Here is a 144,179-nt window from a genome sequence, read left to right on the forward strand (position 1 = left end):
GAATTGAGAAAAAAACTGCTTTTTAAGGCGCAAAATGCATCTTGAGTTCAGTGACCTAACGCTGCAGGTGTATAAGACGTTTGAGCTGAGTTCCCAAATGTGTTTTTCAGGGAATTGGACCCACATGCTGAGATCCGGTACAGGTTGTAGACAGGTTTTATTCAGCAGTTGTGATTGAAGGCAGGAGCACACAATATAATTCCCCTGTAAGTTTATTTTTGTATATATCAAAATGGCAGAGTTTGAAGGACACTTCAATGACCTTGTCTCACAATTACAGGATGTGAGACTAAGACTGATGCCGTGCCTTAGACCACTGCACCACCCGGGAGGCCCCTACCCAATTTATGCGTGATCTGAAAATATGGTTGCGTGCTCGTTATGGAGGGTGTGATGCAAAAGTGGTGACTCCGGAGGGTCCCAGATATGAAATTGAGCTCCGTACCGCATCGCTGTGCGCCTCCCAAATTTTGTATCACTGCGGAGGGCTCTGTATAGCTCCGCATTGACATGATTGGTTGGCGGGAGGTCCTGTATAAACACAAACTCACTTCCTTGACAACAGCTCTACTCAAAAGTATGAATGCCCTGACTTCTGCAGAGGCCGTATCACCCTAAATGATGCACTGCCAAATCAGATGTCAGATTGATCATGCAGTGCCTTTAAGTGCCCATTAGTGTTTCTCAATCCTCTGTCTGTGGGTTGTTACATGGGAGGTCAACCCTGAATTGAATGGTGAAACCTACTCCTGGAGTACAGCATTTTGTTCCAGCCCTGCACTAACACCTAATTTTACTAATAAGCTGTGTTGTGATTTGACCTTAACATTAATCTGAACAGTTAATGATATAAATAACTATGTTTAATTGTTACCTGATTAAATTAATCATGTAACAATTAACTCATTAGGATCTGGGGCACCACAAGAGCGGTTCTTTAAGGAGTTACCATCTCACAAATTAAATTCACCTATTTACCTATCACATCTATAAACAGTCAACTTATTAATCATAACCTTGTATCATATCACCATTCTGAAGTTTTAAACCTTGCATCTGTAAAAACCTGAGCCTTATGATTCAGAACTACACAAATTGGTTTAATTATTTATTTACTAGCTAATTAAATGGGAACAGGATAAACACTTATTGACTGGAGACGTAATACACTGAAAACAGGTCCCTAGTGGAATGACAACATGGATACTTGTTAAAGAAGAGAGGGAGAGAGGGACAGAGACTCTTAACATTGCCACATTCAGAAACTACTCTCATCTACAATAACCATATATTTTGCACACGAACCGCCGCTGGCTTTGAGCAAGAAATCATGAATGTATTTACTTGAAATGCCTGGGTTTGCCACGGATCTCTCGGTGAACAGGGCAGCCTTGGAAAGGGCGTTGGGACTTTTCGCGACACGCTTGTAAGGCTCTGATTGTCCAAAATGGTTCCAACAACTCTTCTACAGTTGTCATTCTTCGTAGTTGTCCGGTATCCGGTGACTTGTCGTGTAGTCCTGAACAGAACTACAGTGTTGATTATCCCTCCGTTCGCTCTTGAAGATGCTTCTTTGATGATAGGCTTAGCCAGCTGTATCGATGGTTCCCCAATGGGATGATGAGAGTAGCATAATATGATGGTTTGAGCAGAGTAACAGGAGGGTCCTACTTAAATTAGCTTTCGAAGATACTTTACTTAGGACAGCTAATCAGCCATACCAGTGATTGTCCGGGAGGTGAGTTTATCGTCTCCACCTCATGTTGAGATTCAAAGTTCAAACCATTTTACAACGTGTAGCTGCCGCTTCACGCTTTTTCTGGTCCAATGTGTTTCATAACCCATAATTTATACCTTTTGCTCGAAAGGCACAGTTCCGACAGGCTGGCTCGCTCCCTGACCCCATTCTGGGGCGGTGATTACTCACTGTGCAAAGTTATGGAAAACAATTATCTCTTAACTTCTCAAATCCCATCCCTCTCTTTAACAAAAACACTTTCATCGTTTTTCATATTACATGCGTAACACAGTATGGAAACGTCATATACGTATGTAGTGGTTATACTTTCCAAGTTACAGTATTTCCTTTATAACATTTTTTATGTTATATACTAGAAATATTGTTCCAGTATTTGCTTTTGAATGTGTTAGAGTTTCAGCGGGGAAAATGTCTGTTGAGACAAAGCACATTCCTTTGGTGAATTTGGAGAGCGTAGGCCTGGATCTTCTCCCTTGATTTACAACAGGACAAGAGTTGTTAATCCCCACTAGTTCTTTCCTTCCCCCTCTACGGGTGAGTGGGGGTCTGATTGAAGTTATTCATTGCAAACCTGATCTGACCTATTTGGATTCTTGTGGACAGTCATGACAGTTGTGTTTTGTAGGGCAGGTCAAGTTGCATCTGATGGACTTAGGCAACCTACAGATGCATGTTACACATAATGTAGGTCATTCTTGGAGAGAGCCAGTACAGTAATGTTTTGGTTAGTGAACATATGAAAGTTGACTTTATGGTGTGTGAACAACTTGCATCACTTGTATAATCAATATGCCCCAATTTTAATGACATTTTGGGAATGTTTAATCATTTTATCTCACAAGCTTATTAACACAGGAGTGTGAATAGGATGAATGAGGGCTAATGGTGCTTTCAAGACAACTGGGAACTCGGGGAAAAAAGGGGTCAAATGTCAGTGAACTTCAGGTCGGAAAGTCAGCTCCAGAAAGTTTCCGACTTGGAATTTCGAGTTGGATGATCACGTTTTCCCAATCAGAGATAGTTTTTTTTCAAGATCCCAGTTGTTTTGAATGCTCGGAATTCAGAGATTTCCAAGTTCCCAGTTGTTTTGAACACAGAATAAAACATGCTGCAAAGTGCATACCATAGAGAATAAAGGAGGCCTCTAGTGGCCAAAAGGTATTTTAGCATTGGCAACACCATTGAGGGCTTCCCTAGGGGCCAGGGGTCATTAGAAGCACTTTTTAAATTGCTCCTACAGTTTTTCTTTGGTACTGCAGTTTAACTGTCGCCCGGCCCAGAAAGAACATTTCCATACAAGTCAGATTTTAAAATTCCTAATAAGACACTTTAGTCATCACCTTTGCACACAAAACATCGCATTTTTTTACATCACTCACAGCCGAAGATATTAACATTTTATGTTTATCCACTGTCTGCCATGTTGTTGGAGGTGATGACGTCGTCGCTGCACCCTGTGTGCACTGAGTGCTAGTGTGCATGTGATGTTGGTCTGTATAAACCAGATGCAACCCGGATATATAGACAGTCCATGAATTGGCAGTTGAAAACAACTGTCGGACATCTTGGACGCAGTCTCCAGTTCTTTTTTTGAAATTATTTTTTATACATTATCAATATTTGTAATAAAATATAAAAAATTCTAAAACTAACAGTGAAATACAACTCAGACTCATCCTCTGGCCAAACTTTTCCACCATTGGCTGATCCCTCCTGGTGACCCTGTTGGAGTCATGTCCAACCGGGTCATCAGGAGCGATCAGCCAATCGTGAAGAAGAAAACTGACTACTAATGAATGGAGATAGCCTCAATGGTGCTGCCCATGCTGTCACAGATGCTATAGTGGCACAGATACAAAGGTGAGTCCTTTATCCATCTCTATGGTGCAAACGTGAAAGACCATTGATCATATTCCACATTGTGGAGTACAGCTCCCTCTCGAGGAGAATGCAGTTACACATCACAGAAATGTTGTAACAGGTGAAACAAGAGATATGGTCCTTGGTGGAAACATAATGAGATCAAGGAATTGGTGTTGTGGATAGCCATAAACACAATGGTAAAGTGAACAGTTGTGCACTGCACAGATTAATTATGGTAAAAGAACAACAAGAAAAGTGTGCGTGTGTGTATGCATGAGTGCGTGTGTTCTGGAACGTGACAGCGTAACTTTCCACTAGAGGCCACTGTTATCACACTTCCTATATAATGCGATTAAGGCTCTTGTTAATTTTTTTTTTTTGCATATGCCTAAATAAATAAATGTTTTTATTATCACATACACATAGACACGGGCTATATTAAGGCCTAACTAAATTCAATAATGAATAGTTTATTTTAAACAATCATGTAATTACTCATCTACTGCATTTTGCCATCTTGATGTAATTAAATGTATCACTAGCCACTAAACAATGCCACTTTATATAATGTTTCCATACCCTACATTACTCATCTCATATGTATATACTGTACTCTATACCATCTACTGCATCTTGCCTATGCCATTCGGGCATCACTCATTCATATATTTTTATGTACATATTCGTATTCATTCCTTTACACTTGTGTGTATACGGTAGTTGTTGGGAAATTGTTAGGTTATATTACTTGTTAGATATTACTGCATGGTCGGAACTAGAAGCACAAGCATTTCGCTACACTCGCATTATCATCTGCTAACCATGTGTATGTGACAAATAAATGTTATTTTATTTTATCTGATCTACTCATTATAAACTCGAAAATTAAATACAATTGGGAAAAAAGTTGGAAACACTGCTCTAAATATTTCTGTACATAATAGATTTGGTAGAGCTCCGAAGTTGAGCTTCGGTAGCAGCTCCATATTGTCCTTTCAAGACAACTGGGAACTCCGTAAAAACGAGGTAAAATCATGACGTTAGCGATCTTCAGGTCGGAAAGTACGTGCTCTAGAAAAATGCCCGAGTTTCCGAATTGAATGAATGTTCAAAACGATTTTTCTCAATCGGAGCTCGTTGCCAGTTATCTTGAATCCACGGAAGACGGAGATTTTCGAGTTCCCAGTTGTTTTGAACGCGGCAATAGCCAACGTCATTTGCTCACTCTCCACTCCGGTGAAGCACGGCCAGTGCGCGGCAGCAGTTGCTCTCTGAATAAAGAACAGTCGAAGTCCGTGAGTCTTTTTGCATCCTGTCTTTCATCCATGAGAGGTGGCTTTTATTAATTGCAATTGAGAGTTAATATGTTATTGGAGGTGAGGTGGTATATTCCTCATAATTTCTCCATCATATTTTGTACAGAAGGCAACAAGATATGTAGCCTAGACCTCAAAGATAGTTTCGTTACGAATGGATTAAGGGAAGTCGTATTACAGAAGTGTCTAGGTTTCTTTATTTTTGATACTCTGTAAAATATTATAAATGAAAATTTATTGTGCAATTTTATGGATTTGGTTCAGCCAGGACCATCAACACAACCGACATGGCAGGGTCCAATATGGTATTCTCTGACGTGGAAAGTTTTCTGGATACGCATCCTGAGTTGTTTGAGGACTATCTAAACAGAAAAGGGAAACATAGTATGGTGGAGAAATGGCTCAAGAATCACCAGGCAAGCAAAACTTCAGTAAGTACAACCGCAGTCGCCGAGTCGGAGAAAACAAGCGTCAGCGCCTGTAAAGACAGTTGGGCGAGCTGCAAAGGTGATGGGGGCCCGCATAGACGAGCATCGCAGAAGGAACTGCGGAAAACTTTCGCCAGGTCCAAAGCTATGAATTGCAACAGGACATACGATGAGCAAGTCAACTACAGGGCTCAGGAGCCACTGACAAGTATGAGAAGGAGAGCTCTGCTGAGAAAAGCCAGCTCGTTGCCTCCAACCACTGCCCACATCCTGAGCGCGCTCCTGGAGTCGCGAGTGAACATACCTCAGTATCCATCCACAGCTGTCGATTTCAAATATTACCTTAAAGAACACAACGAAAGAGAGTTTTTCCTGGAATTGGTAAAAGACATATCTAACGACTTGGATTTAACTAGCCTCAGCTACAAAATCCTGGTGTTTGTGTGTATAATGGTCGATGCAGACCGCTGTTCCTTATTCTTAGTGGAAGGCTCAGCAAATAAGAAGACATTGGTATCCAAATTCTTTGATGTTCATGCAGGTATCACAGTTTTACCCTCCATGAGCAACTCGGATGAAGTGCAGGTTCCTTGGGGAAAGGGAATCATTGGATATGTTGCTGAGCATGGAGAGACAGTCAATATCCCAGATGCCTATCAGGTGTGTGTGTGTGGTTGTGTGTGTGTATGCCTGTGTGTGTGAGAGAGAGAGAGAGAGCGCACTCCCACCTTTGTGTTTGTTTGTCTGTGTGCAACAGATGAGATCATGTGGCACATCAACACACAGCTTTTCATTTGCATCAGAATGATAATTGAATAATTTGCATCCGTACCTCATCTATCACCATACACACAAGCCTATGATGGCCGATGACTCTTGATTAATCAACAGAAAATTGATCTCACCACATGAAGTAAAGAAAGCCTACTGTAATGAAATGAAATTGAGAAGTGCATGTTTATACTTCAGTGGTAATGTGATGTTGCACCAGCCACCAGGGATGATGTGGACTATTGCCAAGTTGACTCCCCGGTGGCCCCAGGACCTAACGCTGATTTTATTTGAAGTAGTCTTGATCAATTGATTTACAATCCAGTCTGCAGACATTGAATGCACAACTCATGCAAATATATTCCTGAAGTTAGTGTGGTAGTGCCAAGCCAAACTATATTGCTTTCATTCGCACTTGAAGATTTCAAATCAAACACAAAACTATATTAAAGGTATAGTCAGGCAGGGTGCTTAGGTTGACATATCCATTCACTGTTGAAGATCAGTTTTTCCCACAGTATTTTTGCATGCAACACAATGTCAACACTCCACAATGAGTTAGGGCCTGATCACGGGATCTCACAGGAAGTGATGATGTTGAGTTATACACTTTATATCTGCCTTAAAACATTAATTTACTAATACTTGTTATGTGCGCTTATGTCCTTCCATCTTCCATGGATTGTAGGACCGTCGTTTCAGTGATGAGATTGACAAGCTGTCAGGATACAAGACCAAGTCCCTCCTCTGTATGCCCATTCACAACAGTGATGGGGAGATTATTGGAGTAGCCCAGGCCATCAACAAGAGTCCAGGAGGGGCTCTCTTCACTGAAGACGATGAGAAGGTAACTGCAATTTGACTGTTATTTTTTTCTTTAATTTTCCATTCAAGAACAACATTCAAAACCGAAATGAAAAGACATTAGACAACAATATAACAAAGTGACAATAGCCTCCTTACAAGACAACTAACAGACAAAAAGTTAATAAAATTAAAAAATGATTAAGAAACATTATAAACTGGGTGGTTCAAGCCCTGAATGCTGATTGGTTGAAAGCCGTTGTATATCAGACTGTATACCAGGGATATGGGCTCCCGAGTGGCACAGCGGTCTAAGGCACTGCATCTCAGTGCAAGAGGCGTCACTACAAACAACACAAACATTTATTTTTACCCTGGTTCGAATCCAGGCTGTATCACATCCGGCTGTGATTGGGAGTCCCATAGGGCGGCGCACAATTGGCCCAGTGTCGTCTGGGTTTGGCCAGGGTAGGACTTCATTGTAAATAAGAATTTGTTCTTAACTGACTTGCCTAGTTAAATAAAGGTTAAATAATAAATAAATATGACAAAACATTTATTTTTACTGTTCTGTTTTTACATTGGTAACCAGTTTATAATAGCAATTAGGTAACTCAGGGGTTTGTGGTATATGGCCAATATACCACAGCTAAGTTCTGTATCCAGGCACTCCGCGTTGCGTTGTGTTGAAGAACAGCCCTTAGCCGTGGTATATTGGCCATATACCACACCCCCTTGGGCCTTATTGCTTAATTAGATCACATGGTCACCTGAAGTAGGCTACATATTGTACATTGAGTGTGCAAAATTACCTGTGGATTAGATGGAATCAATGTGATGTTAGGGGAGATTCTCCATAAAATCAATAAAGGGTTGCCAAATTCTGTAAAATGTCTCTGACTTCCTCAACCAGTAAGTAATTTTCTCCATTGGGATACAGCTACTTCAGATTTCCATTTCAAGGCAATACATTTTTTGCAGTTTGATTGTTTGATAGGTAATACTTTATAACATGTTATACCTCTGTAGTAACACTGTTATTACACTAGTAACAACACTCAACTATTTCATTACCATTAAACAACTCAAAATATTCCGTTTTGAACTACTTTAACAGGAGTGTTAGACGAATGCCAATTGCTTGTGCTGAATTTCTCAGTGTAGGTCTCTGTTTCTCCCCTTTCATCTGTCGCACCTTCCAGCCGTCAATTGTCCCCTTGTTCTGAGGGAATCCACACATGTAATGGTCCTGACATGTCAGATATAGACTTCTGTTTTATCTCATGTGTAAAAAGGCATGCCTCCATCGTCTCTGGAACAGCCCACATCCTTTTTTATAGGATCCCAGAAACAATGAAGTCACTGAGGCAGAACACAGAGTGATATGTGGACCGTATTATTAAGACCACTTATAGACACCATTGACGATTTCTCGTCTGTGAATCACATGAAATGGATAGAAAAAAATACATGAAATCCATCTAAGCCATTCTTAATTAAGCTGCTCTCATTCCGTTGGTAACGACTAAATGATAGATAAGGCCAGGGGGAAGATATACCATTATTATACATTTACAAAATACTGACCTGTGCATTTCAGGCAAAGATAAGAGTTTTGTAGTCCAAACAGATGTTCACATCGGTTAGGTAACATTATTATTGTCCTGCATTAGAGCACAAGTGGCATTTTTTTTTCTCAGTGATATGGTCTATAGCTGTGGGGTTTGCAAGGCTTCCAAAGGTGCAGGGGCAGTGGTGTCTTCCTTATGGCTGTCTGTCCACGTTGTAAAGCAGTGGAGACTGATTGGTCATGTACTTTATAATTACCTAAGCATTAATGTCTGTGAGCAAAACTAATTGGCTTTCCCCATCATTTATCTTTCTAACAATAAACCCCCAGCAACGGGGGCTTAACCTGCCATGCTTCTACTCAAAGGTAGAAAAACTGTCTTTCATTATCTTGGACCGCCGTAAGACACATTTATGGAAGTTGTTTATAAATAGAAGACACCCAGTTTGTAGTATTTATTGACTCTGTCACAGTGAAGTAATCCAAATACCAATTACATTCAGTGTAGAATTGAAACATTCACAGAGGCGTTTGCAACTACACCGTCTTCTAGTACTAGATGACATTTACAATGGAATTACAAGAACCTTTGACTCCATGCCACCACATAGGTATGTATTAGCCAAAGTGACTAAACACTGGGGTTGCACAGTAAGTAGTAAGCTGTTAGTGGATACACACAAAGGTTAGTGAGTTTTACTGACATGTTTTACAGTCGGAATTGACTCACGCTGTAAGCAGATGAGCTGAGTTGACATTTGCACCCAAGACAAAGACACAATCGTCTCTGCGTGAAGGAAACAAATAATAAGGTAGATCCAGTGAGGTAGGAAGGGGCTGGCGTCTCACATTGATCTTCCTGATGGGATCTGCTGATTTCTAATGAGCTGTTATTTGGCACAGTTATTCATTTAGCTCGCTCGCCAGTCTCAGCTAGAGGCATAACGAGTCTGCACTGGCGCTCTGTACTTACGCACTTCAAACCCTTCCACGGCCAGGCAGAGGCAGGCAGCCCTGTGACGTGGCTCACAGTTGTAGGGTAGATTTCCAAGGCACATGTTGTCTTCCTTCATCAGTGCATCTCTTAGCCTTGCTAGCTTCAGAAAAACAACAACTGCATAAAGCTAAACGCAGAGGACTCTTTGAAAATATAAATGAAACCCAGCACAATTTGTTTTTGTAGATTTTGTCTTTCGGATATGTTATGGTAGGTAGAATGCACTTATTAAAGGTTTAGAGTTGTCCCACTGTGTATAATGGGTAGAGGGACTAACACAGTCTCTTCACTGTGTTTTCAGCACGTTTCACATTGCATTAGCATCACGCCAATGCACGGGATGGTTACAACTGAATTAGTAATGAAATCCTATGTTGGCATTTGAGGACGGCAGAAGCTGCATGCTACAATGCAGTAATGCTTTAATTGAAAGACCTTGTAGAATTAAATGTATGAAGTGCACCCTTTCAAACAGACTTTTCATTTTTGCTGCAAATGTTTAATTTTGTGTAGACTCCCCCCATCTGTTGTTGTAAATAAGTGCTTATCACCAACATACTGCACGCTCATTTAATATATTACTATAGCTAAACATATTATATGTCTTTGTTCTCAAATGCCACGCTCTGTAAATTGTGTTAGGTTGATACCCTACAGGATTAGAGTACTTTGGGTAGCTTGGATAATTTATGCATAATTGTATTTTCTCATTATCTTTATTGGATAAATACACCAATAGACTTTCTCAGACGCAAATAACTTGCCCCCATGGTGCAGTGTCTGGTCCTTGCGATATTATTTAGTTTTGCATGATACTATACTATATTATTACTGTTTCAAAGATCATTTAAAATGTTATTGTGTAAAATGAGCTAATTGACCACTGCTAGATTGCGCTCCCCTGTCTGTCGAAAAGTGTGTTGTCTGTATACCTGTTTATACACTTGTTAGGTGACTGAGCTGCAACAATTGAAACGGTATTGGCAGCCAAACAACGCCTATTCCCACATTCTCAAGTTTTTGGCATGGCTCTGCCACATTCCCTGTCCAATTGAGTTACTGTAATACTGTAATATCCACTTTCGCTCAATTTCACCACTGTACATTTGTAGAGAAGGATGAGGGAACACCATTTCTCATTGGAGCCAAGGTCCCATCTGAAATGTTCCAAAATGAAGATTTGAAAAACATAAATAAATACAATCCTGGACTGAGGTTACCAGCATTGTCTCTTTCTCTATTTCTGGAGGGAAAGACCAATCTGTATGGCCGATGATTAGACATTTTCAATTTGGTATTCAAGTACAATTAACTATAATCATACTTCACACATTTCTGTAAGAGAGTCCCGGCCTGTATGATAACTGATATTAAGTGAGGCGATAATAAGACAGTAAATCAGACAATAAAGTCCTATATCGCTGACCAATACAGCTGATAGTTTACCATGGGTTCAATGCTGATCACTTTGGAGTGGGAGCCTTATTATGTCTATGTACCACAGTGGGGAGGGTGTTGTAACGGTCATCGTTGCATGAAGAAGGATCGGACCAAAGCGCAGCATGGTAAGTGTTCATGATTTTTATTTACGCTGAACACTAGAACAAAATAACAAAGTGAGAACCGAAACCGAAACAGTCCTGTCAGGTGCAGAAAACACGAAACAGAAAATAACTACCAACAAAGCATCAGTGGGGAAAAGCTATCTAAGTATGGTTCCCAATCAGAGACAACGATAGTCAGCTGTCCCTGATTGAGAACCATACCCGGCCAAAACAAAGAAATACAAAACACATGGGGAGACCTACAGGAGGCCTGGTGCGTAGAGGAGGCACCGGATGAACCGGGCTGTGGGGGACCACTGGAGCTCTGGTGCGCAGCCTTGGCACCACTCCTCCAGGCTGAATGCCCACTTTAGCCCGGCCCCTCCAGAGTGCAGGCACAGGTCGAACCGGGCTGTGGGGGAGCACTGGAGATCTGGTGCTTACCACTCGCACCTCTCCACTTGGCTCAATGCCCACTTTAGCCCGGCACGGGCGGAGCGCAGGCATAGGACGAACTGAACAGTCCCAGCACCCCGGAGACACAGTACGCAGAGCCGGCACAGGATACACTGGGCCGAAACGGCGCACCGGAGACCAAGCGTGCTGAGCTGCCACAATCCGCCCTGGCTGGATGCCCACTCTAGCATGGCACTTGTGGGGGGCTGGCATATAGCGCTCCGGGCTATGAGCGCGCACTGGAGACACTGTGCGCTTTACCGCATAACACGGTGCCTGACCAGTACTACGCTGCTTCCGGTAAGCACGGGGAGTTGGCTCAGGTCTTTCGCCTGACTCCTCCAATCTTCCCGTGTCCCCCCCCAAAAAAAACATTGGGGGCTGCCTCTCGTGCCTGCTGCGCTGCCTTGCCTCATATCGCCGCCTCTCAGCTTTAGCTGCCTCCAGCTCCTTTTTCGGGCGCCGATATTCCCCAGCCTGTCTCCAGGGTCCCTTTCCGTCCAATATCTCCTCCCATGTCCAGGAGTCCTAAACTATCTGCTCCTCCATACCACACTGCTTGGTCTGCTTGTGGTGGGTAGTTCTGTAATGGTCATCGTTGCATGAAGAAGGATCAGACCAAAGCGCAGCATGGTAAGTGTTCATGATTTTTATTTACGCTGAACACTAGAACAAAATAACAAAGTGAGAACCCGAAACCGAAACAGTCCTGTCAGGTGCAGAAAAACACTAAACAGAAAATAACTACCCACAAAGCATCGTGGGGAAAAGCTACCTAAGTATGGTTCCCAATCAGAGACAACGATAGTCAGCTGTCCCTGATTGAGAACCATACCCGGCCAAAACAAAGAAATACAAAACATAGAAAAAGGAACATAGAATGCCCACCCAAATCACACCCTGACCAAACCAAAATAGAGACATAAAAAGCTCTCTACGGTCAGGGCGTGACAGGTGTACATTGTTGGGGGCTGGGCTGCATGCCTGTACGGTCACCATACACCTTCTCCTCTCCTGTCCCCTGCCCCCTGCCCTGGCTAAAGGAAATGTAAATTAAAGATCCCAATGAAATTATTGAGAATGTCTGGTAACAGTGGCATCAGTCTTGCCAGGATATTGCTAGTGTTTGGGCGTTGAGACATGGCCTACTAGAATGATGCTGAGACATTTGTTTATTTCTTTACCTGTATCCCCATTAGCTTTTGCAGAAGCAGTAGCTACTCTTCCTGGGGTTCACAAAAAACATAAACACAACAAGTAACAAAACACTGATACACAAGGACAGACACACAAATTGAAAAATTGGAGATGGGAGTTCCATGAGATCATGACTCTGTATAAAACTGTGCGTCGCCGTGAATTTGTTTTGAACTTGGGGACCGTGAAGAGACCCCTGGTGGCATGTTGTGTACTGTATGTATGCATGTCTGAGCTGAATGTTATTTGATTATGTAGACAATCTGGATTTTTCGTCACAGTATTATTTCTCATAAAAACTTGGAGAAGCAGTTCTCTCGTCAACCCTCAACCAGGAAAGACTGGCATGCATGTTGTTGATGTTAGTTCTGTATCTGCAGTTAAGGGCAAGGTGTGCTGCTCTGTTCTAAGCCAGACAGTAATCAAGATGGGACAAGACCAGAGCCCGAACAACTAGTACATTTGGTTTTTGTGACAAAAACACAGAACATCTTTTTCTAACAGACATACCCCTCCCCATCTTCACAACAACTTTGTCAATATGACTTGCCCATGATAATTGACCATCCAATGTCATACCTAGGAGTTTATCCTCCTCAACTTGCTCAATGGTGGTGGCTATTCAGCATGATATGGCGGAGGTCCCTGATGATCTTCTTGGCCTTCCTGCGACACCTGGTGTTGTAGGTGTCCTGGAGGCCTGGCAGTGTGCACTCAATGGTACGTTGGGAGGAGGTGATGTGGTCTTTGACTAGCCTCTCAAAGCATTTCATGATGAAGGAAATGATTGCTACAGGTCAGTAGTCATTCAGTTCAGTTACTTTCCCTTTCTTGGGCACAGGGATGATAGTGGATATCTTGAAGCAAAGGGGGATAACAGTATGAGCTAGAGAGAGATTGAACATGGGCTAGCATAGCATGTGAGGCGCGCAGTGCTGACTCGTTCCCCTGGCTGACAGCTGTCAAGAGGACTGGGCGGTGCAGCTTGACCATAGAGATAGATAGAAGACTCATCTTTCTATCTTTGCTATTATAATGTCAGTGACAGCATGGGCATCGCCAGTGAGGCAAACATCCATAGGAATCCCCCCCAGTTGTCTACTTTGACTAATTTAAAATGTCGGAGGCATGGTGGAAACTCTTAATGGCGCTGCCCATGCTAAAATGGCGTTTTGCCCACTAGAGGCCTCTATCATTCTTTATGAGCTCGACCGACAATGCTTCGTTGGACAGCCCTCAGTGACACAGAGCAGGAAATGGTGCTTGGCTCTTTTGATTGGCTGCACTCATGTTGAACTGATGTTAAAATTATGTAGTGTAGCTCGCTCCCGACAGGGCCAGACCCTTGGAGCAAATCAGAGTAATTAGTGGCAATTTGGGCTTGAAGTGATGATCATTATGGCGGACTGGGCCTGTAACCTTTCATCAAATGCCCTCTTTCTCTGCTGTTGATTCACCCTGTTACCCATGGGGGGATTTTCCCTGATTCAGGGATCACTGCAGTGTGATCTTCAAGGTTAGCTGTTTGGCATGAGGTTTGTAAAAACTCTACAAATGTTGAAGGTCTCATTAACATCTCAAATGTGAATTTGGGAGAAATATTTTTTGTGGTAATACTGTAGTAACACAGTGTGTTGAATATTGTTCTAGAGATGGATGATACAGGGCATACACTACAATGACTGTCAGTGATTAATGTGACAAAATATGTCTGTGTATTTGATCATGTCAAGTCACACTACATGTCGTGCTATTGATAAAGCTGTGTTTTGAGTCCACAAACCACTGTCCTCCATTTTTTTCTAGTCCACACCATTTCTCAGCTTGCAGATGGAACTGTAGTCTGCAGAACACAAGGACACCATAATAGTCACCACGATTTAAAGGCTCTCCATCCTCTACTGGAATTAAGCTCCATAAAGAACCAGAGCACTTTATAGCCAAAGCCCTTCTGGAGAATATGTCGCAGGAGCAATATATTGTAGTTCAAAGTCTTTTCACACATAACCTAACTTGACATTATTGCGCTGATGCAACACTTACTGTTGTTTCAATGCAATGTGTTTTTTTTAATGCCTTTTTCTTTTTTTATGTACTCTCTACAACATTGGTTAATCTTGAATTGTTTACAATCATGTAAGTGGTAGATTTTGATTGTATTTCTGAATTAGTAATTAGTTACTAGTCAATATAAAAGATCTTCATACTTTAAACAGAATTCAAACATATTTGTCTTGCCAGTGCATGTTAACTAAGTTGGGGAAAGCTGAGAGAGGAAGAGGTGAAGCGAGACGGTCCACTCCCGTCAAAATGTGAATACAGCGTTAAGCAGATCGGCTGCCTTACAGCCTTTGTGACAACAACTCCCATTGTTAGGCCGGAGACTAGACCATCTTGTCATTATATACAGTATCTCTGGCTTTCCCCAACTTAGATCCTGCTTTGTTCACACTCCCTCGCCAATGGTCACATTGCCCAACAGTCCCCCGCCCATTTCGCTTAACTTCCATTGAAAAGGAATGGCTTCAGTTGTTTCATCTGCCTACATCGTCTTCAGTTAATCAGCACCGTTCGACATCATGTGGTGGCATTAGAAGGCTTCTTTTACCCAATCAGTAGTGGTCTGCATGAAGTTAGAGCCACTCACTGCTGTTAAAGTGTTCTGTGAAAACGTAGCTCCAGAGTCAATAAAGGCATATAAAGGGTTGTGAACCCACCCTGATAGCTTCCAGAGCCACGCATAAGACCCACAGGAAACTAGATAATTCATCTTCACCTGATCTGTGAAGTGTCTGGAATTATTCATGGTCAAATTGAATAATAAGAGCCAGCTGCATGGTGAGAATTTGTCTCAGTGTGGATTCCTCTTACATCAATAATTGATGCCACCTCCATAAAGAGCAATCACAGCTAAATGCATTTGGAAAGTGCTACATGCACTGCTGACGCAAGTTAGAGAGAACCCTAGTGACATCAGAGGGAAACGGGAGACCGACTGCTGTACGCAGGGGGAGAATAGACGCAACACGGCAAGACTCTTGGCACAGCAACAATGGGCTCAATGGCATAACATCTCTGAATAGATTGAATACAATCCTTAGCTAGCTCAACTAGCTACTGTAAACCGCTTGTGTAGCTAACGAAATAATTAAGAGCCAGGCTTAGGTTTACAGTAGCGTACTGCAACGCCGTCACGTCCTCTTGGCTTCTCCTACATTAGTAGTGGGTCCCCAAGGCCTTAGTCAGTTTCATTATTAAACCACATCTTTACTGGTCAACCCTCTGGCCTCTATGGGCTGAAGCCTCTTATTTGTAATGCAGCCTTGTAGTATAATGGACCTGCTGCAACCTAGGCTTTACTTGAGCGTGTGTGTCCCTCTCCTCTTCCTGTTACTTATACAGGCAGATCCATAGCTGGGTCCTCGAAGTCTTGTCTGTAATTAATGTGATCTTGCTGGCTCAATTGATGGTTGCTGGACAGCCTCTCTGGAAGATCATTATTAAATAATTCAATAGCTTTAGTGGATGTACAGGTGTATATGCTATATATAGGGTTGCTGTTTTTCTTCTTATTCTTTGAATGTGAACGTGCTCCATGCATTATGATGTGTACGTGTGTGTATAGTGAATGCTGTGTAGGTTGTAGAGTCACCATAGAAAGCATGATAGTGAATGTATGTGGTAAGGTAGTGACCGGCGGGAGATACAGAGGAGAGGTGAGGTGATAGAGATGGTAAGCTGCTTAGTCCTAAAGGGAAATGTGTAGAATAAACCATAGCCAGCATTATACATGGACATAGTTGTACGTCTGGCACAAATAAAGTCCCAAACTTGGAAATGGGTTGTCTGTTTTACAGTAGGCTGTCTGTAGTTGTCGGTAGTGAGAAGTGCCACGATTACTCCCTCTGATCTTCTGATATGCCCACGGATGGTCCGTGCTCCTTGGGACGTCCCCACCCCTCATTGAAATTGACATTTAAAATGGTTAAAGTTAGGGTTAGGCAAGGATTATGGGTAAGGTTAGGGTTTAAGGTTAGGGTTTAGGGTAGGGACGTCCCAAGCATCCCAAATAGCAAAGACAGTTTCAGATAGTGAAACATCCGCTTTCTTCGGTGTAGCCTTGACGCAGGCTCAAGAGAGCTGGTGGACGAGGTGATCTGTGTAACAGTATCTGATGTATCACTGGTAACAGCTGAGTAACTCCCCATTGTTCTTAAGGGTCTGACACCTCAGTGCATTCGTTGGACGTTGTTGGCTGACGTGGTATAAGCAGCAGCCAAAAACAGAGGTGATTTGACTAAACGTGAAGCAAAGGACTCTAATTGCTCTTGATCCTTTGTCAAAGGGCAGTGATGTAAGTGTCTCTCAGGTAAGGCCCCATGGTCTGTGAGATAGACCGTACTCTGTCCCAGATACCGTAGGTCTGATTAGTACGGCAATCTCCACAGCACACTGTAAAGTACCACACACCCCTTCTCCGTCCCTGGCTATGCGTGCATGCATGTGCCTCAGAGCATTGTCGAGAATATTGGATTGGCAGCAACAGAAGGAATGCCGTTCGATTTCTGCCAGCGAAGCGTTGATTAGATTTTCATAACACACTAATGAACCCCCAGCCATCAAGAGTCATACATCATCTAGCCTGCCCTGTAAGCAGGTGGACCCATGTTTTGTGATACAGAAAGAAAGAAAAGGTGGAGTGGAACATGAAATCTGTTATGCAATTCATGTTATCACCTTGAGGCAAAGGGTCAAACCATTCAGTCAAACGGGGAAATGTAAACTGGATTGATTTATTTGTCTTGGCAATTAAATGACACTGATGAAAGGCCATTCTTTATTAGGTCCATTTTAAAGGTGTGCTTTTTCCCCCGGGCATGGTATGAGAATATAACCGTACACACAGCTATGTCGTATTTTCATTCCCCTATAGAGTAAAACTGGCCTCTATATTAATAAAGGCAATATTTTTTTGGTCAGAAAATGACAGATTAAGCTAATTGTTTTTCAACGGTAGTCATATGTTGACGGATAATGGACAACAGAGATGATTGTCTGTCCATAAATGCACAATATGTCCGCCTTTTTACATTTGAAGCGAAATCGATGAGTTGAAATCGATGAGTTGAACTTTTGACGGACAATACGGACAATAGCTGAATAAATATACAATTTCATTCATGTTCATGCGTCTCTGTGTGGCCATAGCCTAACAAGGCAGCTGGCAATCATTATTCTGACTTGGAAGACTTTGAACTCGCCAACCATATGGCTTATTGCTCTCACATTGACTGTCCTATCTTCAACTAACCTTTCCCCCCTGACCTTGGTCTATTGAACAGTAACTGTTCCTCTGAATCTATTGGCTGGTCACTGAGTGTCAGGCCGGGCATCCTTTGAACAGTGAACCCTTTTTTCCTGTGTTGAGCTCAGCGTCTGTATGTCCAACCTATTGACTGTCTGTCTGATGTGATGTCTCCACAGGTGCTGCAGATGTACCTGCCCTTTTGTGGGATCGCCATCTCCAACGCACAGCTCTTCGCTGCCTCCAGAAAAGAGTATGACAGGAGTCGGGTAAGGGAAGCAGGCAGGGACAAGCCAAGGCAGGGTTGGGGTTGGAGAGTGCACTAGTATCCAAGTATGGTGTCTATACATCCCCATAGAGCAGCCCACCTCCTCCCCATTGCTGACACTAGTGATGCCGGGTATTGATCTTTATGAGCCCACTTGCTGCCACTGCAGTGGGGATCAGGGAGAAATGTACAGCCCTGCCTGGACCTCTCTGCTGGAGGAGGGGGCGGGAGGAGGTGGAAGGGACCAGCAGTGTGCTGAGAGGGTCCAGGGTGTAAATCTCACAGTAGGCGTCTAGAGACGCTCTAATGCTTGTCCCACATTGATCTCTGATGGGGGAGAACATAATGAGAACAGAGACCAGAGCGAAGAGGGGAGAGAGATACAGAGATCCTCCACCGTTACTCACTGGTTTATGCTCTCTGCTGTGTCTTATTGAGTTGGTAGTGCTTTAGATAGTGTCTGATCTACTTTATTGTGGAACGGTGGCATATGATATTATCCTGTCCCCTTATGTATTAGAAACCATTATAATTCTAGCTCTGTGAGGTGAAAAATCTCCATTGAAATGGCTTTGAGTATTTATTAGTTCCGTCTGAAAAGTTAGCTTATGTGTTGTGCAGTGTCTAGTTGACCAGACATGCATTGACTAATAGCAGCAGTAATGTCCGTGTGTCTGTGCTGTGACATTTGACCTGCAGTCGCTCCTGGAGGTGGTCAACGACCTGTTTGAGGAGCAGACCGACCTGGAGAAGATCGTGAGGAAGATCATGTACCGCGCCCAGACTTTGCTCAAGTGTGAGCGCTGCTCTGTCCAACTGTTGGAGGACATTGAGTCACCGGTAGGCTCTTCTCTCTCTCTCTCTCTCTCTCTCTCGCTCTCTCTCCCTCTGTCTCTCTCTATCTTTCCTCACTGACTAGGGTTAGATTTCTATACAGAATTAATATCTTTCTGATGTATTGTGCTTTGTACTTGACAAATTGTTTGTGACTCCAGTACCTGAGGAAATGCTGGAGGGACATATCCATTTGAAACAGTTCTACCAGTGATGTTTTCTCTTTTCATCCCACAGGTGGTGAAATTCACCAAGTCGTTCGAACTGCTGTCCCCCAAATGCAGTGCAGACATAGAAAGCAGGTAAAGTTGGTGCACAGTTGTCCATCCCAACAGTCCACTCGTTTCCATGGAGAAATCCACTGTCCAGTCTGGATTTACTGATTAACATATGAACACTTCCCCACCTCATACTGTATATGGAATCTCCTCTATAAAAAATCTCTTCATATTTATCAGATTCATCAAAAGGCCCGTGGCTGAATTGGCCAACTTAAATGCACATTTGACAAATGAGTTTGTGTGACATTTATGGATTTAAAGATTCAAATCTGTCCAGTTTTACAGCCCTTTGAAAGCAGGAGTTCTTTCCGCATAAGCTGCATGCATGCTTCTGCGTAGTGAGTGCAGCTCGTATTCTGTCACACAAATATTCCCATTTCCCTTTGCTCCTGATGTCAAGGCTCTTGCCAAAGAATCGCAGCTCCGCCTTTGCAGACGTACACCGCCGGCGGACCTGCGAAGTCTGCGCAATGCCTCATCTGACTAGTTCTTAGCTCAAACAGTGAAAACTGTTTGTTTATTTTCTCTGTGGAACTTCTTCGAAAAAGGGAAAAAAATGTGGAGATTAAATATGGCGGAAGTAATATGGGGAATGTAAATGGGGAAGGCCATGTTGTAGGAGTCCTCCTTAATTGGGGTTTGGAGCTTCTCTCCCCCGCGAGGCAGGGGAGGGGCTGGAAGTGGAGGGGCTGGAAACAATGTGAGTTGTTTATGGATGAAAAACCTCACCAAAAGGATGACAAATTATCCTCCAGTCCGGTGCAGGCTACAACAGACATGCCCACTTCAAGGCTGCAATGATAACTACTGCAGTAATTTAAAAAAGCATCTTAGCATAATAATATAGTAATCAGTGAAATGTCAGGCTGCATGGCTGGCCAGTTCAGCCTTTTCTGACAGGAGACGCATCACCTTTGATTTGTGTTGCTCTTATCATGTGAAGTGCACACTGCTCTCCCATAATGGCAGACAAATGACCATAGCCTGATTCCAAGTTATAAAGTAAACAGAAATGATCACCAAGTTCAAAGGAATATGTGTTTATGATGCTATTCCAAAAGGTTATTTTTGCGTAGGGGATTGTGCAAGATTTATGTGTTTAATTAAGTGAATAAATCTGACGTCAAAGGCATAGGTTTTTTAAAGCACCTGGGAAATTCTATACCTTTGGGGAGAATAATGTTGAGGTACTGTGTGCTTCCATTGCTGGTTCTCTGGCTGCACCTAACGGGAGGCAGAAGAAGCTAGAGAAGCGATCACACTACTGAGGTTTACTCCCCGCTGCGTCTGTGTGGGTTTTACATCTACATGGGGGAGATATCAGAGAGATTTCAGAGGACACAGTGTCTCTATGTGAATCTTTAAAGTTCCTTGTCAATAAACAAGTATGTACAGTATGGTGTTGTTAGGGGAAAGGCACAGGAGGCGCTGGCTGAGAAATATGCTAAGGATGCACCCTAACCTGAATGGGAAGCCTGTGTCGAGGCAGGAGTCAATTCTCCCGCAGTGTGGGCGTCTACTGGGGAGGAAGACAATCCCACAATTAACTTTTCATTACTTCAGAAGGTGCTGGAGAACCTTATTGATATCCATGAGACATTCATTAAATACAAATCAAAACGGGAAACAACAACAGAGGATGTGCATGTGCCTGAGTTTGAGATGTGAAAAATAATCCCTTTTCTAAGATGATAATGATGACGGTTATTAATGGTCAAAGACCAAACAAACCAAACAAACGGTTGAACAAAATGATCCGACCCACAATGGAAGATTTGTCCTCTCAGTGAACATGCATCTCCTCTTCTCCACTGCATGTCAATAGTTACAACGACCCAAATATTTAACTTTCTCTCTTCTCTTCCCTCCACGTCCGGGTTTCCCTGTAGTTTTAAAGACAGCATGGAGAAGTCCTCCTACTCTGATTGGCTCATCAACAACAGTATAGCAGAGTTGGTAGCGTCCACTGGTCTGCCCGTCAACATCAGTGATGCCTACCAGGATCCCCGGTTTGACGCAGAGGTAAAATAATCTCTCTGGAACTACATTACAATATACAGTTGAAGTCGGAAGTTTACATACACTTAGGTTGGAGTCATTAAAACTCGTTTTTCAACCACTCCACACATTTCTTGTTAACAAACTATAGTTTTGGCAAGTCGGTTAGGATATCTACTTTGTGTATGACACAAGTCATTTTTCCAACAATTGTTTACAGACAGATTATTTCACTGTATCACAATTCCAGTGGGTCAGAAATGTACATACACTAAGTTGACTGTGTCTTTAAACAGCTTGGAACATTCCAGAAAATTATGTCATGGCTTTAGAAGCTTCTGATAGGCTAATTGACATCATTTGAGTCAACTGGAGGTGTACCTGTGGATGTATTTCAAGGCCTACCTTCAAACTCAGTGCCTCTTTGCTTGACATCATGGGAAAATACAAATAAATCAGCCAAGACCTCAGAAAATAATTGTAGACCTCCACAAGTCTGGTTCATCCTTGGGAGCAATTTCCAAACACCTGAAGGTACCACGTTCATCTGTATAAACAATAGTACGCAAGTATAAACACCATGGGACCACGCAGCCATCATACCGATCAGGAAGGAGACGCGTTCTGTCTCCTAGAGATTAACGTACTTTGGTGCGAAAAGTGCAAATCAATCCCAGAACAGCAGCAAAGGACCTTGTGAAGATGGTGGAGGGAAGGTACAAAAGTGTCTATATCCACAGTAAAACGAATCCTATATCGACATAACCTGAAACGCCGCTCAGCAAGGAAGAAGCCACTGCTCCAGAACTGCAATAAAAAATCCAGACTACGGTTTGCAACTGCACATGGGGACAAAGATCGTACTTTTTGGAGAAATGTCCTCTTGTCTGATGAAACAAAAATAGAACTGTTTGGCCATAATGACCATCGTTATGTTTGGAGGAAAAAGAGGGAGGCTTGCAAGCCAAAGAACACCATCCCAACCGTGAAGCACGGTGGTGGCAGCATCATGTTTTGGGGGTGCTTTGCTGCAGGAGGTACTGGTGTACTTCACAAATCAAATCAAATTTTATTTGTCACATACACATGGTTAGCAGATGTTAATGCGAGTGTAGTGAAATGATTGTGCTAGTTCCGACAATGCAGTAATAACCAACGAGTAATCTAACCTAACAATTTCACAACAGCTACCTTATAACAAGTGTAAAGGGATGAAGAATATGTACATAAAGATATATGAATGAGTGATGGTACAGAACGGCATAGGCAAGATGCAGTAGATGGTATTGAGTACAGTATATACATATGAGATGAGTAATGTAGGGTATGTAAACATTATATTAAGTGGCATTGTTTAAAGTGGCTAGTGATACATTTTTTACATGTATGGCAGCAGCCACTCAATGTTAGTGATGGCTGTTTAACAGTCTGATGGCCTTGAGATAGAAGCTGTTTTTCAGTCTCTCGGCCCCTGCTTTGATGCACCTGTACTGACCTCGCCTTCTGGATGATAGCGGGGTGAACAGACAGTGGCTCGGGTGGTTGTTGTCCTTGATGATCTTTATGGCCTTCCTGTGACATCGGGTGGTGTAGGTGTCCTGGAGGTCAGGTAGTTTGCCCCCGGTGATGCGTTGTGCAGACCTCACTACCCTCTGGAGAGCCTTACGGTTGTGGGCGGAGCAATTGCCATACCAGTCGGTGATACAGCCCGACAGGATGCTCTCGATTGTGCATCTGTAAAAGTTTGTGAGTGCTTTTGGTGACAAGCCATATTTCTTCAGCCTCCTGAGGTTGAAGAGGCGCTACTGCGCCTTCTTCACCACGCTGTCTGTGTGGGTGGACCAATTCAGTGGTTAGCAGATGTTAATGGAACTTAAAACTTTCTAAATAGATGGCATCATGAGGATGGAAAATTATGTGGATATATTGAAGCAAGATCTCAAGACATCAGTCAGGAAGTTAAGCTTGGTCACAAATGGGTCTTCCAAATGAACAATGACCCCAAGCATACTTCCAAAGTTTGGGGTCATGGCTTAAGGACAACAAAGTCAAGGTATTGGAGTGGCCATCGCAAAGCCCTGACCTCAATCCTATAGAAACTTTGTGGGCAGAACTGAAAAAGCGTGTGCGAGCAAGGAGGCCTACCAACCTGACTCAGTTACACCAGCTCTGTCAGGAGGAATGGGCCAAAATTCACGCAACCTATTGTGGGAAGCTTGTGGAAGGCTACCCAGAACGTTTGACCCAAGTTAAACAATTTAAAGGCAATGCTACCAAATACTAATCGAGTGTATGTAAACCTCTGACACACTGGGAATGTGATGAAATAAATAAAAGCTGAAATAAATCATTCTCTCTACTATTACTCTGACATTTTACATTCTTAAAATAAAGTGGTGATCCTAACTGACCAAAGACAGGGAGTTTTTACTTGGATTAAATGTCAGGAATTGTGAAAACTGAGTTTAAATGTATTTGTCTAAGTTGTATGTAAACTTCCGACTTCAACTGTACTGTATACAGTGCCTTCAGAAAGTATTCAGACCCTTTGATTTTTTCCACATTTTGTTAAGTTACAGCCTTATTCTAAAATTAATTAAATTGTTTTTTCCCCTCATCAATCTACACACAATACAACATAATGACAAAGCAAAAATAGTTTTGTAGAAATGTTTTGCAAATGTATATATATAAATGTATATATATATATATCACATTTACATAAGCATTCAGACCCTTTACTCAGTGCTTTATTGAAGGACCTTTGGCAGCGATTACAGCCTTGAGTCTTCTCAGGTATGACGCTACAAGCTTGGAACACCTGTATTTGGGGAGTTTCTCCCATTCATCTCTGCAGATCCTCTCAAGCTCTGTCAGGTTGGATGGGGAGCATCGCTGCACAGCTATTTTCAGGTCTCTCCAGAGATGTTCAATCGAGTTCAAGTCCAGGCTCTGGCTGGGCCACTCAGGGACATTCAGAGACTTGTCCCGAAGCCTTTCCTGCGTTGCCTTGGCTGTGTGCTTAGGATCATTGTTCTATTGGAAAATGAACCTTCGCCCCAGTCTGAGGTCCTGAGCGCTCTGGAGCAGGTTATCATTAAGGATCTCTCTGTACTTTGCTCCGTTCATCTTTGCCTCGATCCTAACTAGTCTCCCTATCCCTGCTGCTGAAAACATCCTCACAGCATGATGCTTCCACCACCATGCTTCACCGTAGGGATTGTGCCAGGTTTCCTCCAGATATGACGCTTGGCATTCAGGCCAGAGAATCTTGTTTCTTGCGGTCTGAGAGTTCTTTAGGTGCCTTTTGGCAAACTCCAAGCGGGCTATCATGTGCCTTTTACTGAGGAGTGGCTTTCGTCTGGCCACTCTACCATAAAGGCCTGACTGGTGGAGTGCTGCAGAGATGGTCGTCCTTCTGGAAGGTTCTTCCATCTCCACAGACGAACTCTAGAGCTCTGTCTGTGTGACCATCGGGTTCTTGGTCACCTCCCTCACCAAGGCCCTTCTCCCCTGATTGCTAAGTTTGGCCTGGCAGCCAGCTCTAGGAATGGTCTTGGTGAATCCAAACTTCTTCCATTTAAGAATGATGGAGGCCACTGTGTTTTTGGAGACCTTCAATGCTGCAGAAATGTTTTGGTACTCATCCCCAGATCTGTGCCTCGACACAATCCTGTCTCAGATTGCTCTACGGACAATTCCTTCTACCTCATGCCATGGTTTTTGCTCTGACATGCACTGTCAACTGTGGGACCTTATATAGACAGGTGTGGCCTTTCCAATTTAATTTACCACAGGTGGACTCCAATCAAGTTGTAGAAACATCTCAAGGATGATCAATGGAAACAATATGCACCTGAGCTCAATTTATAGTCTCATAGCAAAGGGTCTGAATACCTATGTAAATCAGGTATTTCTTTTTTATATTTAATAAATGTGCCCAAAAGATTTTAACCTGTTTTTGCTTTATCATTATTGGGTATTTGTGTGTAGATTGCTGAGGATTTTTTTCTCCATTTAATCCATTTTAGAATAAGGCTGTAACGTAACAAAATGTGGAATAAGTGAAGGGGTCTGAATACTTTCCGAAGGCACTGTATATACCGGATTTAGGTGCTTACTGTACAGTATATACATTTACTGTATGTATTTGAATGATAACCGAAACCATTCAGCAGCTATTTTTATTGGTTAAAATCGGAGAAGTAAGCCTCATAAAAGACTCAAACAATATTACAGCTTTGATCATTGGTATGCTGTCACATGATTATGAATTATATATGATAATATTCGTTTGATATGGCTCCAAGGCTTTTCTATCTGATGTTTGAGTTCCGATCTCAACTGTTGATCTTCACGTGATAATAATGGTTGATAAAATGCAACCAACGATGCCCATGTTTTTGTAATTGTATTGAAAATGATTATATCCGATCTATAGTGAACCTTGTACCTGTGCAGAGTTGAAATACCGCTGAAGTAATGCATGTATTACATTCTCTACAGTGCCTTCAGAAAGTATTCACACCCCTTGACTTTCTCCTCTTGTTGTGTTACAGCCTACACACAATACCACATAATGTGAAAGTGTAATTCTGATTTTCAACATTTTTACAAATTAATGCAACATTTAAAGCTGAAATATCTTGAGTCAAGTATTCAAGCCCTTTGGTATGGCAAGCCTAAATAGGTTTAGGAGTAAATTTGTGCTTAACAAGTCACATAATAAGTTGCAGGGACTCACTCTGTGTACAATAATAGTGTTTAACATAATTTTTGAATGATTACCTCATCTCTTTACCCCACACATACAATTATCTGTAAGGTCTCTCAGTCGAGCAGTGAATTTTAAACACAGATGCAACCACAAACACCAGGGATGTTTTCCAATACCTTGCAAAGAAGGGTACCTAACGGTAGATCAAAAATAAGATGGTGTATCAATACACCCAGTCAATACAAAGATAAAGACGTCCTTCCTAACTCAGTTGCCGGAGAGGAAGAAAACCACTCAGGGATTTCACCATGAGACCGATGGTGACTTTAATACAGTTGCAGAGTATAATGGCTGTGATAGGAGATAACTGAGGATGAATCAACAACATTGTAGTTACTCCACAATTCTAACCTAAATGACAGAGTGAAAAGAAGGAAGCCTGTACAGAATACAAATATCCCAAAGCATGCTTTCTGTTTGCACTAAAGTAATACTGCAAAACATGTGGCATAGCAATTCACTTTTTGTCTTCAATACAAAGTGTTATGTTTGTGGCAAATCCATTACAACACAATGCTGAGTACCACTCCCGATATTTTCAAGCATAGTGATGGCTGCATCATGTTATGGCTATGCTTGTAATCTTTAAGGACTGGGAAGTTTTTCAGTATAAAAAAAATTTACGGAATGGTGCTAAGCACAGACAAAGTACCTAGAGGAAAACTTGGTTCAGTCTGTTTTCTACCAGACACTGGGAGATTAATTCACCTTTCAGCAGGAAAATAACCTAAAACACAATGCCAAATCTACACTGGAGTTGCTTACCAAGAAGACAGTGAATGATCATGAGTGGCCGAGTTACAGTTTAGACTTAAATCGGCTTGAATATCTATGGCAAGACCTGAAAATGGTTGTCTAGCAATGATCAACAACCAATTTGACAGAGCTTCAAAAATTTTGAGTAGAATAATGGGCAGATGTTGCTCAATCCAGGTGTGGAAAGCTCTTAGAGACTTACCCAGAATGACTCACAGCTGTAATCGCTGCCAAAGGTAATTCTACAATGTATTGACTCAGGGGTGTGAATACTTATGTAAATTAGATAATTCTGTATTTTATTTTCAATAAATTTGCAAACATTTCTAAAAACATGTTCTCACTTTGTCATGATGAGGTATTGTGTGTAGATGGGTGAGGTTTAAAAAATATATAATCAATTTTGTAACAAAACAAAATGTAGATTAAGGGGTATGAATACTTTCTGAAGGCACTGTATGTCTCTTTAGGATACAGTTTACATGTCTAATAAATCATAACAGCCCAGTTTCAGCTCCAGTCTCTTTTCTCTTTCGTTTAGGCAGATCAGTTCTCCGGCTTCCACATTCGTTCAGTGCTTTGTGTACCTATTTGGAACAGCAACCATCAAATCATTGGTAAATTCTCAAAATTGTCCTTTTTTCACTGACTTCTTTTGATAGTCAGTTGTGCCATTACATGTCCGTTGATAAATCTATGTTGACAGATGTCAAAACTAAGACATAATCCAGCATTCAAGCTTAAAGTGATTTTAATAATGAGAGAGGAACATCAACAAACCAACGTACATGATGTCCCAAACCTCCGATAACCTCAGATGTCACTGTGTCTTGTTTGGAGAATCTAGAGAGGATACTCTGCCTGTAATGCTCTCCTAGGTAGCATTTAGATGCTCAATTAAAGGGGCGATCTGGGATTGATACATCAATTTCTGGACTTTTAAATTAATGATATATAGCCATTGATTCTTGAAGAATATAATGCATTAATGTCTATTACCCTTAGTTCAACTGTTTAAATCCATCGCAACCCAAAGCTTGTTTTACTCCATTGCAAACAAACACTGTATAGCTTCAAAACATGGTTAAAACTGTCATTTTAATTCCACGGATGATCAGTCCTTGCATCCATAGCTCCATCTTATGAGTTTGACTGTGGTTACATTTCTCCTGCCCCATCACTCAGCTGTTTACCGAAAAAGTGGAAAGGTGACGCTTTGTGGTTTTGTGATTCCCAGATTGCCCTTTTAAAGCAGTGTAGCCTGATTAAAGCCAAGCCTTCATATCAGTCAGTTCTCACAGAGGTGGAGTTTCCTCCCTAGTCCTGGCTGCTCCACCATGCAGTGCTCTGTGCTCCTCAACCACCCCAAGGTCCTCACCACTCTGACACTCTGATACATCATTGATCTACAGTCTGGTGTTGGTGCTGGATATTGCAAGGAGAGGCAATGCTAGCAGCTAGACTCAGACCCACAGAGATCTGACTTGGGAAGTCATTAGTTTTGTTTCTGTGCAAAGTGATCAGCAGCATGGCTTCCAGGGAAAGCACTGCTACAGACGGTCAGTCGCGACCACAGATTATTGTGGGTGTGTGTGTGTGTGTGTGTGTGCAAGCATTGTGTGTGTGTGTATGCGTGTACATGCGTGTGTGTGGGCTTGTGGAGGTTGGGAGGGGGATGGAAGAATGAGAGACAGAGGGAGCAGGAGAGAGGGGTGGGTGGGTGTGTGCGTGCGTGCAAGCATTGTGTGTGTGTGTGTGTGTGTGTGTGTGTGTGTGTGTGTGTGTGTGTGTGTGTGTGTGTGTGTGTGCATATGTGTGTGTGTGTGTGTGTGTGTGCATATGTGTGCATGGAGGTTGGGAGGGGAAGAGGGAGCAGGAGAAGAGGGGTGGGTGGGTGTGTGCGTGCGTGCGTGCGTACAAGCATTGTGTGTGTGTGTGTGTGCGTGCGTGTGCGTGTGTGTGTGTGCATGGAGGTTGGGAGGGGGATAAGAGAGAGAGTGAGCAGGAGAGAGAATAATGTGTGTGTGGGAGGAAACTATCAGGATCTGGACTGAAAGCCATTATAAAGCCATTATAAAGCACAACAGCAGCAGAGAAATGATCAAGTCAAAGATCTGTTTATTCAGAAGGTAGATATCCTCCTGCCACGTACCGAGGTTATGATATAACAGTATAGAGGAGAAAAGCCTTGGGCTAGATTGTTACATCACTGTTATCTCAATGCTCTTCTATATAGGTTGTAAAAATATGATTCCATCTTCAGTGATATTGACAGCACCCCAGTAACCTACAGTACAACCCATAGAGACATACTGTAGAACGTACAATGACCTCTCCAGGGACTCAATGCTAACTTGAATATTTGCTTGTTAGCATAATTTCTCTCGGGTGATAGAAGACGATTCTCTATCAACTAACAATTAGCCTTATCAGCAAAGCCCTGGGTTTTTTAATTAGTAGATAAACTGAGGAGAGCAGCCTGTCTTTGCTTGCTGGCGTGCCTCCAAACCAGGGGACTTGTGTTTGAAATAAAAGATCAAAGGATACACAGTGTTCTATTGTTGCCATCGACATGACCTCCAACCTTACATTACAACAGGCTTAGACACTTTAATTACTCAGGTCAACAACACTACTGTTTCCTGTTTCTTACTCCTTCTTCTAGAAAATACAGCGACATGCGTCTATAACAGTGTAGAAGCATTGCATATTGCACTGAAAAGTGATAGCAGAAAATGCCTTGTTTTATCAATGACTTTAATGAATGTGTGGGTGTGATTTCCTCCTGCTAATTGGGGTTGTGGGAGCGGAACTAGTGTGTGTACGACAGCCCAGTCAATGGTAGCCCAGCCCTAATGAACTAGTGTCAGATAAAATTATGGCTCTCAGGAATGGCCGTCGTCTCAGAAAGAGGAGGGCTTTAGCCTGGTCTGCGTCTGTGGTAGTGTCAGTGATCTTGATGTCTGTTGTTGCAGGTGTGGCTCAGGTGCTCAACAGGCTGGATGGTAACCAGTTTGATGATGCAGACCAGAGACTGTTCGAGGTAGGACTTTTGTTTTGCGTGGTGTGCGTAGGTGCTGCATGTGTGTGCGTGTGTGTGAACAAGTTGTTTGTGTGTTATGACGTCAACCATGTCTCCCTGTTTCGGTGTGCCGTGACCTTGAGAGTGTAACAGCAGTGTGGTGTGTTTCAGGCCTTTGTGATCTTCTGTGGCCTTGGCATCAACAACACCATCATGTACGACCAGGTGAAGAAGTCCTGGGCCAAACAGTCCGTGGCTCTCGATGTAAGCACCAATGTTCATTCCGTTTTATAGCACTTAAAGGGGGGCTGAACGCACCAATTCTGCATGTGTTTTTCTGCTGCTCCTTAAGAAAAATACAATTTGGATCTTGGGGGTGTGGTTTGATGTGCCTGTGTTATATTCGCTTATCGTACCCTGGAAGTTACTGTTGTTTGTCATTCTAGCAACCACACAGCCACCACCACCTCCTCAAAATAGTCAGAACTAATTTAAGATAAATCAAAAAATCTGTAATTAATTTTGAGGTTTTTGCAGAGGAGGTCTTAGTCACCCAATTGTACATCTAGCTAAGGTGTTTGGTGCAGTATTACTCAAGTTAAAACATTTGCATGAAAAACTAGTCAGTGCGCTTTAGAGAGTAAATCGAGCCAGCTGCTGCTGGTTGCGCTCAGGACTGATTTCTGAGAACATGTCTACAACTTCATCAGCAGCAATCTGTCAAACTATTTTAAATAAAGCACAAGCTACACTGTTTATCAGTCCCGAAAATCAATAGCTAGCTAGCTAATTTCCATCTCTGTGTTTGTCAATGAAGCTAGCTAGTAGTAGCTAGCAGGCACATTAGGCAGGCAGACCAGTTTAGCTAAATCAGAAAATATTTCTCGCATGGAATAGCCTTCATTTCTCAGAACAAGAATAGACTGATGAGTTTCAGAAGAAAGGTCTTTGTTTCTGGCCATTTCGTGCCTGTGATCGAACCCACAAATGCTGATGCTCCAGATACTCATCTAGTCTAAAGAAGGCCAGTTGTATTGCTTCTTTAATCAGGACAACAGTTTTCAGCTGTGCTAACATAATTGCAAAAGGGTTTTCTAATCATTTTGCCTTTTAAAATTATAAACTTGGATTAGCCATTGGAACACAGGAGTGATGGTTGCTCATAATGGGCCTCTGTACGCCTATGTAGATATTCCATAAAAAAACAGCCATTTCCAGCTACAATAGTCATTTACAACATTAACAATGTCTACACTGTATTTCTGATCAATTTGATGTTATTTTAATGGACCAAAATTGTGCTTCTTTCAAAAACATTTCTAAGTGACCCCAAACTTTGGAACGGTAGTGTATGTCACGCCTGCTCCCACTCCCCCTCTCTGGCACTCGAGGGCGCCAGGCTGCTCTTCATTACGCACACCAGTCACCATCATTACGCGCATTAGCGCGTCATTGGATTCACCTGGACCACTTCACTTTCTTGATTGCCCCCTCTATATCTGTCTGTTCTTCAGTTTGATCCATGTGTCAGCATTAATGTCGCTTTGTTTCCCCTGTCCAGACACTGTCTGTGTTTTGTTTCTTGTCCGTTATTTATTAAATGTTCACTCCCTGTACTTGCTTCTCGTCTCCCAGTGTCTGTCCTTACAGAATGCTGACACCAATGTTGGGAGTTGTTTTGTTTTTTGTTTTGGTTGGTGATGTTGGGTGCGGCTGCCGAAGGAACCGGGGATGCCTCAGCTGGCTCGTTGGGCTTCCATGCCTTAGCTGGCTCGAGAGGTTTTCTTGCCTTGGTTGGCTCGGCAGGCTCCCATCCCACGTCATGCTTCAGCCGGCTCGGCAGGCTCCCACGCCTCAGCCGGCTCGGCAGGCTCCCACGCCTCAACCGACTCGGCAGGCTCCCACACCTCAGCAGGCTCGGCATGCTCCCATCTCACGTCATGCTTCAGCCGGCTCGGCAGGCTCCCACGCCTCAACCGACTCGGCAGGCTCCCACACCTCAGCAGGCTCGGCAGGCTCCCATCCCACGTCATGCTTCAGCCGGCTCGGCAGGCTCCCACGCCTCAGCCGGCTCGGCAGGCTCCCACGCCTCAACCGACTCGGCAGGCTCCCACACCTCAGCAGGCTCGGCAGGCTCCCATCCCACGTCTTGCTTCAGCCGGCTCGGCAGGCTCCCACGCCTCAGCCGGCTCGGCAGGCTCCCACGCCTCAACCGACTCGGCAGGCTCCCACACCTCAGCAGGCTCGGCAGGCTCCCATCCCACGTCATGCCTCAGCCGGCTCGTCGGGCTCCAACGCCTCGGCCGACTCGTCGGGCTCCCATGCCTCGGCCGGCCCATCAAGCTCGCCCAGGTGGGATGCCTGGGTGGCGCCCCTAGGGGGCGGGGTAATGTCACGCCTGGGCTGCCCATCATTACGTACACCTGTCACCATCGTTATGCGCATCAGCACTTCATTGGACTCACCTGGACTCCATCACTTTGTTGATGGCCCCCTCTATATCTGTCTGTTCCTCAGAGTCATCCCGTGTCAGCATTAATGTCGTTATGTTTCCCCTGTCCAGACGCTGTCCGTGTTTTGTTTCTTGTCTGTTATTGATTAAATGTTCACTTCCTGTACTTGCTTCTCGTCTCCCAGCGTCTGTCCTTACAACATAGGCTGTTTTCAACCGGAGTTGTTTTTTGCGTTCAGTTGCTCTTTAAACAAAATATATTGTGTCAGTGGTATCCTGAATGGTTTCTCATCAAATCCTATTTTATTGTGTATAATGACCAAAATTACAGCAGGATTGATATTTGAATGGAATTTGGTCTGCGTTTAGTCTATCCAATTTGGTTCCAGTAGTAGATGTCCAGTATGGATATTAGGATACTGTGCTGTTGTTTTAGTGTGGCAACACATTTGGGTGGTCAGTTGACCTACTACAATGGACTGTACTGCAGGGCTCTGGTGACTCCACTGTGGCGTCTGACTCAGACAGTCCACTGACACCATCAGGAAAGCTCTCCCATGCTGGCTACTGTGCCACTCTCCTTTTCTCTTCTCTTACCTTCTTCTCTTTCCTCTCTGTCCTGGTTTCCTCTCTCCCACTCTCCTTTTCTCTTCTCTTCCCTTCTTCTCTTTCCTCTCTGTCCTGGTTTCCTCTCTCCCACTCTCCTTTTCTCTTCTCTTCCCTTCTTCTCTTTCCTCTCTGTCCTGGTTTCCTCTCTCCCACTCTCCTTTTCTCTTCTCTTCCCTTATTCACTTTCCTCTCTGTCCTGGTTTCCTCTCTCCCACTCTCCTTTTCTCTTCTCTTCCCTTCTTCTCTTTCCTCAGTCCTGGTTTCCTCTCTCCCACTCTCCTTTTCTCTTCTCTTCCCTTCTTCTCTTTCCTCTGTCCTGGTTTCCTCTCCCACACTCTCTTTTTCTCTCTTCTGTTATAGTGGACTCAGTGCCTCCTTTTATTTAATTTATTTTAACCTTTATTTAACTAGGCAAGTCAGTTAATAAGACAAATTCTTATTTTACAATGACAGCCTATCCCGGCCAAACCCTCACCTAACCCGGACGACGCTGGGCCAATTGTGCACCGCCCTATGGGACTCCCGATCACGGCCGGTTGTGATACAGCCCGGGATCGAACCAGGGACTATAGAGACGCCTCTAGCACTGCGATGCAGTGCCTTAGACCGCTGCACCACTCAGGAGCTTTTAGTGTCATAGTTCTACATCATATTTCTACATCAGTGAGCATCAATGGATCCCTGTTTGTAGTCTGCACTCCACAAAGGGCCATATTAATTTTTAAAGAGAGATTGTGAAAAGCAATCCCTTATCTGATCAATAATAAGGCATGCAAGACTGATCAGCTTCTTCTATGCTTTTTGTGAGAGAGAGGACAGTGCTCTCAAGTGTGCTGTGCAGGTTGCCTCGTTGTTGGGGACAGGGCGGCAGGAAGGAAGCCTGGGATAGAGCATAGTGAAGAGCGGCATAGGAAGGAATGGCTATGAGGAAAATACGAGCGTGGAGATGCATTGCCTTTGGCAGCAATGAATAAACATGAGCTCTCTTGATCAAATAAGGAACTGCAAGGCTGCTGCGCAAGGTATTTCTCCTAGGAGATGGAGGAAGCAAAGGGAATGACATCGGGGCTGACATCTCGGTTCCCCCAGCATTCCTCAGCATGGAGGGTTCAGAGCTTTAGGGGCAGATCACAATTTACTGTGGGGGGGGTCTGAATAAATGGGTTGGATGGATGACTTCGATAGTCCAGCAATCGAATTACAAGTCATTCATATGCTAATAATCCAAATATTCTGCTTAAATAGATCTTGCACTGCTACCCTCAGCATTCACTATTCTTATTGGAGGTCAGAACAGGAAATGGAACCTGAATTTATCCTTTCTGTGTGTGGAAAAAATATTCTGCCGCATGGATACACCTACAGGCGGGAACGACAGACTGCAAAATAAGTCCTCCTGGAAGTGCACTGAATATGATGTTTTTCGAATGCTGAGGTCGCATAACCCTCACTAATGGGGTTATCTCCAAGTTATCTGAAGATCACAAGAAAGACAATGTTTCCCATAGGTATGTCTTGTTTGTTGTTTAGCATAATAATGGCAGTCTTCTTCTTATGATTACAGCATGCCCAAGGCCAATAACATGGTTGCTAATCTTCTCCTATCTTTTTTTTTCTTCAGAATTATGGAAGTGCTATGATGCTGTCCTGCAAGACTTGGTGGAGACCAACAACAGAGTGGAGGGCTGGCATCGTAAAATGTAGGCAAATCTTGGCATATAGAGGCACTGCAACGACAGCAGCAAAGAGGTGAAATGAGAATGGAGCAGCAACTTGCTGGTGTTCCACCGCCATGGCAAAGACCCCACTACCGCAAGCAATAGAAGTATCTGAAGTCACTGGTTGAGGAGTATACGACTCAATAGCTGGAGTCTTCCCCGAAGAGAAAAAATAGGACCTAGCCTACTTGGACACTTGTTCGTGACACTTATCAATTTCAACAACTCCAAAATCCTTATCAGACCAGAACACAAAGCACATTCTTGGACGATTTGTTCATGAACTGGTTTTTACGGAAGAGCATTGTTATGTAACCTACTCATATTTTTGGGTTACTTGTTTTAGGCCTACTTGTTTTTGCATTATCATTTTTTGTATTTTGATAAGCCTTTTTTGTTGATAACTAAATGTTTTATAGTGAATGGTTGGTGCTAATGGATGGTGCAAAAACAAGATAAAACTAAATCCATTCTTTGAAACAAAAATACATTGTAGAAACTAGATACAGGCCTTCAGCCTTTATGTAACCATATGAATTAATTTATATACAATATTCTGCCAATATGAACTAATGTATATAGGCCTAGCCTACAATATTCTGCCCATATGAACTAATGTATATAGCCCTAGCCTACAATATTCTGCCCATATGAACTAATGTATATAGGCCTAGCCTACAATATTCTGCCCATAGGAACAAATTAATTGTAGGCCATACCTGAACCAATTTCTGTAGGCTATATATATAATATTTTGCCCATATGAATGAATGTATATACAATATTGGTAGCCATGTGTGATTTAATGAATAGCAGTAAACATGCAGTGCCTGCCCATATGAACGAATGTACCTTATAGGCTATATAATATTTATAGCCATTCATAATTTAATGAAAAGCAGTAAACATTGTTTGGCATGATTTAATAACAGACTCATAAACAGAATCACGCAATAGGCTACAGCTCACTTCACAGCTTCCCCTGTGCTTCACAGCTTTCCCGGGAAACTCCATGTATTGTAGCCTCACCCCGACGAAAGATCAACTTCTGCAGTGTTTGCGTTAAAATATTGCATGTTGCGGTGGTGCAACATGTAAGTGTAGAACTGTCCGTTAATTAAAGCTCACTACAAGCGCTATGCAGACACAAGACAGAGTGTTGCAATGTTGTCACACATCCTTGTAATAGATGAAAACCGAGACAGTCGTGGGGGCAGTGTTGTCACTTGGTTCCTGATCTGATCTATAGGCTATGTGAAATGGTAGCACCTGCTGGAGCCAACTAGCTAGCCATGTGCTTTTTTTCTCCCAGACCAAAACATGAAGCCATATTTTTTTAATCATACAGTACATTTGATTATTTCACATGGAGATGTCGAAAGCTAAAAAGGCTGGCTAACAGGCTAAAGCCCACTAGCTAGACTGCCAGCTAGCTACTATCTAATATTTTTAATAACTAACCCAAGATTGACCACAGCCTGTTGTTTCCAATGGGAACACATTAATCATAGTGGGCAGAACAAGCAAGGAGGTGGGCAGAGCCAAGCACGAGCTAGCGAGATCCTACTAGTGCGTTCTAGCATGTATTTGCATATTTCTGTTAGGGAATTCCTACTCTGGAATTCATGTTACCAAAAGGTGTCCACTACTCCAAAAATCTCCACCCACGTGCACGCAGGCACATAGATCCACGGTGTGAAGCTTATAGTAACTGTTGTGGAAATTCCCCAATAAGGACTCAAACTCAATGTAAATGAACCAATCTTTAGTATCACGGTCGGAAAGGTTCACAAACTCAATCCAAGCATGATCAAAACTCTGAAGAGGCCATTCCCTTTCAGTCCTCTTCTACTGCTACACAAACAAGTCATATAAGCATGATTTACATTATTCATTATTCATCATTAACGTTGGTTCCTGCACGTGACTGATTGACACCTCACAAGGCTTCTTCTCTAAATGCTGGGACCTTGAAACTGAGATACTCCTTTTGGTTCCCAGAACAGTGTTCTGGGCGTGCTGCCAATTGGTCTGAGGAGGAGGTCACAGTCACCTGCACAAACCAAGATGGAGTGAGAGGAGATGCTGTTTACAATTCAAGGCTTAGCTCATCAGACAATAACATTTTCTCTCACATAACCTTTAGAGCAGATTGAGGTGGTCAGTCATTGACACCAAAGGTTTTTCTTATTTGGTCCACAGGCATAGCTTAGCAGAAGTGCTCCATAAATAACCTTTGTTAAAGTCCTTTTAAGACCTATTAAGTATTACTGACTATGACTGAGTGTAGTGTAAGTGAGCTAAGTGTAGTGAGCATGACTTGATATCTATAGCCAGTGTTATGAATATGAAATACTGTATGTAAAATATACTGTATGTGCTTCCAGTGGTGTAAAGTACTTAGGTAAAAATACTTTAAAGTACTACCTATGTTTTTTTGTGGCATCTGTACTTTACTATTTATATTTTTGACAACTTTTACTTTCCTACAATCCTAAAGAAAAGAATGTACTTTTTACTCAATACATTTTCCCTGACACCCAAAAGTACTTACATTTTGAATGCCTAGCAGGACAGGAAAGTGGTCCAATTCATGCACGTATCAAGAGAACATCCCTGGGCATCCCTACTGCCTCTGATCTGGCGGACTCACTAAACACAAATGCTTCGTTCGTAATTATGTCTGAGTGTTGGAGTGTCCCTCTGGCTATCAATAAATAAATACAAATAAGAAAATTGTGCTCTCTGGTTTGCTTAATTTAAGTAGTTATAAATGATTAATACTTTTACTTTTGATACTTAAGTACAGTATATTTTAGCAATTACATTGACCTTTGATACTAAAAATAAATACTTTTAGACTTTTACATAATTAATATTTTACTAGGTGACTTTCACTTTTACTTGAGTCATTTTCTATAGAGGTATCTTTACTTTTACTCAAGTATGACAATTGGGTACTTTTTTCACCACTGTGTTCTGTATTCTTTTGCAGGTTCTGTCATACCATGCAACCTGTTCCAAGACTGAGGTCGACAAATTCAAGGTATTAGGTCTTATTCTTATATGAGAGAGAAAGTGTGTGTGTGTGTGTGTGTGTGTGTGTGTGTGTGTGTGTGTGTGTGTGTGTGTGTGTGTGTGTGTGTGTGTGTGTGTGTGTGTGTGTGTGTGTGTGTGTGTTAGTCATCGCTAGCATTCACTGGTTGAAGTTGAAGTAACTTTTGAGTGTAATGGAGTTGACTGGTGACTTTGACATGAATATATATATATATCATTCACAACAATGGTACGGGAGCTATAATACAGTTATAATACAAAAAAACTACGTGTGTTGTTATTACTTGTATTATTTTACTATAATTGGGCAACTCAAACGGCTGGTTGAGATGTTTGTGATGCATTATCTATTAAAGCTTAAGTAAAGCAAACAAACATTCTTCATTTCTGACTTATACTGATGCTAAATACACATATTTTGCAGAATAATAATAATATTATATATACTGAACAAAAGAACGTGAACTGTGAGGAAAACCCCATTTGTAGTTCACCGCCCAGAGTAATATGTTTTTTTCAATTAAGAGATAACTTTCGGGATGAAGCTTTGTCACACATTACCTTCCAATGTAAAATGAGAAATCATTAATGGTACTACATGATAGGAATAGATTGATGGCTTCGCTTCACGGACCTCATTTTCCAATTGCTTCCCTGGACTGCAGTGTGGTGCAAGGCAGCGTACTGTATACACAGGTCGGGGCAGTACTCCTTCAAGTCCCACATGAAAACAACTAATTGTGGTATTTGGAATGAATAAGTCAATCAATAGCCAATCACTTTCATTGCATTATTTAGAGAGTAATAGAGCGTGCCTCTGGAACCAATCCGAGAAAAAAGAAACATTCTCAGAACTGTGTGATGTGTGATGTGTTAAATGTCTTTCTTGCTCTTTGATATGGGGCTTGTCCCGGTGGCCATTAGCACTGAGCATCAGCCATGCAATGTGACATCTGTCAGATCTCCCCCTCACCACATGCAGGCACAGCACAGTGCTCAGCAGCACCCACCCTGCCTTTATCCGTTTCATAACTGGCCTACATACAGAACCTCAGTAAACACACTCTACCCCAGATTCCGGAGAATTGTAAATGTCACCGGCAAAAAAAAACTTGGCTACAATTCATAACCTAAGGCGTGGAATTAGCCCGACGCACCTGCTGACCTGAAAGACAAACGGTTCCTAGAAAAGGTGGGCTTTCCTGGCTGCTCTGCTCTGCTGTGTTCTCTTGGTGAAAGTGAGGCTGGATGGTACATCACAGGGATTGGGGAAGGAGAACAGCAAAACCTTCACATTCTGAGATGTTACCTTATCCCCCTTAGAAAGAAAGACCAATGGCACATGTAATCCAATAAGACAACAACTTAAATTCTCAGTCTTTCTGAACAATTATGCTTTGATTTTCATTAGAGAGCTCTCTGTGGGTTGAAGTCTTGGGATAATTAAATTGGTTTAGTGGTGTTTCTTTGTTAGTATTATAGGTTAAATATAGAATACTACCACGATTTGTTAATGAGCTCACAGGAAGTTAACAACAATGAATTCCACTGGTGATACTTTCTCATTAATTTTCAACCCTTTCTAAACACGAGCTCTCGGAGTCTTCATTAGCAACTCTCCATGTGTTGAATTTTCACTGTCTCAAAATGACCTCTCTCTCTCTTCTTTCCATAACCCAGGCTGCTAACATCCCCCTTGTTTGCGATTTTGGCATCGATAAGCTTTCCTTTGATGATTTCTCTCTGGATGTAGACGCCATGATAACCGCAGCCCTCAGGATGTTTATGGAGCTGGGCATGGTGCAGAAGTTCAAGATCGACTACGAGGTGAGAGCGGCTCTGACCCAATGCTCTGACAGAGCTCGCTATTCAATCAAATATGCAGTGTGGTATTTACACAGTAGCTTTTTCCACATGGTAAAATACAATTACTGAATGGTTTTCAACAGGAAAGACCTACTACTCCTACTACTACTACTACTGCTACTGCTGCCACACACAGGTAACTGACAAAATAAAGGAAACAAATGCACCTTAGAATAGATTCTACAAGTGTCTGGAACTCTATTGGAGGAATGCGACACCATTCTTCCACGAGAAATTCCATAATTTGGTGTTTTGTTGATGGTGGTGGAAAACACTGTCTCGCCGCCCCAGAATCTGTTCAATTGGGTTGAGATCTGGTGACTGAGACGCTTCTGAGACTGAGATGGTTTACATCGTTTTCATGCTCATCAAACCATTTAGTGACCATTAGTGCCCTGTGGATGGAGGTATTGTCATCCTATGGGGGCATAGCCATGGTAGCCAAAATAATAGTGTGCCCAGCATTTTATACATGACCCTAAGCATGATGGGATGTGTGGAAGCACCTGCTTTCAATACACTTTGTATCCCTCATTTACTCAAGTGTTTCCATTATTTTGGCAGTTACCTGTAGCTTCACAATAGGAAGTGTGTGTTTGTTAACAACAGCAGTGGAAACACTGCTATGGCAGGTTAGATTGAGGCCGCGATTCAATAGGATTGCGGATTTGTACAATGCGCCATTAAAGACATTTCCGATTGAGCCTACATATGCAGCGTAAATAATCTATTTAAAACGTACATTGCAGACAAAGGGCGATCGGATTGAATCGCGGTCTGAGTGTGAGAGCTGATGCACCAGCCTACTGTCTGCTGACGGACCCTGTTCTGTCCTCTTGTGCCCCTGACTCTCTACAGACTCTGTGCAGATGGCTGCTGACGGTCAGGAAGAACTACCGCATGGTGCTGTACCACAACTGGAGGCACGCCTTCAACGTCTGCCAGTGCATGTTCGCCATACTAACGGTGAATATGGAGAACGCACAGGGAGTCTAGCATTAGCCTATCATTAGCCTAAACGGAGACCGTTCAAATACACCACACCTGCCCCAACACATGTGGACACTGACTAATGTGCACCAACTGCGTCATCTTCTGTCCATTGTTCTCCGCTCCTTCTCAATCTTTTTTATGTAATCAAGCACAGCATTATGCATGTCCCATCTGAATTGATTGTGCCAAGAGAGAGATTAAATAGTTGTGTGTAAGCCGTTTAGAGCCGGGGAGTGCTGTGTTTTAATAAATAACTCAGACCTACAGTACACTACTACGAACTGTTAACCCCATAGCGACCTAACTCCAATTTACACATGTTGTTTACTTCATCGCCATGCTCATCCTACCTACAGTGTGTGTGTGTTTTAGTTTATGTTTGTGTGTGTGGGGGTTTATGTTTACTTGTGTGTGTGGCCCCTGGGTGACATCCTGTCCCTGCTGTGTCCCTATAGACGGCAGGCTTCCAAGAGACCCTGACGGAGATTGAGATCCTGGCTCTTATAGTGGGCTGTGTCTGTCACGACCTGGACCACAGAGGAACCAACAACGCCTTCCAGGCCAAGTGGGTGACCCTGTCCGTAGACACACGCACGCTTGCAGGCACACATGCACAAGCACTCTAGTGATGCGTGGGTCAGTTGTTTATTCACCCGCACCCCGCCCGTAATTGATAATAATCTATCCGCAACCGACAAGCTATATATGATCAAGTGAAAATCTGATGCCGCACCCAACCCTAACCCGCAAAAATAGAAAATGCTCAGTCAGAGATGCCAGAATTATTTTGCTACGGGGGCTGTAGGATTTATTTTGTAAAGATTAATTTACATCGCCCTATATTTCTGCTTAGAATTTCTGACATTTGGTAGTCAACTTGTCTATAATTAGATACATCTCTTCTGTCATTACTTGTTGCCCTAGAAGAAGACTACATTTCCAAATGACATCAGTTTGACCTGTTTTAAGGGAATTACAAGCTGTGAAAACAGCCCAACATGTTTCTGATACGATTTCAGTTCGGCTTGGATGCATATTTTATGTGGTGGAAATACTATCAGCTTTTATGACGCTGATAAAGATGGCACATTTACAGACGGTCTCTAACCACGTATTCATTATCTCAAGATGCTGAAAGAAATAAATCACATTTCTCCACTCCTGTTCCCTAAAAATGTACATTTGGTGTATAATTTTAATGTAAAAACTGCTTAATTCAGCAGGAGTTTATATTATGTTAGGCTATGTGAGAGGTTGTAGACCATTGGCGGTCGGTGCTGTTGCACACTCTTGCCTGCATCTAGCTGATCTAGGGTGTAATCATTAGTCCAACAGTTGCAAACAAGAGTTTATATTGGTCAAAGTCAGGTATGTTTATCCCCGTTTCGTTCCGTTTGCTTCCGTTTAGGAAACGTTTTTCAACAGAATTGGTGGAATGAATACATCCCTGATCACACGCAAACGTTGTATTCCTTCTCTCATCTATGCGCTCTCCTCCTCTCACCTTTTCCCCTCGCTTGTGGACTTCAGTGCACAACGCAGCTGTCTGTGACCAGGCAAAAAAAACTTTACACATAGCCTACATCGTTGTCACCATATTAGCTAAAGTAGCGTCATTGTCAACATAGCTAGTAGAACTAACACGTTAGTAAACCTTCTTCAATCATGCAGTACAGTATACAGCCAGTATGCAGTTGAGCAGTTATACCGGTGGGCTCCAGTGGCAATAAATTACCTTGACGGAAGAGTTCCAGTGTTGGATAGTCATAGCAAGCTAGCTAGCATAGCATCCGTCTGTTTGAGCCGGGTATTTGAGTAAGCTAAACTAGCTAGCTGCATTTGATAGCTCAGTAAGTGAAAGTGAGAAAAAAAAAATGAAATCTCTCTCCACATTTTATGCACTGCAGTGCTAGCTAGCTGTAGCTTATGCTTTCAGTACTAGATTAATTCTCTGATCCTTTGATTGGATGGACAACATCTCAGTTCATGCTGCAAGAGCTCTGATAGGTTGGAAGAAGTCCCCTGGAAGTTGTCATAATTACAGTGTAAGTCTATGGAAGGGGGTGAGAACCATCAGCCTCATAGGTTTTGTATTGAAGTCAATGTACCCAGAGGAGGACAGAAGCTAGCTGTCCTCCAGCTACACCGTGGTGCTACCCTACAGAGTGCTGTTGAGGCTACTGTAGATCTTCATTACAGAACAGTGTGTTTTAATCAATTATTTGGTGACGTGAATATATTTTGTATAGTTATTATCTAACTTTTTAAGCGTTTCACTATTAAAATGTTTATGAAATTCACTGAGGAGGATGGTCCTCCCTTTCCTCCTCTGAGGAGCCTCCACTGTTATAGACAGTACAGTTCCCTTGACGTGCCATATTTGAAGTCCCAGTTTTGTGACTGTCAAATTTGTACAGGGCCTCACAATCATCACACATAATATCTTTCTCAAACATTAGGCTACTGTTCTGGCCCTCCCTTGTCTTTATTTTCATCTCTCCATTTCAGAACTTTTCTCAAACTTAATTCATCTCCAACCTTTTTGCCTCAGTGGATCAGCGTTAACTTTTCTACCCAAGTTTCCAAAAGCATTTGGTAATTGTTGTGTATTTGGCTCGCGTACAAGTTAGACCTTAAAGCTTAGGCTTACGCACTAACGCCAGATAAAAATAATGAAAGAAAAAAACTCAATGTAGTCTATCAGTATTAATTGCACAATAATTATACATTCATGGATCTTTTATGCATTGTTTTCTCTCTATGAGTCAACCCACCCATCACTAACACACACACACTCTGTGCTCTGCTAGCCCTCCTGCAACAATCTGTTATAATCCAGCCCAGCTCAACTAGAGTGGAGAAACAAATTGCATAAGATGTACATAGGAGTCTGTTTGAGGGAGAGAGAGAGGAGAGAGAGAGAGAGAGAGGAGAGAGAGAGTTTAAACGCGGCTGGGGTGGAGAGCACAATTAGAGCCGCAGGAAAAACAACTGTTGAATCTAGTGGATCTGCCCACACACCGCAGTCACCATCAGGAGCCCATGTGTCATTTTGACCCATTGGCCCAGAATGATTCCAGATGGTGAACACTGAAGGTTCTCCCTCCACAGACTCTGATATTAGCTTCACTTGCTGCAATATTGAGCTGTGAGAACATGTTGACAGTGGACTGTGGAGTGATTTAGTGAAGAGACTTAGAGAGGTCTCAATGGAGGATCCTCTCTCTTCCAGTGTTTTTGTTGTGCTTTGCCTGTTTAACCCTTTCTCTCGCTATGTATCCCCCTTTCTCTCTTTGTCTTTCTCTCTTTGACTTTCTCAGGACAGGTTCAGCCTTGTCTCTGTTGTATGGAACCTCAGCTACTCTCGAGCATCACCACTTCAACCACGCCGTAATGATCCTGCAGAGTGAGGTGAGCTACATCACTGTGTCACTACTGACAGACTACAAACATCATTTTGTGCAGGATTACAAAAAGCCACGTTCTCAGCGCGAGAAGCGATCAGAATAGACAAACATCACGCTACTCCCCGCCCCCCCCTCAAAAAAATCAATGTCATTACAAAAACAATGATTGGTTGAGAGAGAAGTTTTAAGCAAGCGACTGATTTTGTGTGGTCAGACAGACAGGTGGTAATTAGCTGTGTTTTCATGGTGTCTGCTGAAACAAGAGCTAGCCAGCAGGGCTCCAATAGACTCGTTATCACCACGCTGACGACACAGTAAGCTGACAAATGTTTGCTGTGACTAGCATAATGGTTTCTGTTGACACAGGGGCTGAATTACTGCCATGGTCATTAGCATATCATTGAGCAGTGCGTCTAATTGAAGGGGAAAAGAACGAGCGCACGGATTCAGTCCACCAAACAGCAGGAACCATTAATTAAAACGGAACGTCTCGACGAACGAACGCCACTCTCTCCGCTATCAGCCTTTCTCTCTCTCTCTCTCTCTCTCTCTTTTCCTCTCATTAAGATAGAGTGAAGAAGAAAAAAAACTCTATGTCTCTGACGTTAAGGTATTCAATATTTCATGGGAACCAATGAACTGAGGATCGAGGCTGGTCTTGCAGTGCTGGAGAAAACCTCAGTCTCAGCTCGAGCGTGAACAGAGAGAATCAGGGGTCACCCTGTTCAAGAAGCCCCTCTCTCCTTCCCCATATCTCTCTTCTTGGGCATTCCCCTGGTGAAGGGCACTCTAAGTGGGACTGGGATATATTATATATATATATATGATGAAGAGAGATCTGTTGGAATGATATGAAAAGGAGAGAGAGTGAGAAGTGGCACTTACTTCTTAAGAGCTTTCCCTCTGATCCCTGATGGTTCGTCTTCCTGCCTCTGGCAGATTTGCCTTTGACTCCAGACACACACACACACACACACACACACACACACACACACACACACACACACACACACACACACACACACACACACACACACACACACACACACACACACACAGACACAGACACACACAGTGAGTGTCACGCTCACACCATCCCCTTTATCACCACTACACATAAAGATGTGACACTTGAGGAGTCCCTCTCAAGTCACAGACTGAATGTGCTGACAGCCACAAAGTCATGCTGGAGCTGCTAGTCAGATCATGACACCTTTATTTTGCTCATGTACAGATTGGACTAGATTTTGCCACAAAACACTGTTTAGGTCATTTATTCACCTGTACCGGGTTAAGGGAATCCATAAAAAATATTGTGTTCACGTTGATGAAGTAAACAAAGCCTGGTACCAGATCTGTTTGTGCTCTTGCCAACGTATATGCTGTCATTGTTGAGCCAAGAGTGACAGGGAGTTACAGGGAGCATAATAGCACAAACAGACCGGCACTCAGGCTGAATTAGACAGTGATTAATGAAATGTTTTGTGAGCCTCTTCTTCTGTGTGTGCAGGGACACAACATCTTCTCCAACCTGTCGTCCAGAGAATACGGTGACCTCATGCAGCTTTTGAAACAGTCCATCCTGGCCACAGACCTCACTCTATACTTTGAGTATGTACTTTATTGTATCCGGCAGATGGGATTAGATATAAACATATTTGACGATATCGTCTCATACAGCAAGCATAAAGCGTAGTGCAGTCAGTGTAGTTGTTTTGTGGATATTATAGCGTAGTTCATCTTATTTCTTTTTTTACATACCAACATGACGTACAGGTAAGAATACATTGTTTGTATTCTCATGCTCACAGCTCTTGGTTAGATAACAAATATTCTAGTCTGTACTGCCTCCTTGTGGATTGTATATCCCTCACACTAGAATGATCAAAATGGCCTAGAATTCATCCTTCCTCTCTTTTAGGAACAGGAACACATTTTTTGAGCTGGTCAACAAAGGCGAATACAACTGGAACGTGAAAGGCCACAGAGACATGTGTAGGTAAGTACATCATTGTGATGTAGAAAACTGGGTGTTTTTCTGAGGGCATTGTGTGTGTTTCAACTGAGATTACGAATGTCTGACTGAACTTTCACAGGTCCATGTTGATGACAGCGTGTGACTTGGGGGCCGTCACCAAACCCTGGGAAATATCACGCAAGGTAAAAAGGACAGGCTATTTCATTCACGCACACCGGAAAAGTGTATATTAGGATATTGTGAATACTCTCAGGCCTGGCATTTCACTGTATTCCTGTAAAAATCCTTGTATTCTCTCATGCTAATAGTTGTTCTGATGTTCTCCTGTTAGGTGGCAGAACTGGTCACCAGTGAGTTTTTTGAGCAGGGGGACAGAGAGAGATCTGAACTGAAGCTCACCCCATCTGTGAGTTCATCATCATATGAGCAAATCTCACTGTTGTTTTTGGGATATATAAAGCCTATGACATAGGCAGTGGTGAAAGTAAGGCTGTACGGTTCGGTACGGCGTCCCAGCAAAATTAAGAGTGGGGGTACACTGTACAGGTAAAACATTTTTTATTTCACCTTTATTTAACCAGGTAGGCCAGTTGAGAACAAGTTCTCATTTACAACTGCGACCTGGCCAAGATAAAGCAAAGCAGTGCGACAAAAACAACAACACAGAGTTACACATGGATGAACAAATGTACAGTCAATAACACAATAGAAAATCTGTATACAGTGTGTGCAAATGAAGTAAGGAGGTAAGGCAATAAATAGGCCAATAGTGGCAAAGTAATTACAATTTAGCAATTTACACTGGAGTGATATATGTGCAGATGAGGATGTGCAAGTAGAAATACTGGTGTGCAAAAGAGCAGAAAAACAAAAACAAATATGGGGATGAGGTAGGTAGTTGGTTGGATGGGCTATTTACAGATGGGTTGTGTACAGCTGCAGTGATCGGTAAGCTGCTCTGACAGCTGACGCTTAAAGTTAGTGAGGGAGATATAAAGTCTCCAACTTCAGGGATTTTTGCAATTCGTTCCAGTCATTGGCAGCAGAGAACTGGAAGGAAAGTTGGCCAAAGTAGGTGTTGGCTTTGGGGATGACCAGTGAAATATGCCTGCTGGAGCATGTGCTACGGGTGGGTGTTGCTATAGTGACCAGTGAGCTGAGATAAGGCGGAGCTTTACCTAGCAAAGACTTATAGATGACCTGGAGCCAGTGGGTTTGACAACGAATATGTAGCGAGGACCAGCCAACGAGAGTATACAGGTCGCAGTGATGGGTAGTATATGGAACTTTGGTGACGAAATGGATGGCACTGTGATAGACTGCATCCAATTTGCTGAGTAGAGTGTTGGAGGCTATTTTGTAAATGACATCGCCGAAGTCAAGGATTGGTAGGATAGTCAGTTTTATGAGGGCATGTTTGGCTGCATGAGTGAAGGAGGCTTTGTTGCGAAATAGGAAGCCGATTCTAGATTTAACTTTGGATTGGAGATGCTTAATATGAGTCTGGAAGGAGAGTTTACAGTCTAGCCAGACACCTAGGTATTTGTAGTTGTCCACATATTCTAAGTCAGAACCGCCTGGAGTAGTGATGCTAGTCGGGCGGCGGGTGCGGACAGCGATCGGTTGAAGAGCATGCATTTAGTTTTACTAGCATTTAAGAGCAGTTGGAGGCCACGGAAGGAGTGTTGCATGGCATTGAAGCTCTTTTGGAAGATTTTTAACACAGTGTCCAAAGAAGGGCCAGATGTATACAGAATGGTGTCGTCTGCGTAGAGGTGGATCAGAGAATCACCAGCAGCAAGAGCGACATCATTGATATATACAGAGAAAAAGAGTCAACCTGAGAATTGAACCCTGTGGCACCCCCATAGAGACTGCCAGAGGTCCGGACAACAGGCCCTCCGATTTGACACACTGAACTCTATCTCAGAAGTAGTTAGTGAACCAGGCGAGGCAGTCATTAGAGAAACCAAGGCTGTTGAATCTTCCTATAAGAATGCTGTGATTGACAGAGTCGAAAGCCTTGGCCAGGTCGATGAAGACGGCTGCACAGTACTGTCTTTTATTGATGGCGGTTATGATATCGTTTAGAACCTTGAGCGTGGCTGAGGTGCACCCGTGACCAGCTCGGAAACCAGATTGCATAGCGGAGAAGGTACGGTGGGATTCGAAATGGTCAGTGATCTGTTTGTTCACGTGGCTTTCAAAGACTTTAGAAAGGCAGGACAGGATGGATATAGGTCTGTAACCATTTTGGTCTAGAGTGTCTCCCCCTTTGAAGAGGGGGATGACCACGGCCACTTTCAAATCTTTAGGAATCTCAGACAATACGAAAGAGAGGTTGAACAGACTAGTAATGGGGGTTGCGACAATGGCGGCGGATCATTTTAGGAGGAGAGGGTCCAGATTGTCTAGCCCAGCTGATTTGTAGGGATCCAGATTTTGCAGCTCTTTCAGAACATCAGATGTCTGGATTTGGGTGAAGGAGAAGGGGAGGGGGGCTTGGGCTATCACAATAATTAAAAAAAATATATAAAGAAAACTGTAGGCTTTTACACCATTATTTATCATTACTGTATGTCAGAGGCATGAAAAATGAACGCATGGCCTTGAAAACCGGTGGTATAGCCTTATGCTCCATAATGCGATGTGGTTTGACAAGAAGCTTGTCTTTACCGGTTCTGCACCGGTAAAGAAATTCAATCTACTCTCACCCCTGGCCATAGGATTTATAGTCCAGACATGGTTCACTTGTTACATAGAGCTTGCATCACACTGTGTGAGAGAGGAGAGTTGTCAGCTCGTACAAAGTGTCCCTCTACAGTAGGGTTCCCTAACTGGCGGCCCACCAAGTTTTCGGAGCAAAATTGTTTAATTGTTGGACATAAAAGACTGTCAAAAAACACCAGCATATCAGCTCCAAGTGATTTGAATACTGTTCCAAAGTATTCTCACGCATAATAGAGAGATATACTGTATGTGATCGTATACAAATGTAAGCAACATTTGAAATGATTATGTTTTAATCAAATATTATATCTGTTTGGGCTTCTTATGGTCTAAAATTATTTGTAATTATATTCCGTCCCTCTGACCATCCGCTCAAGAAAAATGATCTAGTTGATGATCCCTGCGCTACAGTACCTTAAGCAGTATTTGGACTAGGTTTTTAATCAGGTGGCTCTGTATGTATTAGAATAATGTACTAGAATAATGTACTAGAATAATGTATGTACTAGAATAATTGCACAAGCCTGTTACCAAACACTTACAACATCAATTTAACCTCTGCCCCTGTCTATAGTTTACAGAAAGTAGTGACGACGACACCTTCCTCTAATCCCATTGGCTGCCGTGTCCTAACCTGTATACAACAGGGGCCATAAAATGTATCATAACTCTTCTATGAATAATGTTTTAAAAATCCTGCAAGATAATCCTAGATAAATATAGATTCAGTGTCTTACTTTGGTCAGCCTTGACATCAGGTAACTCATCGTTCTACACTGAGTGTACAAAACATTAGGAACACCTTCCCAATATTAAGTTGCATCCCTTTTTGCCCTCAGAACAGCCTCAATGTTGACTCCAATGCTTCCCACAGTTGTATCAAGTTTGATGGATGTCCTTTGGGTGGTGGACCATTCTTGATACACACAGGAAACTGTTGACAGTGAAAAACCCAGCAGCGTTGCAGTTCTTGACACACTCAGAACCGGTGCGCCTGGCACCTACTACCATACCCCGTTCAAAGGCACTTAAATATTTTGTCTGGCCCATTCACCCTCTAAATGGCATACATACACAATGTCTCAATTGTCTCAAGGCTTAAAAACCCTTCATCTACACTGATTGAAGTGGATTTAACAGGTGACATCAATAACGGATCATAGATTTCACCTGGATTCACCTGGTCAGTCTATGTCATGGAAAGAGCAGGTGTTCTTAATGTTTTGTGCACTCAGTGAATATTCTACATGTATAAGTACTAAAGCCAATGCACTAAAATGGAAGAATTGCTAGTGTTTTATTTTGGAGCTTTGAAGTCCAAACAGTGCTGCAGGTTCTTAGGGAGGAGAGCAGAGTAGCGTCCGTCTGTAATTACTGCCGGTTGACTAATCACGCCCGGCCACATTGGTTCCCCTCTGAAGTAGCTAGCTAATGCACTAGCCTCAGGTTGCTTTGCAGCCTGTGTCAAACCCTTTAGCGCTGAGCGTGTGTGTGGGTGTTGTGAATTAAATATTCAACTCGATATTCAAGCGTAGCCCAGTATCTATCTGTGAAGCGCAGCCTCTCTCTCTCTCTCTGGAGCCTCAGAAGTTCACGCAGCAAGAGAGGAGACTGAGGCAGAATGGGAAATAGGAACTGGAATGAACTTGTTTGGCATAATGGTAAAGGGTGCATTTTATACATTCATTTCTACAACAGTTCTATTGCAGTACTGAAGTGTACATTCTTGTTCTAGGACTAGGAGCCATTCCCCGTTTTTCTCATACTCTTATTTTCCCACGTGTGAACCTGTCTTTGTGTAGCCCAAGTTGTACTCTTAAGGAGCCTAGCGTTACTTCTTAAGAGGACCTTATGGGCTCTATTTGAACAAACCGAGCGCAACGTTCAATCTAATCGCTGGCGGTAGCGTTATAGGTTCGGGGTGTCTCATAAATATTTTTGCTGTTTTCACAACCACAATTATCGTCGCAGTTACTGGCGTTGGCGCGAAAGGGCTGGGTTTTGATGAATGAAGAAGTTGTGGGTGTGTCGAGGCTTGGCCCCTCACTGGCCTATAAGGATGCACTCCATGGCTAAATAAGTTGTTGCTTCAAGTTGTGTATATTTACAGTCTTTTATGTATTGCCTTGGAATCAACTCCAATTCCAATGTTAGTCCGTTATAGTTTGTTTAACAGCTTACAGAAACAAAATAACAAAATGTAGACCTATCCCATCTATTCTAAATATGTTAACTTGAACCTGTTTGGAGTCCACATTGTTCTAAGAAATTGCATAGCTTCAATGTAGAAATATACTGATATAGAGGCTAGGCCTCTATGGACATGCCAAAGGTTTTCAATAAATAAGATTCAATTCATTATTGATAAGGCCTAAAAAGAGATTTGAATCAAATTCTTAACAAAACAACTTGTTTTAAATAGGCTATATCTAAGTACACTTACAGGCTCCATAATTGCTTCCCATGCCCCTATAATATTAAAACAACACAGACTGTGGAGGGTTTTACACACATCTAAACTTTTCATAATAGCTGGACAAAGATCCAATATAAAGAGAAAGGGAGAATGTCCCCTAACTGTTATACTGCTCCCAAATATAACGTTTTATAGACATACTGGAACCATCTTACAGATCGCATTCACACTTCTCCAGAAGTTGCGTGCCATGGACGTTCTCACCATAAAACCAGGACAGTGAATCTTTGTAATAAATTTGGTTTTAATACAATTCTACGAAAAACAAGCAATCTGTTATTTTTTCTTCAACAACAATAAATACATTCTAAAATCGCTAGCATAAAAAAAGGCACAACGAATTGCTGTTGAACCAGCCTTCGCTGTAGTAGGCCTAGGGTAAGGGTATCCTACGGAGGGCTTGGGTTTAAAAAATAGGAAATGGAAAACAAACTATTGTTACAGGAAAATAACTTCTAAATAGGAGGGTCACTGGTATTCACAGAGGGTTTCAGATCTCGTTTCATGATGGGCATGGACACATGTAGCCTACATCATGGAGGGGGTTTTACACACGTCCAAAGCATGGCTAAAAGAATGTAGGTCTGCCTGCAATACATAGATAAAAAGGGAATGTCAGCTCCTCTCAAACTTAATATTTTAATAAAACTTTGGTGATTAAGATTTATTTCCAAGCGGTCTCACGAGCTAAACACTATATCAACGGTCTAGACTAGTCTACGTACTTGATTAAATTGGGCAGGACAAAAAGAAAACAGCCTTCATTTAAAAAAATGATTTAACCTTCATTTAAACTAGTCAAGTCAGTTAAGAACAAATTCTTATTTACAAGGCCTACCCCGGCCAAACCCGGACGATGCTGGGCCTATTGTGCACCGCCCAAAGGGACTACCAATAACGATCGGATGTGATACAGCCTGGATTCGAACCACAGGTGTCCGAGCTGTGTGCTAGTATTTAAGTGCATAAGCCTAAACTTTAGGGTTTAATTGTACACATACCAAATAGCCTACACAGCCAATCACCAAATAATGCTTTTGGGAACGGGCAGAAAGCCAAATAATGCTTTTGGGAACGGACAGAAAAAGTGAATACTGCAGTGACACCTCTTGCACTGAGATGCAGTGCCTTAGACCACTGTGCCACTCGGGAGCCCCCCAGCATACACTCCCCCTCTCATTAAGAGGAGGGGAGGGTATACTTGGTTTTTAATAAAATATACAGTATACAGGCACTAAAAGCACATCTTGTCCCATGTGCATATGGGCTGTTTGTCACGGCTGGATAAGCTGCATTTCCGCTGTCAAAATTCATGCCATAACCAACTTGTTACCGCTAAAACCAGCTTTTGGTTGGTATTAAACATCCCGACCAGCGCTGCCTGAAATTAGCACTTTGGATCATGTTTTTAAGGACACACCTTAAATATATCCACCCCTCCCATCTGAGTTAGATGATGTTAGACAGATAAATTGCCGAACCTGGCGTTAGGGCTGGAAAATGCCAGTGCGACAGTTTTTACATGACGAAATTGCAAACTAACGTGCGTTTGACACTAGCGCTGCCTTAACACCCGAAATAGAGCCATATATGTTATTCTCAAAGGTAGGCTGGCTCTGGCAGCCTAAACAGACAAAAACTTAGTCGAAACGTGAATCGATTCTCAATTGCAATACGGTTCTAGAAACATAAAGCCCTTTACTTTTATATCACATTAAAATAAATTCACAAATGCAAAATATACATTTACTGGAGCATGCTAGATAGCTAGTTAGCACAGGTGGTCCCTCGATCTTCTATCTCTCTTCCGGAAACACTTGCTGTAACATGAAGATATGACCGTTTGGAAACACTAACCCTATAAAGGTGTATCAATTTAACCTTTTCTTTTTTGGAAATGATTTCTTGATATGGAAGATAAAGTCCTTGTGCTTCCAAAAGCCTACCGCAAGCGGTGTGTGTTAATGTTCAGACCGAGTATCTGGGCTCTTATGTGTAATGTAATGGAACTGAGAATCATGATCCAGGGCTAGTGTGTGTAGGAAGGAAGTGGAACAGACAGTAAAGGAATCATGAGGTTTAAGCGTGTGTTTGTGTTCCAGGCCATTTTTGATCGAAACCGGAAGGACGAGTTGCCGGGGCTGCAGCTGGAGTGGATCGATGGGATCTGTGCTCCGCTTTATGAGGTAATCCTCCGCAATGCCTCCACAGCCTCCCCAAACCCTAAGGGACTCAATCTACTGCTCTCACTACCACCAAGCACCACTAGCCGAATAGCCCCTCTACAGAGGAGGCCGTCCTTCGCCTGCCATTGTCCCTAATGACGCCAGCAGTGGAAATGTCACTGCAGTAAACATTTTTTCATTTTAGAGACATTTCTTAGAAAAATAAGGTATTTTTTAATCTCTGAAATAACTCCAAGGACGTGTACTATCTATTTGAGAATACTGCACTAGAATGAGACCTCGTTTCCGGATCTTGAGAATGCCAAGCAAACAAATGAATGAGGGAAGCATTGACGTTAGTGATGATGGTCCAGTATATTACATGCTTAACTCCCTTTAATGCAGGTATAGTGTGCCTCAACTGCACAGCACTGAAAGAGGGAACGAGTAGGGAGAGTCAGCTCTGTGCTCTCATTGTGTGCATGCGTGCGTGGGTGGGTGGGTGCGGATGAGCCAGGTCATGACGTCTGCGGCAGTGAGGGTGTGTGGGAGACCGAGGAAGACTGGATGACTGACTTCCAGGGAAGATCAAGGCCACTGATAAAGACAAAGAGAGTTAGAGGCCGAGAGCACAGAGCAAACACGTGAGAAATACAGGGAATCCATACAGTATGCAGATAGTTGCAGACAGGATTTTTGCCAGATCAATGCTGCCAAATTAAAAAACTGTAAATATGTTTTCACATACACATATATTTTGATTGACAAACGTAGGCCTGCTATATTGTAATATTAGGACAAATGTGCTTTCAAACGTTGGATTAATTCAGGAGCAACTTGTGTTAAAAGTGATGGTAGACTGCCATTTTTCCCCCTATAGCTTTGAAAACTCTACATTATTAGAACAAAGGGATTTGCTTTCTGTGTGTCTTTCGATGCAGACTCACACAGTGGCCTGCAAATGCTCATGTTTAGAGAATGCAGATATACAGCTCACGACCATACCGCCACCAATTAGAGGAGAGAGAGAGAGGGGAGCAGGAGGAAGTTCAGAGACGCCAGGGGTTTGTGTCTGTGGGAGGAAGAGCATCTCACTGATCTCCTTCTCCTCGTGCTACTGTGTGGAATATTAATCCTGCGTTATGTAACCTCCCATCTTCAAAGCCTACCAGATAACCATTGCTCTCCGTCTTTATCCCCACTCGTTCCGTCTACGGCACTGGAATACTGATGCTGGAACAAGATAGAGGGGTTTTTAGAATGAAGGAGGAAAGAGAAGAGAGACATTGGCAGGATCCTAGTTGGAATCCTCCTCTATTCTCCAGCTGTACTAGTCAAACTCAGAGAGATTAAGTTGATCACAGAGTGGGTTTGTCCATCCAAGGAACGTGGCGCTATTACAGCACCACACACAGGGTGCAATGGCAACTCCCTAACAGGAGTCAGTCTTTACTGAACCCTCACCATCTGTGGATGTGGAGACTGAGTGCTCTAACAACAACCTGCCATGGCGACTAGCAGGGAGCTGGTCCTGTGTAGTGTACGGCTGAGTCCCAAATGGCACCCTATTCCATATGACTTTGGCCAAAAAGTAGTGCACTGTATAGGGAATAAGGTACCATTTGGGACGTACCCTAGTGGTCTGGTAATGGTAAAACTGTATGAATCAATGTGCTTGGAGCTCTCCAAAGTTCGCAGTGGAAACACCATTTGGAACATTTAATGTTCACTATGGAATGTTGTGGACATACGGTCACTAGGTTCTAGTTAGAAGTGCAAACTAAAAGCCCTCTCTGGAAATGATTATGCATAGCATATGCATGAGAGGCCATGTGGAATCTTTTGATCATGTAAATGTAGTCTTGACTTCTGAACTGCACCCAATTAGAAAGCATAACTTCAGTGTACCACCGCAATTGTTGTGTGAGTTTGTGAGTACACCCTCTGAATACACATGCTTTTCAAATCCCCCTAGCTGTTGTAACAGGTTTGACAGTTTCAGGTTTGACAGTTTCAGGCAACAGGCAGTACCGTAGATCATTTTCTGGCATGAGATTGTACTGATTTGACTCATAAAACATGTATGGAGATGCTCCATGGGCCAGCCATAACTGCACACTGGCGGGGATGATGAGATACTGAGCACATACTCATAGACAATTCTTGTAGCGTTTTATAACATTGTGAGTTATTCCACTCATATATATTTATACTGTATATTGTGTCCTAAGTTGCTATGTGTCTTGCATGCCCCAGCCCATCACCACATATAAAGTTCCCTATCCGGATATAAAAGTTATGTGAATTGAATTGATAGCATGAATTAAATGATCCCCTGTTGTCGTGGCAATGTGTACGGTATCTCTTCCTAAATGGCGGCTTTGTGTTTTGTGTCTGTTGTGGAAAGTGTTTGTGTTTTCATATGAAACATGGGTTAATTAGTGTGCAATGGAAAGCCAAGTGATTTAGATGATATTTAAAGGAGCCTAAATGCAGTGTGAAGAGAAGAGAACCCCCCACGTCTCTGAGGTAATTCATTCAAGGCTGTATGAAAGGCAATGTGTCACACTGACTGAATTGTCGTTTACAATTCCACAGCAAGAATGACACTAGTAACTAATTACAGTCCAGTAAGTCATTTTTTCTTCATATTAACCCAGTGTGCACCGTCCAACGCTGACATCCATGGACGTTGAAAAGATGTTGAAATTTGGTCCGTCCACAGATGTCCGTTCTAGACCGGACTTGATTCAGCCTAAACATAGACGTCTATGATTGGTTGAGATTTGTTCCCGGACCGTTCTTGATTTGGCCCCAAAAAAGACGCCTGTGATTGGTTCAGATCAAATCAAATCAAATGTTATTAGTCACATGCGGTGAAATGCTAACTTACGAGCCCCTAACCAACAATGCTGTTAAAAAATATATATAAAAAATAAGAATAAGAAATAAAAGTAACAAGTAATGAAAGAGATATGGTTCAAGTTTTGACAGCACAGTACAGTAGAGCATGTATTCCCAAACTGGGGTATGCGTAATACCGTCGGGGGTACGCCAAATAAAAATTCTTCACATTTTCAAACTACATTTATATTTTCCAACGGGGCTATACATTTGGGTGAGGTTTTTTTCCCGCCTGAGTAGCCTCGTTTCACTGCCCCCCCCCCAAAAAAATTCACCCATCTAGTGTTCAGCGAAATAACAACACAATGTCAAATACAGGTAGCCTAGTCAAATAATTAACATCCAATCACATTAACCGTTACTCTATCGCGGGAAACCTTCACTCTTGCGCAGACATTTAGAAACAAAACATGACAATTTGAAAAATAAGCCACAAAGGTTTTTTGAGCGAGAAGAAAGATGACTTTCGAGTAGTAACATTAATAAGAAGGGGCTAGAAGCGTCTTATATGGTGAGCTACCGAGAGGCTAGGACAGGCAAGCCCCATACTATTGTGGAGGACTTAATTCTTCCTGCTGCCGTGGATATGGCTGGGACAATGACGGGGGAAAAGGCCAACAAAAACTTCCTCAAACAACACTGCTTCACAACGCATCAGTGACATCAGGGACATTAGTGACACGCCAGGAGATGTTGTGAAACAATTACTGCTTCGCATACAAGCCAGTGAATTCTATGCGTTACAGCTGGAAGAGTCAACAGACATGGCGGGCCTGGCACAGCTCCTGGTATATGTCCGTTACGTTTATGGGGGGTCAATTAAGGAAGACATCCTCTTCTGCAAACCACTGGAAACCAGGACAACAGTAGAGGATATTTTTAAAGTACTGGACAGCTTTGTGACATCAAACGGACTTTGGTGGTCAAGGTGTGTTGGTATCTGTACTGATGGCGCAAAAGCCATGACATCCCCCGAGAGGCGCTTTCTGCCAAGGGAATAACTGACAGCTTGAAAGACGTTTTGGACACTACAATGAAAATGGTTAACTTTGTTAACAAGCCCCCTGAACTCCCATGTATTTTCTGCATTATGCAATGATATTGGCAGCGACCATGTAACGCTTTTACAACATACAGAAGTGAGCTGGTTATCAAGGGGTAAAGTATTGACACTTTTGACATTTTTATTGAGAGACGAGCTTAAAGTTTTCTTTACTGACCATTTTCACTTGTCTGACCGCTTGCATGATGAAGAGTTTTTCACACGACTGGCCTATCTGGGTGATGTTTTTTCTAGCTTGAATGATCTGAATCTAGGATTACAGTGACTCTCTGCAACTATATTCAATGTGCGGGACAAAATTGAGGCTATGATTAAGAAGTTGGAGTTCTTTTCTGTGTGCATTAACAAGGACAACACACAGGTCTTTCCATCATTGTATGATTTTGTATGTGCAAATGAACTCAAACTTACGGACAATGTCAAATGTGATATAGCGAAGCGCCTGAGTGAGCTGGGTGTGCAATTACGCAGGTACTTTTCTCAAACAAATGACACAAAAAAATGGATTTGTTATACCTTTCGTGCCCTGCCTCCAGTCCACTTACCGATATCTGAACAAGAGAGCCTCATCGAAATTGCAACAAGCGGTTCTGTGAAAATTGAATTTAATCAGAAGGCACTGCCAGATTTCTGGATAGGGCTGTGCTCAGAGTTTCTTGCCTTGGCAAATCGCGCTAAGACACTGATGCCCTTTGCAACCATGTACCTATGTGAGAGTGGATTCTCGGCCCTCACTAATATGAAAACTAAAGACAGGCACAGACTGTATTAAAATGATTTACGACTGAGAGTCTCTCCAATACAACTCAACATTGCAGAGTTATGTGCATCCTTTCAAGCACACTCGTCTCATTAACCTGTGGTTATTCACAATTGTCAATGAACAAATAAGGTTTTAAATGTAAGATGGTTAAATAGAGCAAAATTATTGATTATTATTATATTATTATTTGTGCCCTGGTCCTATAAGAGCTCTTTGTCACGTCCCACGAGACGGGTAGTGACAAAAACGGACATTTATTGAACATAAGAATGAGTGTGTTGTATAGTGTGTGTGTGTGGCAGGCTTACAATGATGGCAAAAAAACAACATTTGAGAGTGCGCTGACCCTGGTGCTAGAGGGGGTACGCAGCTGGAGGTTGAATGTTTGAAGGGATACGGGACTATAAAAAGTTTGGGAACCACTGCAGTAGAGGACAGTACAGTTACGTTTAGTAACAAGTAGAGTTCAGTAGAACTCAGTGGAATGTTCTGTATGTTACTGTACTGTACCCTACTGTACTCTACTGCACTAAACTGTACTGCATGGCAATGTGCTCTACTGCAGCCTACTGTACATATCGGGGTGGCAGGTAGCTTAGCAGTCAGATGCATATTTTTTGTATGATGAATAATGTACTAAGTGAAAGATGGTCTTCATTTATCTCACTTTATAACACCCTGTCTCTCTCTCTCTTCTCCCTCTCTCTCTCTTCTCCCTCTCTCCAGACATTGGTGAAAATAAACCCTAAGCTCCAGCCAATGGTTGACTTGATCCAGGCTAACAGGGCCAAGTGGGAGGAGCTAAACAAAGAGAGACAACGCAGCCAGAGTGAGTCCAAACCCACAAGCCATTGCAGCAGTGACACCACAGAAACAAGAACTTGTTCTTTGGGCGACACACCTTGCTGTGCAGGTGACCCTCCCAAACCAGCAAGCTAGCTCCTGCTGACCTCTCCAGGCAATATTTCCTCCGCCTCTTAGCTTCTTTACTCTTTAATGCAGCCTGCAGAATAGGCAGTGCAGTGCAGTGCAGAGATTCTTGGGCTCTGCTTGCTTTTTGCCACTAGAGATGGGCTTTAGACTGTCGCCACGGTCAAGGTGTTTCCTGCTCCTTCCACAGCTACTTCCTGTGTGGGAAACAGAGAGAGCTGTGTCTGACATGTTAGTCAGAGCAGCGCAGCTAGTTATTCCTCTGACCATTGCAAGTGTGAGGAAACTTCAGACCTCTGTGTCAGAATGGCAACCAGTGATAAGGCAGGTTTAGGAGAAATCTGCAACCTCACTACAAGGTGCATGGAGTGTATGTAGAGAGGACCTAACTGTTGTTTTTCTGTACCGTCATTATGTCATCCCTTACGTTGCTTTCGATATCTGTTGCTAGAATATTGTTCTTGGGGAGGGTGGTTATTTATTTATTTTTGTACATATGACATTTGAAGAGATGGTACATGCAAGTGCAGTTGTTGATTTAGATGCTTGGCTGATTTGGAGTCCTGGAGTTAGCTAGTGTTGAGGGTCAAGGTGTTGGGAACCAGCAGGTCCTGTGGCTATGCTTGCAATGCAAATCGTTCGCTCCACTCCGCTCCTTGTGCCTTGTTTGAAACTCCTTATGAAAAATGCATGGCGTCTTCACACACTGAGATTCTTCTATAGTTTGAGAGATTTTATTTGACCATTCTGAGTTTTGTCTTGATCTCAGTTAGAGAGTATATATAATACATATATATAATATATGTAACGTTACATAGTATTACTGACCCAGAAGAGTTGTTTTATAAGCCACATGATTGGAAAAGGGATCAATCACACACATAGACAATGTGCCTTTGCAAAATTGTTCTGATCATTTCACATTTTATGAATAATTTGCCAATTTACAATTAGGCTCCCATCCCATTGGTTTACTAATTTCAACGATGTGCTTGTTTTTAAGTCTATGGCCTTTAGATGCAGGTTGATTCAACAGAGAATGGCTATATATTCTGCTGAAGCTATTTCAGCTGAGGGAAAGGTGCATCAGGAATGTCACACAAATAGTGTAATGGCAGCTCATTCCTTACTAGTGTACCTCAGAATACCATGTCAGTACATAACAGAACTAGGTATTAACACAAAAATCTAAACGTATAATTGTCCTAAACTATGAACATAATTGTCCTAAACTGTTCCCTTTAGAACAGAACGTGTCCATGCTGTAGCTGCATTAGGTTCCATGTTGAAGTTTTATTTGGGGTATGAATTGTTGTAGCTTTGTTAATTGGAGTTTAAAAATGTAGCTGTGCGCATTGTGTGGCATGGATCTTTGTGCTACTGTATTTGGGTTGAAACAAATTGACAATGGGAAATTGAATTGCATGAGGTGTGACTACAGTATTGAAATCAAACAACTGCTATAGATGTAGCAAACAAAAACGTGAGCCAACAAATACCTCGTATTTTGAACTTTATTATTAATATGCATATGACTATTTAATTTAATTGCATGGATTATACAATTGCATCATGTTTGGTGAAGTATTAACATTGCTGTAATATTTTTATTACATTTGGTTTCAAATGTGGCCAATTTTTACTTGGTACTGTCTTCTTTAGCATTTGGAAACAGCTTATTGTATTTATTCATATTTTCCCTCTGTTACTACCAATGGTTTATATATACACTAGAAGACTGACAGGGGCGCTGTTTTGAAGCCACATCACCTCCATCTTGGCACTCCCCCACTGTTGTAAAATATATTTTGGATTGTATGGAAATGCATTTATTAATATTTTACCTTTGATTTAGCCAAGTTTATTATATTACAGACACCTTAATGCATACTTTTAAAGTATATTATGTCAGCTAAACGTACACATTTTAAATAAAACATATAACAAAATTTTCCTTAAAGTATCATTTATAAGGACAAAACAAATATTCAAATACATGTAATTTTGTCCTTGAAACATTTTAATTGAAATACTGTAGAATTCCATTCATTCCTATGGAGGACTGCTCCCACTGGGGAGTGCCAATATGGCCGACCTGCGGCTTCAAGCCTCTCATTTGCCAATACATAGCATTGCAATTCAGGGTTTATATACATCATTGGTTACTACTCTTTTCTCATTAAGCGAGGTGAACTTGATGGACCTATACAGGCATGTTACTGGAAAATGTGCAATGTTTTTGTTAAGTTGAAATAAAAATGTGCTGCTAGTTGTCTGTGCCTTCATTATTTTGTAAGGCTGTGTAAGGGATTCCATTCTCTAATGAAGAGTACACATGCACAATTTTTTCCTGTTACCATACTGACCCCATGTGGACAAATGGGTATATAGGAATGAAGAGGATGGATGCAATCTGAACAGTCACATTGGAGAATTCCAGCACTATCTCATTATAGTGTCTGATTACCTGCTGAGCAGTGATTCAAATCAGGACTAAGTTGGAAATGTGTCCGCACAAGACCTACTGTAGAAATAACTGAGAAATATTCATACCTGGTGGCATACATACCAAAGTGTGTATTAGTAACACCTTCCTAATATTGAGTTGCACCCCGTTTGCCCTTAGGACAGCCTCAATTCATCTGGACATGGACTCTACAAGGTGTTTTCCCATGTTGACTCCAACGCTTCCCACAGTTGGTCAAGTTGACTGGATGTCCTTTGGGTGTTGGACCATTGTTGATACACACAGGAAACTGTTGCGTGTGAAAAACCCAACACCGTTGCAGTTCTTGACACTCAAAACAGTGCACCAGGCACCTACTACCATACCCTGTTCAAAGGCACTTCAATCTTTTGTCTTGTTCATTCACCCTCTGAATGGCACACATACACAATCCATGTCTCAAGGCTTAAAAATCCTTCAACCAGTCTCCTCCCCTTGATGGGCAAGTGCAATGATTGAAGAGGATTTAACAAGTTACATCAATAAGGGATCATAGCTTTGACCTGGTCAGTCTGTCATGGAAAGGTGTTCCTAATGTTTTGTACACTCAGTGTAAAATCCGAGCGATGGTGGTGGCATATAAATCAACATGGATTATCCTTTGTAATTAAAATCTCTCTCTGAAAGATTGGGATTGCTACATATCTGAACATAGCTGTTCCCCAGATAAGTGCTGTGTTCATGTTGACGTCAGCAACAGCAGCAGTGTGTGGGTGGGTGAGTGGGAGGATGAATCTCAGGGGAGCTGCTGGAGATACCTTTGACTGGAAGCACAGAAAGGATGTGTGTTACAGCAACTCCTCCGTTCTGGATTACCTTGAGCTTGAAGAAGGCAGAGTCAATTGCGTGTCTTAAGAGGACGAGTGGGCGGCCGAACAATGCCTGTATCTTTATGAGGACCGGGCCCTTTGCTCTGCTGACCGTCAAGCCCTGTGTGTGTGTGGGGGGGGGGAGAATGTGTGTTCTGACATCACCTGTATGTGAGAGACAAGCAGTGACATTTCCTGTCAATTGGATACAGTATTTCCATTAAACTGAATGAAAACTGATGTGTCAATCTACAAGACAACTGCTTGTTTTATTTCAATTTATTGCACAAACAGCATTAACAAAATGTACTTGAATATTAATACTATCAAGTGGAAAATAACAAACTTTCAAGCTCTCGTTAAGTTCTCTTTCGATACCATCACAACAAGTAAAAGCATGAAACTGATCAGAAAATACTGGCTGGGGCCCCACCATTTCCTTCATTGAGGCAAAATGTTAATTGGAGATGAGACACTTGGGCAGGAAGGTGGCATGGTGACACAATGCACTGTGGGAAAGCTGTGAGGCTAGCTTGGGAACAAGAGGAACAAAGTCATACAGTAGTAGTGACAGGAAAATGTCCGCACAACATTTCATGTATCTTTCTCTAGCACCGCACAGTATAATCCATGTCTGCGAGTTCAGGATTGGCCACAACATCAACACATGCCTCCAAAAGAGAGGCCAAACTTAGCTACACAATCATCGGTAAATGACAAAGGTACAATTTTGTTAGACTCAAATGTATCCTTTCCAACAAAACAACAATACTGGGACGCTCACCAGACTAGCAATGAATGCTGATGTATTTGTGTGTAAATACAAGCAACTTATTTTGAAGTAGTGACAATTGTAATTACATTTTAATGAAGTTTTGTCTGATATGAACAGGAATAAGTACTGTACATGTAATACTTACAGTAACAGATATATTTTTGGATATTTCTAGAGATGGTTTCTGGGTATTTGCATATATGAATAATAAAAAAGTATCATCAGGATATATAAATGTTAATGTAATACTAAATGTATTTAACTATACAACATGTACAAACATATACATCCAGTATGTTTGCATGGTGAATGGGTTGTGTGAAAAGTCTTTGGTACAAACATGGGCATTGGGATTCAGTTGTCTGTAACCTGTTAACACTAAAGGTACACACTAAAGCATGTACGATCCAAGTACATTGGCTTTGTCCACAAACTGAACTCTATATGACAAGCAAAGACCATGCAAGGTTCAAATCTAATTCAGACAAATCAATACAAAAATATGAATAATATGAGTTGATAGATGCATCATCTAACCTTGTCATAGTTTCTTCAATGACAGTTTAACGTAATAGTTAAGGTTTTAGGGTAGGGACGTTTGAACCCTGAGGTCAATTTTCAGTAGGCACCACTCAAGCATAATGTAAATACTCCTAGGTAGGTACATGTTTAGATCCAAACAAAATACACATCTCCCGTGGCAATAACTCATCATTCTAAGTCATAACTAAAAGGCATGAGGGCTTGAGTCGAGATTCAAAGACCAATTGGAAACAGAAATCTCTAATGAAGGGCATGGTCATTATTAGGGAAGAAACAGGATGCCATAAAAAAAAGACAAACTAGTCAAGCTTCCAGTCGGTAACCTTTGCGCCTGGAGTATATGAGGAGGAAAGGGAGACGTCTTCAGAAAGGCACAGGGATTTACAGAGTGCGTTCATCTCAAACTTCCTGCTAAAGTAGTGCCAAACACAGGTGAATAAACAATGGGTACAAATACAAATTAAATTAGTGAAGATGGCATAAATCGTAGGAAACAATTCATGAATTAATAAAATGGCAAACATGGGATCACAAAAGTTAGCTCGCATCATGTACAGTATGAAAGGCCATTCCTATGGCGTGTTGTACACGTGACTGAAAAGAGCAACAGTACACACTCACAGTACTATAGTTAGTATGATACATACTCTGGAAAGGACTGAGGCCTTGATGCAATGATCTTCAAAAATGAATCATAGATGATTATTGTTACCGCCTGCAACAGAATGTAACGCGAGGAAAGTGAAAGGTGACCAGCTTATTGCTTTCCTCAAGAACCAGACACACACCCTAGGAATGGAACCACGTCTGATGATGACAGCTCAACTCAAGTCATACAGGAGGAGGGGGGGGGGAACGTTTATATTTATTTTCATGTCAATTTCACATTTTAGTAAAACTGTTAAAGCCAATTGCACGAGAGGCTGTTAGAAAAGGTGTGAAGATAAAAGGTGGAAAACAAAGCAACGAGTAAATTAGAGGAGGTTTCGGTTGCCGAAAATGTTATCTGGGTCCACATAATCCTTGACGGACTGGAGCATCCCGACGCCCAAGCTGGAGATGCTCTCCTTCATCCACTCCTTCCGAAGTTTCCCAACTGGAGAGAGAGAAGAAAAAAATAAACACAAAGAAAGGAGAAATCAGCACGCCTGATTGCGCAGCAGGCTGCTGGGAGCCAATCAATCTTGTGAGAGTGAGTGAATAAACAGAAGGTGATAAATGCTTTTATTCAGAGAGGAGAAATGTTTTGCATGGCATGATTTATGGAGCCCAGCAGCCTATCAAACTCATTAGGCCCTGTGTGTTCCCTGAGGAGGTGCCGGCTGGCCGCCGCATGCACGCCCCGCTCTGCCTCTCCCTCCCGCATTCCCTGAGCAGGCTTCCACTACCTTATCATTCCCCCGCCCCCCCCCCCCAGACGCCACCACGGTGTGGGGTGGGTGTTCTCCTCAGGCTGACCAGCACAGCCCTAAAGTCCCAGCGTGCCACGCTCACACACACACACACACACACCGCCATCCTTCTGACCCTGGCCACTGACTGTGCCGGTGGCGTGGGGACACAATGGTCCTCTGTCATGGCTCTGGCCGCAGGCCCACTGTGAGGAGGCTCCTGTTGAGGAGCTGGAACAGAGTGGGCCAGGCCTGGCCAGAGAGCCCAGACCAGCGCTCTGCCAGCTGGCCAGACACAGACACACTCCAGAGTCCCCCCAGTCCTGCCAGGACCGCAGCAGGGAGTCTGGAGCCTCTGGGAGAGGGGACAGGTTCTCACTGGTCCCTGGCGCACAGTCAACACCGAGGTCCTAACACTGACCAGAGCATGGCTGGAAACCAGGAGCATTCATGGGACTGCCTCTACATTGAAACTGCTACAGAAGCGTTCAATCCACTATCAGTTTTAGAATGACAAACCCCCACCTGTCCTCAATTGTGACAACAGGTCACAGCAACCTCGCTCCTTTTGTCTGATAACACACAATTCATTTAGAAAGTAAATAACAAACAAAAAAGTTGAGGAACCTGTGCTGAGATAAGAGTCGATCTGAAAGCGAGATTGTGTCTTTGAAGAGAGGGAACCAGGCAGTCTGTTTGTTCTGGGTAAACATCAAGCGTAAGGTCGCACTTTCTTGGAAAAGCACACACAGCTATCTTTTTTCCACTAGTCTAAAAACAGCCCTGAGAATGGAATGATCTTAAACAGGTGCCACTGAAATGAGTACATGCTTTGGGAGCTCAAGCTCCTGCAGGTAATGCGCAGATATAACCATCAGAGATTAGATTAGAGTACAGCAACAAATTCAACAGAGCAAGATAGAAAAGGGGCGCTCACATACCATCCCTTCCCCCGTAACTGAACTGCCCCACCCTGTCTCTACGTCACTGGCATTGAAGAGAGCCAGCCCAGCCTCCCATGTTAAATGAGTTGAGAGAAAGGGGGTGGGGTGGTGACTGAGACCTGGAGCATGGGGGAGGCTTGGGGAGATGGGAGGGCGCCATGCTATCAGTGACGCCGAGGCAGAGCAGCCAGGGGATACAGATGGAAATCAGCCATGGGGCCACAGAGGGCCGTCTCCTGACAAGACAGGACAAACAGGGGGGCCACGCCACGCACACCCAGATGGTGACAGTGGGACCAGTCAGTCACCCAATCCGCTGCTACCCAATAACTAACAAAGTGGCCTGCTCTCCTCCTCCTCCCCCCCCTCGTCCCACCTCCATCCCTCCCTCCACTCAGGAAGGAGAGAAAACAGAAGGTGCTGGGACTGCATCATTGCCTCCATCACAGTGATAATTTACACATCTATCTTGTCATTTTCCCTCCTTTTCGCCTGCTATTGCAATCAATCTACCCTGGGTTTAGCCATACAGCTGAGACATGCAAAGAGGAGCAGGCAGGCAGGCACTTATTTTGGAAATGAATGAGAAAGAGAAACACTGAGGTCTAGAAACAGGGGATATTTCTGTGTACCTCTGGGAGACGGCCCAACAACGAGAGCTATGGCTAATGAACGGAAAATAAGCTATTTCAACCCACTTTTCTTGGTTTCCAGCTGTGCTACTCGGTGACCTGTGTAGTAGTGCAGTTGACCGGTGGCATTTAGGCCGACATTCTATAGAGCCACACGGTCAGAAGGAGCTGCCTTCCTGCTCTTCTGGAGTACTTCTCATGTGGAGTATAGGACTGAGCTGAGAGCCTTGCCACTCAGTCTCTCTGTGTGTACTGGCCTGTTTTGACAAATAGAGACCAGGACATGAAAGAGGGGGTAGTGTAGTGGCCCTGTGTCTCTCTGATATGAACAGGGACAAGTCCAATGGAGTGAGTGTCTGAAGAACCAGGACTGTTTCTGTGTTTACACAGACGGATGACTCTCAACCTGACTGGTGTGCCAACAGCTCTGCTCCTGCTAAAACATTAAGTTTCCTTTTACATTCTACTCTGACGCAACAGTGACCACCTTAGAGCTAAACAATGGGGATAGAACAACAAAACAATAGAATATATTGTCATGAATGGATGGTATCTGACTACTTCTAAAATGTACTTAAACCGACCCGTCAAATCCAGTCCACATATATTTGTGTAAAAATTTAGTTTTGTTGTAGCAAGAGTGTATTAAGCTGCAGGGATGGATAGTGGAGAACTGTAGATAGAGTGTTCCACACACACACACACACACACACACACACAAACAAACAAACAAACAAAACACTCCACTCACCCAGAGCCACTACACACACACGCGCACGCACGCGCCCTGGGCAGCCTGACCTGGTGTAAACACAGGTTAGAAAAATGTATATTTCCTGCGGTGGCCTCCCACCTCGTCCTCCCAGACTACATCTGTTTTGTTTGATACACAAAACCCAGTGAAACTAGCTCCATTTGTCACGCGGTGATTGTGGGCAGACAAACCGGCCTGTCCTCGCTCAGATAGCAGACCCAGCTGTTATTAATCACAATTACAGAGTGGGACTCGCACCGAGAAGCTGCATCAATATCCCCTCTCCCCCCTGGCCCCACACCCCCCTGCTCAGCCTCCCTGCTCAGCCCCGGGTGGCCGGCTGGCCCACCGATTGGAGGTCAGTAAATACCGGGCGATAACACCGGCATCATTTACCCTGGCCCATTGCCTTCTAGTATTAGCAATCTTTTAATTTTTAACCTTCCCCGCCTTCAGGATAAATTGTGATTTAATATCGCAGCTGATTCACTGCATGCTGTTTTTGACAGGCGTGATGAATAGCCTGAAGTGATGTATGAAAACGGCCAGGCGGATGGCAATATAGATAAGGTAAGGTAGCCATTTCGGTTAGCCCTGATAGGGCACCACAGAGTCGTTTTTCCTCCTCGCTCCCCTGCTCACGTTTCATTTGGCCCGTGTTGAAATGAACAAAAGAGCCATGGCAGACTCGCTTGTCTGCACTGTGGGAAAGTTTGGACGCGCCAAGGAAGCAATGAAATGTCTCCTCCTAGCCAAAACAGAGGTTTTCAAAAGACTCTGTGCCTGCTTTCTTACATAGAGCAGCATACCGAAAGAGCCTGTCAGACTACCCTAATGTGACTTTAAACCACTGCCCTGCCACCCATCTCTAAGTGAGGAGGCAGGTCAGTATTATGAATTTGTCGGGTTTTGATCCGAAGAAACGGTGCCAAAGCGTGCTGAAATGGTTAGATGTAGGGATGTTCACTTGACTGTACCTCCATGGTGGTGCGAGAGGCTTCCTCCATTGGCTAGGATCTCCTCTCTAGCAGCGTGCTAGGAATGGACAACAGACGACACACATCAATCAATGCATCAATGAACCCATTATTTCCACAATGACTATCATCACCCTTACTAATGGTGGTATACATCCTCCTGAGTGGTAACGGTTAGAGTTCCAGGTCAGAAAGGATGCGTGTCTGTGAGTGGGTAGCTAGCACATATTTGGAGTGCTCCGTAGATTTACCTCCACTTGTTCATATGTATGTACTGGATCCGCCAGTCCTCTGTAGTTGAAGGCAAAGTAGAAGTAAACACATGCGCCAGCGTCATAGGTCTGAGTCACTCTGCAAGGCAAGAGGAAAGGGTTTCAACATGATAATGTTCACAACAGAGAATAAAGGCTGAGTTATGTTCTTAAATGCTTTTGTCCACACTTGTCCCACTGCAATTTATCTCCACATGAATCCAAAGAGAGCATCGTTTAGTAGAACCAAAATCAATTTTGTAACAATAAATGCTATTTTTTTCTCTCTCATTGGAATCGGAGAGCAGACGGATGGAGGCGAGAGGCTGGTGTTTTCTCGTGAACCTCTGACCCCAATTCTCCCTCATGTTTTCTGAGACGCGGAGGAGATGCGCTGGATCAGTCACCTTTAATAACATCCCATTATCAGGACATTGAATAGCCATCAGCACACTTTGATTGGATTATCTGAGCTACATTTACAATGGTTCAGGACACAATAAGCTTCAACACTGGCTGTCCGCAACTGGCTAAAAGATTGTGCTTTCACATGAATACGCAAAACAATAAATTATAATAATGACTGACATTTTGCACAGTTCAAAAGATGAATACTATTTGAAAATTTTACGTGCTTCCTTTTAAGAAGCGCAGGGCTAATATGATAAAATGATGCTTGATTCCCTTATCATTAAACATTTATTGGATATTAACCATCTTAGTAGGCATGTGCATATTTACTATAACTCTAACCAGGGCAAAAAGATCTGCATTGAAAATTAAACTAAATCCTTATCAATGTAACACTGTGCTTCAGGGAAAGGAAACACCAGTACAAGAGTCTCTTTACAGTGTTGTTTTGCCCTAGCCCCCAGTCTCTTTACTGTGTTGTTTTGCCCTAGCCCCCGTCTCTTTACTGTGTTGTTTTGCCCTAGCCCCCAGTCTCTTTACTGTGTTGTTTTGCCCTAGCCTCCCGTCTCTTTACTGTGATGTTTTGCCCTAGCCCCCGTCTCTTTACTGTGTTGTTTTGCCCTAGCCTCCCGTCTCTTTACTGTGTTGTTTTGCCCTAGCCTCCCGTCTCTTTACTGTGATGTTTTGCCCTAGCCTCCCGTCTCTTTACTGTGTTGTTTTGCCCTAGCCTCCCGTCTCTTTACTGTGTTGTTTTGCCCTAGCCTCCCGTCTCTTTACTGTGTTGTTTTGCCCTAGCCTCCCGTCTCTTTACTGTGATGTTTTGCCCTAGCCTCCCGTCTCTTTACTGTGTTGTTTTGCCCTAGCCTCCCGTCTCTTTACAGTGTTGTTTTGCCCTAGCCTCCCGTCTCTTTACTGTGATGTTTTGCCCTAGCCTCCCGTCTCTTTACTGTGATGTTTTGCCCTAGCCTCCCGTCTCTTTACAGTGTTGTTTTGCCCTAGCCTCCCGTCTCTTTACTGTGATGTTTTGCCCTAGCCTCCCGTCTCTTTACTGTGATGTTTTGCCCTAGCCCCCCGTCTCTTTACTGTGTTGTTTTGCCCTAGCCCCCCGTCTCTTTACTGTGTTGTTTTGCCCTAGCCTCCCGTCTCTTTACTGTGTTGTTTTTCCCTAGCCCCCCGTCTCTTTACTGTGATGTTTTGCCCTAGCCCCCCGTCTCTTTACAGTGTTGTTTTGCCCTAGCCTCCCGTCTCTTTACTGTGTTGTTTTGCCCTAGCCTCCCGTCTCTTCACTGTGATGGTTTGCCCTAGCCTCCAGTCTCTTTAGTGTGTTGTTTTGCCCTAGCCTCCCGTCTCTTCACTGTGATGTTTTGCCCTAGCCTCCAGTCTCTTTAGTGTGTTGTTTTGCCCTAGCCCCCCGTCTCTTTACTGTGTTGTTTTGCCCTAGCCCCCCGTCTCTTTACAGTGTTGTTTTACCCTAGCCCCCCGTCTCTTTACTGTGTTGTTTTGCCCTAGCCCCCCGTCTCTTTACTGTGTTGTTTTGCCCTAGCCTCCCGTCTCTTTACTGTGTTGTTTTGCCCTAGCCTCCCGTCTCTTTACTGTGTTGTTTTGCCCTAGCCTCCCGTCTCTTTACAGTGTTGTTTTGCCCTAGCCTCCCGTCTCTTTACTGTGTTGTTTTGCCCTAGCCTCCAGTCTCTTTACTGTGTTGTTTTGCCCTAGCCCCCCGTCTCTTTACTGTGTTGTTTTACCCTAGCCCCCCGTCTCTTTACTGTGTTGTTTTGCCCTAGCCCCCCGTCTCTTTACTGTGTTGTTTTGCCCTAGCCTCCCGTCTCTTTACTGTGTTGTTTTGCCCTAGCCTCCCGTCTCTTTACTGTGTTGTTTTGCCCTAGCCTCCCGTCTCTTTACAGTGTTGTTTTACCCTAGCCTCCCGTCTCTTTACAGTGTTGTTTTGCCCTAGCCTCCCGTCTCTTTACTGTGTTGTTTTGCCCTAGCCTCCCGTCTCTTTACAGTGTTGTTTTACCCTAGCCTCCCGTCTCTTTACTGTGTTGTTTTGCCCTAGCCTCCCGTCTCTTTACTGTGTTGTTTTGCCCTAGCCCCCCGTCTCTTTACTGTGTTGTTTTGCCCTAGCCCCCCGTCTCTTTACTGTGATGTTTTGCCCTAGCCTCCCGTCTCTTTACTGTGATGTTTTGCCCTAGCCTCCCGTCTCTTTACTGTGTTGTTTTGCCCTAGCCTCCCGTCTCTTTACTGTGTTGTTTTGCCCTAGCCTCCCGTCTCTTTACTGTGTTGTTTTGCCCTAGCCCCCCGTCTCTTTACTGTGTTGTTTTGCCCTAGCCCCCCGTCTCTTTACTGTGATGTTTTGCCCTAGCCTCCCGTCTCTTTACTGTGATGTTTTGCCCTAGCCTCCCGTCTCTTTACTGTGTTGTTTTGCCCTAGCCTCCCGTCTCTTTACTGTGTTGTTTTGCCCTAGCCTCCCGTCTCTTTACTGTGTTGTTTTGCCCTAGCCTCCCGTCTCTTTACTGTGATGTTTTGCCCTAGCCTCCCGTCTCTTTACTGTGATGTTTTGCCCTAGCCTCCCGTCTCTTTACAGTGTTGTTTTGCCCTAGCCTCCCGTCTCTTTACAGTGTTGTTTTGCCCTAGCCTCCCGTCTCTTTACTGTGATGTTTTGCCCTAGCCCCCCGTCTCTTTACTGTGATGTTTTGCCCTAGCCCCCCGTCTCTTTACTGTGTTGTTTTGCCCTAGCCTCCCGTCTCTTTACAGTGTTGTTTTGCCCTAGCCTCCCGTCTCTTTACTGTGTTGTTTTGCCCTAGCCCCCCGTCTCTTTACTGTGTTGTTTTGCCCTAGCCTCCCGTCCCTTTACTGTGTTGTTTTGCCCTAGCCCCCCGTCTCTTTACTGTGTTGTTTTGCCCTAGCCTCCCGTCCCTTTACTGTGTTGTTTTGCCCTAGCCTCCCGTCTCTTTACTGTGTTGTTTTGCCCTAGCCCCCCGTCTCTTTACTGTGATGTTTTGCCCTAGCCCCCGTCTCTTTTTTTTATTTTTTATCCCATTTTCTCCCCAATTTTCGTGGTATCCAATCGCTAGTAATTACTACCTTGTCTCATCGCTACAACTCCCGTACGGGCTCGGGAGAGACGAAGGTCGAAAGCCATGCGTCCTCCGAAGCACAACCCAACCAGCCGTACTGCTTCTTAACACAGCGCGCCTCCAACCCGGAAGCCAGCCGCACCAATGTGTCGGAGGAAACGCCGTGTACCTGGCCCCCTTGGCTGGCGCGCACTGCGCCCGGCCCGCCACAGGAGTCGCTGGAGCGCGATGAGACAAGGATATCCCTACCGGCCAAACCCTCCCTACCCCGGACGACGCTATGCCAATTGTGCGTCGCCCCACGGACCTCCCGGTCGCGGCCGGCTGCGACAGAGCCTGGGCGCGAACCCAGAGACTCTGGTGGCGCAGTTAGCACTGCGATGCAGTGCCCTAGACCACTGCCCCACCCGGGAGGCGCCCCCCGTCTCTTTACTGTGTTGTTTTGCCCTAGCCCCCCGTCTCTTTACTGTGTTGTTTTACCCTAGCCTCCCGTCTCTTTACTGTGTTGTTTTGCCCTAGCCCTCCGTCTCTTTACTGTGATGTTTTGCCCTAGCCCCCCGTCTCTTTACAGTGATGTTTTGCCCTAGCCTCCCGTCTCTTTACTGTGTTGTTTTGCCCTAGCCCCCCGTCTGTTTACAGTGTTGTTTTGCCCTAGCCCCCCGTCTCTTTACTGTGTTGTTTTGCCCTAGCCCCCCGTCTCTTTACTGTGTTGTTTTGCCCTAGCCCCCCGTCTCTTTACTGTGTTGTTTTGCCCTAGCCCCCCGTCTCTTTACTGTGTTGTTTTGCCCTAGCCTCCCGTCTCTTCACTGTGATGTTTTTCCCTAGCCTCCCGTCTCTTTACTGTGATGTTTTGCCCTAGCCCCCATCTCTTTACTGTGTTGTTTTTCTCTAGCCCCCATCTCTTTTGAGGAGTTGTGGGAAGAGCTGTTGTTCCTGTGACGTGGCCCATCGCTCGGAGGGTGTACTGGCTTCTAGAGGTTAAATGGGCAAATCAATCATGTGACAGACTGCAGGCGGGAAATAAATGGCTGAAGCCTAATCAGGTTGGGCCCTAATCTGTCCACAGTGAGCAAGGAGCAGGCGGTCTGTGCGTGTGTGGCCAGGTCACACAGGGAAGGTCACACAGGACTCCTCTCTTGCCTGCGCGCACACACTACTGGCCCACTCATAGCAGGGAACACATTTGAGAAGATATAATCATAGGATATGATCAACCACACCGGTCAAATATGTACACAAGTTGAATCATGGAGTTAGAGATGCAGAGGTCATGTCCAGGTTTTCAACATGATCTCCACGATGTCAGCAAGTGTGTTGTCGCTCGGAAACCAAGACGGCTGAAAGGTCTCTTCCTAAACGTACCTGCATGAGGTCAAGGGTTGAAACTGGACCCCTCGCTCTTTACACTCTCGGTTAATACGCTCTTTGACATTCCGGCAAAGGTCCAACACCCTGAAGAAAGACAACAGGAGGAAGAAACATAAAGACTAGCATGTTCTCCTGAAGAGTAGCAGAATGTTAGGACATGATATAAGCCCTGAGACCCAGTAATGCACTATATAGGGAATAGGGTGCACAGCCCCATGATTTAACCCAGTACGACAGGTGGAGCTGAGCTGTCGAGAGTTATGTGAAGAGAAGGCCTCTGGCCCTGAACTGTGGGGTACACAGACAGAGAGACAGACAAAATGGAAAACCTCACACCATTATGGAGACTGTAGTGCTAGGTATTTGTAGCTGGGAGAGACTGGCTCACTCTGTTCTCTAATGGCCGTCACTCCCAGGCATGTGCAGCCTAGTGTGAAGAGATGGAGGAGGAAGAGGGGTAATGAGCCCTGAACATATGCTCGCCTGCTAACCCCCATCAGGCAGTCTACACAGTGGGGTGCTGAGCACGCGTGTGTGTCCGTGTGTGTGTGTCTGCGAAAAAGGGGGGGGGGGGGGTTACTCTCCTGAGATATCGCTTTAAGGTGCAAGGGAGTCAGTCATTTTTGTTCATGTGTGGGAAGAACTGTGTGGTTTCATAATGGGAAGGTTTTTTACATTGAATTTCCAACACTGTATGTTGGAAATTCATGTTCAATCTCACACCCAGCAGCACACATGAATGCATCACATTGGCCATGTCTCTCGCTTTCCCTCTCGCTCCCCCTGCACAGAGTCAGGCTGGGGCTGAAGAGGCAGTCTTCCCTCCCACGCACAGCCAGTTAATGGAGGGAGAAGGCAGGCATGAAGGTGAATGTCAGAGAGGGAGTGGGGGTCGAGCTACTTGTCTTTGGGGCTCTTCAAACTGACTGTGTGGGAAGAGAGTGATGTCGAATTGTCACACCAGTTCAGAGACACTCGTTCATTCACAAAGGTTAAACAAGTTGCCATCTTTGTCTTTACCTGTCCCAAGGCACCGATGTCTCAAATGATTCCGCGACCACGTAGTAGTCCATCCCCAAGTCCTGTTAAATAAACCGCAGGAGAAATGCTGAAGTAAAACATAATAGAAGGGGACAATATATGATAAAATAACTATTATTGGAAGTCAAATAAAGAGGCACACAATATAGCTAGTGTTTCACAATTTGCGTAAGGGAAAGATCTGCGCTTTTCATTGTCAATTGCTCATGCCAAGATTCCTCGAATGGCAACATGACATCCCTGGCTGAACAGAGGCGCCAGATATCTCAGAGGTCACATTCTGCAGCCTTTGTGTGTATGTTCCTTCTATCCTATCAGCTGACAGAGGTCTCTATCTGCCCCTGTGAGCAGTGCCCCCTCCCTCCCTCCCCGAGCTGTCTCTGGACACTGGGAGAGTATGGCAGAATAGAGGAGAAGAAGTGACCCACCCGGAGGTAAGCGATGACGAAGGTCAGAATGTAGCCTCTCTGTCCATTGTCCTCTCCAGCTGCCAGGCCCCTGGAAAAAGATAAGTTAATATTTAACAGGTTCCTTTCTGGCCCTGTCATCTCTCCCTGACCACAGCTGCCTGTGATGCCCGTCAGTACCTGTCACTGCCACAATGTTCAAATCAATGATTGCCGCTCTGTGCCTCCCTGCGGGTCAACCACACATCCATCACCCGCCACGGGTAATAACATTTTCAACCAACAACCCAAATGAAATCAGGACGTGCTCATTAAGAAATCACTAAATTGATTTACCTGTACTTTTCTCCCCTAATTTCTTAAAACCAGAAGACAATATCCCTTACAGACCCACCCAATCGATCACAGGCTCTCGACAAGTGATGATGAAATTATGGAAAAACTAAAACAACACACTGCCTGGTAGGTGAGGCCTTTTCAATGATTAAACTTATGAATTGGTCAGGATATTACCTGAGGGCACAAAGCCAGTGACCTGAGGAATGGACTGGAAGCTGTGCACTGGGCCAAGGAGCAACACTAATACACAATCCATAGGGTCACCAAGACAAGAACGGTATTTCTCATGGGTCCAGTGTTTTCATGAAAGGTTTGTTTATGATGACTAGGTGCAGAGCGGATGAGGTGTGTTCAGGGGGATGAAGAAGTGAGTTATTTGCTACAGTATGTTCTGATTCCTCTTTAATGGTGTGGAACAGTGTGGTTCCGGGCAGGGTGGGACCCCCAGCCCAGCGGAGGCCTTCAGGCACCCCAGACATGGGCCTTACAGCACGGCTTCATCACCAAGTCCCTACTCACTGACCTCTGTGGTACTACACATGACAACACACTTTTGTATATATAATCAATTCTTTTGGGCCTTTCAGTTGTATACAGGGTTGTTAGAGGAGCGAAGGAATGTCTCCAGAATTCCACGAGCGCAGGTGAATTGAACATGTAGGGGAACTATGAGGAACCCAGGTTTGTTGCTGTTGTAGTTAAGGTGCAGATATACAGAATGGAGAGAGATAGCATCCCTTTCAGGCTGATAGATCACTTATTTCCACCAGGGCCTCTATTGATCTGCCTCACAATCAATCAGAATAGCCAGGCCAGGCCACCCCCCCCCGTCACCAAAGTAGGTCTGACAGGAGGACGGCCACATGTGATCCATCACACTGCTCTTTATACTTGGTCTTAGATTGGTTCAAACACACCACCTTCAGCCTGAGGGGCCAAGCTCTTCCACTATGGCAATGGAATGCCTCCAAGCAAGGCCTAAGGCAGATTTCTCACAATGAGGAATGTACCAGGTACCAACTGTGGTTCTCACGTGTTGTATGCAACCTGTGCGCTGAAGACAGTCTTCCAGAATAAAAGGGGGGAATTTAACCCTCACAAATTTAGGATGTATGTTGGGTAACATCTATTGACCTGAGAGAAGGAAATGGGGGCTACTTACCCAAAAGTTGCAGCAATGTCGTAAACTTGTTTTTCATGCTGCAAGACCCTCTCGCGGTCCCCTTCGAACAGCAGGGTGGCAACAACCAACTGGTGGGGGTCGAAACCTTTGAACTGGGAAAAACAGTGAAGTAAAATTTGTTTAACCGTTTCCAGAAAGTACAAATGACATACAAGAGAGAAATGAGGAGTAGTATTTCTGCCAAATCATTAAGAATTACCTTGGTGATGTAGAATTTCTTTAACCCTTCCACAAAATTTGTGAAAATGGACGACACTTGAGGTTTCAGGGCATGACCTGTAGAAACAGAAGGGCCAAGTCCCTTAACTCAAAAGCCAAGTGGACCTCTGTCTTTTCTCTTTAGAACAATACAGTTTAGAGGAACTACCGATATCGTTTATTCACACATTTGGTCACACTTAGCCCACCCATCTCCTGCCTGTTTCCTCCAGGACTAACATGGCAACTAAGTCACATTTATTTGGGTGTGGAAACAAAAGGAGGAAAATAAATGGTAACATTTGAATAACTTTACAAGTGCCTGCGACAGGGACAATAAATCAGTGGGTTTCCGAGGGGAAGTGGGCTTGACACGGCCATATCCGTCTTCCTCAGCCACCGCACGTTTTGATTTATTCGTGATCGGACACACAAAGCGCCTGTGGACAAGCTAAAATGAGGGTCTGGAGCCGATGGGATGGTTATCAATCACAGTGGGGTAGAGTCCTGGGTGACTCTGTGGAGACTGAACACTTCATTTCTTTCCCCTCCGTCTCACAGTCTCTTCATCACTTAGTGTCCCAATTGTTTCCATTCCAAATTTGATTGTGGGTCTTTAGGTCTCCCGCAGCCATCACGCTCATTAATTAAATACTCAACGACCAGAGAGGAGAGGGATTATACATACAGTGTGTCATTTCCCCCCAGTCTGCCTTTTGTTCATTTGCATTTAATGCATGTCAATGGCTAACATACCACTTGCCATTTTCATCTTACTAGCGTATTGAGATAAGTGGTCCCTATATTTTATATTTTACTTTGTACAATTCGGAAATGAGCAGGCCCATTGAATACATCAGATCCCCTCACTCAGCAGCCAGGGTGATTAAAAAGGAAGGCAACCCAGCAAACAAAAATTGGTTCTGTGAACATTCCCAGAACATTCATTAGATTGCCTCAAAAGTTCTAATAACACAAAAACTGTCCAGGTGTGCTGGTGATTATACAGTGTTTGCATAAAACATTTGCCTGACGTTGCAAGAACATTCACAGAACGCATTCTGTTACATTACCTGGAAACCTAATAAAAAACCTTAGGGGAATGTTATGTGGTGGTTGTTACAGATGTTGTGCACAACATTTTAGTGGATGCTAGAACATTCCAAGAATATTTCATTTAAAACATTAAAATAAATGTGTATTTTTTTTTTAAACCAAAAACATTTGAATGTTATCATGCTCATGTTAGATAAAATCCTAACTAGAACTTAATGAGAATGCTCGCTAATATCCTGGGAATGTTCCCGGTTTGCTGGGAAGGCACTAATAAGTCCAAGAAGGTATCCTATCAGTCCAGACTGAGGTTCAGTTATTAGTGAGAAACCTGGTCGCTTCATCTTGCCTGCTTAATGCTAAGAAGTGCTCACTCGGTGAAAAGTGGGAATATAGGGAGACTAATGAGATCCCAGGAGACTGAAGAACTTTACAAAGATGTCGGGCACCAACACCTGATACATTCCCCCAGACCTCAAGAAAAATATTGTAAAACTTCAATATAACAACTGCTTAATTGTTGCCAAGGTCATTTTTCATTGGGCTTCAATCCACGAGTCGTGCGTGTGTGTGCCGCTAGATCCTCTGCTGAAATAACACTACATTTAACTTAATGCAACGCAGCAGAGAGAGGCAAAAGCATACATGAAGAAACGTTGCCAATGCTGTATTCTTTTCTCAAATGGATTACAGTTGGGGGGAAAAGCCTCACACAAAACCAGGCCAAATGGCAATTAAAAAGAATGTCAGATTCAAGGAATTAGACTATTTTCAAAATACAATGATTGAGCAGAAAGACATGGCATAGACTCAAGCTGGGAATTGCCAGGGACCTCACGATATGATATTATCACGATACTTAGGTGCCGATACGATATATATTGTGATTCTACATGCATTGCGATTCGATACTCTGCTTTTATTGAGATTCGATGTTCCAAACATATTCCTCCATTTTCCTGCTGCAGAGGCACAAGAGAGAGCCATGAGAAAACGACTTTTGATAAGTCGTGGAAATCAAAGCGCTGAAAACAAACTGTCTCCCTTTTTAAAAAGATGGAGAACAAGCTATGAAGGAAAAATACTGGAGTTTTGGTGCAGGTACAGCCAACTAGCGCAAAAATAATATTGCTTTATTGTCAAAACGATGCAATATATCATGAAAAATATCCCGATATGTATATCGATCCCCCCCCCCATCTCTAAAAAGTACTAGCATGTTCCTGAGACTCCAGCCTTGTCTGAGAAAGGCTACAGAGGGGGGTGAACTGTGGAGGGAACTAGAGGGAATTACTTAGAAATGGAAACCAGGTCATCCACACAGCACAGGCAGCGTGTGGAGCCAGAGAGCATAGACTACTACTTCACTTTGAGCTCCCGTGTTAAACAAAGACACACTGAGTGTACAAAACATTATGAGGTCTTTCCATGGCAGACTGACCAGGTGAATGCTATGATCGCTTGTTGATGTCACTTGTTAAATCCACTTCAATCAGTGTAGATGAATTGGAGGACACAGGTTAAAAGAAGGAATTGTTAAGCCTTGAGATAATTGAGACATGGATTGTGTATATGTGCCATTCAGAGGGTGAATGGGCAAGACAAAAAAATATTTAAGTGACTTTGAACGGGGTATGGTAGTAGGTGCCAGGCGCACCAGTTTGTGTCAAGAACTGCAATGCTGCTGGGTTTTTCACACTCAACAGTTTCCTGTGGTTATCGAGAATGGTCCACTACCCAAAGGACATCCGTCCTACTTAACACAACGGTGGGAAGCATTGGGGTCAACATGGGCCAGCATCCATGAGGAACACTTGACACCTTGTAGAGTCCGTGCCCTGACAAATTGAAGCTGTTCTGAGGGTAAACGGAGGTGGGGGTGCAACTCAATATTAGGAAGGTGTTTTAATGTTTTATACATTCAATGTAGGTTCCTTTGCAGAGATGAAATGGCAGGGTTTTGAATGATGTTGACTTACCGAACTGAAACTGTTCGTTATCCATGAGCCGGATGGATGCAGGTGCACACCTCTTGGAGAGAGAAAAAAAGGTATAATTTAGGAGCATGTTTCATTTTATTTTGGAAACATTTCTCCATCCCACACTTTATTCTAGTCATTTTCCTTGTGAAAGTTGAACCTGCATTATGTTTCGTAATTTAGAGAAAAACCTTTCAAATGACTTTGAAATAACATTTGTTACACAATAATACACAACCTGTAGACATGAGCAGACATTCCTGGTAGTGTGTGGATACGTCCATGAAAAGCCACGGCTCAATGGTCGATACCTTAATTGTGTGCTATACTAGTGTACCGACTCAAGTAATTTCTGTAACGAACGGAGCTGCACAAATCATATGCTTGTAGTCATCGATAATGGTTGCATCAGCACTACCCAGTAAGAGTGAAAAGAGGTAGCTTATTCATTATTATGGTCTTCATTATCATTCAAATTAATTCCTTCCCAGAATAGGAGATCTGCCAATCATTGACTGACCACTTTGTTTGTACACTACAATATAGCATTGATCTGCACTGTTCAATACCTGCATAGTTTAGCTACTGTTCCCACTGTTATTATAATGTAACCTATAGGTACATTGTACAAACACTCAACACAAGATGGTAATGGTCTTTTACCTGCTTGGCTACCTCTCGTAAGCAGGCCACTCCTGCCTCAAAGTTTGGGAAGACCACCGAGCCGTACTTCTGGTACTCTGGGATTGGCCGGATCTTCATCGTTACCTCGGTAACCACACCAAGAGTTCCTAGGGGAAAACACAAGGGAACATACCATAGAAACCGAGGTTCACACACAATAATGATTTTAAAACAATAGCCTGACATTGGTTGTGGTTTGATTGATAATTGAAGCGTTAATGCCCGACTTAACTAACTGGGTTGGTGATGATCAGTGGTGTAGTGGAGGGTAACCACATGGAAAACGCCGTTTCTGCACCTTTCTTATTTTGCTCAAGCTTTTACCCACCTAGTTTCTTTACCATCACATCGCTGGTGGTGACCTGTTTGTCACCTTCCACCTCTGTGATCTGGTTTCATGCTGCTCACAGGAGACCAATGAGATTTATCGAGGAAATAAAACAGGTCCATATCAAAGGAAGGCCAACACCAGGAGCCCATTACATGTCGCCTAGGGTTCCCAGCTAACCTCTGACCCCACAAAGTATCCACTGTGTCTGTAGCTTTACGTGTCATGTTCCACGTTCTACGTAGAATTTTCCCTGCCGCAAGAATGTCTATGTCCAAAATGGACCCCTATTCCCTTTATAGAGCACTATTTCTTATCAGTGCCCATAGGGCTCCGGTAAAAAGTAGTGCACTATTGAAGGAAGAGTGTGCCATTTGGGACGCACTAGTCCCTTAAGGAATGTTCTCTATCAAAACAGACAATGCTATTTCCCGTGTTTCAGAAGAACGAAGAAGAGGTTGTAGAAAAAGATGACAATTTGAATGCAAATGCATGTTATTGCCATGGACGGACTCCCAAATGGCAAAATCTGGACAACTAATGGGCCAAACTACGCAGTAAACACACCAATAAAGGAATCCTGTTTTGCTTAGCTCTGTTTACAAATCCCATGGACAGTAAAGATGCAGTAACTCGCTCTATAAAACCTGAACGGTGGAAAGGATTGTAACAAAGACTTTATCTAATGAGATCACACCGTAAATAGTGATAACCTCAGAGGCACCAGTTAATAATTCTGCGGGAGGAAATCAAAATGTGATTTTTTTATTTAATATATTGTCTTTAATTACTATTTCTATGAAAAAACACAGATGTCTTGATAACGGCTTAATGAGTGTTTATGAACGTTGGCTAATTTGAGAAAATATCCCCAATAATTACATACTGTCAGGTCAAGTTGAACCATACATTGTGTCTTGGTCTATTCTCAGCTCTGAATTCACACAATAATGTTTCCTCAAAATAAAATCATCAATAACACTTCTAATAACAAGAAAGACGGAGCGAGCGGGAGCCGGCGAGAGACGGCGCGAGCGCGCGAGAGAGACGGCGCGAGCGCGCGAGAGAGACGGCGAGAGCGCGCGAGAGAGACGGCGAGAGCGCGCGAGAGAGACGGCGAGAGCGCGCGAGAGAGACGGCGAGAGCGCGCGAGAGAGACGGCGAGAGCGCGCGAGAGAGACGGCGAGAGCGCGCGAGAGAGACGGCGAGAGCGCGCGAGAGAGACGGCGAGAGCGCGCGAGAGAGACGGCGAGAGCGCGCGAGAGAGACGGCGAGAGCGCGCGAGGGCGCGCGAGAGAGACGGCGAGAGCGCGCGAGGGCGCGCGAGAGAGACGGCGAGAGCGCGCGAGGGCGCGCGAGAGAGACGGCGAGAGCGCGCGAGAGAGACGGCGAGAGCGCGCGAGAGAGACGGCGAGAGCGCGCGAGAGAGACGGCGAGAGCGCGCGAGAGAGACGGCGAGAGCGCGCGAGAGAGACGGCGAGAGCGCGCGAGAGAGACGGCGAGAGCGCGCGAGAGAGACGGCGAGAGCGCGCGAGAGAGACGGCGAGAGCGCGCGAGAGAGACGGCGAGAGCGCGCGAGAGAGACGGCGAGAGCGCGCGAGAGAGACGGCGAGAGCGCGCGAGAGAGACGGCGAGAACGCCCGAGAGAGACGGGCGAGAGCGCCCGAGAGAGACGGCGAGAGCGCCCGAGAGAGACGGCGAGAGCGCGCGAGAGAGACGGCGAGAGCGCGCGAGAGAGACGGCGAGAGCGCGCGAGAGAGACGGAGAGAGCGCGCGAGAGAAACGGAGAGAGCGAGCGAGAGGAGGCTGGGTAGGACCAGCAGAAGAGGCTCAGCAAGGTCAACTAACATGCTGACTCCAGAGGGGTAGACAGTATCGCATGCGAGTGGGACAGCAGGAGCCATTTTTACTGCAATCCTCTCTGTAAACATGCCCTCTCTAACCAGGGTTGTTTAGAGGAGATATCCCTTCCAACAGAGGAGTCAGCACCATGCAGTATTTCCTACGTTCTGTTATCCAACAGTGAGGGAAAAAAAGTACTTCCTGTCAAAAGCGGCAGTGAACAAGCCTGATGTGGGAGATGCCATGCAGCTGAAACCTGAGGCCACTCGTTAGGAGTCAAAGGAGGCAGTTTCACATCACATTAATTCCACACAACATGAGATTAGTGCTGGTCTGCTTCACACACCTGCATAACGTTGGCAATGGCTTAGAAACAGAAACCTGATTATTATTGATTATTCCAATCAATCCCTTTTTACGCTGCTTAGAGAAGGACAGAGGGAAATACTTTGGTATTCAGTCCACTTCAAGGTCAGGGAGATTAGCGAGAGGCGAGATACTGTGTGTGGAATGAGAAGAGGAAGAGGGTTCTTAGTCATTTTTAATGAAATGGATGCCTGGCCACTTAACATGCAGAGCAGTGTTTGGGTTCCAGTGCTAGGGGCTCTGTTGTGTGGCCAGGTGTCAGCGTGTGGGATGCGTGTGCAAGGGGAGATATTGTAATGAGACCAAGCAGAGGTATGACCTCTCTCCCTCTCTCTCTCAGCTCCAGCAGCAGAGCAGGCCGCCCAGCCAGGAGCCCACACAGTGTCTGAGACTGGGGACAAGGTGGTCCTGTCTCCTCTCCTACCTAACAGGGGCTGGCTTCACAGTAGGAAGCAGGATCAAAAAAGGGTACAAAACTCACTCCTAATACCATTTAGATGAGGAACAACTAGTCGGCACATCTGACCCAACCCATTCTCCCCTTTCAACAATTCCGATAGTCTTTATTTCAAACTCTGTGTCCCTGAATTGAAGGTAATTTAAAAAGAGATGATTGGACTAAATTAAATACATGTTGTTAGGCTTTCGTTCGCAGATGTGCGTTAAGTATCCCAAAAAAACATTCTAATGAGTACAAATGGAGATGTCTGCCCAGCCCCAGTGTGTAGTCAGTGAGCAGCTTGCAGTGCTTTGTTGGGCGTGTGTACCCACAGCTGTTGAACACTGCAGTGCCAGGAGTCCCTGCACCTCCTCTTTATGTGTGTGTGTGTGTGTGGGGGGGGGGGGGGGGGGGGGGCTGGCTGGCATATGGCACTATTCTCACTGGGCTCTCTCACAAGGACAGGGGGGAAGAAGGGGTGGGGGCGTGGGCAGGCATGAAGCACAGAGGCCCCGAAACCAATAGCCCTCTCTCATGGCTATACCTCTTCTCCCACTCTGGTTCAAGTTAACCTGAGCCGCTACGTGAGAAGTACCGCGTTACTACTACACCCCCATCACATTATACACACACACACACGTGAACTCCTGCAGATAGGGTGAACTTTTATCATGTTGCAGTCACGCGCCACGAGAGGAGAGGTGAGTCTTACCTTCTGAGCCCAGGATGAAGTGGTGGATGTCCGGCCCAGTGGACATGCGTGGCCCCTGGCAGCTCTTCTCTATCACTCCTCGAGGGGTCACCACCTTTATGTGGATCACCTTCACACAGGACAAACAAGATGGCAGCTCAAGTCACTACGTTTGACTTCAATAGCCGCCGAGAGGAGTGGAATATCCAGGTTAAAATGTTAAAAACAAGAGCTACCTGGGCTGCTGAGGTCATATTCAACGTTACATTCTGTCAACCATTGACCGATCTTAACCAAAGCAAGCAGGCTTCTTCCCAGGAAACACAAATAGAATGGTTCCCATACAGATGGCTTTGATGGCCCTCACCAGCAACTTCACGTGCAAGTCGCTAATTAGTGCCTTTCGCTTTAAAACCTGTTGCCTGTTCAGTCTCCTAGTAAGATCAGAGCTCGTTAGAGAGAAGAGGGCGGGCACGTACCAGGTCCTCGATGTTGCCGTATACGTTCTTCTTCATACCCGATGCCCTCGTGGCCACCCAGCCTCCTAGGGAACTGAACTCCATGGAGTCGGGCTCATGCCCCGTACAGTAGCCGCTCTCGTTGAGCTACGGAGGAAACACAACAGAGAAGTACACTCATCTGTATTCATAGGAGCACATACTGTAAAAGAACTCAACCACTAAAACAACAAGAATTTGGTATGAAACCAAAACAGCATGACAAAACTCCTCTTCCATTGTTGGATTCAAATCGTGGGATCGTTATGGGGCTTTTGTGTTCAAATTCTTGGCTTGATGACATCATACATTTTTACAACGGTCTAAAATAAACCGACCAAAATAAAGTGGAGGAGCAGAAAAGAAAAAAAAACGAGTAAAAAGATAGTTTTGGATGGTGGGCTGGGCCCTGGTCTGACAAGGCTCTACGCTGACCTTTTTTTAAAGGCGCACACAAAGCCATTTAGGAGCACAATGAAAGATATTTGAGGTAATAAAGCTGTAGAGCCCTGTCTGAGTGCTGGGCCCCTGCGGCAGGCAGGCATGGCCCTGGTCTGCTCTAATGGCTCCTCTCTTCCGGGTGAGGAGAGTCAGGCCGTGTGTGTTTTATGGCACTGCTCTCCCCGACAGGCAGCTTTCAATACTGAGCCATCTGCTCAGTCAAAATGGCCTCTCTCTATATGCAAAAGTAGAGCCTGTTTGAGATGCAGCACACGCATTCCTCCACATCAAACACTGGCTCCTTCGCCATTTTTTTCTGAATTAGCTTCATGGTGCCATCTGCTCATCGCCCGAGCCTCTACCCTTCACTGCTCCGCTGTGGAACATAGTTAGCCCTTCTTCTCCCATTCAGACCTGCCTAGCATGGTCTCTCTGTACTCCCAGTAAACAACTAACCCAGGGTGAAGAGGCATGGCTTCCTACAGGTGAAAGGATGGGAGTTTATTTCGTGGCCATCTTACCAATGGCCTTAATGACATGAGCCTTTCATGGGAAATGATTGGGTATGAAATGGTTTAGAAACTTGAGCTCTGACGAAGGCAAAACACTTACTAATCTCTCCAAATCCTGACCGATGATGCCCGCTTCAACGTGGGCGACTAAATTCTTCTCGTCGATCCACAAAATGCGGTTCTGCAGATGCAAAGACAAAAACTCAGGAGGTCAGAAAATGTCACTGCTTTGATCGCTTATACCACTAGAACAAACAAAACAAGCTCTTGGTTCGATGCCTTATGAGGTGAGCCCAAATTAAAAGCAGGCTCTGTATCCGATACATCTGCTACAGGTCAGAGGATTTTAATTCAAATACAGTGGCATTGACACCAAATACTCCTGGCTGTCCTCACTGTACTCCAGTCTGCCTTCAGCCACTGAATCACTGCCTTAAAATACATTCTGGTTGTTTTTGTCTTACTTCTAAAAGCCCAAACAGGTCAGCGTGCAGCATTTTGTAATGACTGTGAGGAGAAGACAGATTCTGTGGTGACCACAACATCTACCAATGAGAAAGGCAATAACCGCCAACCTCGTTAGTTGTTGAAGACGCGGGGGGAGTACTTCAGTAGCAATTCCCAACAGCGAGGTGAAGCACACATGTGGCTGGCATGACTAGAGGACTAGGCCGTGGGGAGGACACAGCATCAGTCAGATAGATTCCAAAAGGTTAACCTCCTTTTAAACATTCAATCCAGCAAATCCCCCTCTCGTTTCAGCCTCTCCAGGAACCTCCTGGCCCAGCTTGAGCTCCTGTCCCAGAGCCATCAATCATTCTCCAGAGGTAGTAAAAGTGTCTGTTGCTGTCATACACAGCCTTTCATGTGACTCCCTCAGACCCGCTACGCCCCGTGACCCTTGACCCAGCGCACTGGTCACTAGTATTTACGTCACCCCCTCAGTGACTGCTGGACTAGCGCTGTCCAGACTGCCAATATATCACCTGGGCAGAGAGTTGTCCAACAGCGCCGTGATACAGTAGTGCTATTAAATGCTGTTTCCTATTGGGTATCCTTCACTAACAGTAATTTCTCTGAGAATAGCTTGGCAAATTATTGCTACAGGATTCTCCCAAAGTTCGATAATGAGAGAGTGAGTCTCGGCTGGAAGTCTGAATGACCTTTGATCCTCCGCTGACCGCTACCTTTCCTGTCTGCACATCTACAGTTAGTTCTAGACTCCAACATTCACAGCAGTAGGAGCTTCTAACATCCAAAATAAATAAACCCTGGCTTGCTGTCCCTACTAAAATAGAGATTGTCAGTTGATCTTACTATGCAAGACATTATACTGTCATATAAAAGAGGAAAAGCGTAAGTTGTGTTGAGACAAAATGCTGTGTGCAGCTCTGATTCCCCACCATCTGTGAAGTATCCAGAGAGACGATGCAGCGAGTCTCCTCCGGGGGGCACTCTAGAGCACTGGTCACACTGGTCCCTCCTGGAGGAGGACAGGAGAGGGGTTAGGGCCTGCAGTTCTCCAGGACCAGGTCGCATGACCAGGAGAATACTACTAGGACTCGGAGCAGACTTTATCCTGTTCAGGTCATATGGTGAAGGTATGGCATAACAGTATCATTATCAATCTGGTCTAAAATCAGTTATTACATTTGGGAAACGTTAAAAAAAGCAGATATTATTAGAATGAATTGCACTATTGAGTTTACAGACATTTTAAAATACTCACCGCCGTACGGTATCAAACAAACATTGTGCTTGCATGCCAGCTCCACAATTTTCACCACGTCGTTGTGGCAGTCTGCAGAGGCAAAGAACACCACAACAATATTTGGATGGACATTTTATCCCATGTCATTATATAACACACAGCCATAAATTAGTGTTGAGGCGATAACAAGCGTACTCATGTGGCAAAGGGACTAAGAAATGCCACATAAACCATCAGCCTCCGGAAAACAATAAACATTCACATAAGCCCTGGGCTATTAGAGCAGAGAGACAGGGAGAGACAGGGATAGGCAGGGGGGGCTTCAGGGGAAAGATGTCTCTGATTTGGCTGGGGGCATTCCTGAGATGGAGCCAGAGAGCATGAAGCCTGGGTCTCTGGGGTGGGGTGTGGGGGATCAATGCGGACAAGGTGCTCTGGCCAATCCCACGTCCATTCACACTGGTCCCCTGGCTGAGCGACTGAGGGTGAGGAGACAGAGCAGAAAAATCCACCTACATGGATCAGCTTCACTGGGCTCAAGCCCTCCCTCGCTGGCCAATGAGAAATGTCTCCGTTCCGACACACTCTGCCGTCCAATTAAACAAAGGGCTTTGGTGTGGGTATAAGAGTTCACAAGACTAACAACGTTCCACTTAAATATACAACCATACTACAGTAACTACACTGGCATTCATGTTTTACATCACTGAGGCTAGAGGGAGTGCAATTTTGTGTGGATTTGGAGAGTTTAAAATTCAGGGGATGTTCCAATTTGAATGCTGCTACAGGAGCTTAGTGATTTGCTGGCCATTTGGGAGCCGGCTAATCAAGTTCCAGCCATAAGTCAACACTCATTTACATTATAAAATAGTGCCGGCCATACCTACAGTGAACCAATCTCAGTGGCGTAATTCATGGGGGTACTGTGCTGGGCCCGGCCATGGTGTATTGGATATCAAACGCCCTCCCCCTGACGGTTCTTATTAAGCCTCCGCTCATACATATTAATATCCCTACGCCTCTGCAGAGATTAACCCTTTAAATCACCTAAGCCAGGATGGAAAGAAGCAATGTGGGAGGGAAATATATATATATATTTTTTAAAAGGACAGTTTAGAATAGTAGTGTCGCAAAAACTCACTTGGCCACACCACCATGTCCGGAACCCGCTCAAATTTCTTCCCTTCTCTGAGAGCAAAGATTTCATGTAAGCAATGACCTGTTAACATAAGAGAAAAAAAAATGTAATATACTTAGTATACTACGAAAAAAAGCAATTATGGTTGTAGGATCAGTATAAATAGTGTGATATTGACAGCTTCCTCTAATTCAGGCTGCTGTTGTCCTACGTAAAAACAAAAAGGTGACATCATGATCTCAACATTCACAGTGTCTGTGTGAGACCCCTCCAGACTACACCCATCGCCCTGGAGGACCACAGCCTTCCCAGCATGCCTCACCGTGGGCACGGAACACCCTGTCCTCAGCCTCATGGGAGAAGGGGATGCCCGTGGCCTTCAGGTCCTCAACGAACGCCTTGTTCAGTCTGGCCGGTGGCACAGCACTGGCATTCAGAGCGGGCTGGGACAAAGACATGGGAGGAAGAGGAGGAGGAGCCATTAACGGACTGCTGCGGTCATTGGAATTCAAACCAACAGGTGACGAGGGTTGAAAACAACGACACTTACTGTCGCGGGGCTTTTATGGTTCACACTGGCGCCAAAGGTGTTTTCAAACCAGTCCTGCAAACTGGGCAGGACCATCCCGCTTAGCCTATACCTGCAATGAACAGAAACACACAGGCTTAGAAGAAAGGAAGTTACCCCACAATTGACCTCTGACCCAACCTGTAAACATAACCCCTCAGACCTAGGTGTTATGCTGGGAACTGGTGAAATATGCAAAGGAAACCCTGTTCGACTGTCATTGATGTGACGTCAGTGTGTGGTGGTTGGAGCTGAATGAAGTTATTAGGCGAGACCAATGACAGCACTGTCCGTGCCGTCCCCGTCACGCCAGCCGCTGTATAATTGAACCGCTGGCACAGCAGAGGCCAGCACATCAGGGGAATGTAGTCTGCCTTTGTCCAGCAGACCATGAAACACACTCCTTAATGAAAAAGCCTCTGTCACAGAGGAGAAATCTCTCTTTGACTTTCATTTCTTCCACCCAGCCACGCATATGTAGCACCCAGAAATAACTCAAAAGAGAAGGCACGGAATGGAAAGAGGTGGTTGATACAATTTAGAACCTAGAATAACAGAGGAATCATTTCCTGCACAGCATCCTGTATAATTCCAGTTAGCAGTTAGCCTATTTATTTATTTTATTTTTATTTTTTATTTTATTTTACCGTTATTTTACCAGGTAAGTTGACTGAGAACACGTTCTCATTTGCAGCAACGACCTGGGGAATAGTTACAGGGGAGAGGAGGGGGATGAATGAGCCAATTGTAAACTGGCTATCTATGGTCAATGGGAAGAAGTACAAACATTCCATGCAAGGCTGAGTTTCCAACGGGAAATTTCAAATCACCGATAATCACACTAATTGACCTCTTATGTCGGGGACTGAATTGAGGCAAGATATGCAGGATAGATACCAGCCACTAGATGGCACTAGCACCCCACTCTAAATTAGGATAGGGGGTTCCACTAGATAGCACAGCCACAATATCAAACTTGTGTACATCGTAAAAATTCATGACCACACAAATGTGCTTTTGGGTCTTAATTTAAGGTTAGGGTTAGGCATAAGGTTAGCAGTGTGGTTAATGTTAGGGTTAAAAATCACATTTTCAGAAGAGAAATTGTAGAAATAGGCAGGGTTCATGACTTTGTGGCTGTGGTAACTAGTGACGACCCAAGGAGGGGTTGGTTTTACAGTTGAAGTCGGAAGTTTACATACACCTTTGCCAAATACATTTAAACTCAGTTTTTCACAATTTCTGATATTTAATCCTAGTAAAAACTCCCTGTCTTAGGCCAGTTAGGATCACCACTTTATTTTAAGAATGTGAAATGTCAGAATAATAGTAGAGATTGATTTATTTTAGCTTTTATATCTTTCATCACATTCCCAGTGGGTCAGATGTTAACATGCACACAATTATCATTTGGTAGCATTGCCTTCAAATTATTTAACTTCGGTCAAACGTTTTGGTTAGCCTTCCACAAGCTTCCCACAATAAGTTGGGTGAATTTTGGCCCATTCCTCCCGACAGAGCTGGTGTAACTGAGTCAGGTTTGTAGGCCTCCTTGCTCGCACACGCTTTTTCAGTTCTGCCCACAAATTTTCTATGGGATTGAAATCAGGGCTTTGTGATGGCCAGTCCAATACCTTGACTTTATTGTCCTTAAGCCATTTTGCCACAATTTTGGAAGTATGCCTGGGGTCATTGTCCATTTGGAAGACCCATTTGCGACCAAGCTTTAACTTCCTGACTGATGTCTTGAGATGTTGCTTCAATATATCCACATAATTTTCCATCCTCATAATGCCATCTATTTTGTGAAGTGCACCAGTCCCTCCTGCAGCAAAGCACCCCCACAACATGATGCTGCCAACCCCGTGCTTCACGGTTGGGATGGTGTTCTTCGGCTTGCAAGCCTCCCCCTTTTTCCTCCAAACATAAAGATCGTCATTATGGCAAAACAGTTATATTTTTGTTTCATCAGACCAGAGGATATTTCTCCAAAAAGTACGATCTTTGTCCCAATGTGCTGTTGCAAACCGTAGTCTGGCTTTTTTAATGGTGGTTTTGGAGCAGTGGCTTCTTCCTTGCTGAGCGGCCTTTCAGGTTATGTCGATATAGGACTCGTTTTACTGTGGATATAGATACTTTTGATCCCGTTTCCTCCAGCATCTTCACAAGGTCCTTTGCTGTTGTTCCGGGATTGATTTGCATTTTTCGCACCAAAGTACATTCATCTCTAGGAGACAGAAAACGTCTCCTTCTTGAGCGGTATGACGGCTGCGTGGTCCCATGATGTTTATACTGCGTACTATTGTTTGTACAGATGAACCTGGTACCTTCAGGCATTTGGAAATTGTTCCCAAGGATGAACCAGACTTGTGGAGGTCTTGGCTGATTTTGTTTGATTTTCAAATGATGTCAAGCAAAGAGACTGAGATTGAAGGTAGGCCTTGAAAAACATCCACAGGTACACCTCCAATTGACTCAAAATATGTAAATTATCCTATCTGAAGCATCTAAAGCCATGACATCATTTTCTGGAATTTTCCACTGTTTAAAGGCACAGTCAACTTAGTCTATGTAAACTTCTGACCCACTGGAATTGTGATACAGTGAAATAATGTCTGTAAACAATTGTTGGAAAAATTACTTGTGTCATGCACAAAGTAGATGTCCTAACCGACTTGCCAAAACTATAGTTTGTTAACAAGAAATTTGTGGAGTGGTTGAAAAACGAGTTTTAATGACTCCATCCTAAATGTATGTAAACTTCCGACTTCAACTGTAGGTGGTATGTAGTGGAGTGGAGAGCGCAATCCAGATTGAGAATGTGTACAATCCAGATTGAGAATGTGTACAATCCAGATTGAGAATTCCATCACTGAATAATGGATACATTCATACTTACAGATCATAATACATATTATTCATGAGAATAAAAAAATTGGTTGAAAATGTTGGGACAGTATACTGTACCTTTTGCCTGTGAATTCTGCTTGACCCTTCTTATTGAAGAGGAATTTGGAGTCACTGTACCCCCAGCCATTCCACTTCATAATCTCCTGCCTTGGGAAACAAACAGTTGAAGTCAGTTTCATTGTTATAGTAGCAGCAGCTAATACTGTACTAATGCTGTCTGAGGTCAGGACACAGGACAAAAATCTCAAGGCAGGAAGACAATACAAGGAAGCACTTTTAGAAGGCCATGGCCTTGCACCTCATGAAAACGTCAGACTGTCCATACATGACATCCTGTTGCAAACAGTAGTAGTTGAAAAAGTGGTTTATTTGCCACTTATCAAACTGTTGCAATGGGGAAATGTTGTAGTTCCCTCATTTTGCTAACAGTTATTTAATGGGCTTTCCACATGGCTATCAGTAAGCATATTTGCAGTATGGGAGGCTGCAGTCACACTTAGGCGTAACCCCTGACAGATGACCTTCCCATGTGTACTGCACACAGCCAACCACAGGCAGCGTTTCCCCCTAGGATTTGTTTTAATCAGCAGCGGTGGCAGAGTTAGCGGTGGCTGGGTGATGGCCACAATTTAGCAGCGGTGGTGCGCCAATACTAAATGCATATAGGGGTAACAGTGAAAAGCCGGTTGGCAAAGTAACTTCGGGGAAGAAAACCTATTAATCTCAAACACTATCATCAACAGCAATCAGACAGGGTGTGGCTTAGATCTCAGGTCGTTAAGTACATTCCCTTCAACAATAACACTCCATGGAGAAGCATCATGATGCATATCATAGAAGGGCATTACCAAAGAAGGTGTGTCCAACAACCGGATATTCTCCTAAAATGATTTTCCAAGGAAGGAACATTGTCAGCATAGGCCTAATGATAATCATGGAAGAGGACACAAGAAACAGGGTTGAGCACTGAACTCAAACGTCAGGCAGAATTGTATCTCAATATCTACTACATAATTGAGCTCTGACAGTTCAGTAATGTGCTTCTTCATCAGTGTTAAATCACTATGCTCATCCTAAGGGAATGCTTTTCAGAAATCACTAAGTTATAATACGACATGATTCAAGATTTCCCCAGCAGACAGATGAAATAGGCCCACTACTCCTAGAAGGGACCCATGAATCACGTGATGGGATGCTAACGTAGTGGAGTAAAACCATGATGAATGCCTGCCAAAACAGCCAGGCAGTGTAAATTATGAGGAGCCTGAGAAATGAGACAGACATACTCTCCATGCCAGTCTGTGTGATCTCCTGTCATCACACTGGACGATGACACAACTCCACGCATCAACAAGCAGCCGAATACAGCTGTCCAGAGGTTAATGAATTTATTGTGCAATTAAATGGAAGCAACAGTGGTCTGGTCTCTGTCCCTTAGCTAACATTAATCCTAAGAGAGCTGGGGGAATCTTTTCAAAGTACTGTAATAAATATCACACACAGCATAAGAAAATGCTGATCACCGAAAACATTAGGCTAGTTCAACACCTTATTAAATTGGTAGCCTCATTTTGTGTCTGCACTCAAGTTGCTCCAACAGAAAGAGACAAAAGGTCTGACTGTTATTAAAAGGACTGTCCTTAAAACGCCTTTTGAAACAACGTGCCCAAAGGTATAGGTTATAAGACAACTCCAGAATGACATTCCAGCAGTACAAAAACCAGTAGCCCAGCTTTGAAGTGTACAACATTCCTACACTCCAGTGAAAAGTGGGTCGTTCCACCTCAAAAAGCACAAGAAAGAGAAATGACACTCACCATCTCAGATTGCATTCCTGCAACATTGTTTTGTTAAAAACTATTTGAACTCTAAGAAATTACGCTAATTGATTGCACCCAAATTATAGGATTCATATAAAATTCTATAATTATAGTAACCAATATCCAGTTTGGACCAAACCTCTTCTTAACAATGATTAAGATGTGAAGTCAGAAGACACCCACGGACCACACAAACCAAGCCCACCCCAACGGCCAGTATACAGTATCAGTTCTCTATGTCTGACAAGTACTATGAAGCTGCAGCTAGGAGTATTGTTTCTTCACACCATGTAATGGATTCTCAGTGAATTTGGAGATGGTTATTTTGCCCTGTTCTGAATTTTTTCTTTATTCAAGTTGGTTGATATTACCAGGTTATGACCACAAGGTGGTGCTGTTTCTGCCATTTGTTGAAAATTCTCAGTTTCGTTAAATTTAATAAATATTTTCATAAGTAAAAAAATAAATAATTTTGTAACAATAATGAGGCAATATACAGGGGGTAGTCTTATGGCTTGGGGGTAGAAGCTGATAATTAGCTTTTTGGACCTAGACTTGGCACTCTGGTACCGCTTGCTGTGCAGTAGCTGAGAGAACAGTGACTTGGGTGACTAGAGTCTAACAATTTTTTGGGCTTTCCTCTGACTCCGCCTAGTATATAGGTCCTGAATGGAGTGATGTACTGGGCTGTACGCACTACCCTCTGTAGCGCCTTAAGGTCGGATGCCGAGCAGTTGCCATACCAGACGGTGATGCAACCGGGCAGGATGCGCTCGATGGTGCAGCTGTAGAACTTTTTAAAGATCTGGGGACCCGTGCCAAATCTTTTCAGTCTCCTGAGGGGGAAAAGGCGTTGTCGTGCCCTCTTCACGACTTCCTTGGTGTGTTTGGACCATGTCAGTTAGTTGGTGATGTGGACACCAATGAACTTGAAACTCTCGACCAGCTCCACTACAGTCCTGTTGATGTGAATGGGAGCGTGTTCCTGTCATCCATGATCATCCTGTCTTGCTCACGTTGAGGGAGAGGTTGTTATCCTGGCAGCACACTGCCAGGTGTCTGACCTCCTCCCTATAGGCGGTCTCATCGTTGTAGGTGATGACACTGTTGTGTCATCAGCAAACTTAATGACGGCGTTGGAGCCGTGCTTGGCCACGCAGTCGTGGGTGAACAGGGAGTACAGGAGGGGACTAAGCACACACCCCTGAGGGGCCCCCGTGTTGAGGATCAGTGTGGCAGACGTATTGTTGCATACCCTTACCACCTGGGGGCGGCCCATGATCCAGTTACAGAGGGAGGTGTTTAGTTCCAGGGTCCTTAGTTTAGTGATGAGCTTTGTGGGCACTATGGTGTTGAATGCTGAGCTGTAGTGAATGAACAGCATTCTCACATAAGTGTTCCTTTTGTCCAGGTGGGAAAGGGCAGTGTGGAGTGCAATTGAGATTGTGCCATCTGTGGATCTGTTGGGGCGGTATGTGAATTGGAGTGGGTCTAGGGTTTCCGGGATGATAGTGTTGTGAGCCATGACCAGACTTTCAAAGCACTCATTTAGGCAGGTTAACTTTGTTTCTTGTCACAGGGACTATGGTGGTCTACTTGAAACATGTAAGTATTACAAACCCGATCAGGGAGAGGTTGAAAATTACACTTGCCAGTTGGTCCGCGCATGCTCTGAGTACAGGTCCTGGTAATCCGTCTGCCCCGTGGCTTTGTGAATGTTGACCTGTTTAAAGGTCTTGCTCACATCGGCTAAGGAGAGCGTGATCACTGAGCAGCTCACAGCTGGGTTTCTCTTTGTAGTCTGTAATAGTTTTCAAGCCCTGCCACATCCGACGAGCATCAGAGCCGGTGTAGTACGATTCAATCTTAGTCCTGTATTGACATTTTGCCTGTTTGATGGTTCGTCTGAGGGCGTAGCGTTATTTCTTATAAGCGTCCGGATTAGTGTCCAGTTTCTTGAAAGCGGCAGCTCTAGCCTTTAGCTCGGTGTGGATGTCACCAGTAATTCATGGCTTCTAGTTGGGATATGTACGTACAGTCACTGTGGGGACGATGTCATCGATGCACTTATTGATGAAGCAGGTGACTGAGGTGGTATACTCCTCAATGCCATTTGTATGAATCCCGGAACCTATTCCAGTCTGTGCTAGCAAAACAGTAAAGTAGCGTAGCATCTACATTATCTGACTACTTCTGTATTGAGCGAGTCAGTTGTACTTCCTGCTTGTAATCAGGAGGAGAGTTATCGTCAAGATTTTCCAAATGGAGGGCGAGGGAGAGCTTTGTACACGTCTCTGTGTGTGGAGTAAAGGTAGTCTAGAGTGGTGGTACGTGATATTCTGGTAGAAATTAGGAAAAACGGATTTAAATTTGCCTGAATTAAATTCGCTGGCCACTAGGAGCGCCACTTCTAGATGAGCATTTTCTTGTTTACTTATGGCCTTATACGGCTTGTTGAGTGCGGTCTTAGTGCCAGCGTCGGTTTGTAGTGGTAAATAGACAGCTACAAAAAAATATAGAGGAGATCTCTCTTGGTAGATAGTGTGGTCTGAAGCTTATCATGAGCTACTCTACCTCAGGCAAGCAATACCTCGAGACTACCTTAATATTAGACATCACGCACCAGCTATTATTGACAAATAGACACACACCCCACCCCTTGTCTTACCGGATGTAGCTGCTCTGTCCTGTCGATGCACAGAAAACCCAGCCAACTGTATATAATCTGTGTCTTTGGTAGGATTGTCTCGAACCGAGCTCATCCAGTTTATTCTCCAGTGATTGTACTTTGGCTAATAGAACGGATGGTAGAGGCGGGTTACCCACTTGCCAACGAATTCAAACAAGGCACCTTGATTTCCGCCTCCTGTATTTCCTTATTTTCTTTATGTGAATGACGGGGATTTGGGCCTTGTCTGGGAGCAACATTATATCCTTTGAGTCTGACTCATTAAAAAAAAAAGTATTCGTCCAGTTCAAGGTGAGTAACCGCTGTTCTGATAGAAGCTCTTTTCGGTCATAAGAGACGATAGCATCAACATTATGTACAAAATAATTTACAAACAATGCGGAAAAAACACAAAATAGAACAATTGGTTAGGAGCCCGTAAAACGGCATACATCCCCTCCCACGCCATTCCTACGATACGGCCGTATACAGCTATATTTATTGCATACTGTCTGAATCCTTTAAATTAAAAAGGGCCATCTAGCTTAAATTTACCAGAGGTGAAATTATATTTCAACATAAAAATGTTACAGGAATGCTTATCTTTATGTTTTTAACTGCAGAAACCATTCAAAACAATCTGAGATGGTGTGTGTCATTGCTTGCTGAAATGACATGGAACGACCCAAGTGCAATTCCAGAAAATGTAGTCAAATTCATTGAGATTAGTTTTATTTCTATTGATAATAATGCAAGTGGTCCACAAAATGATTCCTAATTTGGATAAGGGTTGAAGGGGGGGAACTCAAATGAGGGAAATAGGCATAGCTTGTGTCTTATTTATTGTCATAGTTCAAACATTAGTGTCCATGAACCAGCACTAAAATGACCATCCATTGGGTAAGAGAGAGAGAGATTCCACCAGACCTGAAAATCTGGCTCCCGAGGGACAAACTCACCGGTAGCATAACTGACTTGACCTAGAGTTAGGGTTGATCTGAAGAAAAAAAACTCAGCACTTCTCTGCCTCAAACACTTCCTGTAGGCTAACTAATACCAATCAAATATGTTCCAATGACATAATGAAGAGCCATACATAATGCAAAAACAAATAGTTAAATATTGTGGTAGAAACACGGGAGCATTTCCTCACATTGGAAATCTTCCCCTATTGCACAAATTGTTACATAGGTGGGTTCTTACAAAACAGTCTGTTTGGCTGCATTTAGACAGGCAGCCCAATTTAGATCATGTTTTTTAGTAATTGGTCTTTCAATCAATCAGATCTTCATCTTTCGATCATCAGATATTTTTCAGAGCTGATGTGAAAATATCTGACGTGATTGGTCAAAAGATCAAATAGGCTAGTGGAAAAAAGGTCAGAATTGGGCATTCCTGTGTGAACCCAGCCTTAGAAATGTAAACTGAACAAAAATATAAAACGCAACATGCAACAATTTCAAAGACTTGACTGAGTTACAGTTCATATAAGGAAATCAGTCAATTGAAATAAATGCATTAGGCCCTAATCTATGGATTTCACATGACTGGGCAGGGGTGCAGCCACAGGCCCACCCACTGTGGAGTCAGGTCCAGCCAATCAGAATTAGATTTTTTCCCATCAAAAGGGCTTTATTACAGACAGAAATACTCCTCAGCACCCTTTGCAAATGAGAAATGTTCACTAACAAATTTGTTCAAAGAATTTGAGAGAAATAAGGTTTTTGTGCATATGGAACATTTCTGAGATCTTTTATTTCAGCTCATGAAACATGGGACCAACACTTTACATGTTGAGTTTATATTTTGTTCTGTATAAATATGAAAGTATCCTCTAGTCATCCTTGTTGCTTAAACATATCTGACACTAGATGTCACTACAGCATGATTGTGAAAGCTGAACAGCCCACTCGCCTCATAAGGAATTGAGAGTCAGACCACCACAGCTCTTGGCCAATCAGATCCAAGTTTTAGGCGGAAAGTTTTACTGGTGAACTTTATCCCATTCTTACTTCTGTCAATTGTTTTGACTGGGAGAGGGTGTCCCACACCTAAATCCCAACAAAATCTGTAAAAACAACCTCTAGATAAAAATAGATTATAAGACTACATATAGAACTTTCACCATTATAATGACCACTTTTTTCTGCTCAAGAATGTAGCTTCTAATTCTGGTCATGTCAGTCAAACTGAGCTGAGATTTCGCTAGTTGTTCAGAATAGTGTCAGTATCAAAACAATGCCAGTAGCCTATTAAGCTATAGCTAACAATATAGATGTGAAATGGAATAGGCTACCTTGAATTTTTTTGAAATGTTGGCAAGCTGATCTTGTAGTTTTACATAAACTCCAGCTGCCCACTGTCACTACGAGTGGCTAGTGGTGCTCACATAACGTTGGCAAGTTATGACAAAATGGTACAGGAAATGATGTAGGATTGACCTCAACTCAATATCAAACATTCCCATAACACACTCTAAGCAGCCTACAATAAAAATACAAAAAAAGAGTTGGATAGAATACAGTCCCGCCGCACCCACTTATTCGATGAATGAACACTTTGTTTGTGGACCATTAACGTTGGCGCACATATAGCTGGCTAATTTCCTTAGTTAAATGAAATCGGATATGTCTGAATAATAATATACCAAGGAGGCCATCTCCGTTTGTAAAAGACACCAATTCTGTGTTTTAATAACAAGGAAATACATGACAGCTGTTTCATACTGTATGACAATCACTTTTAGCTACCAGCTAGCATTTCAGCATAGCCATCCTCCATCTACTGCTATTGCATCACCACCGCCAAGTCCTACCTCTTTCTCGGCACCGTCCCTTTATTCGCTTCAGCTTTGCATTCAGTTACGATAATTCCCGAGTCATCGTCCTTATGTTTCTGTAAATGCCCGGCAATTATCCTCAATCTTTGCTGTGCAATTCGTTGGCTCTCGGAGCTGTTGCTGTCTGACGCCATGCTGCTTCCGTGTTTGTGTAGGGAGAGGCAGCTGTCAGAGGTCAGCACAGGGATAGAATGGGTGTGTTCGAGCGGTAAGCCTAACGAAGACGACTGTAGAGTGAAGTCGGGGGAGGGGCATCTGTAACAGCCACAAGTCGGACACTTTAATGGTTTTGCAACAGCAAGGCTCAGATCGACATGCAATGTCAACATAGCTGTTATTGTTTATAATAGTTTGTCTGTTGTCTAAACTTTTCTATATCCCCATATCACACACTCACAACTGGGAAAATGTGTGTACAATTCATTTTTGTATCCCCTGTAGCTTTAGAATTGCACAAAGTTGGTTGCTGTTTCAGTCAGGTATTTGGCCACGTTTACTTGGGTCAAACAAAACACCCAAATGATTGGTAGACAAATAGTGCCTCCCACAATGCAGGTGATAGCTGCAGCGACCTGAAGGTGATTTCCTCAAAACTGCATGACCTTTGATCACATGATTTTTGTAAAGTTCATGTTGTTACTGTAACCAATGGAATTGCTACTTATAAAGCTACAGTCACTGTTGTGTAGAATAATCTGTTTTTGAAAGGCGCAATCTGTGATTACATGCTGTGCAATGGTCATTCCAACAAATTGTATTGGAATGGGAGGGGTTGCAATTTATTACTCCATGGTAAGTATTGTAGCATATACCTACAATCAAAATTGTTAAAAAGAATCATGTTGATCTGGGCTGTCAGTTGAATTCATAGTCTGGTATGAATTTGACTGTAGTTACATTTCCCCAGCCCCATCAGCCTTACAAACAAAGTTGCAGGGTCAGACTGTTGCTGGATACAGAAATTACAGAGTGAGCCTTTAATTAATGGAAAATGTATGCCTTTCTCTTTAACAGATTTGACTTTATAGTTTACCACAGAATCCAGGGGTGTATTCATTACCCCAATTCTATTGCAAAATGTTTTGTCTGTCGCAAAAGGTTTTGCAACAGGAACCATTTAATCCAATCTGAAAACGTTTTGCAACAAAAATTGGTTTTTATTAGACAAATTCAAGTTGGTCACTCCCTGTTTTGTTCTGTTTGCTTCCGTTTGGTTCTTAAACGGTAAACTGTTTCCGTTGCAAGACGTATTGAATACAGCCCAGCTCCCCAAATATTAGACTATGAATAAACTTTAAAAACACAGAAAAAAATGTGTTTCATTTTAAGACAGTGATCTAATTTAATGGGAACCAAAATATGCCATGTTGGTGTAGTGTTTAAATCTATGCATGTGTCTTTAAGACTAACAAATATGTGCCCTTTGAAGGAGCCATTGTCTTTATTGCACTTTAAGGTATTTTAATATTTTCTTGTTGATGTATTGAAAGCTTTGATTTTACTTGAAAGAGCCATGATACATACTACTACCCCCCCCCCCCCCCCCCCCCCCCCTCCTTCCTCAGAACAGCCTCAATTCGTTGAGCATGGACTCTACAAGATGTCGAAAGCTTTCCACAGGGATGCTGGTCCATGTTGACTCCAATACTTCCCACAGTTGTGTCAAGTTTGCTGGATGTCCTTGGGTGGTGGACCATTCTTTATAAACACGAAAACTGAGTGAAAAACCCAGCAGCGTTGCTGTTCTTGACACTCAAAACGGTGCACCTGGCACCTACTACCATACCCCGTTCAAAGGCAGTTACATATTTTGTCTTGCCCATTCATCCTCTGGATGGTACACATACACAATCCATGTCTCAATTGTCTCAAGGCTTAAAACTCCATAATTAACCTGTCTGCTCCCCTTCGTCTACACTGATTGAAGTGGATTTAGCAAGTGACATCAATAAGGGATCATAGCATTCACCTGGATTCACCTGGTCTGTCTATGTCATGGAAAGTGCAGGTGTTCTTAATGTTTTGTCCACTCAATGTACATCTCTGAAATAGTTTTATTCAGACTTACATTCCAACAATGAATGATACAACAGACAATTATCCAGCATTCGCATGACACAATGTCAATACTCAACAGAAAATGATGAAGAAAAAAGTATCTGAATTGGGACATTCATGTTTATGGGTTTGATATGGTTATGAGATGTTTGACCACTACATTGTATGACCCAGGACAGTGAAAATGAGGTTTGAACATTTCAACTGCTGTTGTTTATCTTTCCTTCTCACATCCATTGAGTCACATGACCAAGTGATAGCGAGGTATGACTGGAGTCTCCATATGGCCCACTGTCGTCCTATAGGAAATTATGTAACACTCTACCATGGCTTTCTGGGAGTCCATTTTTCATTAATAGTTCAGACATTTCACTCTGATACCAATAGACCAAGTGCGTGTTTACTTATAAGCAGATACATACTACACAAGTTGGTGAAAACTCGTGAGTAATTGTCAAAAGAAAAACTTTATTCTCCCTTTTGCAGTCTGCAAGTGGCATGTGAAATAATGGTTCCACTCTCCAGATGGTAGGTTTGTTTCCCGCAGGCCGGAGCATTAACTCCCAAAACAAAGTTCTGTAATGCACTGACTGCAAACAATTAGAGTCGAAGTGTATCACAGAACTTTACTTGGAAAGCCAGAGTGCCACATCGTAGGCTATTCCTTTGTGCCAACCCATTTCACCACTCCTTCACCTGCAACATATAACAAGAGAGTGAACTGTAGTAGCTACATTTCCCATTGGTGTGCTTGCTTGGTGAACACTTTGATTTAACACAATAGTGTGGAAAATATGTCATTGTGAGGTTAAGCTGACTCTCTCAACACAGTATTGAGACTTAACCTAAGTTAAATCCAACATGATTTGAGATTTTTTTAAATGGAATCAGTCACAGCTGAGTGATTTAAAGAAGTGCATTAAATGAAACTTAGAAGTGTAAGCCAGTAACTCTCTGGGCCTATTAAGACAACATAGAATAGAGTGAATGAGAAGCCTGCTGTTGGGAACTTAGATTGATTCTCACACTCTGCCACCAACCCACCACAGAAATTATGAAATCATACAATATTATACAGTATGCGGGAATCTAGCTTTTCTTTGTGTTTACTTTGCAGTTCAACCTTGACTATCTTCAAGGTTGTAAAGTGAACAATTAGGGCACTTCATATGTAGAACAGATGACGTGTCTAAAGGTTCCAAATTTGGAATCCTGTATTTCTTTATGCTGAATATTACCCTCCTGGAGTAATACACCCACATTCATTATGCAAATGTAAGCCTATTTGTTGAGTTTTTCACAAGCCACAGACTGAAGTTTACAATTAAAATGATATAGAATACACGGTCTACCTATAAAACAAGGCAAACATTCCACATTTTCCACTTCAGTTTAGCATACAAGTTTATATTAAATAAAGTTTGGAGAGTTGCTAATTGTAATGAAGTTACAAAGTGCAAAATCAAACAGTGAATTAAAAGATGTTGGAATTCGATTAGCAGATGTGAAATGCCATAGCTTCATATTCGAAATGTGAGAAAACTATAATAATAAGCAAGAAAAGCAATTGATCATACTGTACCTGGCAGAAGTGAGAGAGCTGTTAAAGGGGGCCAGCTGCAATCCAGCACGAGGGCAAAAAGATCATAAAATGCACAAAAAAACAGTGGGCTATATACAATTGTTGCAGGACTAACTGTAAAAAAAACCTGGAGATTTTCCTCTTCTCAATTTCGCGGTTGACGTCCCTCGTTGGAGCCTACATACAGTGTTCGTATAGCTGGCTTCACGCCGCTTTTACCTCTTCTTCTTTCAGCCCTGTGCACAGCTGGAAGAATGTCGACGTGGAGCTGCCAAACGTGAACGCGTATTCGTGGGCGCGCTTGAGAGAAAAATCCATATAGTGTCATTTGAATTCAGATAGTGGGACAGTGGGCTGCACTGTATAGTTAAGGCATAGCTAGAGGTATAGTGAGGCTCTTTACATATACGTGTCAGAGAGCGTGGTATAAAGACCACCACATTACAAGACGTTTCAAACGTTGCTTATAATTGCAATGTGGTCCCAACCTCCTATTGCACTCGTGTCAGAATGTTATACTACGTCGGCGCTGTCAAGGATCTCATTGTAACTAGTGTAATATTCCAGCAACATGTTTCAGCAAAGGCATACCTTATTTACTTTAAATAATGAAGACCTATACCTAAATATCAAGTTATGGATGATGGGGAGAATAATATAATGATACTATATTTTTTTCAACGTGTCTGCATACAACTAGGCTATATTGGAGAATGTGAAATGTTCCGATTGTTTTGAAAATATCAATTATTGTGTAGCCTATAGCCTACTTTTATGTAAAATAATATTTCATAGGCTTTTTAAAAATAGATTGGGTATCTAACCCTGGTCGTCAATTTCAAAGACAACCGTGTGTAGGCTACCATTTGCCTGGCTACCCAAACTCCTTGCTCCGGCCAAACGCAACGTCACGCCCACGGACGTGAACATAGAGCAGCGTCAGGAGAGGCTACCATCTGGTCTTGAGTCAACAGTCTGTCTTTTCAGGGTCTCAAGCAAAGGGAAACATGTGAGGCTATGACTGTGCACCATCTCCGTTTTACATTTGAATAACGTATACTAAGCCAACTGTGTCAATGGTGTGGCTGAGTCTACGGAGTGTGCAAGGGGAGGGCCTGGGGCCTGTTGTAGTATAGGTTAGGCTACTGTACAAATGAATGAAATACTTAGGCGTCATCTAAACCAGAAGAGGTCGCTATTTAATAGATCAACTTTCAGGAGTTGCCATCCCATCTCTCTCCTAGTTGGATTAGCTGTGAGCAGATTTAGGCCAACTGCAGACAACTACATTTACATTTACATTTAAGTCATTTAGCAGACGCTCTTATCCAGAGCGACTACAGATATCAATGTTGACTAACAATTGTTCCTTATTATAGTTTCAGTTTCTAATCCTTATTTTCTTCATTGTATACTTGATTCCCATTGTAGCCTGTAGTTCTACCCTGTACATAAATACAATTTGCAAGTCTATTCAATGCAGTTTTGTAGCATTCTGCATTAAATAAATGTGGGTATTTAGTCTGTCAAGATGATACAATTGGTAAATATACCTTACATTTTGGAACAATGCTGACAATAGTTGTAAAAACTGTTGTAATAACATTGTAATAACTGTAATTCTTATATTAGTTCATAAATGAACCAAGATGCTGTTATCAAAATAGCTCTTCTAGTGTCATGAATCCATGGTGGCAGATTTATGTAAATGTATCTGGACACTTCTTGAATACACTTTTCATTTTTAGGTTAAATAACAAATGACTTGTTTATAAACGTGAAGCAAATGTAACATTGGCTGTCCGGAGCACAGCCACAAACTGGCCTTATCGAACCAATAGGATGTTGAGGGGGACGATCCCAGCGCAGCTCTCTCAGAGCCCTTGACTGGCTGACGCAACTTGTGGGCAAGGCTATCAGACTGCTTGGGGTTTTCCGTAAACTTTCACAAGATTAGAAGCACTATTTCCTTCATAGTCAAAACATTGCTGGGCCGGACTCCTCGCCTTCGGATAGTCCACCATTTTATATTTCTGTAAAGGATTACAAATATATTTTTTATATAGGCCTATTGGGTTTTTCTTTACGAAGGGACAAGCCAACTATCCACTATGATGGAAACTGAGATGCATAAAATGAATCCTAGTCAACAGGTAAATATTATATTGTTATTGGCTACTATATTCAACTCAGTAGGCTTTGTAAAACATCTCAAGGTTGATATATTGACAGAATGTTAGACTACCCTTTGCCTACAGTCGAAAAACAATTTAATGGATAGTTCAAACTATTGAAATGAAATAAGGCCTACACTCATGTTACCTGATATGAACAAACTGTCATGTTCAACCCAATGTGCATTTTCCATAATAATCCGTATATTATTTAATTAATTACGTTAAATGAAACGAATCGTAAACATGCTTTCTTAGCCTATAGCCTATCATAATCATATGTGAGCTTGTTGTGCTGTAGTTTTGACAATTGCAAACGCGTTTCTAGCACTAGGCTACAATTTCCGTCTCTGCGCTGTAGTCGACAGGTCTGTTCAGAGAGATTTCTGCAAAGTCATGGATGGTTGTCTGCCCAGTGCATACAACTAAATTGGGCGAAAAATAACAGTTGAATATCCGCTTAATATCGTAATCCATATGTGTAATGATGCAATTATTGTCAAGTAAAAAATATGCCAAGATTACGAAAGTTTTCCCCAGACAGCCCATTTATTTTTATGTCGGTGCTCTTGTTTTTTGGCCGTCGGGATCTCCCAATGTGTCACTAGAGCCCCATCCTGTAATCCCGTAGATGGCATCTATAGGCCTACCTTTGCTCCATATATACAGTTGATTGTACGATTGCACTTGAATGTAGTAAGCTATGGGAACTGGGTTTGTAAAAAATAAATGCTCAATTTCCTGGTGAATTCTGCAAGTTAGTGTAAATAAAAGCTCTTCCTTTCTCAAACAACACCTCTTTGTCCCAGCTAATCTTGGAATTGATTTTATTTTCTATGTACATAGGTTCTCTGTACATATGGCCAACTGTGTCAAATTAACAAATGCGTAGGCTATTCATTATTATAATAACCCAGAAGTGGTTGTAGTTCTGCAGCTGGCCTTGGTTTACAAACAGTTAATAACATGTTAATCTAGTAATCAATTGATGAACAGGTTCCCCTAGATTAAAGAGTAAACCTGAGTTGGGGAATGTTCAGTAGGATTGTAACCTGATGTGTTTCTTTTTTTGGAGAAAAAAAGATGGCGTTGGAGTAAAGGCCTTATCCCAAATCCAAACTCATCTGATTGTGTATTGAACAATTTGCCTTGACAAAGGCAAAGTATGTTAATATACAACTGTACAACTGTGTATACAACTTTTTTTTTGGTTTCAAGGAATTATGTATAAAGGTCCACGAATCAGTTGTTTTACTGTCACTTAATTCCTGTACTGTTGGAATCGGTGTTCGGCTTGTTTTTAAAAGTGGTGTCTATACTCCTAATATGTTTTTATTCTGTTTGAGTTGCTGCACATTCTGAGATGAAAAATCAGCTACTCAAAGTATGTCTGGGATTCAAACAAAGACATGTTGTTTGAGAATGGAAAAGGAGGAGCTTTTATTTATACTAATTTGCAGAATCAACCAGGAAAGTTAGCATTTCTTTTTACAAACCCAGTTCCCATAGCTTATTACATTCAAGTACTATTGCAAAATATCAGTGAACTAACCAGAATGTTTCACAAGTATTTTGTGGATAAATACTTCACTCCACCAAGATAGTAACTATTTTGTTATGCACTGAGTTTAAAAAGTGAAGTCGCTCATCCAAACAATTTACCAAAATGTTCCCAATGGAAGTCAACATCATCCTTTTTTGAGAGGGAGGATCAGTAATTTGTGAATGTACACAGATCACTCATCTCTGCATGAATGAGTGGAGTTGAAGTATCATTGACAACATGAAAAGCTTAAAGTGTCTCCAGTCATTTTATTTTCTTCAAAAGGGATTATGAAATAAGTGTTTATGAAACTAGATAAAGTTAGTATTTTATGACAGAATTCATCAATCCTGTATGATGAAAGTGTCTATAAAATAATAAGGCATTGTCCTTTTCAAGATTTCTTCACTCTTCTAGACTGCAACTGATAGTTGTGGTTGGTTGTGTGGGCTAACGGTATGACACATGGACTCAATCTGCTGTTTTTGAAAGGAGAAAACATGGCTGACCACAAAAGCTGCTTTCATCCAGCAGCTGTTAGGTCAGTTTAGGCCATTCTTCCTCGTCTCCACAGTCATAATTTATGGTTGCGTGTACTCACTCCTCTGAACAAGATTAATAGTGGGACTTATTGCCCTAACCAGACCTTCTGACGTTACGGGCTTTAGTGGTCATGGACTATTGCTGGCTTTGACGTAACGACCGAGGCAAATAGGGTTAAAGAGTAGTCAGCAGCACTGCACATCTGATGCACACAAACAGAAAGCCAAAGTTTATTGTTTATTATACCCATTTCTGAATAAGAGGTCATGGGTTGAACTTATAATGGTCATGTTTAACATATGATTTGGTCTACACAGTTACAAAGCAATTACTTGTGCTCATTCCTTTTACAATACAGAGTTACCTAAGTTGAAATCGATCAGTTGTTAACAAATAACATCAAGTTCCAAATCCACATCCTCTTTACACTTCTGCTTTGTTAGTCATCTGATCTGTCTCTCTTTATATCCTTTGTCCTCTCTCTGTTCATGTGACCAAGTCTCTCTGAATGTATAGTTTGCCTTTATTACCCAGAAACAAATAGTCACATGCTCAGAGCTTTCAGTGTGACCTAATGTTCGGTTTATGCAATCTCCCAAGGCCCTTGTGAAACACTTCCTTCCTGTAAATAAGGTTTGTGTAATGGATGTTAAAAGGCCCAAGGGAGACCAGCACAGTTTATCTCTGGACATTCCTGAATTTACACGCAGGAAGCTAATAAACATCAGCCACAGTGAGGTAGAAGTGGAGGACCGAATGATCTTGTTATAAAACGTGCTATACACCAGTGGGGAATATAGTAAGCACTTCCTCTGAACATATCCGTACTAAACTCTATTGCCAGGTCTCAACGCAATATGGTTCTCCAAATACAGTAGTGAATGTAGTGACCTTGTGGTGCATTGTGGTATATCAAATAAAAAGTAAACCACATTACATTTCAAGCTGTATGAATGAACTTTTCTCCTCAGAGTGTTCATTGATTTAATTTGTTTTTGGTCTAAGCTACTGATACAACAGACAGAGATGCAACAATATTACATTTGACCTGTTGTCTTTTCATTTATTTGCTCCTCTGCCTGGAAAACAGCTATGAGGCACGTATTCTCTGTGGGTGGGGACTGAACTCTGGGGAAATGGAGAAGTTCATCTATTATTCAGATGGCTTCTTCCTCATTACATTCTAGCCAGTCGTCAAAGGACAGACACCCGAAGGGACGGGGTGTGGCACTGTATCGAGAGCCAGTAGCCATGCTACTTCACAGCAAGCACACACTTCCTTGTTCCTAGTGCACAATCTCCTCGTGTATGGTGCTTTGTGAGTTCCAGTCTAACCTGTTGTCTCTTGGCAGGACGTGGACCTAATCGACATCCTGTGGAGGCAGGACATTGACCTGGGCGCGGGGCGAGAGGTGTTTGACTACTGCCACCGTCAGAAGGAGCATGAGTTGCAGCGGCAGCGGGTGCAGGAGGAGGAGAAGAGGCAGCAGCTGCTGAGAGAGCAGGAGAAGGCCTTGCTGGCTCAGCTACAGCTGGATGAGGAGACGGGGGAGTTCGTGCCCCGCCTTGCACCCAGCGGCCAGTCACCACAGTCTGCCACCACCGCCGCACCCCCTCAAGTCACACAGGTACAGTACACACACAGCAGTCAGTCATGTCAGAGGCTGGCCACTGCCCTCCCTGCACTGGGTTGGGTGCAGCTCCACTGTAGCTAGGTAACCACCTCATCCAGTGTAATTAGGGAAAAACAGGTGGCTCTGTAGTTTTGCATTGGTGGATTTGTCTCTTTAGAAACTAATCTGTGAAGACCTTCGTCTAGGTAGTGCACTTTGTTCAAATTCCTACCTATTCTTTTGCAAGAGGGGTTACATATGCTTTGAATCTTTCCCTTCAGAATGTCAGCTTCACAGAAGATGGAGATGCCATGTCATTTGATGAATGTATGCAGCTGCTGGCAGAGACCTTCCCACTGGTAGATGCTACGGCGGTAAGAATACATTCACTATTAGATAAAAAAAATAATATCCCCCAAACAAATTAAAAAACAATATCTCATCTCTGTTCCGGTTATTAACAGTGTTCCCCCCCCCCCCCTTTTTTGTATTGTAGACCGCTTCCGCCTGTCAGGACGTCACCGTAGCTCCAGCCCCAAACAGCAACCATGTCATGATGGCATGTGAGCTGCCAGCTTTGACCCAGCCACCCATTCTCCCAGCCTCCCAGCCCCCACATAGGACCTCCCCAGATTTGGAGCAGGCCTGGATGGAGCTTTTGTCCCTTCCTGAGCTGCAGGTACAATAGGCAGATTCTACCACCTCAATGGCATGATGCTCTGTAGTGTAAAAAGAAACACCCAAAGAATGCATGGATTGAGCAGCCATGCATGCATGAGAGAACCTACTCACCTTTGTCCTGTGTGTTTGAATGGGACACATAGCAGAAGCAGATAATACAGCTAAATCCACTGTGATCAGGTTTCCACAGAGCACTGTTGCCTCAGAGCTGCTTGTGTCCTTGGTAACACTTAAATAGCGCTCTAATGTTTAGCAGTGGATGAATGTAGTAGCATGGAAACAAACCAGAAAATACTTTACGTACAGTACAAATACAGTACAAAATTTCATGCTAAGATGTTAATCATTTAAGGATTCACAATTTATTTGGAATTTTGAACCTGTGCAAAGTTTCACCTACTATTGAGAATAAAATACAAAGGTTTGAAACCAAGTCTTTTTAAATGCTGAACAACAGCTAGTCCATGTGATGGTACTATACTGCATATTACTATAATGTTACATCTTGACGTCTGATAAACTGCATGGGTTACTGTATTTGTTTTGACTCTTCTGAATCTTGTTTTCCAGCAATGCCTGAATATGCAAATGAAGGACACACTGGATCAGACAGGAGGATATCTGCCCACTAACACCACCCCTGATGTGCAGGATCCAAACTACAGCTTCTACCCATTGCCCAACCTGGCAGAGGTGGCATCAAACGCAGCAGAGGTCTGCCCACCTGAATTCATCAATGCCTTTGAGGAGAGCTTTCCCAACATGGCTCCTCTCCACCACCTCAATCAGATGACCCTAAAGGCTCCAGACCTAAATACTAACTTCAGTGCAGCAACTTTCTGTGACGTATTTTACCCAGACATTGTCAACACAAAAGTGACCAGTGTCACCCTACCTTGTGGCCAAGGAAATGGAGGTAACTCCTTGGCAGAGATATCACACAAGCCTTCTTTTACACCAATGGAATTACATGACCTTTCTCCTAGAGAAGCATTTGACAGAGGCAACAAAACTGAGATAATGCCAGAAATTCCAGATTCGGATTCAGGTGTGTCTGTGGAGGCAAGTCCACATGCTAGCTCCCCTGAGAAATCGATGTATGGGGACGGCTCCTTTGGTGGCTACAGCGATTCAGACATGGAGGAGATGGACAGTAACCCTGAGAGTGCAGAGTCTGACTACTCCGAGATGTTCTCACTGTCTTTCCAACCTGATGGTTTCCAGACTTCTCTCTCTGTGTCAGCTCAGCAGCAGGACAAAAAGCCCAAACATGGCAAGACCGAGCCAGATGAGGAGACTGGCCACAACGATCCCCCCTTCACCAAAGACAAGAAGAGGAGACGCTCCGAGAAGCGTCTCTCCAGAGACGAGCAGCGCGCCAAGGCCCTCCAGATCCCCTTCACTGTGGACATGATCATCAACCTGCCTGTGGACGACTTCAACGAGATGATGTCCAAGCACCAGCTCAACGAGGCCCAGCTGGCCCTGGTCAGAGACATCCGCCGGCGGGGCAAGAATAAGGTGGCTGCCCAGAACTGCCGCAAACGCAAGATGGAGAACATCGTGGAGCTGGAGTATGACCTGGACTCACTGAAGGAGGAAAAGGAGCGACTGCAGAGAGAGAAGACCAAGAATTACAGCAGCTTGCGGCAGATGAAGCAGGAGCTTAACACCCTGTACCTGGAGGTGTTCAGTCTAGTGAGGGATGAGGAGGGGAAGCCCTACTCCCCGTCCGAGTACTCACTCCAGCAGACCACCGATGGCACAGTCTTCCTTGTCCCCCGCATTAAAAAAATGCTTTTCAAGAAAAATGACAACTAGCACTTCTCTGCTTTACTACTTGGTACTGCATTAGTAATAACACTATGCAATGAATAACGTTGTAGATGCTTGGCTTTAAGCGTTAGTAAAATAGCAGAACTATTATATAGTCCTTGCCTACTCTCCTTGAATGCCTTTATAATATTTTTGACATTTTCGTTTTTTGTACTGGTCTCCATTTTCTTCTAAGGTTGTTTTACTGATATTGCTTGTAAATACATTTATACATTATTTGCTATTGAGATATGAAAATGTGAATTGTATATATCATGTTTTAGTATGCTAATTATATTGTTGCAATCACTGTTACTTAAAAGTCTGTTTTATAAACTTTACTCTTTGATTTGCACCTCCATTTATTTTGTATCTTCTGACCCTTTTCTGCTTAAGGCAAGAGGGGGTGTGATATATAGCACGATGCAACGCGGAGTGCCTGGACACAGCCGTGGTATATTGGCCATATCACAAACCCCCGAGATGCCTCATTGCTATTATCAACTGGTTACCAATGTAATTAGAGCAGTAAAAACAAATGTTTTGTCATACCAGTGGTTTACCGTCTGATATCATTTGCGGCGGCAGGTAGCCTAGTGGTTAGAGCGTTGGGCCAGTAACCGGAAGGTTATAAAGCACTACATGGCCTTGCACTCGAATACATGTCTGATATGCTTTTAATGTCTAATATATCTTCTGGCACTGGTCTTTTAGTCATTCCAAATGTCAGAACCAAAACTTTTGGTCAGGCTGCCTTTAGCCTCTACGGTCCTGGTCTTTGGAATAGCCTGCCGAATCTTAGGGCCTCAAAAACTGTTGAATCTTAAGATTTGTCTTAAGACATACCATTTTAGCCGTGCTATTAACTAAAGTGCTTTTAGTTGTCTTACCAATATAGGAACTTTTTATCCGCTTTTTCTGCATAAAATTTCATATCCACTGCTATTTTATTCTTAATGTCTATCTTTATTTTATATTTGCATAGAAACGTTTGATCTTTCTCCACCTTTAATTTTATTTAAGCACTTTGAAAAGCATTTGTAAGAATTTTGCTATATAAATAAAGTTGGATTTGATAGTATGCAACAATGTATGCCAGATGAACATAATGGCTTTGCTGACTGGGATTGCGTAACTGTGTTTTTCGAAACAGAAAAACCAAAACGGTTTACAGTGATCCAAATGCCATTCACAATGGAATCAAAACAGCTATTGGGTTGATCTATGTTAGACCTTCGTTTTTTTTCAATAGCCTTGTTTATTGTCCACAAAACAGAAAGCCCATGATGTACATTAAACTTAGTTTTGAATATTATGAACTGAATCTATTAAAATCTATAAAAATCTTTTGTGAAAGCCAAAACACTTAAATAAAACATAGTTCCAACCAGACAAGACACTTCAACATTCTATTATAGCCATGCTAGCGCCCCATTAACATTGGGGAGAATTTAAACAATGCTATGTAACTGAATGTCTAGAATTTGAATAATATTATAAAAGTAGTCCTAGCTAAATATACAGTGTATTCGGAAAGTATTCAGACCCTTTCCACATTTTGTTACGTTACAGCCTTATTCCCCCCCCCCCCCCCCCCCCCCCCCCCCATTAATCTACACACAAAACTCCACAATGACAAAGCGAAAACAGGTTTTTAGAAATGTTTGCAAATGTATAAAAAACAGAAATACCTGATTTACATAAGTATTCAGACCATTTGCTATGAGACTCGAAATTGAGCTCAGGTGCATCCTGTTTCCATTGATCATCCTTGAAATGTTTCTACAACTTGGAGTCCACCTGTGGTAAATTCAATTGATTGGACATGATTTGCAAAGACACACACCTATCTATATAAGGTTGAGAGTGCACGTCAGAGCAAAAACCAAGCCAAGAGGTCGAAGGACTTGCCTCAGAGACAGGATAATGTCAGGCACAGATCTGGGGAAGGGTACCAAAACGTTTCTGCAACATTGAAGATCCCCAAGAACACAGTGGCCTCCATCATTCTTAAACGGAAGAATTTTGGAACCACCAAGACTCTTCCTAGAGCTGGCATGCCCGGTCAAACTGAGCAATCGGGGGAGAAGGGCCTTGGTCAGGGAGGTGACCAAGAATTCAATTGTCACTGTCAGAGCACCACAGTTCCTCTGTGGAAATGGGAGAACCTTCCAGAAGAACAACTATCTCTGCAGCACTCCACCAGTCAGGCCTTTATGGTAGAGTGGCCAGACGGAAGCCACTCCTCAGTAAAAAGGCACGACAGCCCGCTTGGAGTTTGCCAAAAGACGCCTAAAGGCTCTCAGTAGATGGAAACAATATTCTTTGGTCTGATGAAACCAAGATTGAACTTATGGCCTGAATGTCAAGCGTTACATCTGGAGGAAACCAGGCACCGCTCATCACCTGGCCAATACAATCCCTACGGTGAAGCATGGTGGAGGCAGCATCATGCTGTGGGGATGTTTTTCAGAGGCAGGGACTGGGAGACTAGTCCGGATCGAGGGAAAGATGAATGGAGCAAAGTACAAAGAGATACTTGTTGAAAACCTGCTCCAGAGTGCTCAGGACCTCAGACTAGGGCGAAGGTTCACCTTCCAACAGGACAAAGACCCTAAGAACAGTCAAGACAACACAGGAGTGGCTTTGGCAAGTCTCTGAATGTCCTTGAGTGGCCCAGCCAGAGCCCGGACTTGAACCTGATCGAACATCACTGGAGAGACCTGAAAATATCTGTGCAGCAACAGTCCCCATCCAACCCGACAGAGCTTGAGGATCTGCAAAGAATGGGAGAAACTCGAGGGTGTAATCGATGCCAAAGGTGCTTCAACAAAGTACAGAGTAAAGGGTCTGAATACTTATGTAAATGTGATCCGTTTTTTTTATACTTTTGCAAAAATGTCTTAACCTGTTTTTGCTTTGTCATTATAGGGTATTGTGTGTAAATTGGGGGGGGGGGGCAATTCAATGAATTTTAGAGTAAGGCTGTCACGGAACAGAATGTGGAAAAAGTGAAGGGGTCTGAATACTTTATGAATGCATTGTATGGCTCTGGTTCCAACTGCATTTATTCACGTCTATAGCAGTTTACCTCCATTATTCAGCTACACTTCATGTGAACCATGCATGACGACTTCAAAAGGGTCCAGTGGACAAACACGTTGGAAGAAAGCATAGCACTGCACATTGTAGTATTTGCAGTTCCAGGCCCTTTCACCCACATACATTACCTTTGAACGCCAAGCCTTCTTTCTCCGCCCTCTCTCAAACCAATCTTTTCGGAGGCTTTGAGGCTAACAAAACAAAGAGATCATGTTTGCTTCACATAGAGTATTCACAGCGTTCTCAACAAATGGATAATCTCAACCACTTTTCATACAGTACCAGTCAAAAGTTGGGACACACCTCATTCAAGGGTTTTTATTTATTTTTAATACTTTCTACATTGTAGAATAATAGTGAAGACATCAACACTATGAAATAACACCTATGGAATCATGTAGTAACCAAAACAGTGTTATCAAATCAAAATATATTGTATATTTGAGATTCTTCCAAGTAGCCACCCTTTGCCTTGATGACAGCTTCACACACCCGTGGCATTCTCTCAACCAGCTTCATGAGGTAGTCACCTGGAATGCATTTAAATTAACAGGTGTACCTTGCTAAAGTTCATTTGTGGAATTTCTTTCCTTCTTAATGCGTTTGAGCCAAATCAGTTGCGTTGTGACAAGGTAGGGGGGTATACAGAAGATAGCCCTATTAGGTAAAAGACCAAGTCCATATTATAGCAAGAACAGCTCAAATAAGCAAAGTGAAACATCAGTCCATCATTACTTTAAGACATGAAGGTCTGTCAATCCGGAACATTTCAAGAACTTGAAAGTTTCTTCAAGTGCTGTCGCAAAAACCATTAAGTGCTATAATGAAACTAGCTCTCATGAGGACCGCCACAGGAAAGGAAGACCCCGAGTTACCTCTACTGCAGAGGATATGTTCCTTAGAGTTACCAGCCTTAGAAATTGCAGCCCAAATTTATGCTTCAGAGTTTAAGTAACAGACACATCAACATCAACTGTTCAGAGACTGCGTGAATCAGACCTTCATGGTCAAATTGCTGCAAAGAAATCACTACAAAAGGACATCAATAACAAGACGACTTGCTTGGGCCAAGAAACATGAGCAATGGACAGTCTGATGAGTCCAAATTTGGGATTTTTGGTTCCAACCGCTGTGTTTTTGTGAGACGCAGAGTAGGGTAACGGATGATCTCCGCTTGTGTGGTTCCCACCGTGAAGAATGGAGGTGTGATGGTGCTTTGCTGGTGATATATATTTAGAATTCAAGGCACACTTAACCAGCATGGCTACTACAGCATTGTGCAGCGATACACCATCCCAGCTTGTTTGCGCTTAGTGGGACTATCATTTGTTTTTCAACAGGACAATGACCCAACACACCTCCAGGCTGTGTAAGAGCTATTTGACAAAGGAGGAGAGTGATGGAGTGCTGCATCAGATGACCTGGCCTCCACAATCCCCCGACCTCAACCCAATTGAGATGGACCGCAGAGTAAAGGAAAAGCAGCCAACAAGTGCTCAGCATATGTAGGAACTCCTTCAAGACTGTTGGAAAAGCATCCCAGGTGAAGCTGGTTGATAGCTTTGCACACTCTTGGCATTCTATCAAGGCAAAGGGTGGCTACTTTGATTAATCTAAAATATATTTTGATTTGTCTAACACTTTTTTGGTTACTATATTATTCCATGTGTCACTTCATAGTTTTGATGACATCACTATTATTCTACAATGTAGAAAATAGTAAAGATAAATAAAAACCCTTGAATGAGTAGGTATGTCCAAACCTTTGACTGGTACTGTACATAAAATATCACTAATTCCTTTTAGGAGATGTCTTTATTTAAGAAACACATCTAATAAACATGCATACTTGGATTAATTTATTCAAACTAGAATATAGGATACCTACCTTGTCTGACCAGGGGGTGAAAAAATCATCATCCTTAATTAAGTTACACTTTTTAAATGTTACCTTTCAAAGCGATGTATAGAAAATCTTTATAATGATGCAGAGCAAAATATCAAGATACCTGTAATGTAAGCCTGTGTGAATGTAAAGTCTGATCTGCAGACTCCCAGAGATCAGTGAGCTGTGCAAGAAATGCATGAGATCCTTAGAAATGACCAAAAATGGAGTGAATGATACCATTTTACTCTTAGAAGGGATTCCATATTCAACAGCAATTGTTCACCCCTATTTGAATGTTGGTGTGTGCAGTCTTACACCTTGCAGTATACTTTGAGATTTACTTAAGTCTTACCCATCCAGAAATGTCCATGTAATCGTGTCATTAGAGATTTTCAGCCTTTAAGAGTAGTCGTAATGCTTCTTTCACGATCTGTAAACCAAGCAAAGTGGTTACTCTTACCTGCATCTTCTTTATGTTACCACTGCTTGTGAAATACTCACTTCCCTTTCCCCTGTAAGGTCTGAAAGCTAGTAAGAACTTCCTGGTAAACTGCCATATCTGACTCAACAGGATCTATAAGTGTCCAGGAACTCTAGTTACTTTTTTTGCTAGAATATGCTTTCCTCCAAGGGTGTGGCTCTCGTTGCTGCCTTCTCTTTTCTCTCACAACATGCTGACATGTCCACTGTGCTGGGACTGAAGAGGTCCTGTCTGAAAAAACACTCTGCAATCTTCCATACTGACCCGCTGAGGCCCAACTGAAGTGGCTTGTAGCTGTAACAATCCTACTAGTGCAATCCTGGCTAGGCGATGCGTGTCCCTCGCCCTAGGACTAGCCAAGACTCCCTTTCCATCCAGGCAGGAAAAAAATGAATCTTTCAAAGTTCAGAGAAAACAAAACATACTTCTGAGGATATTGATTTGCTACACTTGATTAGTGATGATGGACATGACAAGAATCAAATCCTTCAATCTCTCTGAGCCAATGATGCACTATACTTCAAAAGACTTTACTACACAACTTTATTAAACTTTTTTCCACTTGTCAAAATATTTTTTACAATCTAGAATTCTGTTTACTGCATACAAGTGGTGTAAAACACATTTCCTTAAAATTGTTGTCTGCACTACTTATAACCACTTGTCACTAATAAAATACATGGGGTTCTTGAAATACAGATCATAATACACTTGATACAAAGACTTGCAATCATATTAACTTCAAAAGAAAAAAAAGACAGCTCTAGCTTATTTGAGGGCCTGATGCGTATAGGCCCTTCTGACAGGACCAAGTTTTTCAAAAACGACAAAGATAAGACCATAGAAAATCTATCAATCTACAGCAAAATAAATGTAGGACTATTCAAAACTGACTGGAGTTCGAAATACTTTTTTATTTTATTTTTTAAAACTCCTGATTCCACAGGCACAACAATACATACACTTCAGATGCACAAAAGGAACAATTATAAAGTGGGGGAACATCTACCACAAATAAGGTACTAGCTACACCCTTGCACTTTGTAGTTTGTGTGTACAGTCTTTCTTAGGATTAGTTTCCCGTTAAAGCTGCAATAACTTTCTGACTTCTGTTCCTCTACATGCTTTCAGACGACTGCCTAAAAGTACAGTAACCTGCAGCTTTCCTGACAAATCCTTGCTCATCTCCTCTCCTGCTAAGAACTGAAGCCTGTTGAATGGATACAGGATAAAACAAATAGTTATTCTAGTGTTGCGTGGGCTCACACTGTACTATACAGTCAGGTATGCACAGTGTTTTCAAACAGAACTTACCCGAGCGTCATAGTATCAATATCGCTGTGAGCCGTAGCCATGCCCACTTCCACCGCCTGAGCCGTAGCCACCTGGAATAAACAAATGATTGACAGATGAGGGTTGTGTCATCACAACATCAGACAGACAGCACATCACCTCGTCCAGCTCAGCGAGAGAATACTCACCTCCATAGGGGCCACCACCAGAGTTTCTGCCACCAAAGTTGTTTCCTTTCATGGGACCATAGCTAGATTGCGGTCCTCCGTAGTTGCCAAACTCATTGTAATTTCCACCCCTTCCACCACCAAAGTTCCCTACAAGTCACAGAGATTTATTTTTTAGAATAATGACGTCACATCCAATTAATGTGGGTTCAGCTCATTCAAACAGATCATGTGGCATGACAATATATACAGGCTAAAATAGGTGTTCGTACCTCTAAAGTTGCCTCTGTCGTTGTAGTTATCATATCCTCCTCCAAAGCCTCCTCCCTGGTTTCCATACCCAGGACTTCCTCCCCCATACCCGCCACCACGTCCACCTCTGTAGCCAGGTCCCCCACTGTAGTTTCCACCTGGACAGAAAAGCGCTCAGATTTAAGCAAGCTCTCTTTTAGAAATGCATCGTCAAGTTCCCGCTACTTATCTGATGATCCGCTACATAAATACTGACCCTCTCCACCGTATCCATTGTATCCATCCCCTCCTCTTCCGCCACCGTAGCCTCCTGTAATACACAAGATAATTCCATTTACATTGCTGTTGCGATTAGTTCCAAACGTATCCACATATCAAATGGAAAAGGGACTTACCTTGCCCAAAGTTGCCACCACCAGAGTTACCACCTCTGCCCATGAAGTTTCCAGAGCCACCACCCCTATCTAAAAAGAAAATGCCAATATTGACACTGAAGTATGTTCTAGATGTGCCACTCTGAAACATTCATACATTTGGACAAATAAAGATGGGTTATTATGCTTACTCCTCTGATTGGACGCCTCCATTTCCTGTTTTGGGAGTGCTTTTCTGACTTCGCAGTTGTGGCTGTTTATTGTGTGGTATTTCTGAGCTGAAAAGAAAACAAGGCAAATCTTCAGCAAAGGAATGTTTACTGATATTTAAAATGGAGCAATTCAAAGCGGCAACAACCCCATACATACCAACAATTTTATCCACAGTGTCATTGTCATCAAATGAGACAAAGCAGAAACCCCTCTTTTTCCCAGTTGCGCGTTCCTCCATAATGTCAATGGTCTCAATCCTCCCATAGGTCTCAAAGTACTCCCTGATATGGTCCTCCCGTGTGTCCTCCTTGATCCCCCCAACAAATATCTTCTTCACCGTCAGGTGGGCACCCGGTCTATTAGAGTCCTGTGACAAAAGAAAAGCTGAGCAGTGAGCACACACTTGTCACATTTTGACAATCGCAAATGAATGTGAAGCAGAGTTTACTTACCTCTCTCGATACAGCCCTTTTAGGTTCAACAACACGTCCGTCCACCTTATGAGGGCGAGCTGCCATGCAGGCATCCACCTCCTCCACACAGGAGTATGTTACAAAGCCGAACCCTCTCGAGCGCTTGTTGTTTGGGTCCCGCATTACCTACATGAAACCAACGTATTAGCTTTACTCCTCATATAAATGCATTGTAAATACCAGACACTTGTGAAATGCATACATACCACACTGTCTGTGAGGTTTCCCCATTGTTCAAAATGGATCCTTAAACTTTCCTCAGTGGTTTCAAAACTTAGGCCCCCAATGAACAGTTTCCTGAGCTGTTCAGGCTCCCTAGCTTCATGACCCTGTTAAAAAATTTCAAAACAGGTATGCATGTCACACAACAATGAAATTGTATGAATAACAGACTATACCATCTTATTTCAAACATTTTACAGTGTAATAACCTAGATTGCAATATCTTAGTGTAAATGTATCAAGATAGAATTTTCTCATTAGCCAAGATAGAATTTTCTCATTAGCCAAGACTCTTGGACATTCTAGGGAAAACAGTTTTGCCATTTTAAAAGTGTTATAAAATACATTTTAAAGTGCAAATATTATGTAGCTAACAGGTCGTTGAAAATGATGCAGTGACAAAATGCTAGCTAACTTTAGCACAGCTGCGTTTCTGAACATTTGGCTAGAAAATTGCATCATGCTAGTCAGAGTTCTACAGTTACAATAATTTTGGTTTGTAGAATGATGGAATGTCTCCACAGTTCAACAAGTGTTTGAATGTTCATTCATTGGGATACATAGACCTAAACTGTAGGACAGGCTATTCTTTAGCTAGACTGTAAAACCAGATAATGTGATTTAAACAAACATGGTTAAGTGGGGCGGCAGCGTAGCCTAGTGGTTAGAGTGTTGGACTAGTAACCGGAAGGTTGCAAGTTCAAATCCCCGAGCTGACAAGGTACAAATCTGTCGTTCTGCCCCTGAACAGGCAGTTAACCCACTGTTCCTAGGCCGTCATTGAAAATAAGAATTTGTTCTTAACTGACTTGCCTAGTTAAATAAAGGTAAAAAAAACAAAACAAAAAAAACATGGTTAAGTATGCATTATACTTGGAGTTACAGGTTTGGTACCATTTGGTGTAGCACATAATTTAACCAAACTTAGCAATATGATCTTAGATTCTTGGAAACTGGAGTCTCATAAAATGTCCTTGACCATTTGAATTTAGAAAATTCTCCATTATTAAAATAAAATGACCCCATTAAGTAATCAAACCACATGTACGCCGCCATCTTGTCCATTTCAAGTATTCTCTTGTTGATCGAGACAGGTGTGTCATGACATGCGGCACTTTGGGGTGGATCCACCTGCCTCAATCAATGAATGAAGACTTGAAAAAAACAAGAAAAAAGACAAGATGGCGGCGTACACACTCCTCATTGTTGGATTCCTTTATGCCGCAAAACATTTTAATTTATTATAACAGAGCATTTTCTAAATTCCAAAATACCTCCTACAACTGGACAATAACATTTTATGAGACCCCGGTTTCGACGAATCGCTAAGGTTTGTCGAAAATTCTCTGTTACACCAAACAGTAACGTTAACCTGTAACACCTAGTATACTGGATACCACTTTTGGGGGTTACATCATTGCCTGGTGTTACAATCTGTAGCTAAGACTTGGCCTGACCTACATTTTTGGCCTATGTATTCCAATGAATGATACATCCAAGTACTTGTTAATGTGGAGACGTCCTATAAACCAAAATAACTGCAACATTGTAACCGTATAACTCTGACAGCCATGATAATTTTGCTAGCCAAATGTTGAGAACCGCAGCAGCGCTAACGTTAGCTAGCTAACATTAATGTTGCCTTCCTAAAAATGCTGTTAGAATCATGTGCACATTATGTCGCTGCATCATTTCCAAAGACCTGTTTGCTCATAATACACTTTACATTGTTACGTGCAACGCAAATATATGCAGACACTGATAAACAATCAACATATTTATCACCTCCATTTTGCGAAGTATTCTCTTTCCTTGGTTCTGAGAAGAAAGGAAGCTACTGCACCACGTGATAGGAAGTCTGAACGGGTCGTGCAGTCGTTAACTGATCCAGGATCGGTTTTGTGGTTTTACCATAATAAACCGGATATGCCTGGCAAGTTGATTTAAGATCAATCATTCAGAGTAAATGTATTCAGCTGCATAGTATACCTTTATTTAAATGTCCAATGATATAAATGAAATCATATTTTTATTATAATGTATAATCTTTAACATTTGTGATGACTTTGTAGGCTAATCATACACCATGTATCATACATACCATGTAGCTGTAGGAGTGAAACAAAGAAGTTGTCTGCTATCTAGTGGACACTGAAGGCAATGTACCAGAATAGCCTCGGCTGATTGTTTTTCCCATAGACATTAACCAGGTTTTTCCATATTTTCCCATAACTACAAAGCAAAATAAATATTTTGTGAATTTAGCTTGTTTGTTGCAAATGTATGTTACTGGTTCATGAATACAGATATTTTTTATTAAAATAAAATGCAGGGAAATGCAACTGTTTTTCAGTATTTGCAACACTTTTTAAAATAGCATACACATTTTAATGCAAGTGCAAATTGTATCTGAATACTCTGGATTTGACCACTGTCAGTGTTGACATTGGACAGTACAACTTGAATATGCTATTGCCATCAGCTGCTACACCATAAATATAGAATCTTGTTGAAAATCAGATCTGGACAAGTATCCATGTACTGTTTTATTGGATGGAATAATGTCTTGCATTACCATTACAGGGTGCCAGGAAAAAATACAGCCCCAATAAAAATGACAATATTTCACTGTCATTAACCTTCATTTCTATTTATTGCCTATTTAGAGTTCTAGTGTGGTATGTCTTTGTTTTGGTTATTACAGTGCTGTTATATTATAGGTGGTATTGTACCTTTTTTAAGTAAAAGATCATTCCAACTACAGAGATTAATTATATTGTTATAGCGTAACATTTTATTAAGACAGTTGTTACAATGGATGAAAACAAGGATTCTATAGCCATGAATAACCATGAATGAAATAAGTCCTGTGTTCCACCCTTCACTCTGACACTGTCGATTACATATCACCTGTGTTTGTTCCAGCACATTTATTTCTTAATTAAACTGATAATGAGATTGAGGCCTGGTAACATTATTTCTGCTTCAGAGCTTTCCCTTAATTAAGGAACAGTAGTAGTTGACCAGTTGCATCACCGCCTGGTATGGCAACTGCTCGGCATCTGACTGTAAGGCGCTACAGAGGGTAGTGCGTACAGCCCAGTACATCACTGGGGCCAAGCTTCCTGCCATCCAGGAACTATATACTAGGCGGTGTCAGAGGAAAGCCCAAAACATTGTCAAAGACTCCAGTCACCCAAGTCATACTGTTCTCTCTGCTACCGCATGGCAAGTGGTACTGGAGTGCCAAGTCTAGGTCCAAAAGGCTCCTTAATAGCTTCTACCCCCAAGCAATAAGACTGATGAACAATGAATCAAATGGCCACCCATAAGCATTTCACAGTAAGGTCTACACCTGTTGTATTCGGCACATGTGACAAATACAATTTAATTTTTTTGGTACCAGGAGTTCTCGCCTTTGGGTGTAGGAGTTGGCAAATACTCTGCATGCTACCACAACAATGTATACTCTATTGAGGCCATGGATCTCAATGATTATTTTGTTTTGTTCTGAATGTCATCGAAATGGGAAACAGCCTCTGTCTCATGTTGATTTTGAACAATCTGTAACATTGGCATTGATTAGTATTTTTTGGGTTGGGGGGGGGTTCTCATTTGCCCATAGCACCAGCTAAGAAGGAAAACATTCACGTCTGATAAAATGTTGTGCAGGGGGAACAGCCAAGGATAGCCCAGCAGCCATAAACAATGTCTTGCTGCCCAGTCCAAGCCCATGCCAACCGCTGCTGTTTGAGGGGAGCAGCAGATGTGAATTCATGCTGTCAAAAACCAGGCAGTCAGTCATACCCTGGTGCAATTGAAGGAGGAAACGCTCCCAACAAGCCTTTTAGAGGCCTGGAACAGGAGTTGACTTTACACTGGGCTCAACATTACTTCAACAGAGTGACGTGCCCATTATCAGAACACAAATTGAATAATTTGTTTTCTCCTGATGCTAGATATGCATTTTCCAACTTTGTCTATTTGACGTTGGTGTATTCTTGGCACCTCTGCGCTCGACAGTAACCTTTGGACAAAGCATAGGAATGTATGAACCAGCAACCTCTTAATTTTAATTTAAAAAATGTTTCTATCACATTTTGGACTGAAATAGCAGAAAACAGAAGCGGGCTGGGTGTTAAGGGAGGTTAGCAGAACTGAGCATAGAGGCATGTGTGCTGCGGTATCAGCTCCTCACAGATGGAGTTTGATTGATGCTCTGTGTACTTCTCCTTGCCCCAACCCCTGGACAGCATGTTTGTTTGGTTGTTGATCACACCCCATATTCTCTGAACATGGGGTGACAGCCCCCTGACACTGAGATATATCACAGACTACCGACCCAACCCACACATTATTACCAGCTACAGGTGGGAATATTTTCTCTCCCAATCTGGGGTTCTATAAAACATTCTAGGAGTGACGTGTTTTTGTCATCTTTCATCTTGTTGCAGGACATCAAGGGTAATCCGCATTGTATGTTACTAATAGTTTAGCACAGCCCAAACTCGCAGAGTAAATACCACATTAAGACGATGCTCTTCTTTGCACAGAGTTGGGTAGTTAAATACACCGTACATATGACATGCAGTGCCTGAGCATCAAAATACTTAAAGCAGGTTTGGAGTCAATTCTAGTCAATGAAAAACATTGGAGAGAATTGGCATTTCAGTTTACTTCCTGAATTGACTGGAATTCAATTATAATTGACCCCATCACTGTTCAAAAGGACACATTTGAATTTCATTAATACAATTTTAAAAGGATTTGAACCAAATGCATAAAAGCCTGCAGATAAATAGTCTGTCATAAAAACAAATTACACAGTTGCCTTTTTCTTATTTTTAAACTAGGCAAGTCAGTTAAGAACAAATTCTTATTTACAATGACAGCCTACCAGGGAACAGTGGGTTAACTGCCTTGCTCAGGGGCAGAATGACAGATTTTACCTTGTCAGCTCTGGGATTCGATCCAGCAACTTTTCTGTTACTGGCCCAACGCACTAACCACTAGGCTACCTACCTTACATCTGTCCAGTCCTGCACTAGATTGTTTTTTGGCAGACAAATTAATGATGTAACCAGCTCCTGGAATATAAGGGAATGACATCCTCTTTGGTTTTAAAGCGAGCACTTAAGACAATAATTTAATACAAGTTTTATAACCATTTTAGAACTCAAATGATGTTTTACCATATATCTGTGGTAGTAGTAGCCCCCGTCAGCAAAAGCTTCCTATCCAGTAAATCTTCATGGAGGAGGAGCTTGCTGCCGACTGTATCTTGAGGTGATGGAGAGCATTCATGCAACTGGTCAATTCCTTTCAAATTAAACCGTTTAGATGCAGAATCTTCGGCCACCAAATCTATTCTGTCATGTTGGTGTTTTTCTACCCAAAAGAGGTAAAGACACTGGCCTTGAAGACTTGGGCTCTTATTCATACTTCTGGTATGAATCAAAGAAAAAAAAACAGTTTGTTATGTTAAACGTTCATCTGAGCTATGTGGGGGAATAAATTCATTTATTATTATTGTAACCTATTATTTTTGTCAGTAAATGATACTGTGTAAATGATCCTGATTGCTTATTGGACCAGTAGATGTCACTATGTGCCGATCTGCAATTCCTATGATTATTCCAACAGCTTTTTCAGTAATACAACATTAATACGTGATTGAACCATCACTAAAACTGGTGAACAAATTGGCTTCAAAATCACTGTGTACATTTTTGATTTTCCACAATAACGGATAGTAGTGCCTGTCATTTTCAGCAGGGTTCTGCATAGATATAGGGCAGGCGATGTCAAAATATTCCCTTAAATGTCAAAACTCCTCTAGATGGCGCTCTTGCCCATGAAAATTAATGATTTGTGGCTGGAGTATTATCATTGGGTTGATGCCACACTCTAAATGCGTACTGTGCACACCATCAAAGAGCGGGCCACCAACAGAAATACAACAATTGATTAAAGCGTCCCATAAGATTTTCATATGCAAATAGCAATTCTATGAAATATCTACTGTAGCCTAATCACATTCCAAAAGAGCCAGTTGACCTATTGTATACATGGTTGGAAGCTATAGCCTAAAATACATCGTTTGTTTTCAAAATCTTCTTCGACGTCATAAACAGTAGTAATAGGTCCTTAATGTTTCCTTAGGTAAGTCTATTTTTCCTGACTCAAGGAACATTTCGTAATTAAACTAACTGGAATTGTTACAAACTGTGGTTTTAATTCACCCACACCAATATTCCAGGGTGTTTAATTATTTCCCTTTTTAATAATGATTTACCCTAAAACTGGGTCTAAACAGTGTCGACCACTTTATTCCATGCATCTGTATTCGGCTCATATTCTGTATGGGAACAGCCGTCACACCCATCACCTGTCTGTCGCAGCAGAAGCAGAGGGCGAGTCTTGACCTTGTCCTGGGAAAACGCAGCGGTTGTTCCGCGAGGGAAGCCTGCCATAAAGCATGGCCAACCTGGCTTTGGGCAAACGGACATACGCATGTGGAAACTGTGAGGAAATGGAGCATCAGAGCAGGGAAACCAGGGAGTCAATTTAGTCACTGTCTACCACCCCTTCTCATGCGAGTACAAAGCCAAGCCCGCACAACAGTGTTGACCAGAATCTCTCTCCCAGGAATTTAGGAAAAGAACAATTCCTAGCATCTGTTTCCTGTACTATTGCATGGAGGAAATGGGTGTAAATCACACCAAATAAAAATAGAATTAATGGTGTAACTACAACTTATTGGGAGCTAAAGGTAGCATTTGTGGCATTGTTTTTGGTGTGTGTGTGTGTCATGTGAATATATGTGTTCTGCAAACGAAACTGTAGACCTTGGCTGAGAGCTACTGATGACAGACAAGCTTCAGATAAGCTTTAGGCAAAGAGTTAATAGTTTCTAATAAGGGAAAATTGTGCAGCTTTTCACACCTCACAATTTTATGACTTAGTCCAGTCCTAGAGCCTCTTTAGCCCAGGGCTATTCAACATTTCCCACAATTTGCATGCAGATTTTTTGACATTCACATTAATCATCGATAAAATGCCTTCTAAAGTTGATGGAATGTCAGATCACTGTACATTCTTTGTTCAAGAGGCTCATAAACAGCTCAGCGTGGTCTCCCCTCCAAGGCCAAACACCAAAGACATGGACTCCTATCAATAGTTTTACCAGAGCCATTGGGCTCCGCATGTACACTCCATGTTTATAGGTCTGCATAAAATATTCAACAAAAGGGAATTGCTCTTTTGGCTGATGAGTTCGGTATCCTGCTATGCCAAAAACTGATTCCACACTGATGTCTGTATTTTGAAAATACCATTTATTGAATGTGGAATATGTCCTCTTTACTGTTCCAAGTTGTCTGGGAAAAGCAGAAGTTTTACTCTCCGCCAATGATACCGGTTCCCTTCACCTTTTGCTCCAAACAGGCTGTATATCATTTACGGAATGTTATTTTTACTTCAGCGGTTCAGGTTTTCTGCATTGAAATGAATTGCCTGCGATGTGCAAATCCAATGTTCATATTAGTTTTCCACAAAGTGACTTTGTGTGTTTGTGGAACTAACAAAGCAAGATGTTTTTTTGCTTAATCTACTTCGACCTGCTTTCCGTCTTACGAAGACATTAAGCCTCAGAGGATTTGGAAGACAAGGCAATTTACTTAAACATCCTCATAAAGCAATGGCCTTCTGTATGGACTGATAAAGGAATAGCAATGTTTGGGAGTTCCTAGGATATGAAATCGATTTGCTCAATTTGATTTGCTGTATTGAATGATCCGTGTAGACTGATACATGGTCTCCGCCATATTGTGTATTGATACAGTCAGGATGGCGCTGGTGAAGCCTTCTTAATGAGCTTCAGGCCAAGGCTGGACTCAGGAACATTTTTCTCTCCTTTCTAAATATTGACAGATAACAGCAGCTGTCTTCACAGAGCTCTCTGGGAGTAATAAAGCAGTTTGGGTCGTTCTTTCTCTTTTAGTTTGTCAGCGACAACACACGTAATAACTCTTGGGGTGTAAAGCAGAGGAATCCAGCTACATTAAAAAAAAATAGAAAAAGAGGCAGCCATTATTTCTTTAAAATGGTCACCTTCTTGGCCAGATTAAAGTGGCAACCATGACCTTTTATTGTTAGTCTCAATGAGAAATAGAAGGTGAAGAAGTGATTACATTGGAATGGATTGGTCTATTGATGTAGGAGAAGAGAAGCAGATAGTGTGCTGTAATAAAACTTTATTTACAGCACCTCAGTGGAGAAGCAACCGAGATGAGGACTGCGCTGCTGCACAGTCTCCCTCTGCCTCTAATTGACTACCTGCTGCAGGAGAAACACTCTCGCCCCTCACTGGCCTGTTACTAGCCTCAAATGTAATTATAACCACTGCTCATTCTCTTACCACACTATCAAAGTAATGATGTGTTAAAAGCTGTATTGAAAGAGCATTCACTTTGAAAAATTGGGGGTTACATCATAAAGATGAAATGCATTGGTAATTACAGTGTGGTGTCATTGAGGTTTATTCTACAAATGTATGTGGTCTGCCTTGCACAGATTCAGGCAATTCTGAAGCAGTTGTGTGTGCGGTCCATTCAGTGCATTTCCTTTCTTCCTGGGCGAGAGAGGTAGGGGTGGGGGAGCAGGTGTGGGAGAGCCACACTACCTTCCCTAATTCTTGTGTACAGACAACAAACGAGCACAAAAGTGCTGCTTTCACAGTTTCTGCTTGGCGACGTTGAGCTCCCAGCAGCCTGAGACGGAGGGATGATGAAGTCCCGAGGAGAGCAGGCCAGGTGTTTCCTGTGTCTCCGGGGAGAGGGGGACTACACCTGCCCACCGCTAGCCTGGGGTGATGGATCGATGAAGCAGGACCTGACTCAGCATCTCAAAAGCTCTACCTGGGATTAGGGTGCCGAGGACCTGATTGAAACCCACTGTCATCACACAAACAATAACACACATCCATCTTGGAGGGCCTGGCCTCTTCTTTCCTCCCCAGTGCTCTAGCATCACTGAGAATGATTGCACTGTTGATGACGAGAGGAGAGGGACAATTTATTGGATGAAAAGAAACAGCCAAATATCAGCAGACACAATGTCTAATGGCACCACTTGGATAGAATAAACACTATCTACATCGGGATGGGCCAGCTGAATAAGGACCTGCTCACCTGGCCATCACAAAATTGACGTTTCACACACACACTCCACACGCACTGTTAGTTCACTGCTATTTCTGTAAACCATCTTTAATGCATATTGTTTCTGTGTGCTGAAAAAAGAACATTGGCTGGCTCTAATTCACAATGTCTATGGTTCCTCTGCAAGAATATCACACTACTTATGTAGCCTTATCGACAATGCTACTGTTGCATATGTCCCAAAGTCAACATTCCAGTCCTGTATGCTCTTTTTCCAGACACTAAAATGATGATGCAATACAGAACGTGAACTATTGCATCGTGTTTTACATCTGTTATTAGTACACCGGTTTTATTTAGCTAATGTCCACTAGCAGTCATAAACATGTCTGTTACATAATTATCAAGTGCATAATCTATTAAAATCCTATTCAAGGAAGGAATGCTACATGGACATCAAAGTCCCTCGAAAGGGTAGTAAATATGTCATAATCCAGCTGTTTTTCATCCCCAAAATATCTTCCTAATGTTTCAAGTTAAGTTTTAGAAGTCGTATGTACAGGATACACATGGTATTACGTTGTCCAATGAAATGTTACATGTAGGTTCCTTCTCCACAGTGCAACAATAATAAATGATAAAAGATAAGAATGCGAAAGTCAATGTCTCAGGGAAGGCACTATTATAATATTTACACATGTATCGGGGGGGGGGGGGGGGGGGGGGGGGGGCAATTGTTTGTTTGATGACTTGTGCAGGGAAGTGGCCGCGGAAGGGAAAATCCCATTCTCTCGTCTCGTTTTGATATCTCTCTCCCCCAGGAAGACATATTTTCAATTAACAGGGATAAAATATGCAGCTACGTTTGGACAGCACACACTGTTTTTTTCTTCATTTATGCAAATAGTGCATTGAAAGCATCCAAGTCTAATCTTATTTTCAGTATGTCCGGTTTTATTAAAAATATATATATTTTCCCCAAGAACAAAAATATAAACGTAACATGTAAAGTGTTGTTCCCATGTTTCATGAGCTGAAATAAGATCCCAGAAATTTCCCATACACAGAAAAAGCATATTTCTCTCAAACTTTGAACAAATTTGTTTACATCCCTGTTCGTGAGCCTTTCTCCTTTGCCAAGATAATCCATCCACCTGACAGGTGTGACATCAAGTGGCTGATTGTAAACAGCAATGTCATTACACAGGTGCACCTTGTGCTGGGGACAAAAGTTCACTTTAAAATGTGCAGTTTTTTCACACAACACAATGCCACAGATGTCTCAAGTTTTGTAGGGAGTGTGCAATTGGCATGCTGACTGCAGGAATGTCCACCAGCGCAGTTGCCAGAGAATTTAATGTTAATTTCTCTACCATAAGCTGCCTCCAATGTTGTTTTAGAGAATTTGGCAGTACGTCCAAATGGCCTCACAACTGCAGACCATGTTTAACCACGCCAGGACATCCTACATCCAGCTTCTTCACCTGCGGACCATCTGAGACTAGCCACCCGGACAGCTGCTGAAACTGTGGGTTTGCACAACCAAATAATTTCTGCACAAACTATCCCCAATATCCAGAAACTTCGCACAGCCATTGAAGAGGAGTGGGACATCATTCCACAGGCCACAATCAACAGCCTGATCAACTCTCTGCGAAGGAGATGTGTTATCCTGCATGAGGCAAATGGTGGTCACACCAGACACTGACTGGTTTTCTGATCCACACCCCTACTTTTGTTTTTTTTGTAGGTATGTGACCAACAGATCAGAGGCGGTTGGTGCCGTTTAAGATGAGGGAAGGCGATTTATTGTTTTTATGAGCATGGCCTTATTTCTATTATAGCATATTGGAAGACGCTCATTCTCTCAGCTCAATGTAACATCGATAGGTTCAGGCTACTACATGATACTCAAATTTCCCTATACCCATCATGAGGTTGCTACAACTTAGCCTATGATTTGAAGGTTTTCAACGTAGTTGCACAGGTCGAGAAATTTTAGTAATCAAGGTGACCGACATTGACACATTCAATACTGCCTTGCACATTCTTGCCTGCATCTAGCTGATCTAGGGTGTAATCATTAGTTCAACAGTTTCTATTGGACAAATTCAGGTATGTTTATCCCCTTTTCGTTCCGTTTGCTTCCATTTTAAAATACCTTTTTCAGCAGAATAGGTGGAATGAGTACACCCCTGATCAAATGCAAACACAGTTCAGTTTCAAAGATGCCACGTACACACAGTATGATCCCTGTGATCGTTGTAGAATTCCTTCTCACATCTACGCGCTCTCCTCTCACCTTTTCCCTTCGAATGTGGACTTCAGTACACAACACATCTACAATCTGTGACCAGGCAAAAAAATCTTTCCAAACCTAAATATCATAACTGCTAGCTGCTACACACATCCTACATCGTTGTCACCATATTATGTCATAGTTAACATAGCTACTAGAACTAACGTGTTAGTAAACCCGCTACAATCATGCAGTACAGTGTACAGTCAGCAAGGAGTTTAGCAGTTATACTGGTGGGCCCCGGTGGCAATAAATTAATAAAAACAAAAGTTTACCTTGACTTGGAAGAGTTTCAGTGTTGTATAGCCAGCTAGCTAATATAGCGTCCTTCTCGCTTTGTGCTGGGTGTTTGAGGCTAAACTAGCTAGCTGCATTTGCTAGCTAATTAAGTGAAGTTTAAAAAATATGAAATATTTGCTTTAGCTAACGCTCCATTTTTTTATTTGTTCAAAACCTATTGTCTTTCTCTCTCTGAGTCAATTGCTTTCAGTACTAGATTCATTCTCTGATCCTTTGATTGGGTAGACAACATGTCAGTTCATGCTGCAAGAGCTCTCATAGGTTGGAGGACGTCCTCTGAAAGTTGTCATAATTACTTTTGTAAGTCCATGGAATGGGGTGAGAACCACGAGCCTCCTAGGTGTTGTATTGAAGTCAATGTACCCAGAGGAGGACGGAAACTAGCTGTCCTCTGGCTACATGGTGTTACCCTACAGAGTGCTGTTGAGGCTACTGTAGACCTTCAATGCAAAATAGTGTGTTTTAATAAATTATTTTGTGACGTGCATGCATTGTTTTATCTGAAAAAGATCATTTTTCAAATGTTTCACTATTTACATTTTAATGAAATTCACTGAGGAGGATGAGCCTCCACTGTAACAGATGCATATTCATATTCATAGCTGAAGGAGGTAGGGGTGCTGTAGCACCTGCTGAAAAATCTCAATACACATTTTTTTCTCAGAAAAGTAGGGCACTGGGCCTTTTAATAGTCCTGTATTAGCACACTGACTATAGCCATCTGCTGCTCGGGCAAAAAAACAAAAAAAACAGACCCAAACTACTTCCCAATGTCTGTACTCCAGTCATTTGAAATTCATAGATTAGGGCCTAATGAATTTATTTCAATTGACTAATTTCCTTTATATGAACTGTAACTCATGCGTGTTGCATTTTTATATTTTTGTTCAGTGAACTTTTCTTTTTTTTCTGCATGGTTTAACAGTCTTTGGCATCAAATGTTCTCTCATTCTTATTCGTCTGTTTCGTAGTCTATAGCCATGACAATTATTGAGCTAAATTAGATTGCTGTAGTAACATTGCCTCTCTATGCCTTTTGGTAATTCACTATGGAAGAACTTTATTGTAAAACAGTTCATATCTGTCACTGAGAATTAATGAATTTTGAGGATAAACTACTCTTCACATAGTGCAATACTTCAAAACGTCCTAGGAGGGAGCCGTACGCATGATGTCGAAGCAGATCGACATCTCTCTCTCTCGTGCTCTCTCTCTCTCAATGCAGGCAAAACATTGACATTACAGGCAAAACACAGAGATCTAAGAAAATGATGTCAGTGCATGGACAGGAAAAAAGTAAGGATCTGTTGATTACACAACACATTTTCTTACTTTTATGTGCTATATACAGTATCTATAGTCATACATGTACACACATAGTAAGTACCCCATATAACAAAAAAAGCCTGTGTAAATGCAATCAAATGAAAGTGACATTGTGTTGGTAGCACACAACACAGTAATGCATCTATAGCAATAATTGTTTATCCTCAGCACCTATCCTCAGCACCTAATAAATTACTCTCATTTTGTATGTCAACTGATCTCCACTAATTCCACCACACAGCAAACGTTCACTAATTTAGATTTTTCATTGTAGATATACAGAGATTGTACAAAACATTAAGAACACCTTCCTAATATTGAGTTCCACCAACCCCACAGGGATACTGGCCTACGTTGACTCCAATGCTTCCCACAGTTGGCTGGATGTCCTTCGGATGGTGGACCATTTCTAGCGTGGAAAAACCCAGCAGCATTGCAGTTCTTGACACAAACTGGTGTGCCTGGCACCTACTACCATACCCTGTTCAAGGGCACTTCAATATTTTGTCTTGCCCATTTACCCTCTGAATGGCACACACACAATCTATGTCTCAACTGTATCAAGGCTTAAAATTCCTCCTTTAACCTGTTTCCACCCCTTCATCGACACTGATTTTAAAGTGGATTTAACAAGTCACATCAATAAGGGATCATAGCTTTCACCTGGTCAGTCTGTCATGGAAAGAGCAGATGTTTTGTACACAGTGTGTATGTAAGCGTATGAACACCTAACACACAAGGACAATGTTATTCCTTATTTTTTTAAATGAAGACCTTTTTGAAAGGGATTTAATTTAGTGCTACAGTATGACAGTCTCTTTGGCTGGCTGCAGTTATGTGTAGGCAGCAGTGTTCTCTCATCTTGTCCTGCTCTGCTTATCTGGTCAGTGTACAGCAACGGGTCTGTAATGAGCGCCAAGCCCACACCTCGGACCATGTGCACCAGCCGCCGTGTCCCAAGCGCTGTCTCCCACAGTCCTACACATAGGGGTGCCTAAATGCTCACACATGTCCACCCACAAACCCCCCCCCCCCCCCCCACATGTCCTCTCCCTAAAGCAGGGTGGCATGGCCAATTTTGGGTCGCAGGTCTGGGCTGCGATGACAGATTTAGAGGATGTTGTGGACTGTGCTGGACAGAAGCTACCCTATGGCGGATACGTGTGACACGTACCGTCCAGCGGTGGCGCAGAGTGATGACATCCTCTGTTTTTTAATGAGTGGAGTTAACATCCCCCACGTTACCGCAAGCCACCTGGCTGGCCTGCCACACAGAGTGCTGTAAATCTGTCTGCCTACCCCACTAATACGGGAAGTATTATCTAATGACTTAAACGCCCAGGACTAATTTTCTATTGAGATGGTACCCCCCACACACCAACCTAACTCTTAGGGGTTTGTTGATCGATAACCTGAAAGAATTGGAAGTTCATCCGTTTTTGGCTATAGCTCATCATTTGAGAGCATTCTATAAGTCTAAAGTGAATACTGTAGTTTTAATAGAGGAGACTGAAGAGACATCGGGTGGGGCCCCAGACGAACCCCAGACATCGCCTTGTTCTGCCCTGCCCTCCCTGGCCTTACTCTACCACATTCCTGGGGCACACTAGGGCTCTTAAGGAGCTCTGTGTCAATGCCCCCTCTCCAGCCTGCCCATCAGCTCTGATTTGTTGAGTGCTGGAGTCAAAGGGGACTACTTTGTAGATGGTGTGCTCTGCTTACCTGTTTCCCTGCAATATGTGCAGTAAATGACACTCTGACACTCTCTGGACTATCTCAGATTGACGAACATAGTTCTGTTGTTGCACACAGAGAAACAAGTAAACAACGGACAATAAATCCCATTCCTCTGATCTCCTTTGCCAAAGGAGCTGTTTCCAGGCAGGATAGTAAAAGGCAGCTGGTGCAGTGAGAGGTAAGCGATGGCCACTTCCTTTGTAGATGCAGTGCCTGGCATTTGTCTGCAGCTGTAATGCGATTGTGTTTTACAGCTTACCTCAAATGAACAGAGGGTAATTGCTGACTAGTCTTTTAACCTTTTAAATCCTCCTGAAGCAGGGGGGCTGGTGTGGCGATAGTGCACCTCTCATCGTTTTAGGGGAAGGAAAGATGCTGACTGTCTTAATCCCTGCAAATTTGAGATCCCCCATTACAATGAAGGTGAACACCTATGCCAATTATCATGAGAAAAATATACACATATATATTACTGTGATTTAAATCCAATATCCCTATGCACATTGTATTTGCACTGCCGTTATATTTCATAGGCCTTAAAACATAAGCACACAGATGCTTAGACAGTTTTTATTACCATTCAAATAGGATATCCAATGACTGTCATTATTGCTCACTGTGATGTGCATCCATAAAACACTCATACACACAGGTCTGTTTAATATCTCACAGCCATTTCTCACATCATGACATCCTCAATATGGCGGAGAAAACTCCAAAGGGATTTAGGTCTGCTCATAATTAGATCATGTGGAGCTAAATCAAATCCAATCTAAATGAGAGGAGAAAGCCAAACCCATGACTGTTCTGTTGTCTATACTCTCTTTCTCTCTGGCTCCTGATTGATCTGTACTGGGTTTTGTTTGAAGGTTGGAGCAGGGCAGCCTCCCTTTTTCTCCCCTCCCCCCACCGTCTTCCTCAGCAGTCGAAGGAAAGAGTGAAAGGATGGAGCGTTTTCACCTCCCACTCCTCCCCTGGTTCTCACTGCTTAACCTTGACAAGTCAATATGATACAGGCGCAATGTGCTTATCTCCTCCTGACATTACCACTGTTCTCTGTACAGCCGGGGCACGGGGCCTGTTTCATTAGCATAGCTTAAAAACACATCACTCTCCTTTTTGAGGGACCGGCCTGCCCCGTCACTGTATGCTCACACACGTTACACAGCTCACTATCAATGCAACACAGCTAAGACCACATGCTGTATGAACAGCTACACAAACACAATGGCAAACCTCGAGACATTCGGCTGCTTTCCAGAGCTACTATACCATACCTCTTCTTTTGCATTGGACCCACACAGATAAACATTGCTGTATGATAGAAAGACTTGACAGAGCCAGATCATCCACTCTTTTGGAGTAATAAACCATATACTGTAGCTCTGTATGTCAGGCCAGTGAACTGACAAGTTGGATTGTGCACCAATCAGCCCCCAGCATCTGGCAGTAGGTCCTGCCTACCCGGAGTGGCAGCTAGCTCCCTGATCTCCAGCTGCAGGCAGGGTATCTGCAGGGAGGGTGGCTCCAACCCAGGGCCATTAGTTGCAGGGCCCAGGGTACCACTCTCTCATCCCACCACATAAGGTGGTGTAATTGATACCCGTCAGCCCCGGCTGTAATCTCCTTAGTGGGCGGCAGGCGGGTGGGTGGGATGGCATGGGATGCGTGCCTCTTGTTTGGTTAAGAAGGTGGCAAGCGGGGGCCAGGGCTTTGGCTTTCTCTGTGCCATCACTCCACTTGAAGGTGAGATGATTTAGGAGCTGGGGAGAAAGTTAATTTCTCTTGATCATTGTGTGCAACCTGGAGCCTTAATGGCGGGCGTAATTAATTCTGCTGATGTTAATCACCAGGGCTGGTCCCCACAATTATCAGCCCTGTGCAGATGGGGCGCGGCACAGACATGAAAAATTAGGAAAATGAATCTGTAATGGGGTGGCAGATCTAATCTGCGTCAGAGAAAACAAAGTTAGGAAGAGCAAGGCGCCTGAGGATTCCAGGTGAAAGCCGGTGCCGCCGACAAGCCTGTGTGACAGAGCTGAAAAATGTTGCCGTGTCCGAAGTGTTTGGTAATTACTGGGCCATTGAATGGTTCTATTGTTAATGAATCACTGCAGCAGAGGTGAGCTGAAACGTCTCCTGGCTGGGGATATCGGATGGAGAGGAAGGGAAGCTGGTATGCACACGTGCTGCTGCTAGAGTCAACCAAAGGTTAATCAGGTTCCACTCTTGGTTGTGTGGGCTTTGCAATCAACTCCCATTCACTTCTGCAGTGGAAAAAAACAAGGAGTAATTGATAACTGAGAATGCAATACTAATTTGGATACACACACACACACACACACACACACACACACACACACACACGATTTGGTTCAATCATGCTCTTACTGATGGGAGAATTACTAAAGCATTAGTGGTCAAAGGACAGATACTCCCAGAGGACGTTTCCTCTGCCAACGTCAAACAAAATTAAGCAAAATCACCTGATTAATTGAAACTGCAGAGGAGCCATTTTTCAAGCTCTTGCTTAGCTCTGGCAGTTGAGCATGCTGTCATTTCTATTGGTCAGCTTAATTAGTCTTCTACCTATTTTGTCTTTAAGGCATGCCATAGGTTCTTGAGAAATTTAGGAGGTTAAAACAAATCATTATTCATAATCATTGTTCTAAGTAGTGGGAAAAACTTAACAATAGACTGAGCTGTTTGCCAACCAGGATTTAGTTTAAGTGTGTTATTAATGAGATTGGTAATCACTTCTGTTACATTTTCTCTTATACACTCAAATGGTGTACGGAACTCCACTGGAAAAACAGGTATATAACGTCAACTGAAATGGTAAAGAAAATGATTCAATTGCACCTATCCTACAACAACTCAGACTTTAGGGCTAAATCGGGGCTAACACAAGTTATCAACTGTAAACATGGGGGAAAAAAGTTGTATATGAGATTATAAATCTACTTGGCGAGCCATTCTTTTGTGTGCCAGAGCGCCAAAGACGAATTTCCATTTTGCACGAACCAAATGGACAATTAAGTTTTCTTATCTTAAAAGAACACATTGCAACTAGGAAACGTATCTGTTTCGTGAATGCCTGCGTCTCTTCAGATGCAGATCTGTGAGATAATCCTGGCAAATCCCACCCACCTCTTGGGTGTCGGGCATTTTTATTGTTGTAATAACTATAGTTATCAATATAAAACTATTGATCATAGGACAACTAAACTCAAGTTTTTCCAATAATAATCGAAGGTCAAAAGCTAATTTTCCTATAATTGCTCGCAAGCGGCACAAACAATTCTTAAGGTAAATGGCCAGAAATAATAATAAATGAGGTGGCTGGCAGTGTTCATTGTTCTCCCAGACCCTGGTAAGTAGTGTCACAGCAGCTGTGACCAGGTGTTTACATAGGGCACTACGGCACAGAGACATAGAACCACAGCACAGGGAAGAACAACCAATTGGGAGAGCCCTCGTGCTTTTATAATGAGCTAAGGGCCCAAGCCAAGGGTAATACACATACAATACAAGGATATGTTATGATGATCCACAACTGAATCAATACAAGTTCATCATCGTTGGATGATAATTGCATCGCTGATGCCTATCTGGCTAATAGAGAAGTCTTCCTGTACTTGAGGTAAATGTTTCCCGCCACATCTCATTTTCAGCCAATGCCTCAAGCAGCTCTTTTACAAGGAAAGGTGATAGAGATTAGCACATTAATAATTCCAAAAGATTATATGCTAATGCACACTCGCCTGTTTGTTGGAGGAAATTGCATTGTGGTTATTAGTGTGACACCAAACGCTCCTCAGCCAAACGTCCTTACCGGCTCCCTGTTGCCCTCACTATTTGCATTTTTATTACAACCAGGAAGGGAAAGAGAAGTGAAATAAAAGCAGGGAATATCTAACGCCTCCAACTTGTGAGATTTAATTGAATATATTCAAATATGATTCATAGAACAATTACGCTCTCATTCTACAAGCACATATTGCAATTGTCTTGTCTGTATTGGGTTTTTCTGGCCTCCCCTCACCCTCTGTGCACTCCCTCTAAATAAAAAAATCTGACTGGCCTTTGTAGGAGACTCTGTGGAAGAATCAATAGGTGCATTAATTACTGCAATTCATTACCCAAATAAACATGGGACTCAACCTTTTGCTGGATACAAATTTGGGAGGCGTAAGCGTTTGGCCAGAGACGAAGGCCTGGCCTGGGGATCCTTATTGCATTAATCTGCAGATCAAACTGTTGAGTGCCAGGGATCCTCCAGGGAACATCCGACCTGGAATCAATCCCCACGCTCAGGCAGTGAGTTATGGCCACTGAATACAAAGGTAGTCATGTGACATTGCTGTCACTGAGAGCAGCAGTTCTCTTTCTTTCTCTTTGACTCTCTTTCTCTGGTCAATAATTGGGTTCTATTGGCCTAGCCCACAGTGTACTAGGCTGTCAGGGCTGGTTCCTGCTAACCGCCCCCCCCCCCCCCCCCATGCTCCCCTGCCTATCCCTGGGCAGCTCTTTGGGTCTCTGGGATCAGGGCCATGGAGGCTCCCCTGAAAGCGCTTGGCAGAGGACAACGGTAAAGGACATCCCTCTCCCCGGCTGTCATCTCAACCGAGTATGCCTATTTGTGAATTGTATCTCCAACGCTGGCTATAATAAAACATGATAATGATGGATCACACCAATAAATGACTGTTGAGTGGAATGCTGGGTTGGATCTGTGTGTGTGCCATGCTGTGTGAGGCCTCTACACACCCAGGATACATACAATCCACATATAGCCTGTGTACAGTAAACACACAGACAAACACACATGCATGAACTGCATGTTTGTTGTTGAAACGCTGTCCAGTTCCACCAGACAAAGAAATGCAAAGGTAAAGACGAATTTGTATAAAATCTATTTTAATGAATGATAAAAAAATATTGCTGCTGTGCACTTCAGTCTTTCTGTAATTCCACTGACCAAATACCTGTGTGTTAAGATGGAGGACCCGGCAGTCTTTTTAGTTGGTGTGGAGTTGCAACAGTTGATACCTGAGTCGGGGGTTCTGGTACAAGAATTGGTAGGATTTATTTTACAGTGTAAGTGATGAATGGATTAAGAGGATTTATTTAGAAAATATGCAAATGTAGAAAAAATATGGGAAATTTGTTGAGCAAAATAACAAACTGGCCATTATCCTCAAGTGGAGGTAACTTTGCTAAAGGCAAAGCACCTCAAACGCAGGGCCAAAAGCCAATAAACTCACGCATCTGAGTGTATGGCTGGATTATAACCATCGCATGTCAATTAGACAAGCAGCTCTCCCTGAATGAGAAGATCAGGGCCATTTCTAGCTTTTTGGGGGCCCTTTAAGCAAGATTTGGTTGGGGCCCCCCACCTTCTTGTCGGAGCCACGCCCATTTGCCATATTACAAAGGTTATTGCAGTCAACAAACACTTTTTTTCCTCCTCAAACATCATCGCACGCGCGATTAGAACACAATATGTACTGCAATGTCTTTTACCATGCTGCACGAAGGCACTAGCTCGGCAACAAAAACAATAACGGTGGTGGGGCGGCCAGTGGCGCTGTTTCCACCTACTGTGGACTCCATCTTTTAATGTGCTACATTTCTACACATTTTTGCAGTGTGGCGTAGATAAAATGTTGCAGTTTTAAAGCACATTTTCTGCAGTGACTTACGCCATGTTCATGATATCTGATCATTTGCATAAATGTTCGAGTTTCTTATAAACAATGTGCACCCCTTAACCAGGATGAACCAAAGAACGAGAGGCCCGTAAACTGTGGCTAAGCATCACATGACTGGCGCGCTCACCTCAGAAGTTCAACAGCGACGATGAGTAAGCACATTGATGGAACCAAACAAAGCTAAACATGTCTAGATAAACGCTAATGGTAACCACAATCTGGTGTTTGTGTTCTCTCAATATATTAAGCACAACATTTGATGGGGCTAGAGATAGCATAGTTAATTTAGCAAGCAATGTTTACACCAAACAATCAGTCCATTTTGTTTGGGGCGAAATGGAGAGAAATGTCCATCTTGTCGCATTGTCATAGTCTCCAGTGTGCAGTGGGCCTGGTCCTGTGTACGTCTGGAGTGGGTCTCTAACCCATTGAAGTTAACATTTTAAAATGGTTACGGTAAGGGTTAGGGTTTAGGGTGGGACGTCCCAAGGAGTCCGGATAGCACCGTCTGACCGTCTGTAGTGTGCAGTGGGGCTGGCCCTGTCGTGTGGGTCAGAATGTGCAGTGAGCTGGTAGTGTGGGTCTAGAAGAACTCTGATTTAATAAGACGAAGTCTAGGGCGCTCAGACATTGCGGGGCGAAGGGGGTCCTATTTATTTTCAATTAAGCTTTGGCAGGGGCGAAATTCTATCCAGACAGGGTGGTTGACAGTGTTCATACCCATGGAAGCCTCTCAGCCGGGGCAGAGAAAATGAGAAGGGTGAAATTGCAGCCTGAAATTCCTGTATGTGGGCATTCCGGCATCTGCAGGAACCCCTCTTTATACATCTATTGGCCAATCATCTTTAAGCTAGGACAAGTGGGGGCACTCCAGTACAGTAGGTACCATAACATTGGATGCCAACCGGCGATAAGCCCAACAGAAGAAGAGGCGATGGCGACAACAGCAGACTGTGTCTTTTGCCCCCGCCTGTCAGGTACCGTTTTCTTGCAGTTCGGTTAACGACGGCGAAGGCAGGTTTTTTGTCAGGCGGGAGCGAAGGACACTGTGTGGTAGCTAGCTAGGCGGGGGCGACACTGTGTGCTAACTAGTTAGCTTGCTAGCTAGTACACTGTGTCGCTAAGTAGCAAGCTAGCTAGTTAGCACACAATGTTGCCTTCCGCCTGCTGTGTACCGGAGTAACTATCGGAGGCGATACCGGTAGACAGTGTCCTTCATTCCCGCCTGTCAGGCACTGTTTTTCTGCAGTTCTGTTAAGGATAGTGAGGGCAGGTGTTAGCTAGTAAGGAAGACTCAGATACACAGCAGGCGGGGCGAAAAACTCAGATAATACTTTTATTTCCCTTGGGCCAGGGTTCCGGTCTAGAAGCACGGTTTCAACTGCTCCTACAGTTGTGCTTCGGTACGGCAGTTTTAAATGATGCCTGGCCCAGAAAGACAATTTCTTTAGATTAGAAAATTCCTAATAAGATACTTTAATCATCACCTTTGTGCACAAAATGTCCATTGAATTATTAAAATAACTGTTGCTGAGGCCGTTTTTATCATTTTTTTCCAGTCACTCCGAAGTTATTGACATTTTATATTCATCCAATGTCTGCCCTGTTTTTGGATGACGTGACGACATCGCGGCTCACGCTGCTTCCTGTGCACACTGAGAGCTAGTATGCATGTGATGTTGGTCTGTATTAACCGGATGCAAACCGGATATAGACAGTCCACGAATTGGCATATGTGAATGTGAGTTTGTTTATTTTGTTTTAGTCACCGGCTGCTGTCTCCCTCTGTGTGACGGCACTAGCGGCTTTGACTAGACTGAACATGTGGTGAGAGAAGTCATGGTCCAATGACTACCTGCTAGCAGCATGTGTCCCGTGGTGTGTCAGAAGCTACATCCATAATCGTTAGACGTTCTGATTGGAGAATTGCTGTTTGCATCGCCGCGCAATGAACAAGTAATCAAATTTTTCGATGCTACCCTCCTCCCAAAATCAAAACCAAACATGAGTTTCATTGTTTGTATTCTCACTTTGCGAGTGCACCGGTCTGTGGTTCACACCTGTTTGTCTAGCTAATCGGCCTTGTAATATGGGCACCATGCCGCTCCAAACAGGAAGCAGAGGGAATGTGTTAGCATCCATATTTGATTTGGGGAAGGGGGTAGCATCTAAAAACTGGATTTAATATTTTCTTGTTCAATGCTCGGCGACACAAAAGGCGATTTATCTAATCGAAACCGCCTACAGATTATGGATGTAGTTTTGGACATGGGACACATGCTGCTAGCAGATAGTCATTGGACCATGACTTAACTCACACGTAGGTGCTATGGAATGCCCTTAGGCATTAAGTCAATCATTAGAGGTCTAATATTGGCCTAGGTCTGGAGTGTGCACTGGGACTGGCCCTGTGTGGGGCTGGAGTGTGCACTGGTGCTGGCCCTGTGTGGGGCTGGAGTGTGCACTGGGGCTGGCCCTGTGTGGGGCAGGAGTGTGCACTGGTGCTGGCCCAGTGTGGGGCTGGAGTGTGCACTGGGGCTGGCCCTGTGTGGGGCTGGAGTGTGCACTGGGGCTGGCCCTGTGTGGGGCTGGAGCATGAACTGGGGCTATCCCTGTGTGGGGCTGGAGTGTGAACTGGGGCTGGCCCTGTGTGTGGCTGGAGTGTGGGCTGGCCCTGTGTGGGGCTGGAGTGTGCACTGGGGCTGGCCCTATGTGGGGCTGGAGTGTGCACTGGGGCTGGCCCTATGTGGGGCTGGAGTGTGCACTGGGGCTGGCCCTATGTGGGGCTGGAGTGTGCACTGGGGCTGGCCCTGTGTGGGGCTGGAGTGTGCACTGGGGCTGGCCCTATGTGGGGCTGGAGTGTGCACTGGGGCTGGCCCTATGTGGGGCTGGAGTGTGCACTGGGGCTGGCCCTGTGTGGGGCTGGAGTGTGCAGTGGAACAGGTGATTATGCTCTACATGACATTCCCCATCCTGACAGGGCACTGGATAAAGCGAGCTCTTAGAGCAGGCATCGATTGGAAGGACACTATTTCAGGTTGACTTACACACGTGTCGGATTGACACCGAGCATGTCTTGCCACCTCACTCACTGCATTCTGACACCATTCTCATGATGCTCCAGAAAGCTCTTGGTCACATACAGTAGGTGAGATCAAAGAGACCTTTGGAAACTGCGTCTCAACAACACCGTTATTAGCACCATTTTAGTAACATTGTCACGTTCCTGACTTGTTTTCCTTTGTTATGTATTTGTTTTAGTTGGTCAGGGTGTGAGTTGGGTGGGTTGGTCTAGGTTTCTATTTCTATGTTGGCTTTTTGTGTTCGGCCTGGTATGATTCTCAATCAGAGACAGGTGTGTATCGTTTGTCTCTGATTGGGAGTCATACTAAGGCAGCCAGGGTTTCACTGTTTTTTTGTGGGTGTTTGTTTCCTGTGTTAGCGTTTGGGCCACACAGGACTGTTGGAGGTTAGTCACGTTTGTTGTTTTGTTAATTTGTAGTGTTTGTTGGTTTGCCATTAAAATCATGAATACCTCCTACTCCGCATCTTGGTCCGATCCATGCTCCTCCTCGTCTGAGGAGGAGAACGACATTGACAACCTTTACAGAAACACCCACCAAACCAGGACCAAGCGGATTGGAGAAGGACGGCAAGAACAAAAGCAATGGAGAGAAGAGGAATGGACATGGGAGCAAATATTCAACGGAGAAGGACCCTGGGCTAAGGTGGGAGAGAATCGCCGCTCTCGGGAGGAGAAGGAGGCAGCCACAGCCCAGGAGCGCTGGTATGAGGAGGCAGCACGTAAGAGAGGCTGGAAGCCCGAGAGGCTCACCCAAAAATTTCTTGGGGGGGGGGGCTAAAGGGGAATGTGGGGAAGCCGGGTTGGTTACCTGAGCCAACTCCCCGGGCTTACCGTGGAGTGAGAGGGCGTCGTACTGGTCAGACACCGTGTTATGCGGTAAAGCGCACGGTGTCCCCAGTACGCGTGCTTAGCCCAGTGCGGGCTATTCCACCTTGCC

The 144,179-nt window shown here is 43.2% G+C and overlaps 5 protein-coding genes and 1 long non-coding RNA gene across 9 annotated transcripts; 3 read left to right on the forward strand and 3 right to left on the reverse strand.

Annotated features, from left to right (window-relative positions):
* Positions 1–4,622: 4,622 nt before the first annotated feature.
* On the forward strand, positions 4,623–61,328 carry LOC129821243 (dual 3',5'-cyclic-AMP and -GMP phosphodiesterase 11A). Its single transcript, XM_055878676.1, has 20 exons — positions 4,623–6,026; positions 6,826–6,984; positions 18,190–18,279; positions 18,978–19,118; positions 19,350–19,414; positions 21,283–21,415; positions 27,466–27,541; positions 29,900–29,967; positions 30,118–30,210; positions 37,721–37,771; positions 39,463–39,609; positions 40,507–40,614; positions 41,097–41,206; positions 43,962–44,052; positions 45,559–45,659; positions 45,970–46,047; positions 46,145–46,208; positions 46,358–46,432; positions 53,335–53,418; positions 58,854–61,328. The coding sequence occupies exons 1-20, from the start codon at positions 5,226–5,228 to the stop codon at positions 59,064–59,066; spliced, it is 2,748 nt and encodes a 915-aa protein (XP_055734651.1). The 5' UTR covers positions 4,623–5,225; the 3' UTR covers positions 59,067–61,328.
* LOC129821245 (uncharacterized protein DKFZp434B061-like) lies at positions 31,274–37,712 on the forward strand. Its single transcript, XM_055878681.1, has 2 exons — positions 31,274–34,515; positions 34,629–37,712. Exon 1 carries the CDS (start codon positions 31,647–31,649, stop codon positions 32,322–32,324), a length of 678 nt encoding a protein of 225 aa, XP_055734656.1. The 5' UTR covers positions 31,274–31,646; the 3' UTR covers positions 32,325–34,515; positions 34,629–37,712.
* A 1,308-nt stretch (positions 61,329–62,636) lies between the features above and the next one.
* LOC129821244 (alkyldihydroxyacetonephosphate synthase, peroxisomal-like) lies at positions 62,637–99,376 on the reverse strand. 2 transcript variants are annotated; one of them, XM_055878677.1, is made up of 20 exons: positions 99,123–99,376; positions 91,877–91,966; positions 88,892–88,982; positions 88,664–88,784; positions 88,345–88,422; positions 87,222–87,293; positions 86,896–86,975; positions 85,593–85,673; positions 84,522–84,647; positions 84,064–84,172; positions 80,356–80,483; positions 79,693–79,744; positions 76,662–76,738; positions 76,442–76,554; positions 74,962–75,031; positions 74,513–74,574; positions 73,487–73,576; positions 68,640–68,739; positions 68,389–68,446; positions 62,637–64,786 (listed from the first exon to the last, which is right to left on the reverse strand). In XM_055878677.1, the coding sequence occupies exons 1-20, from the start codon at positions 99,278–99,280 to the stop codon at positions 64,665–64,667; spliced, it is 1,878 nt and encodes a 625-aa protein (XP_055734652.1). In that variant the 5' UTR covers positions 99,281–99,376; the 3' UTR covers positions 62,637–64,664. The 2 variants fall into 2 exon arrangements, with proteins under 2 accessions (XP_055734652.1, XP_055734655.1); XM_055878680.1 differs by lacking the exon at positions 99,123–99,376 and adding an exon at positions 98,604–98,690.
* A 1,804-nt stretch (positions 99,377–101,180) lies between these two features.
* On the reverse strand, positions 101,181–103,212 carry LOC129821538 (uncharacterized). The gene is made up of 2 exons (XR_008754347.1): positions 102,787–103,212; positions 101,181–101,900 (listed from the first exon to the last, which is right to left on the reverse strand). It is a non-coding gene; the product is annotated as an uncharacterized LOC129821538 (long non-coding RNA).
* A 1,475-nt stretch (positions 103,213–104,687) lies between these two features.
* LOC129821246 (nuclear factor erythroid 2-related factor 2-like) lies at positions 104,688–112,236 on the forward strand. The gene is made up of 5 exons (XM_055878682.1): positions 104,688–104,939; positions 108,399–108,674; positions 108,941–109,033; positions 109,156–109,338; positions 109,911–112,236. Exons 1-5 carry the CDS (start codon positions 104,898–104,900, stop codon positions 111,159–111,161), a joined length of 1,845 nt encoding a protein of 614 aa, XP_055734657.1. The 5' UTR covers positions 104,688–104,897; the 3' UTR covers positions 111,162–112,236.
* Positions 112,237–114,132: 1,896 nt separating this feature from the next.
* LOC129821247 (heterogeneous nuclear ribonucleoprotein A3-like) lies at positions 114,133–121,514 on the reverse strand. Of its 3 annotated transcripts, XR_008754286.1 has the most exons (12): positions 121,406–121,514; positions 119,605–119,727; positions 119,378–119,524; positions 119,082–119,292; positions 118,904–118,990; positions 118,734–118,802; positions 118,595–118,648; positions 118,359–118,496; positions 118,108–118,236; positions 117,941–118,011; positions 116,498–116,575; positions 114,133–114,448 (listed from the first exon to the last, which is right to left on the reverse strand). XR_008754286.1 is itself a non-coding variant. In XM_055878684.1 (11 exons), the coding sequence occupies exons 1-10, from the start codon at positions 121,409–121,411 to the stop codon at positions 117,956–117,958; spliced, it is 1,020 nt and encodes a 339-aa protein (XP_055734659.1). In that variant the 5' UTR covers positions 121,412–121,514; the 3' UTR covers positions 115,995–116,575; positions 117,941–117,955. The 3 variants fall into 3 exon arrangements, 2 of the variants coding, with proteins under 2 accessions (XP_055734659.1, XP_055734658.1); XM_055878684.1 differs by lacking the exon at positions 114,133–114,448 and having other exon boundaries at positions 115,995–116,575; XM_055878683.1 differs by lacking the exons at positions 114,133–114,448; positions 116,498–116,575 and adding an exon at positions 117,153–117,836.
* Between the last annotated feature and the right edge of the window lie 22,665 nt (positions 121,515–144,179).

This window comes from Salvelinus fontinalis, chromosome 23, assembly GCF_029448725.1.
Source record: "Salvelinus fontinalis isolate EN_2023a chromosome 23, ASM2944872v1, whole genome shotgun sequence".
Classification (NCBI taxonomy): domain Eukaryota; kingdom Metazoa; phylum Chordata; class Actinopteri; order Salmoniformes; family Salmonidae; genus Salvelinus; species Salvelinus fontinalis.

Bases quoted from the DNA above. Each gene is read 5' to 3' on its own strand.
- LOC129821244 (XM_055878677.1), bottom strand. From the start codon at position 99,280: ATGGCGTCAGACAGCAACAGCTCCGAGAGCCAACGAATTGCACAGCAA. The intron at 88,983-91,876 runs GTACAGTATACT...TGTTCATTGCAG, and splicing joins GCAGAATTCACAGGCAAAAG to GTATAGGCTAAGCGGGATGG. The intron at 79,745-80,355 runs GTAAAAGACCAT...TCTCTCTCCAAG, and splicing joins TACGAGAGGTAGCCAAGCAG to AGGTGTGCACCTGCATCCAT.
- LOC129821245 (XM_055878681.1), top strand. From the start codon at position 31,647: ATGTTGGGTGCGGCTGCCGAAGGAACCGGGGATGCCTCAGCTGGCTCG.
- LOC129821243 (XM_055878676.1), top strand. From the start codon at position 5,226: ATGGCAGGGTCCAATATGGTATTCTCTGACGTGGAAAGTTTTCTGGAT. The intron at 46,433-53,334 runs GTGAGTTCATCA...TTTGTGTTCCAG, and splicing joins AACTGAAGCTCACCCCATCT to GCCATTTTTGATCGAAACCG. The intron at 53,419-58,853 runs GTAATCCTCCGC...CCCTCTCTCCAG, and splicing joins TCTGTGCTCCGCTTTATGAG to ACATTGGTGAAAATAAACCC.
- LOC129821246 (XM_055878682.1), top strand. From the start codon at position 104,898: ATGATGGAAACTGAGATGCATAAAATGAATCCTAGTCAACAG. The intron at 104,940-108,398 runs GTAAATATTATA...GTCTCTTGGCAG, and splicing joins AAATGAATCCTAGTCAACAG to GACGTGGACCTAATCGACAT. The intron at 108,675-108,940 runs GTACAGTACACA...CTTTCCCTTCAG, and splicing joins CACCCCCTCAAGTCACACAG to AATGTCAGCTTCACAGAAGA.
- LOC129821247 (XM_055878684.1), bottom strand. The intron at 118,497-118,594 runs GTCAGTATTTAT...TTTTCTGTCCAG, and splicing joins CAATGGATACGGTGGAGAGG to GTGGAAACTACAGTGGGGGA. The intron at 118,012-118,107 runs GTGAGTATTCTC...TGTTTATTCCAG, and splicing joins TGGTGGTGGCCCCTATGGAG to GTGGCTACGGCTCAGGCGGT.